This window comes from Paramisgurnus dabryanus, chromosome 1 (genome assembly GCF_030506205.2).
Source record: "Paramisgurnus dabryanus chromosome 1, PD_genome_1.1, whole genome shotgun sequence".
Lineage (NCBI taxonomy): Eukaryota > Metazoa > Chordata > Actinopteri > Cypriniformes > Cobitidae > Paramisgurnus > Paramisgurnus dabryanus.
The window spans coordinates 58,293,242-58,406,625 of record NC_133337.1 but is presented as its reverse complement, the minus strand read 5'-3'; the positions used below and the strand labels follow the sequence as shown (position 1 = coordinate 58,406,625).

General features: G+C 37.1%; 4 protein-coding genes and 2 long non-coding RNA genes across 13 annotated transcripts; 5 read left to right on the top strand and 1 right to left on the bottom strand.

Moving 5' to 3' along the window:
* Nucleotides 1-2,917: 2,917 nt before the first annotated feature.
* On the top strand, nt 2,918-12,574 carry muc13b (mucin 13b, cell surface associated). 2 transcript variants are annotated; one of them, XM_065242617.2, is made up of 12 exons: nt 2,918-3,057; nt 4,498-5,148; nt 5,692-5,811; nt 5,957-6,063; nt 6,225-6,280; nt 9,154-9,266; nt 9,380-9,511; nt 9,618-9,663; nt 11,112-11,149; nt 11,284-11,368; nt 11,468-11,630; nt 11,835-12,574. In XM_065242617.2, exons 1-12 carry the CDS (start codon nt 3,003-3,005, stop codon nt 11,982-11,984), a joined length of 1,716 nt encoding a protein of 571 aa, XP_065098689.1. In that variant the 5' UTR covers nt 2,918-3,002; the 3' UTR covers nt 11,985-12,574. The 2 variants fall into 2 exon arrangements, with proteins under 2 accessions (XP_065098689.1, XP_065098688.1); XM_065242616.2 differs by having other exon boundaries at nt 11,468-11,660.
* Nucleotides 12,575-16,363: 3,789 nt separating this feature from the next.
* lrp2b (low density lipoprotein receptor-related protein 2b) lies at nt 16,364-74,704 on the top strand. The gene is made up of 79 exons (XM_073814611.1): nt 16,364-16,406; nt 17,960-18,070; nt 18,399-18,521; nt 18,638-18,754; nt 19,397-19,507; nt 19,717-19,830; nt 19,948-20,064; nt 20,185-20,328; nt 22,005-22,121; nt 22,545-22,673; nt 24,777-24,946; nt 25,027-25,250; nt 25,336-25,542; nt 25,705-25,907; nt 26,351-26,491; nt 26,593-26,802; nt 26,901-27,093; nt 28,340-28,465; nt 28,585-28,715; nt 28,885-29,022; nt 29,164-29,442; nt 32,095-32,334; nt 32,473-32,592; nt 32,685-32,801; nt 33,349-33,726; nt 33,806-34,054; nt 34,206-34,414; nt 34,588-34,772; nt 36,200-36,428; nt 37,523-37,700; nt 37,782-37,910; nt 38,082-38,248; nt 38,905-39,048; nt 39,308-39,417; nt 39,497-39,674; nt 40,312-40,525; nt 41,229-41,465; nt 42,160-42,348; nt 42,580-43,500; nt 43,598-43,763; nt 43,849-44,007; nt 44,096-44,385; nt 44,632-44,835; nt 45,681-45,923; nt 46,384-46,509; nt 46,629-46,748; nt 47,072-47,203; nt 47,310-47,511; nt 49,743-50,038; nt 50,215-50,731; nt 52,378-52,530; nt 52,618-52,788; nt 53,331-53,554; nt 53,763-53,940; nt 54,021-54,217; nt 54,774-55,019; nt 55,155-55,283; nt 59,854-59,973; nt 60,062-60,178; nt 60,747-60,863; nt 60,952-61,089; nt 61,227-61,349; nt 61,492-61,620; nt 61,741-61,872; nt 64,189-64,314; nt 64,551-64,694; nt 64,807-64,972; nt 65,302-65,430; nt 65,529-65,749; nt 65,894-66,076; nt 66,525-66,644; nt 66,830-66,917; nt 67,035-67,099; nt 67,484-67,631; nt 67,743-67,800; nt 68,806-68,943; nt 69,693-69,806; nt 70,566-70,631; nt 74,369-74,704. The coding sequence occupies exons 1-79, from the start codon at nt 16,364-16,366 to the stop codon at nt 74,411-74,413; spliced, it is 13,782 nt and encodes a 4,593-aa protein (XP_073670712.1). The 3' UTR covers nt 74,414-74,704.
* On the top strand, nt 56,468-58,344 carry LOC135720474 (uncharacterized). The gene is made up of 5 exons (XR_010521288.2): nt 56,468-56,762; nt 57,305-57,398; nt 57,497-57,629; nt 57,712-57,813; nt 57,924-58,344. It is a non-coding gene; the product is annotated as an uncharacterized lncRNA (long non-coding RNA).
* Nucleotides 57,980-59,245, bottom strand: LOC135720475 (uncharacterized). Its single transcript, XR_010521289.2, has 3 exons — nt 59,001-59,245; nt 58,440-58,576; nt 57,980-58,116 (listed from the first exon to the last, which is right to left on the bottom strand). It is a non-coding gene; the product is annotated as an uncharacterized lncRNA (long non-coding RNA).
* A 469-nt stretch (nt 74,705-75,173) lies between the features above and the next one.
* On the top strand, nt 75,174-100,521 carry mpp3b (MAGUK p55 scaffold protein 3b). 6 transcript variants are annotated; one of them, XM_065242611.2, is made up of 20 exons: nt 75,174-75,313; nt 80,427-80,555; nt 80,661-80,779; nt 81,782-81,859; nt 82,000-82,080; nt 83,679-83,816; nt 84,046-84,127; nt 87,950-88,035; nt 88,154-88,228; nt 88,730-88,926; nt 89,259-89,323; nt 92,914-92,934; nt 93,656-93,694; nt 94,060-94,125; nt 94,560-94,724; nt 94,845-94,925; nt 96,263-96,356; nt 96,440-96,548; nt 96,770-96,892; nt 97,011-100,521. In XM_065242611.2, the coding sequence occupies exons 2-20, from the start codon at nt 80,531-80,533 to the stop codon at nt 97,188-97,190; spliced, it is 1,824 nt and encodes a 607-aa protein (XP_065098683.1). In that variant the 5' UTR covers nt 75,174-75,313; nt 80,427-80,530; the 3' UTR covers nt 97,191-100,521. The 6 variants fall into 6 exon arrangements, with proteins under 6 accessions (XP_065098683.1, XP_065098680.1, XP_065098685.1 ...); XM_065242608.2 differs by having other exon boundaries at nt 93,653-93,694; XM_065242610.2 differs by lacking the exon at nt 75,174-75,313 and adding an exon at nt 75,366-75,495 and having other exon boundaries at nt 93,653-93,694.
* Nucleotides 100,522-101,789: 1,268 nt separating this feature from the next.
* ppp1r3cb (protein phosphatase 1, regulatory subunit 3Cb) lies at nt 101,790-106,513 on the top strand. Of its 2 annotated transcripts, none has more exons than XM_065242607.1 (2): nt 101,790-101,814; nt 104,230-106,513. In XM_065242607.1, exon 2 carries the CDS (start codon nt 104,258-104,260, stop codon nt 105,179-105,181), a length of 924 nt encoding a protein of 307 aa, XP_065098679.1. In that variant the 5' UTR covers nt 101,790-101,814; nt 104,230-104,257; the 3' UTR covers nt 105,182-106,513. The 2 variants fall into 2 exon arrangements, with proteins under 2 accessions (XP_065098679.1, XP_065098678.1); XM_065242606.2 differs by lacking the exon at nt 101,790-101,814 and adding an exon at nt 103,450-103,644.
* Nucleotides 106,514-113,384: the final 6,871 nt, after the last annotated feature.

Sequence of the window (113,384 nt, the reverse complement as noted above, 5' to 3'; positions counted from 1 at the left end):
GTCAAGGAATGATAAATATATCACATGTATAAACATGAATACCCTGGACAAAGTTTTAATGGTAGCTGCTATTAATACTGTAACACACAAATGTAATACTATAACATACAAAGGTGCAATCGACATGACATTTTTATCCGATGTTGATGATAACCCATGCAATCCACACATGCAAAGAAATAAAACTTTAAATGATGTGTAATCATGTAAAATGACACAGGCAAAAGTATAGTATCCCGAAAGAAAAAGAGGCGCAAAAAAGGCATGAATAGCCAAGACAGTAATAAAAAAAACAATACTGCTCCTGGTCTGTGCAAATAATAACAGCTGGTTCGGTCCCAAAAGATGGCCTTTAAAATAATGTTTCATTATACCAAGGTGTCATGCAAGAAACATCTCATGATGGATAAACCTTACCCTACACAGCCAGAAAAACTCTCAATTGGTTTCAGAGAAAGAAAATAAAGCTGCTAGTATGCCCCAGCCAATCACTTGACTTGAATCTGACTGAAAATCTATGGAAAGATCTAAAGATCAGAGTTCATAGATGAGGCCCACAGAACTTTCAAGACCTCAAAATCACACCTGAGCAATGCATGCAACTAGTTTCTTCATACAGGAGGCGTCTTGAAGCTTTCATTACCATTAGAGGCTTTTGTACAAAGTATTAAATACATTTCAGTAAGTGTGTTCAATACTTTTTCCCTGCGTCGTTTTACATGAGTACACATAATTTATAGACATCCATTGTTTGATTTCATTGAATGTGTGGATTGCATGTGTTCTCACCAACATCTGGTGAAAATGTCAGTAGCACCTTTATAATGGGTTCAAAATGGGGTCATGTTCAATACTTATTTAACCAGCTCCATACACATGCATGCATGCATGCATGCATGTGCACACACAAACAGCAATAATTCACTGAAAGAAAATGATTCATTCAATTTACTCAATTTTTTAAGGTAAGTGGTTGCAATCAATTTATTTAAGCTACATTTAAACAAATGTTTTTAGTGTTGTATTATGTTAAAATTGATCTTTTCACATTAAGGATAATCAAGAGACTCATAAACAATTAGAAACATTCAATAATTTTGAAAAAGATGACCAGTGTAAATTATTTTCATTTTATTATTATTTTTTATTTAGTATCCTTGAGATCCTTCTGATCCTCCTGTCCGTCAGAAGCTATAAAAATACATATTTTCCAGAAGAGATTGTTTTTACACCAATTATTATTTTCAGAAGTTTATATATGTATATACTATGCTAAGATTTTTTATAAAATCAAATATATATTTTTGTTGATTAATTGATTAGTAATAGATTGATCTAATCTGGTATCATTTATAAACAATGGACAGCAGCTCATGCTGGTGATTCCTGTTCATACAAAGACAAACACTTCCTGCTGGTGTTATACCGTAATTATGTTTCTGACCTAAACTTTATGACTAAATTGTAGTGTAGTTTCCATTGTGACACACTCATTTCAACATTTCAAATAAATTACTGTACAAAAGGCTTTTTTATAAGCCAACAGAGGGAGGTTTCATGTTGCTGAGAAACAGAACAGATTTCCTCATTTGAACGTAAATCATTTATCCAAATCAATTATATAAAGTTAAAGTATTTTGATTTTGTGTACATATCTCTGATGTTGTCTAATGTAAATATTAGAAACGTAATATTTTTTGCTAAGGTATCTAAATTAAAACAGACCATTAGCGTAATGGCGATAAATATGTCACTTGTTAACCATCTGTAAAACAAATGGGTTGGGTTTTATGTTGAGTAAATTGAGTCAGTGACTTCCGCAACTTGGCAACAAGTCCCTTTACATTTACAGTAAGTCATGATCATAGACTTTGTTTTGTATCAAAAACCTCTCTTTCATACCCACTTAGCGAATGCTAAAGTAAAACAATAATGCAGATGCAAATGATTGAAAAAGCTATTAAATATTTACCCAGTTATTTTGGATACTAGTGTACTAAATGGACAAATTCTATTCTAGATCTATTCTTTAAAAAACAAATAATACATAATTTCTGTTAATAGTGACATCAGACTCAACCCAGATTATGATATATTTTCTATGTGGTAATCCACCAGAGGAGGGTCAAAGTACATTAAGTTGACCAAGATGAATAAACCACAAGTCTTTATGATTTCTGCCCATTTGTGCCTCAAGCTGTTGTATGGCTTTATTTGAAAGCTAGATCTTTTATGTCTTTATTTATTTTAAGTGTACACTTTATCGATATTCAGTATCCAATCCATAAAGAATATTGGCTTTATAACAAAGCAATAATGTTGTCTCCAGTGCTGACCAGTTTATACTGTGTCCATATTACTGCACTAGTTATTTTTGCTCCCATATTGGTGCAATGTGATATTTGACCAAAGAAGTTTAAGTTATCGTAATTATGGTCTCATAACTGTGGCTTCTTTTATTGTTTTGCTAATGACTTACTGACCATAGCAGATTAATGGTTAGTGGAATGAATGAGTCATCATGTGCAATTTATTTTTAACTGCCAGACGAATTTGGTATCAAAGGTCCCAAAATGAATCCCTAGGCGTAAAATACTTTTTAAATAAGCCTTATCAGATCCAGTCAGGTCAATCAATCATCTGAAAAAGTGTTTTGGAAACTCAATGAAATGAACTTTTAAAAAATGATACGTAAACTATGTATTATTTTTATCGCAGCACCTCTAAATGTTGATATTTAAGAAGTATACATATATTTAAAAAATAAAAAAATTATAATAAAATAATATAATTGTATTCAGTATTAACGTCTTCAGTTTTTTCTAACTCACCTGTTTAGGTTTCCGGGAGGCGTGGCTTTGTATGTGTAACGTCACTTAGCGTTATTATGAGGCTTTCGCAGCGAGCTTGAATCAGACAGAGGGCAGTGTGAAACAATAACGTTTCACAATCACGCTATTTTTTATTTTCTACTTTTAAATTAACCAAAGGACTATCTGAAAATGCGTGCCCCACTTACAATCATTTTGACATTTTGCTTGGTGGCTGCATCGGAGTGTAAGTGTTTCTCTGTACTTATTGAGCATTTAATGCCATCTTAAAACTGTACGAAACAAAGTAACTTACATTACTTGTCGTTCTTGAGTCTAAATTGTTATTTACTACATTTTATGACAAATATCTTACACTCATATTTAATCTGATTGATTGTTAATGTTTTAGTTGTGAATTGCAGTTAAATAAGTGATAAGAGAAAATGCTAAAGTGATGTAGGCTATCATATGATAGGGTTTATACATTTTTTTTTTTTTTTAAGAATTCACAGATCACACCTGTCTGTTCATCAAAAGATCGTGAGATAATAACCTTTACAGTTACGTTAAAGCGCTCAATTTTTATTGATAGCTTGTTATTTATCTATATTTTTAAAGATGTTCATTTTGTTGTTATTTATTTACAGACAAGGGTGGAGAAATGTTATTCTTGTTTTAAACCCAAAGTATATTTGACTTATTTTTAAACATTACCAAACACTCCTGTGCTTTATAATTATGTCACTTTATTCAAAGCGCTATTTACAAGTGAAATAACAAGTGCTTTCAAAAATATTTTAGGTATTGAATCTTTAGATAACATTAAAGTGTAGTGCATTACATTTACCCTAAAACAAACCTTGAAAATGTATCAGCAATTAACTATTTTGGTTTCAAAGAAATCTAATTTGTTACCTAAACTGGTTGAATTACCCCACGTTTCGACAACAGTTTTGATAAGTCATGTTTTATGACAGGCTTATTTAATGCGTTAGTTAACCTTGTAAGCGGAAGAGTACAATTATGAACTTTGTCTTCTTCATGAAACATCATGTTTAACTTTTATTGCTTTCAAAGTCCTTAACTTTTTTGCTTTATTGACCTATGAACGAGTATTGCCAACTGTTATGACTCAATAGTCATATCAGTTTGCAAAACATTTTCGTAAACAAATAAAAAAAATTCTGGCCCTAAACGCTGGAACTTAACTGACTTAAAATAATAAAATAATAATATTTTTTTTGAGGCATAACAAAAAGGCACACCATCATTGAGATTATATACATCTCCTAATAACATCTACACATAATCATGTCTCTTTATTTGGTCTCCTTATTCTGCAACACAGTGTCACTCAGTCGACTTTATATTAAAAGCAATTATAAATTATTGGCTACTAAATTGCTGGAGCATCATTGTTTAGCTGTACCCGTAATATTATCAATACTTTGGTGACAAGGAATACACATTTTTGGTAAGAGATTTAAAAGTCAGGATGGACTGGTTAAGACAAAACATGTTAGATGTTTTGTTTGTTCAGATTTGGTAGTGGGAATTTTCCTCAGCTGTGTGATAGAATTGTACAGCATGCTGATGTTGCTCTTATCCACATTCTTCAATAATTTTGTCTTTATTTTTTGTGTAAAGAAATATTGACATTTTATTATTATAACCCCGCCTGCAGCCACGACCGTTTCCGAAATTCCCACCACTACTGGGCCTGCTACCACTACCGGGCCTGCCACCACTACCGGGCCTGCCACCACTACTGGGCCTGCCACCACCACCGGGCCTGGAACCATGACCAGGCCTCCCACCACAACAGGGCCTCCCACCACGACCGGGCCTAGCACCACTACCGGGCCTGGCACCCCTACTGGGCCTGCCACCACCACCGGGCCTCCCACCACAACAGGGCCTCCCTCCACGGCCGGGCCTAGCACCACGACCGGGCCTAGCACCACGACCGGGCCTGGCACCAATACCGGGCCTGGCACCACGACCAGGCCTCCCACCACAACAGGGCCTCCCACCACAACAGGGCCTCCCACCACGACCGGGCCTAGCACCACCACCGGGCCTCCCACCACAACAGGGCCTCCCTCCACGGCCGGGCCTAGCACCACGACCGGGCCTAGCACCACGACCGGGCCTGGCACCAATACCGGGCCTGGCACCACGACCAGGCCTCCCACCACAACAGGGCCTCCCACCACAACAGGGCCTCCCACCACGACCGGGCCTAGCACCACTACCGGGCCTCCCACCACAACAGGGCCTCCCACCACGACCGGGCCTCCCACCACTACCGGGCCTGCAAATACAACAGCAAATGGTACTCCCTACCCCATAATCAAAAACCCCACCAGCAGACTTAAAAATGTACATGCAGTACATGTCATTTGTACATCATTGTGATGACTCAAGAACAGGAAAATTAACCTTAGTAAGGGGAGATGCTCTATTAAATTTTGAGCCAAATAAAAACAAAAGTTATGAGGGACAGACTAAAATTGGTTTTGATTTGTTTTTTTTTATTGAAAACACTGTACAACTTGCATTCACAACCTTGCTGTTGTCGGAAATGAAAATGCACTACAAAGATTAGTTTCTTTCTAGCAAATGCGTTTTGTTCCTTAAATGTGTTTACGTACCTTAAAAATGTACATCAGTTCATTTCTAAACCCTACATTGGGTTATTTAATTTTCAGATGAAAATACTGTAGCCTTATATTTTATGAACTGATTGTATTTATTGAAGCTTGTGTATTTTGTGTATAATTACATATAAGTTAAAGAAACTACAAATCAACCTTGAAAAGTTTTTACAGTACAGATGTCCTCTTTGCATAATCATATTGTTTTTTTGATTGTTAAGGAGCCTGCTCTTCAAATCCATGTATTGGAAATGGAATCTGCGAAGAGCGGTCTGGGGGTGATTATGTTTGTGTCTGTCGGCTTGGGCTGGTTTACGATAACACCACAGGCTGTACTGAAGGTATTACCAGTCTACCTATTAGTTATTAATACGTCAGTGCGGATTGTTTTGTCAAACTAATATAGATTTGGTGTCAGTGGGGGCCTTGATATTATATACTCATATATACACTATACTCTATTATATGCACTTATTTTTTTTTTAGCAAAGGTTTTTCCTGGTACTTTAAGTTTGAACAGAGAGTTTGATAAAGGAATGGAGGACAAGGCATCTGCTGTGTTTAAAAAAACAGCTGAAGATATACAGAATGAGGTAAGGGACAAAATTGTCTTTGATCTTTTAAGGGATTCATTCCCAGCTGGTCAATAGAGGTTATCTGTTTCTTCTACTTTGTAAAGGATGTAGGAATGTCAAATTGTTTGCATAGGTAATAGTTGATGTTGTCGCTTTCTTTATTCATAACTGAAATATAGCTCAGAGAGGTTCTCAAAGGCGATGGCTACATTCGTTCCATAGTTCTGAGTTTGAGGTGAGTCCCTCTAATCATTGTTCCTTATTGCTGTTTGACTATTTTACTTACAGGTATATACGTTTTTGTTTTATATTTACATTTATGCATTTAATAGATGTTTTATTGAAAGTATTATAAACATACATTTTTCATCTATTTTTCACTTATACAGACAACACTGTATGAAGTGATTAAATGTCTCAACAACTATTCGGAACGGGATTAGTTTTACAGGGGGACCTCTGAGAAAATCTTGCTTCTCAGAGGTTCTCTGTGTTTTTAATCCCGTCCGAATCAGCTCTGATGACCGCTGTAAAACTTCCAGAGCAATTTGCCTACTTTTTTTCGCCGAAAAAAGTCCTTTGAGAAATTTAATTCAGTCCGAATGCGAATGTCTGTGTTTTCCAGCAATATCTTTTGAAAACGCATATTTTTATGTTTTGGCCAACGCGATCAGGCCGTAAGGTCTTACTAATGTGGGTATTTTGTACTTCCTGCATCTCATTTATTCAGATATGGATGTTTTTTTTCCATTCGGCGGAATAAAATAATTCTCATACAGTGTTAAGACTTTCCACTGTCAGTGTCATGTAAGATTAATTGTTATTAATCATGATTTCTTTGTGTTTATTATAAGCAGCCATTAAAACATGCATGCTATAGTAGGATTTGTAGTTTTTACAATTTTGATAATAAATTACAAGTCCTGTAATAATTTTACATTTAAACAAAATATCAAAATTACAAACACGCGTATCCAGAGCACGTGATCTTCTGCAATGCCCAAACTCATGAAAAAGACACTCCCATCTCTGGAATAGGCTGAGAATTTCAGTCCCGTCTGAATCGGTACATAAAATCACAGACATAGTGGGGGACATGTTGAAACTCAAACGTAGTTTGGAAAACAAATCCCGTCAAAAACAATTTCAGTTGAAATTAACTTAAAATAATCAGTAAAAATGCTGTGAGGATTACTCATTTGCTCTCATGCCTGAATATTTAGATTATTCATGTTTTTTCAAACAATAAGAACTAATGGGGCATTTAAATAGTCGTTAATTTGTTTTTGTTTTTTTGTCGTAAATGATAGTTTTCTGTGTAGTCACTGTTCAGGTGATCATTATTTGCTGTGGTAAACATGGACTGTAATCAACACCATTGGCGGCCGGTGACTTCTTTTTCGAGGGCGTATAATGCGAAGCTCGCCACAACATGTATTTAGCCCATCATGCATGTTGCTCATCATGTCAAAACACGAGCCTGCTGCACATGCGTCGAAAGGGATAAAAGAGACACTCACATTTGCCAGGAACTTGCTTAACCCTTATATTGTGCTCGATTTTTTTGTGACGATTTTGATGGAGCGGGTCAAATTGACCCTAATTGGATTCAATGCAATTCCCTAAATATCACATGATGAAAAGCAAGAAGGAATTAGCTATGAACAGGACCATTTTATTATCGGTATTTGACATATATTACAAACACTTAATATCAAAACGTATTTGTAAAATGCATTTAACCAAAATTTTTAACATGTTTGTTTTTAACAAATGTTGAAAATAAACTGTTTTAACGTTTAACATTTAAAGTTTTTATTGAACATATGTATGTTTAAAACACCCTAAATATATTGCTGTGAATTTAAATTAGGCTTTTCTTGTCCTAAACAGGCTCATCTTTTGTTCCTGAACAAAACAAAATCACTGTTTACTGTTTACAAGTGTCTGCTGCAGATGCGTCTAAAGGGTTTATGATAAAAGAGATGCTGGTGTTTGCCAGATACTCGCATAATCTCATGCGTGATCAGAGTTTAATGATAAGGGGGTTTCTTGCGTGTATTTTGTGAACATGAGCGTCTCTTTTATCGTAAACGGTTTTGACGCGTGTGCAGCAGGCACTTATTTTGACAAAACACGTGAATGCACATGGTTTACATGACGCAACAAACACATATTTTGAAAACACTGTTTAATAATATACATTTTAAATAGAAATGATAGCTTACTACCATCTGTGTCTGGAAAAGTCCCCCATTTCAGAATAGTAAAACACCAATATAGCAACATACACTGGAAACACATATTTAATTTGGATCTGTACAGTTGCTTAGGAACAAAAGAAAATGTGGGTCAAATTGATCAGCGAACATCAAAATTGTTACAAAATTATTTGCGGATACACTTCGAAACATATCAGGATATCCTAACGTCCGACAGCTTAAAAATCTAAATGGGTCAAGTTGACCCAGAACATAATATAAGGCTTAATCTCATGTGTAATCAGAGTTTAGTGTTAAATAAGTGTCTGTCAAGTATTTTGTGAACACGAGCATCTCTTTTGTCATAAACTCTTTTAATGTGTGTGCAAGCAGGCCTATATTTGCCAAGATGCATGATGCACCTGGTTCACATGACGCAACCAACACATATTTTGAAATAATGAGCAACACACGACACTCTGAACACATACTTTGATTTTGCACCACTTGGAAGAGAAGTCACCGGCCGCCACTGATCAACAAATTATATTTCCACAATAATGAAGAGTCAGACCCACATCATAAATGCATTTTGCGGTGTATTTCTGTGGTAAAGCAAGTCCATTAAATGACTGCCATAAAAGCAGTCATGAAGTTTTTAAGTACTTCTTTTTTTTATATAATTTGCAAGTTCAATCAAATGTTTAATCTGAGTACAGTCTTCATGAGCATTATTAGTTGAACTGGTGTTACATATTTTTTTTATATATAAAAAAGGTTAAGTGAACTCAATTATTATTTCAGTTTTTTTTGTTATTTTAAATTAAAATCTCCTCAGGTTGAATCTACTTATAAAACATTGTGCTTACATATTTTGAGCAAATCTAACATATATTTTTTTTTACAGTGAAGGCAGTATAGTTGCAGAGGTGCAGAATTTCTATCAGGTTTCATCCAGTGCCACAACAGAGACAGTTAGCAGTTCAATTCGTAATTTAAAAGATTTTGAATCATTCAATGGTATGTACCCAAGATTTTCCACCTGTTTTACTGCTTACTTTCACATTTTCACTTTTTTCAGATAATAAAAAGTAGCAACTTTTTAAAACATTGACCTTTTACTCAATTCACAGAAAAGTCTGTCTGTGTAATTGGATACTGTGATATTAGTACCACCACAGACTGTGATAGTGGTGCTGGAATTCCAGTGTGCACTTGCAGAGATGGGTATATCAAATCCGAATTCACAACTCAGTTGTGCATTTGTAAGTGTCGTCTAACATTATTTTTGTGTCCTTGGTGTTGTGCTTACTGTAATGTACACACATTCATACTGATTAATTTTGCGCTGATGTTTCTGTCTTTGTACAGCTTGTCCTGAAGGGGAAAAAGCAGTTGATTCAAAAAAATGTGAAAAGTAAGCAAACGCATCATGACATGTTTTTCAAGTGATTCCTTACATTTAAATCTTGCGCGAAATATTATTTCATGAAAAATGTATACATTTTAAGAACTGTATAGTTTGTGTTAAAAAGATGTCTTTGCACATGTGAATACTTTTAAATGTTTTGTCATTGCTTGGTGAGCCCACAAAGGTCCTCTGTGGTACCCCAATCTTTAGGCCCATGTAATCCCAGGCCCTGTGAATTTAATGAAACAGTTCTCCCAAATATTAAACTTCTCTCATAATTTACTCATATTATGCTATCACAAATTTATATCACTTCCTTTCCTCAGTTAAACACAAATAATGTTATTATCTTATATAGGAGTCCAAAAAAACACATAAATCAAAGTAATCATAAACACTTTAGTGATTTTATATATGATGATACATTATCAAATTAATCAATTAATAAACCCACTAATTTTATTAAAGGGTGTACTTCCCATGTTGATCCCAACATAATTAAGGGATAATGTATATCCATCCGAATGTTATCGCAGGTTAAACCCCAACAGGGTAATTAGGACCCCGGCATGAATCAAAGAATCAAGTATGCCAAAAATTAGTGTAATAAAAAAATGACATGACAACATTAAATATCGTCCCTTTAGCATCTAAACTAATGAATCAACCTGAATAGGTAACACCTATAGACCCTTTTACTGTTTGTACAGAATGAAAACCTGGCAGCGTATGTGCGAGCATTTAGGCAACAGAAGTATGGTAAGTATCAACAGTGAAGCAACACAAACAAAGAAAGTTATTTTAAAAAGTAGACTTCATCAACATTTTTCACAAGTTGCCAGATACATATATACGTATATTAGTATATTGTATTTGTGCAACCAAACGCAACAACCAGACAGTTTGATGCTGGGAAACCATTTTAATAAACTTTCTAAGTTGCTAACACGTTAGAACCAATGGGGAATAACACCACTTCTGTTGCCCAAATGCTCGCGCAGGCTATTTGATCACATGAGCTGTAAAAGGGTCTATAGTGGCTAAAATGATAGAGATTCACTGGGAGGACCCTAGTATGGGACATATTTTATATTTTTAAGTCATAGATGCAGAAATCCTTCTGTATTTAGGTATGAAATTAGCATAGCATGTGGAGGCTGTTACTTGAATAAAAGTTAAATTTTGAAAAGTAACATTTTGAACTGAAACTCCATTCCCCATTGAACATTTTGAACTGAAACTCTTTCCCCATTGAAATTAATTCCCTGGACTCATTTCCCCTGAATCCCCCCAATTCCAGCCAAAATCACATCAGAGAGAAAGCAATTTAACAACTTCTCACTTTATCATAACCAGAAAACTAATGTAAGCATATTGGTGATTTGGAGTCAAACACACACCATGCTGTTAAAGCAGTAGAGCAGCATCACTAAGAGTTGTTTGGTTTATTTCAGGTGTCCTTTTGGCTTTTCTGGATTTAACTGCAACAATCGTAAGTTGGTGCTGATAACTGATAACTCTTTATATCTTTAATTTATACCTTTATATCAGTATCTCAGTTTCCATTGTTCTTGGAGTTGCAGGAATTGTGTATGCGTCAGCATGTAATGCATATTCTCATTACAGCTTATCTTTTGATCGTGGTTGTGGTTTCCATTGGGTTCGGCGTGTCGATCATAATTTTTGTGACCCTGCTAGTCGTGAAAAGCAGGTAAAAGTCTATTACACATATCTTATTAATGAGATTCAAATACACAAGCTTTCTTTGGATATATAACGCATATATTTGTGTATGCACATGTTTTTGTAGCAAACCAAAAGAAAGCTCCCCGTCTAAAAAAGATTTGAGCCCACATGGTAATGTGGAAATGTCTAAACCTGCGGGAGTTCCCAGGATCCCCCGAGCCAATCCTAATTCAGATTGGCATACTACAAATTTGGAGATGACCAATACTGGGAGCACTCAGGCACTGGTGAGCAAAGATCAGCTAGAGAACAAAGCAGTAAGATCACAGCTAAAACCCCATAGGGCTGAATGTTGAAGTGTGTTTGTGTATTTGTAGTTGTTGGCTTGATTATTGGTAATGTCAAAGAAGATGATAAAGAGATATGATCTATTGGATTTAATATCCATAATTGTGAATCGAGAGAAACACTTCTGTATGTTTTATTTGCAGTACAATCATTATGATAATGATGACGATGACGTGATGTACAAGAATCCAGATCCTCCACTGTACTCCAGGATAAAGAATGTGGAAAATGGCGGAAGAGGCGCTCAAAACCCATATTATCGGTTTGATGATGAGAGAATGCGCAGATATTAGCAGCACTGGACACATTCCTGGACCAGGACTTACTTTTTTACATGACCAAAATTTCAAGATATTACAAACAGACTTTAGATTTTAGGAACAGAATTCAGATTTTCTCTGCATTTCATTTTATGGTATTAACAGCTCATGAAGTTCAGCTTATGTATTTACTCTTGTATATATGCTTTTGGTACATTTAAATATTTAAACAAAATTGAGCAGTGAGTAGTTAAAAAAATGAACTATAGCTGTTTTGCAGAAATATGCATATACTTTCTTTTTATACAGACTATCAATGTACAAGCGTTCATGTTTTTGTTTATTACAGCAACACAATTGAATACATATCCATGCTTTTAATTAAATCTAAAATGTTTGCTTATTTATTAAATGTAATTATGAGGTAATGAATGTTTTTAATACTTGGGCTGGATCTCAGGATTACTAGGTGAATCAAATTTCTCATAATCAGATTTTCAGTAATCCCAGGTGGTATAATTTATTCTGGGATAAAGATATTGAACCTGTCATTTTGAACAGATTTTCGATGTCTGTGCCAATTAATATTTTATTATTAAAGGGCTAAACCACAAAAAAAAAGAAATCTGTCATCAATACTCCATTACTCATGCACCAAGCCTATATGACTTTTTTCTAGAGCACAAAATAAATATTTTTCAGAATGTCTAAACCAGTTCATTCATTGTTTGGAAAAGAGCAGCTTGAATATTCTGCTAGATGAAAAATAGCACATTCCAATGTAATATTTCATCGCAGGAGATGAGTGGTAAGAAGATTACAACCCCAAAATAGAAAAAGTTGGGACACAGTAGAAATTGTGAGTAAAAAAGGAATGGACTAATTTACAAATCTCATAAACTTGTATGTTATTCACAGTAGAATATAGATAACATATCAAATGTTGAAAGTAAGATATTTTGAAATGTCATGCCAAATATTGGCTCATTTTGGATTTCATGAGAGCTACACATTCCAAAAAAAGTTGGGACAGGTAGCAATAAGAGGCCAGAAAATTTAAATGTACATATAAGGAACAGTCGAAAGACCAATTTGCAACTTATTAGGTCAATTGGCAACATGATTGGGTATAAAAAGAGCCTCTCAGATTGGCAGTGTCTCTCAGAGGTCAAGATGGGCAGAGAATCACCAATTCTCCCAATGCTGCGGCGAAAAATTGTTTTCTGAGTTTCTCAGAGAAAAATTGCAATGAGATTGAAGTTATCATCATCTACAGTGCATAATATCATCCAAAGATTCAGAGAATCTGGAACAATCTCTGTGCGTAAGGGTCAAGACCGGAAAACCATACCGGATGCCTGTGATCTTCGGGCTCTTAGATGGCACTGCATCACATACAGGAATGCTACTGTAATGGAAATCACAACATGGGCTCTGGAATACTTCCAGAACACATTGTCAGTGAACACAATCCACCGTGTCATTCGCTGTTGCCAGCTAAAACTCTGTAGGTCAAAAAAGAAGCCATATCTAAACATGATCCAGAAGCACAGGCGTTTTCCCTGGGCAAGGCTCATTTAAAATGGACTTTGGCAAAGTGGAAAACTGTTCTGTGGTCCAACGAATCAAAATTTGAAGTTCTTTTTGAAAAACTGGGATGCCATTTCATCCGGACTAAAGAGGACAATGACAACCCAAGTTGTTATTAGCGCTCATTTCAGAAACCTGCATCTCTGATGGTTTGGGGTTGCATGAGTACGTGTGGCATGGGCAGCTTACACATCTGGAAAGGCACCATCAATGCTGAAAGGTTTATCCAAGTTCTAGATACATATGATCCCATTCAGACGTCGTCTCTTTCAGGGAAGACCTTGCATTTTCCAACATGACAATGCCAGGCCACATACTGCATCAATTACAACATCAAGACTGCTTAGAAGAAGGATCTGAGTACTGAAATGGCCAGCCTGCAGTCCAGATCTGTCACCCACAGAAAACATTTGGTGCATCACAAAGAGGAAGATGCGACAAAGAAGACCTTAGACAGTTGAGCAACTAGAAGCCTGTTTTAGACAAGAACGGGACAACGTTCCTATTCCTAAACATTGGTCCTCCTCCAGCTGTTCCTTGTATGTACATTTAACTTTTATGGCTTCTTATTGCTACCTGTCCCAACTTTTTTTGGAATGTGTAGCTCTCATCAAATCATAAATGAGCCAATATTTGGCATGACATTTCAAAATATCTCACTTTCAACATTTGATATGTTATCTATATACTACTGTGAATAAAATATAAGTTTATGAGATTTGTAAATTATTCCATTCCTTTTTTACTCACAATTTCTACTGTGTCCCAACTTTTTCTGTTTTGGGGTTGTAGTTAATTTGCTGAAAAGAATGCTGATTTTTTTTTTTTCAGAAACTGGTTATTTTTATATACACCTGGCTAAACGTAACATTAAATTGACAAAATTGATGTCTTTGCTTTTAATTAATAAGGTGTATTAATTACTTTGTTTTACAGTTTTTCTCAGTCGCTTTGGTACATTTCTCGAATCATCCTCCACATTTGCAAAACAGTATGTGCATTTCTCAAAATAATTTGTACAAATAGCAAAACACCATGGATAACCTGCAAAAGCCATTCTCTTACTCAAAATCCTTAGTATATCTCTCAAAACTAAATATCTACGTCAATGAACATGTCAGTGCCATCAGAATGACAAGTCCTTATGTCATTGTGTACGGATAAGACAGTCAAATTGTTTAGTCATGTTGTCAATATAACAGTTTACTCTGAAGTGATGTTCTGATGTAAACTATGGCTAAAGTTTTGACGAAAATTGTAAGTTACACCTTAGTATAAGTTTTGTTGGAGTTTGATTGCAAGAAACTGGACAAAATTTACATTTACGCTTTTACTGTTTGTAATACGTTGACAGACCATGTCATTGCCATACAGAAAGGAAAAGACGGCACTGCATAGCACAAAGAAAAAAAAACAAAAGTAGAAATGTGAACATCTCCTTAGGGATAACTGTACATGCAGTGCTGTAGGAATTACACTGAAGTCTTCCTTTACCTCTTAAACCAGCAAGCATGTTTGGCTAAAACAAGGCTAAATTTGGACTGCCAGTGAAAGTCTAATAGATGTCTAACTGTAGCCCAATAATAGACTATGCATATACTTTTAGAACATGTAAAAGAAATGAAAGCAAACACCTTGAACACCTGTTTGGACCTATAGTTAGCCATCATTTCAACGTCTTTGTTTTTGCTTGCTGGGGATGTTCCTGTCTGTAAGAGAAAGTCAAGATTCACCTGCAATTTACCAATTCAGGAGAGATTTAGAAAAAAAACGTCTAATGGAAATGTATAGAAATATGTTTGACCAAACCCTGTATTATGAGAACTTGTTCAATCATTTTGCATGTAAAGACTTATACTAAGAACTAATGCTTAAATGTTGTGGGGGTTAAGACTATTCAACAGAGACCCATTATAATACATTTTGATCAACATGACATAAGCAACTGATAATGTAGGAAAAAGCAGAGAATTGTACATAATCCTTTGCATGGATGTACTAAAGCATTTGCAACTGGTTCAAAGAAATGAAAAACTGCTTTTTTGATGTGCACAAGTGACACAATGATATGAGAATTGAACAAGTAGTTTTGAGAATTTCAATTCTGATCTGAGAAATGTACCCAGCGACTGAGAAAAACTGTAATTTTAAATAGTTGTCAGAGTGTAAACTAATGGTCAACAGGAAGAATGTAAAGGGGTCTGGCAAAAATAACACATCACATGCCCAAAGCTAACACAAAATGAAACATTTAGCCAGAAACTAAAGTCTAAACCTATAGAGCCTATCTTCTGATGGAACTTCCATGTGGAACGGCAAATGCAATATCTTTTCCACCTTGAGTTAACAAGTCTGTTGAAACCTTGAAGAGAGCCTACAACCCACTTTGTAGTGAAATTAAAATAAGTGTCTCTCTAAAAAATGCAGCATGAAGATAAAACAAGGTTTTGCAAGTCAATTCAACATACTATTTTAAGTTCTGAGTTAAAAAAGTTGACACTTATAACAAGAAGTTATTGTTTTTAATTGAAGTTACCTAAAAATACATGTTGATTTGACAAAAATTTTACAGTGTATTTATAAAATGTTTTACAGATTGACGCTTGTGAAAACACATAGCCATCTGTGTTTGTCCCTGCAACAGATACATAACCTTATCAATAAAAAACAAAAAGGATGGTTCCTCATGAGTTACATGAACATGACATTGAAGAATTTTCTGCTGATGTTGACATGTTTCACTGGTAAAAGTTAATCTTAGATGAGATTCACGCAAAGATGGGGTCATAAAGGGTTGCACCTTTGTCTCCTACATTCACTCCATGCTTATTTTAGGAGAGGAGCTCATCAAAGACCTCATTGAAGGTAAAGAGTTTGTGGATGGATCACTGAATCTGAAGCTTCAGAAACAGAGGAAGATCATCATTCTCTTTCCATGGCCCGTTTTATTTAACTGTGCAAGAATTCTGATCAAATACCACAGAAATGGACAGATTAGGTTTTTGTGTTTTAACATTATTTTTAATCTACGGACCCTGCTTCGTGCAAGGTCAGTATGTTTTAATATTTGTATGTTTTGTTCAATATGGTTTGCACTTGAAATATTGGAGTGTTATAACAGCTCAGTTTTGTATAAACATATTCTGTAAATATTTATGTTTTTAATGTCAATTATTTCTTTATAATATCAATATTCTGAAATTTCTATTATACATTTCTTATTTTACAGTAAATAAGGGATTTCATCTTAATGTTAAAGGAACAACAGAAAGAGAAGGCATCATTTCAATTAATGGGATTTCACCCAAAAATGAAAATTCTGTCATTTTCTCACCCTTATGTTGCTCTAAACTGGTCTCTTTTTTCTGTTAAACACAAATTGAGATACTTTGATAAATGATGGTAACCACATATTGATGGTACCCATTGACTTTGTTAGTATTTGTTATTCCTACTATGGAAGTCAATGAGTACCGCCAACTTTATGCTTACCATCATTTATCAAAATATCTTCTTTTGTATAATATTAGCAGAATAAATAAACTCATATAGGTTCAGAACAACATGTTAAAATGATGTTGAGGTAAATGATGACAGTATGCAATTTTGGTTAAACTATCCCTTTAAAGCACTGTTTTCAAATGAGACCTGAATATGCTATTGCTCAGTTTGAACCTATTAATTTTGCACAAATAACAAGTTAGACACCATCTGATAAAACTTATTGAAATATATTAATGCATAATCTAAATCTAAATTCATGGGGAAAATGTTTCAAATTTTAGTAGGCATCACATGATTTGAAGTTCCAATGTTTTACACAGTAGCTCAAAAAAAGCCATAAACTTAAAGTTACTCATAAAGTTACTCATTAAATCTTGCAAAAGTGAGAATTATTTGTAAATTACCCAATAAACATTACTAATTTAAGTCATTAAAATTTACTAGATCAACCAACCTGCAAAGTGTTATAGCACATCAACACTTAATGTATATCTAATATCTACTGTAATAAACAGATTTCTCTGTGAATAATGATCATCTTTATACATTGTAACAGTTTTTTTGTTTTGACCATATGGACACAAAATGATTTTGGCATATTTGAAATACAACAAAACCTCCTAAGACCTGGTGTGTCCACATACGTGGACATCACATTTGTTGTTGTGTGCACCATAATACTTAATTCTGTGTAACTGGAACCTGTTGTACACAAACGTGGACACTTACACTGCTTCATGTTTAAAGAAAAATATTTGGTTATTATATTTATTGGTAACCCAAAATAGCTGAAAGAAACCTAAAATGCAAGCCAAACCAAAGCTCAGGTCTTAGGAGGTCAAGTAATGTTTTATCATGTTAGAAAGGGTAACAGAGGCTGTTAAAACAAAACTAAATCATAATTTTCTGAGCAGGTCAGTGCAGCAGTGGTCAGTTTCAGTGTAATAATGGTCAATGTATAGATCAAAACTGGAGGTGCGATGGAACGAAGGATTGTCCAGATGACTCTGATGAACTGAACTGTCGTAAGTATCTCTGCCTGACTCAAATGATAAACAAAAGTATTGAGTCATTTTAGCATACTATTTTAAATTATTAAATGTTTTTACATTACATAAACTTACCAAGTTAAGTTGTCAATGTCAATTTATTTTTTTGTTAAGTTACAGCAGCTGGTCAAAATTTGAAATAGTATACTGAAATGACTTGTGAACCCAATTTGATTGTACTTTTCACAGTAGGACTGTGAAACTCCTAGCTACTGTATTTAATATATATTCTCTAAATATTCAATTTAACTTTAATTCCAATATTGTCATTCTGCACTCATTCTTCTCCTAATTGGATATCCAGCTTTGCCCACCTGTAGCTCTCAGCAGTTCAAGTGCTTGACAGGTGGCGAGTGCATCCCTTTAGCATTTGTATGTGATGGGGAGGCAGACTGCACAGATGGTTCTGATGAACAGAGAGCCTGTGGTATGTCTACATGCATCTTAAAGGGCAATACAACGAAGAAATAAAAATGAGGCACTGATATTTGTAGCAATGTATTATCAGTGATGGTGCATGACCAGCAGGATTTGTTTTTTTAGGCAGCCAGACATGCAGCACAGACCAGTTCACCTGTCGAGAAGGACAGTGCATACCTAAACAATACAAATGTGACCATGTTTCAGACTGTGTGGATAACTCAGATGAGAACAACTGCAGTAAGATCATCTTTCTACTGTAAAAGTAGCATTTACCATTAATGTCTTCCTTTGATGTGTTATTCCTATATATATATATATATATATATATATATATATATATATATATATATATATATATATATATATATATATATATTTTAATAAATAGTTTCATTTATTTGTTAACAGGTGCTTTCTTATAAAAGCCAAATTATAAGCATGCAACTCTTAAAAAAGATAAAAAACAATATTTCTGTGGTTTGCACTGAAATGTAATACTATTATTTGTTTATGCCATGTTACTTTAATGTTTTACACAATTTGCACAAAACCAAAATTTGTGTCACTAATGTTTTAGAAATGCCCATGTTAATGAATTTTTGAAATGTGACAAGAGTACAGCATATCAATATCCAAAGCAAAAATTTATTGCAAACAGCCCTGTGATAAATGTCATAAAAGTCATAAGCACAATTATCTTTACAAGACTAAAAATGCTTGACTTCGACATTTATTTAGCACATAAAAGTCTCAGGATAAATCAGTTACTAGAATGACAAGTAATAGCTGCTAGGAAATGCACTATAAAGATTTAAGATCATCATGTTTTGGAATGTCAATAAAACACCCAAGTGTGAAATTTCCTGGTGTTGAATCCAGACTACCCAGCATGCAAAGAGAAGACATGCGCTAATGGAGCGTGCTACGACAATGCTCAACACTGCGATGGGATGCTAGATTGTCGGGATGGTTCGGATGAATCCAATTGCAGTGAGTGTCAAAGAATCCAAGCAATATGTGTGATCCTTCCTGTATTGTTTTTCTACACAAAATCACCCTATATAATGTAAAAGAACATACTGTGAAAAATAACCTTAATAGCTTTAATATTAACTGCGTAAGGCCATGTCAAAGATTGAAATCCATATGCATATTCCGCATGCTACTTCCTTTGACATTCCCTTTTACTTTTAAAACAGCAAAACAATGTATGCCGCACCAGTTTGAATGCACGAATGGATACTGTATCCCGATGCCCTTCGTCTGTGATCACTGGGATGACTGTGGGGACAGCAGTGATGAGAAAGACTGTGGTGAGTGTTTAAGTAATAAGGCCTACAGTGTGTCTGCTTTATCAAAAGTTATGAGGTACACATATGTAGGTTTAATGATAACTAAACAGACCGCTGCTATGTTGTCTTTACTTCTAGAGTATAAGACCTGTAGTGGATCAGAGTTTACCTGCAGTAATGGACGCTGTATGCCTCAGCAGTGGGTGTGTGATGGCATCAATGACTGTGGTGACTTTAGTGATGAGAATGGATGTGGTAAGATATCGACACCCATCTCCTGTCAAAATTAAGTTAATTTCAAACACATGTGCAAAAGCAAATTCAGTAAAATCAAATTGAAGGAAAACACATGTTAAGGGTTTGTCAAACTTTCAGACCCAAGTATTCGAGACTGTTACCCCGGCGAATGGCCGTGTCCTGGCTCTTCAATGTGTGTGCCCATAAACAAAGTGTGTGACAATAATCCTGACTGCCCTGGTGGAACAGATGAGACCAACACTACAGCACAGCTAACCTGCGGTAAATACCTACAGGACAGGTTATGTTAAATAATAATAATAATAATAATAATATGTGTATGTTTTAATGCAATCTTATAAAAATGATCCCACCAGCACCATAAAACACATGAACATTTAAGAGATATTCAAAAATTTGACCCTGTGTGCAAATCCAGGGTCTTTGCAATCTTATTATAAAAACCTTCAAGTTTGATTTCAGTCAATATTAACGATATCAAAGTTATATTTCTACAGAATATTATTTACATTATGTAGGATTTGTGTAGAAAACAGTAAATAAAGAGTTTACCTGGGTTTTGCAGACTGGGTAAAATGATAAAAATGTATTTGCATTATATAACAGAAAGTTTTGTCAAATAAATAATCATTTATTTGTGGTTGTGGTAAAATTGTGGAACAATGTCCACAGTTAAGTTCGTCTCACTGGACGCACGCGCGTTGCCGCGGTTACGGAACGAACCTAACTTCCGGTCTGTGCTTGTTTATCGATCTGACCAGAGAGAGGCTACTAAAATTTGGCCTGGCTACAAGCAAGTAAACGAACCTTCTTAACAAATACGTGGTGGAAAATCAAAACGTTTTGGTTTCCAAAAGACGAGGATCAGTAAGCATGGATCACTGTGCAGATTTGGTTTCATCCGAAGCACGCGCGTTGCCACGGTTACGCGTCAGGCCCGCAATTTACTTCCTGGCTGTGCTAGTTTACCGGCCTGGCTTGCTTGGGACTAAACTGACCGCAGGAACAAATGCGTTGTGGTAAATAGTTTCGGTTTCCTAAAGACAAGGGAAGACGGTAAATAATGGATTATCACTGTGTGGATTTGGCAGCAAGGCAAGAATTTAATGATCTTTACGTTGGCTACAGTTATACATACATTTTACATAGTAACGTTAGCCCAGTGTAATGGTTGATATGCCTCAGCTATGATTTAAACTAAGGTACTTTACTTGTTATTTATTTTGTTGATATTAAAAGTAATTTACTTCAGAGGGACTTGTTATTGATTCTTTATGTAAGTTTACGGAAGTTAAGTTTGGGCCACAAAAGCCATTTGTTTATGTTGTTGCTGCTGAACCGACATACAATGTGATTTACAGATAAGGAATATCTTATTTGTCAACACAGTACACCTGTGGTTACAACTGTGTGAAGAGAAACAGACTTCATGCATCCACTAAAAGTTGGATAAAAATGCAAAAGATGTCACTTGTCGTCATGTTTATTATTTCATGCAATGACATTGAACGATCCCATATGGCTCAGGATGAGCATTGTGTTAGCAGCACAAAAGACAGAAAACATACATACTGATAAAAATGTGTACCTTGTAATGCACTGTCAGTTTGGATAAACAGAACCGATAGATGTAAATGTAGACATGTCTTGTTTTCTCACAATCTAAGCAGCCAATTTTAATATAATGATAATCACATGACATCATCAAATCAGTGCCGAGCAATCAGCTTTTCAACAGTCATATTTTACTAGACACTCATGTGTTTTACATTTTATTGAGTTTTTATGTGCTCAAATTCAACTGCCTGCATGCCTGGGTCACATTTTATAGCAGCACTTTTAATTAGCAGATGACAGTTTGATGATAGTCTCACATCACATTATGCATGTGACAGTACACAAATTAACTGAATCTGTTAACTGCATCTCACCTGTAGGTTTAAGCCAGTGCTCAGCTCTAAGCTGTGAATATCGCTGTCACCCCAGCCCTCAGGGCGGAGCTTGCTACTGTCCCGATGGCTTTATGGTAGCCAATGACAGCCGTTCATGTGTGGGTGAGTTAAGATTTTCTTTTTAAAATGTTAAAGTGATTCACATTACACAATTTACACATTGCACAATATTTTTTAAATTTACAGTTACAGATAATGATTAATCAATACTATAAATCCCAGTTATAACCTCATGACTTATCCTTATGTTTTTATTCTGTTAACATGACTATTGCATAACTTTATTTTCTAACAAAAAGATTAATTATTGATTTTACTTATCATTTTGAATGATAAAAACGTATTATATATGTCATTATTCTCTTTTCTTTAATCACAATAAAAAACTTGATCTGTGTTATATTCCAAATATAGTTCACTGTCACTAGGCTTTCCTACATTATTGCTGAAAAATGTGGCCCTTTATTTATTATACTAGTGCCTAATGGCAGACTTACAGTAGCAGGTATGTGGTTTATTCCTCAGACTATGATGACTGTAATATTTGGGGAATCTGTGATCACTTCTGTGAGGATCGACCAGGCACACATCATTGTAGCTGTGCAGATGGATACTTCCTGGAGCAAGGTCACGTCTGCAAAGCCAACACTTCAGGTAAAGAGGAACCCAAAATGCTTCTGATGAGCTTAATACATATATATATATATGTATATATATATATATGTGTGTGTGTGTGTGTATATATATTCTAAGCAGTATATATATATATATATATATATATATACACACTCACCGGCCACTTTATTAGGTACACCTTACTAGTACCGGGTTGGACCCCTTTTGCCTTCAGAACTGCTTTAATCCTTCGTGGCACAGATTCAACAAGGTACTGGAAACATTCCTCAGAGATTTTGGTCCATGTTGACATGATAACAAACATCATGCAGTTGCTGCAGATTTGTCGGCTGCACATCCAGGGCACGAAGCTCCCGTTCCACCACATCCCAAAGATACTCCATTGGGTTGAGATCTGGTGACTGTGGAGGCCATTAGAGTACAGTGAACTCATTTTCATGTTCAAGAAACCAGTCTGAGATGATTTGCCCTTTATGACATGGCGCGTTATCCTGCTGGAAGTAGCCATCAGAGGATGGGTACACTGTGGTCATAAAGGGATGAACATGGTCAGAAACAATACACAATGCTCAATTGGTACTAATGGGCCCAAATTGTGCCAAGAAAATATCCCCCACACCATTACACCACCACCACTAGCCTGAACCGTTGATACAAGGCAGGATGGATCCATGATTTCATGTTGTTGACACCAAATTCTGACTCTACCATCTGAATGTCGTAGCAGAAATCAAGACTCATCAGACCAGGCAACGTTTTTCCAATCTTCTATTGTCCAATTTTGGTGAGCCTGTGTGAAATGTAGCCTTAGTTTCCTGTTCTTAGCTGTCAGGATTGGCGCCCGGTGTGGTCTTCTGCTGCTGTAGCCCATCCGCCTCAAGGTTCGACGTGTTGTGCGTTCAGAGATGCTCTTCTGTATATCTCGGTTGTAACGAGTGGTTATTTGAGTTACTGTTGCCTTTCTATCAGCTCGAGCCAGGCTGGCCATTCTTTTCTGACCTCTGGCATCAACAAGGCATTTGCGCACACAGAATTGCCACTCACTGGATATTTTCTCTTTTTCTGACCATTCTCTGTAAACCCTTGAGATCGTTGTGTGTGAAAATCCCAGTAGATCAGCAGTTTCTGAAATACTCAGACCAGCCCGTCTGGCACCAACAACCATGCCACTTTCAAAGTCACTTAATTCACCTTTTTCCCCATTCTGACGCTTGGTTTGAACTGCAGCAGATTGTCTTGACCATGTCTACATGCCTAAATGCATTGAGTTGCTGCCATGTGATTGGCTGATTAGAAATTTGCATTAATGCGCAGTTGGACAGGTGTACCTAATAAAGTGGCCGTTGAGTGTATATATATTTATATTTAAATATATTTATAAACAGAGGTATTTGTGAGATTTTTATAGCTAGATTTATTTAACTGCCTCAAACTGAGTTTAATACAGCTGTATACAGCGCAGTTATAGTGCCACAGGGATCACGTGTTTTTGTTTTTTCATAGCAAAAAAGCCCATTCATGTTAGGATTATCGCAAAAATAAGCTCTGTGTTTAACATAAGTTTATGACACTTACACGTTTTTTTCAAACAAGTAGTCTTTACAGATGAATTTTTTTTTTTATTAATTTTGAAGTCAAAATTTGGCTTTTAATATTTTTAGTAAACACATTAACACTTTCATAAAATCTGTATTCAAATGCCCTGTGGCAAACAAGTCAACAATAGTAAAATTGTCCTTTTTTATTTAAAACAATAGTCATTTACTATACCGGTAGATTAGAAATAAGGCAATAAGGATGTGCACATGAAGATATGCAACCCATATGTGTAATCCAGGCTGAGGTCTCATAAATTAGGAGCATTAAAGTTTGATTTCAATCATTGATTTCACATTGATCTTTGACATGACCTTAGTCAATATTAAAAATATCAAGATATATTATCACACAACGTCTTTATGTAGGATGAGTGTATGTAGAAATAAATGACTTTATTTGCGTTGTCACAGGCAGGGTCACATATGTATTTTATTTTGCAGTTGCTTAAGAGATGATAGAGAGGGACTTTTTTTACTGTTGTGATGCACCTGTGTTGTAACATGTATTGCTTGGTTCTCATAGGGGGTTTACCACAGCTGATCTTCACAGATGGACGTGATATAAAGATGGCAGACATACATGGGAGGTTTGTCAGACTTCTGGCCCAATCAGATGGCAGAGGTTACGCTGTGGGCGTTGGTTACAATTGGCACAGTCAACGCATCTTCTGGACAGACACCGATTCTCAGAAGGTGTCTTTTAATTTACAGTATGAAATAACCACAGATTTAAATCACAAGGAAATCATGTTAACAAAAATATTTTTATTCAGATTTACTCCATGAACTTCAAAGGTGAAGATAAGAAGGAGGTTCTCTCAGAAGCAGTGCACAGTGCACAGAACCTGGCTGTGGACTGGATCAACTTCAAGCTTTACTTTGTGGAGGAACGGGTGGAGAGGATCGAAGCCTGTGATTATGATGGGGGAAACCGTGTCACGCTGATTGCTGAAAATTTGGTGACTCCTCATGGGCTTGCGCTGGACCCAACAGTGGGGTGAGTACTTGTATGTGTGTGGATGTATCATGTTGGTTATATGTTTATGTATATCCAATTACTGATTGAGAATCTCATTTTCCAGGTATATGTTCTTCACGGACTCTGGCTTTAACACAGATGATGTTAAACTTGAGCGAGCTTTCATGGATGGTAGTAATCGGTTTGAGCTGATTAAGACAAGACTTGGTTCTCCTACTGGAATCACCCTAGATTTGGTCACTCAGAGGGTTTATTGGACTGACAGCCATTTTAACCTTGTTGAGACTATCACTTATAGTGGCTTAGACAGGTATAACATAAATTTTTTTTTAGGAAGAGATCATGTGTTTTGTTGGGTTAAACTTAACCCAGTGTTTTAAGAAAAGAGATTTTACTTTACCTATTTAATCTTTTGCAATTTATGTCAATAATGTCCTTATTTGTATATTTATGCTATCAAATGTGCAACTAGGAAAGTAGTGCTGAATGGAGGTCATGAGGTCCCCCACCCCTTTGGTATTTCAGTATTTGAGAACCACGCTTTTTTCACTGACTGGGTCAAGATGGGTGTGATTCGGACCAACCGCTTCAATGGCAGTGACTCGACATTTCTCTACCGTTCAACTAACAGACCTGGACAAATTGTGGTCTCACATCCACTCCTTCAGCCCACAGGTGAGGCAGAGCTGAATGATAATAACAAAATACTTACAGTACACACCTGCTAGGGCTGAAGGATATACTTGAAATACCTGAGTGATTTTAATATTTCACAAAGTTGTGTCGTCAAATTGAGACTATCAAGCTTTTATGATGTTTATATAATCGTCATAAAAAATATAAAGCATAATTGTATTGCATATTGTATAACACATTCTTTTAGCAAAGTATTGCATATTTTGCACTTTTTCAGCCTAAGATTTGTTTAGTTGGCGTTTGTTTGAGTCCAGTCTGCAGCTGGTTTACCTGGCTACCCAGTCTGGCCATGCTGGTCTTTAGCTGGTTTCCCTAAAAGCTTTCCAAGCCCCAGCCAACAGATCGACCCAGCCAACAGATCAATATTTCATATATATTATTGATCATGTTCAATATATCTCAATTTCTTCTGACTCTGACAGTGAGAAGCCCATGTGGTAAACACAATGGCGGGTGTGAGCAAATTTGTCTTCTAAGTCACCGCACAGACAACGATGGGTTGGGTTACCGCTGCAAGTGCCGCCTTGGATACGACCTGCAATCTGATGGTCACAGCTGCTTTAGTGAGTCTGCCAAATGTATACTGTGTACTTACTGTACTGTAAAACTTGTAGAATCTGATGAATCAAACCCTTCTTTCTGTCCTTCTCTTTTACACTTCTAGAGATAAAAGATTATTTACTGGTATCAAGTGCGACAGCAGTCAGAGGGATCCCTCTAAATGCGTCCTCTCAGGAGGACGTCACCCTGCCGCTGGCTGGTCTGACCGAAAGTTTTTCCGGTTCTGCAGTGGAGTATGATGCCTCTGCAGAGACAGTGTTTTACAATGATCGCTTGCGGCAGCTCATTTACCAATCACCCATCAATGGCACCAGTGAGTCTGTGGATACTTACATTTAGATACTCTTAGATCTCTTTCCACAAACATGCCGCACTTTGTTAACTACGTTGTATTGTGTTGTTATATATCAGATCAAAAGATTTTGACAGGTTATAGAGTGGGCACTGTGGAGTCAATGGCATATGACTGGACTTCAAAGGTCCTCTTCTGGACATCCAGCTCGTATCGCACCATCTCAGCTTTTAAAGTAACTGACGGATCCAGACGGGACATTGTTAAAAACCTGATATACCCTCGGGGTATTGCTGTACATCCCAGTGCAGGGTAAGAGAGAACAAGGGCATGGTAAAGAATACATCAATTCAAGATTTTGGTCTCTTTATATACTAAGATGAGTAAAATCGCCCCCCAAAACCACCTGCCTCCATTTAACAAAGCATGGCTTGTGGCTGTCCACATGAATAAATACTGTATTATACTTTAGTATTTACTGTAGTAACGTGTAGTAAATGTAAGCATACTGTAGTATATTGCAATACTGGTACTCTTTTGTTAATTTATACAATAGTATTTTAAAGTGTTAACTAAAGTCAATTAATAAACTGCAGTAACCCTGTAGAATATTTCAGTATTTACTATTCTAACCTGTAGTACATTTAAGCACACTATAGTATCTTATAGTACAACTACACTTTGTTAATTCTTACTATAGTATAAACTATATTAAACTGATAAAAGTGTAGTAAATACTGTAGTATATTTATTGTAACACATAGTAAATTTTAGCATACTGTAGTATATTATGGTACATTTTGTATATAGTAGCATGTAGTATTGTGTAGAATCACTATAGTGAATTGATAAACTGTATAAAATACTGCAGTATAACTATTATTGTAAACCTGTAGGAAATTTTAGCATACCAAAGTATATTACAGTACACTTTGTTAATGTATATGCCATTGCCTACTGTGTTTTTTTGTAGTATCAACTATAGACAATTGAATAACTGTAGTAAATACTGTAGTATACCTTAATATTAACAGTACTGTGGTAAGATTGAAGAACACTCTGTCATTTAGGAATTTTTTACAGTTTACTATATTAAATAATTAAATATACTAAGTTTTTTTTGGCTATTTTAAACTAAAGGATTATCCTTTTCATATGATAAACATTAAGGGCCATATTTTAACGATCTTAGCCCATGGTCTGAAGCGCACGGCTTTTGGAACGTGTCTGAATCCACTTTTGCTAGTTTAATGACGGAAAAAATGGTCTATGCGCCTGGGGCACAGTCTAAAAAGGTTGTTCCTATTCTCGTAATATGTAATGGGTGTGTTTTGCGCTGCATTGCACCGGGTATATGATAGGGCCCTAAAACAGCACAGACAACTTCGCTTGTCAAGTAATTTCATGGGGTCTTTTAAAATTTTTGTGCTAAGTGAGAGATCTATCTATTTCATTTAAGACTCAAATGACATAATATTCAACTCTTCTTTAGATGTGAGTTAGTATTTGTTTGAGATATGCTGGACTGTAGTACAAAGCTGTTTTTGTATATTTTTAGATACCTCTTCTGGTCGGATTGGTATCGTCCAGCGGTGATCACCAGAGCGTATACAGATGGAAGCAATGCTATTTCTCTTGTCAACACTACACTTGGGTGGCCAAATGGACTTGCTGTGGATTACCTGTAAGGATGACTTGAGAATTATTTGCTTTCACTATTCTTGAGTTTTTAAATAAAATTTGCTTATCCGATAGTAATGAGCTTGTGGAAAAGTCTCCAACAGTTTTGTTCATGCTCCACAGAATGGATAGACTATATTGGGTTGATGCACTGCTGGATCGGATTGAGCATGTGAACATTGATGGGATGGATCGACAGGCATTTTCCAGTGTTGGACAAATCACTGACCCTTTTTCACTTACAATACACTCAGGTTAGGCTTATTACAGTGCGCAAATGCTTAAGATTTAGTAAGAATTTACAGGTGATTCAAAAACAAACATTCACGTGAGAAAAGATGTTCAACTACCAAGATATAAGGAAGTGCATGTATCAATGTTTTTTTAGTTGTTAATGACTGATCTGTCTCTGCTGTGTGTTAGATCATCTGTTTGTATCAGACTGGAGGACAAATTCTGTGTTTCGTATGAGGAAGAGGGATGGTGGAGAAAATGTCATACTCAGAAAGGGCATTACGGGCATAATGAATGTCAAGGCCTATTCAGCTGATATTCAAGACTGTACGTGTCAGAAATGACCCTGCTTATTACAAAAATGCTGAGTTGTTTCAGCCCATGGTTGGGTAAAAATTAATGTATGTGCATCTCTGTACTCTGTGTCTAACTTTCCTTGACGTTGTTTTGTTTATTTTGTTGACTCAGTATTCAAAAGCAGATGCAACTTGATTTCAAACGGCCTCTGCAGTCACTTCTGCTTCCCTACGCCTGCGTCTGGCCGCGTGTGTGGTTGTCCCTATGGCATGAAACTGCAGGAAAACAATAGAGACTGTGTGAAAGATGACTCTGAGCCTCCACCAGATAATAACTGTGGTGACTACTCTTTTCCCTGTGATGAGGGTCGCTGTGTACCTAATTCATACCGCTGTGATGGTGTTAATGACTGCATCGACAAGACAGATGAAGCCAACTGCACAGAGCCAGGTGCGTATAGTATGTACAGGTGTGAGCAAAAGGACAACAGTATATATGTTGAGGGCATCACAAACGTTTGAAACACAATGGGCCCTATTTTAACGATCTGAAACGCAAGTGCGAAGCGCAACGCGCAAGTGAGTTTGTGGGCGGATATTGGGCGCTGTTGCTATTTTCCCAGCGGGAGAAATAACTCTTGCGCCGGGCGCAAATCAATAAGGGGTTGGTCTGAAGTAGGTTCATTATTCATAGGTGTGGTGTGGGCGTAACGTCAAATAAACCAATCAGAACGCTATCAAACATTCCCTTTAAACGCAAGGGCGCAAGTTCCACGGCGGGTTGCTATTATTATGACGGCGTTTACCAGGCGTACGCCAGGAGCGGTTTACAGCCGAGGAGACCGACGTTCTTGTAAGAGCAGTCAAAGACAGAGAAGTTGTTTTGGGGATAGGAGAAACCCGCCCAAATCAGCGTAGGTTAAACATAGTGATAGGTTAAACATTGAAATAGCCACAGTCTCATCAGCTGGCATCCCCAGGACGCTGCGCCAAGCGCTACAATGATGTCAGGAGACGGGGGAATCCCAAGCTTGCCAGCATAAATCGGGCACGCCGTGTAACGGGAGTTGGATCTGCCTCTACACAGACGCCAGCAGAGGACATCGCTGCGTCCACCCTCACAGCTGAAAGGGTTTGGGGTCTTTGAAATCGGACCCAAGAAACGCAAGCAAGGTCCAACCCCCAAGTACTCTTACAAATCAAGTTCATATACATAAAGGTTTCTTATGAAAACATTTTAATTATTATTTACATAAAATAAACGTTATACAGCCACACAAAAAAACGTATGAAAATATTTTAATCGTTATTTGCATGATAATTTTTTAACGCAGCCACACAATAAATAAAAACTATCACCACAATGCTCACCACTATGATTCCCCTTATCTCGTGTATTAATATTTTTTAGTGTAACAATTTATGATTTGCAAAAATAACTGTTGCATCTGTGTAGATAAGATGCAAAGTGTATGCGCGTTGTGCACGCTATGGTCAAGCATGCGCCCTTAAAATAGCATAATGAACAACGCGCAACGCGCCACTGACTTTAAACTTTTTTTTTCTGGTCAGTGGCGCAATTGTTTTTTGAAACTGCAAAATAGCATCAGGGATGGTTTGCGCCGGAACACGCCTCTTTTTTTTTGCGCTGAACCGCCCAGGGAGCGCAAGTTCATTCCCTAGTTTGCCGACGTGCGTTTGTGGAGGGAAAAACTCGCTGTGCGCCGGTGCAAAATACGAATGATACATGCGTCACTGACAAAGTCAATTGCGCTGTGTGCAAGATAGGGCCCCAAGTGTAAATTTGGGAGTTAGTCATGATATCTAAGGACGCGAGTGTCAATTTTTGATAAAGCACTGGATAATGATATGCACTAAATAAACGTTTAAAAGGTTCTAGTATAAAGTACCTTGAAAGACGTCAAATGTTTGTCGACATATAAAATAAAATACAAAATGTTACATTTTTGGTCTTTTATGAGGTAAATCTTTCATTATTGCTGGAGCTACAACTTAAATGGTCACACTTCACTTTAATGAAGTTTTATTTTTGCATTTAGTTTAAAATTGCAATTTATGAATGTGCCCCCGTATAGCTCAGTGCAGAGCATTGGTTAGCATGCTAAAATGTCATGGGTTTAAAGGGATAGTTCGGCCAAAAATGATATTAAACCCATGATTTACTCACCCCCAAGCTGTCCGAGTTGCATATGTCCATCGTTTTTCAGACAAACACATTTTCGGATATTTTAGAAAATGTTTTAGATCTTTCAGTTGATTAAATTTAATGTTACGGGGTCCACGACCTTCAAGTCCAAAAAAAGTTTGTCCATCCTTCACAAAATAAATCCAAACGGCTCCAGGATGATAAACAAAGGTCTTCTGAGGGTAATCCGCACGGTGTTGTTGTAGAAATATCCATATTTAAAACTTAATTAACGTAAATAACTACCTTCCGGTAGCGCCGCCATCTTAGACTCCTCTGTATTCAGGAGAGAGTATTAGCGTAGTGTACGCACTTTTCTTAGTGACGTATGACAAATTCGGAGGGCGGGGGCACAGAGCAGCAGCAGAGTAGCCTCTGTAGGCTGCGTAAGCTCTCATCCTGAATGCGGACGCGACTAAGATGGCGGTGCTACCGGAAGGTAGTTATTTTAGTTTATAAATTTGTACATTCTACAACAACACCGCGCGGATTACCCCCAGAAGACCTTTGTTTATCATCCTGGGGCCTTTGGATTTATTTTGTGAAGGATGGACAAACTTTTTTCGGACTTGAAGGTCATGGACCCCGTAACATTAAATTTAATCAACTGAAAGATCTAAAACATTTTCTAAAATATCCGAAAATGTGTTTGTCTGAAAAACGATGGACATATGCAACGCAGACAGCTTGGGGGTGAGTAAATCATGGGTTCAATATAATTTTTGGCCGAACTATCCCTTTAAACCCAGGGAGCACACGTAAAAAAAAAAAATTTATACCTTTTTTGGAGAAAAACGTCTGCCAAATGCATACTGTAAAAGTATATATATTTGAACAATAATTATTGTTTTAAAGCAAAATATTTAGCGATGTACATCTCTTAAATGTTTTTAATAGGAACAACCTGCTCCCCCTATGCTTTCACCTGTGGGAACAAGCACTGCATCCCTGCTAGATGGCGCTGTGATGGACATAATGACTGCGGTGATGGGTCTGATGAGGATAACTGCCCTACACGTGGTCCAACCACCTGCTCTTCAGACCAATTTCCCTGCACCAATGGAAATTGTGTGCCAAAATCATGGGTGTGCGATGCGTTCAATGACTGCGGTGACGGTTCTGATGAGAGAGACTGCAGTAAGTATTGCACTCCAAGATTTTGGAATAAAATTAAAGATCCGCAAAGGCACATCAAATGGCCATTGAATAAAATGTTTACCCAAACATTAAAATACATAAAATGTTCTGCTGTTCTGCTTTTTTATTCATTTCTAGATGTCATTAGCAGCTGCCAGCCAGGCTACTTTCTTTGCCCAGACCACCACTGTATATACGGGTCTTATGTTTGTGATGGAGATAAGGACTGTTTGGATGGCTCTGATGAGAAAGACTGTGGTAAGATGTAGTTTGCACATTTGAGGTAAATGTATTCCAAGGTCTACTTATTCAGTATGGATGATGTGGTTGTTGTTTCTTACTCTGGATAGAGTATTCGTGTGGAAATTGGGAGTTTGCTTGTGCCAGTGGAGATCAGTGTGTCAGTCAGAGCTACCGCTGTGATGGGGTTTATGACTGCAGGGACCACTCAGATGAAAGTGGCTGTCGTAAGTTACTGTTATGTGTTACATGTACATCTATTTGTTATGATATTATTTAAAATTTTAAATTTTGGGGTGATAGTTCATAGGTAATAACAGAAGGTTGACATGGGATACTATCTTTTATAATGTTACTGTGAACATCCCAATTTGAATACAGTCAGTACTAAATAGTGTTCAATATTAGTTTTGGTATATCCCATCTCTGTTAAAGTTCCCATAACAAAAACAAAAATGTCCCCACATTTATGTAATTACAACTACAAAATTACTACTACGTAATTACTATGAAAGAGCTACTAAGTGATGGGTCACTATTTGACAAAGCCACAATATTTACATATTTGATGCAGAAACACAAGTGGCTTACTAATATGTCGCTACACATAAACTAGGATAGTGAAAAAAATTTGACTTTATGTAATTTAAAAACAAAAATACATTTCAGCTTTAAGATTGTGTGTATGAGCCACTTGGTGTGTTCTTTTTATTTAATTCATTAATCAGAATGAATAAAGCTATGCCAGTGACTGATGGTTTATTCCATGTGCAGCCACACGTGGGCCTGGTCTCTGCCATGACAATGAATTCCAGTGCCAGGTGGACGGATTCTGTATTCCGAAATTATGGGAATGTGACGGCCATCCGGACTGCGAAGATGGCTCTGACGAACACAATGGCTGCCCGCCCCGCACCTGCAGATCCACAGATTTTCAGTGTGCCAATGGAAACTGTGTGTCTCAGAGTTGGGTTTGCGACGGGGATGATGATTGTAGGGACATGAGCGATGAGACAAACTGTCCCACTCCACCATTCAGTTGCCCGTCAGGTCAGTGGTTGTGTCCAACAGACCAGGTGTGCATTGCGCAATCTTGGTTGTGTGATGGCAAAAAAGACTGTCCCAATGGAGCTGACGAATCTCCTCTTTGCAGTGAGTACAACGACTTGAGCTCTAATCTAATATTTTTACTCTCTCTTTCTAACATCTGTTTTACTTTACGTTCTTTTAGATGGAGATGACTGTGAGGTAAATAACGGAGGCTGCAGTGATGGTTGTATTCAGGGTCCGTTCGGAGCTCAATGCATATGTGATATTGGATTCCAGCTGTTGAATGACTCGAAAACCTGTGATGATATAAATGAGTGTCTGATCCCTGGATTTTGCAGTCAGACCTGCTACAATGAGCGCGGCTCTTTCCGATGCTCCTGTGACTTTGGCTACCAGCTAGAGCCTGATGGACAGACATGTAAAGCCACTTGTAAGCAACATCTCCATCAATCACATTCGCATTCTTGACTGGACTAAGATGTTTTTAGAAAAATGATATGCTTGCTTGGACTGTTCTTAATTAGTTCAATTAGTTATGTTTGAAATGTAATTTTTTATGTTTTGAATCGATTCTCTTTTAGCACCAGGTGAAGCTTTACTTCTGGTGGCCAGACGCAGCCAGCTTATCGCTAACCGTGTGAACCTCAGGCCGCAGATCATCCAACCCGTAGCCAGTGGTGGGAGCATCGTCACTGTAGACTTTGATAGAGTCAGCAAAAGAATCTACTGGGGCGATGCTAATTACAACATGATCTACAGTTCATTCCAGAACGGCACGGACCAAAAACAGGTACAGCAAGTGACAAAATGTCTTCCTGTACTAAACTGATAGATGGTCAGTAAGTTGCTTTGGATAAAAGCATCTGTCAAATGCATACATTTAAATGTAAATTTATAAAAATAAATATAGATGTCGTGCTTCTCCGTGTTCGGTAAACTCATTCACTGATGCTCTTATATTAGGTGTTTTCTTCGGGCCTGATGGTACCTGAAACTATAGCAGTGGATTGGGTGGGTAGAAACATTTACTGGACTGACTATGTCATGGAGAACATTGAAGTATCCACCCTAGATGGCCGCTTCAGGAAAGTTCTGATTACAGAGAATGTCACCAGCCCTCGTGGATTGGCTCTGGACCCTCGCAACCAGTAAGAATATTTGCAATATTTGTATTATAATTAAGCAATATCGCTCAAGTAGGAGTGTGATATAGCTCTATATCATCACGGCTGTGATTAGGCCAGAGGCACGAGGCCGTAGGCAATCACAGCCATGATGATATAGAGCTATATCACACAACTCCGAGAGCGATATTGCTTTTATACAACAGTTCGACGGCACACATTTGAAAAAAGAAAACTAGAAAACAACAACGGAGTTATTTTAAAAGCCTCTTTGTTTGGGAACTACTTTCTTACACCACGGATTTGAGGGCGGCCAGAATGACAGGTAACACTTTCGGCTGCTTTGAACCTCATAATAACTCAATGGACGGAAAAGCCGTTTCTTTATATTACCGTTTCTTGGTCACAAAGTGTAGTTTTAAGATTAGTTCAGTCGAGAATGTATAGCGCCTGTTTTAACGTTTGCTTAGTGAGATTCGGTACGTATGAGAACCAGAGCCTGAGCGGACGTCAGTGTTCACTCGCCCCGGTGACCACCGCCCTCTCTGGGCTACATCTCTGATAGGGATTCCCTGGCTCTGATGTTGGCCTTGTCTGTGTTTGATGGTCAAAAATGAGATCAAATCAGCAGTATTTGGTGTCATGATCAAACTATTACTTGTTTTCTTATTCATATTTAGTGTCTTTTGTGTTGTTATTGTTTTGGCGCGAAGAAAAAATTAATAAAACTATACTTATATAATGTTACTATTGCTTTCCCATTTATTCTTAACGCGATACGAGCACTTGATTATTATTAGACTTTGTTCTGGTCAGTACTATATAAAACAGTTTTTTCTAAGTGTCAGAGAGATGTTTTTGCATGCTGCTTATAAATATATCAGTGCCGATATCTCATAACATGTTTTAATAGTCACGGTAAAATAAATTATCAATGTCCACATTTAAAAGCTGCGGTGCTTACCTGCAGTTCCACGGTGTTTTCGCGTTCTGAGAAGAGATATCGCTCCAGAAAAAAATATATTGTTCACATTTCTCTTTCCAAGTGTTAATCGTCCACACGATGTGACAAGACATTACTCCCATTAAGTTTAACGTAACATCCAAGAGCGCTGATCTTTAACGGAATAGTCACTTCCGATTGGGATTCACAGACTGATTTACGAGCTAGTGAAATGAGACACACGGAGAGTGTTTAAAAACAGCGCGCCTGTGTTTGTCCGTGTGTGCGTGCAGTTTTTCCATTCAGAGATGAGCCTGTTTAAAGGACCTCCATTCACTAGGTGGCGGACTGATACGAAATGTGAAGCGGTTACTGTGCCGTTATCAGTAGAATATCGGATAGCTCTTAGCCAATCAGATTCGAGAACCAGAAAGAAATGTTGTATAACATAGCATAATATGCAATATAAGATTGCACAACATCATAATATCCTCTGTGTTCTTCACAGCACCAATCTTATGTTTTGGTCGGACTGGGGTCAGAACCCTCGTATAGAACAGGCCAGTATGGATGGGTTCGGAAGAAGAGCAATTGTGACCAGTAAAGTATACTGGCCTAATGGACTTACCCTGGATTACACAACTAGAAGACTATACTTTGCGGACGCCTATTTAAAATATATTGACTACTGTGACTACGATGGTAAAAACCGGAACCAGGTCTTTGCAAGTGACCTGGTAAGAGTCCACCATCTATTGCAAGTCTACTTTAATTTGTGTCATGCAATATACTTTTTTTCTCAATTATAGGTTTTTATCAACATGATCTCACAAAGTTCCGTGGGATAGTCACAGAATTTTTTGCTAATTTTTCCATGGCATTCTCAAGGATCTCCGCATATTTCCGTGGCCCTGCCACAGACTTTCTTTTCCATGGCATTCTAATGGATTGGTTACTCAACTGCTTTTTCCTATTTTCAAACCATTGTCGCTTCGGTTTAGGGTTAGATTTGGTGTTTGCGTTAGTATGTCACTTTAAGTATTGATTTATAAAAAAATTTCTGATGTATTCTTTTATATTTTCTATACTTTAATCAATTGTCTCCTGGCGTTGGGGTTAGAGTTGGGTTTGGGTAGGGATGTCATTTTATGTTAATCTAACCCTAAACCGAAGTGACAATGGTAAGAAAATAGGACAAAACAGTTGAGTAACCAATCCGTGAGAATGCCATGGAAAAATTAGCAAAAAATTATGTGACTATGCCACGGAAATTCGTGAGATCAGGTTGGTTTTTATTGAAGATTTTACATTTTCCACCGATTGCTGGTATTATTCAGACTGATATCTGCCAATACAGATGCTGATACAGATAGTTTGGTGGTTATATTAACTTGCATTAACTATATTGTTATTGCTCATTGTTAAATCATGTTAGCAAGTGCCCTATTGTAAAGTTTTACGAAAATAATTAAGATGTTAATCATGTTAAATAGTTTTATATGACAAGTAAATATAGCCATGTATTGTTATGTTTTTGGCTAATATCATTAACTTATAACAAGTTATATAAATAAAGTTGGACTAGGACTAGAGCATATTTCTGATATTTTTGTACTTCTTTATTGAAATACTCTACTATTTAAAATTACAACCATGAATTGATTTAATTCTGCACATTTCATACACCTCTTTAAATATAGGTACATACGATGCATTTACTGTATAGCTGCTTTGCTGAATACACAGCTTTGAAAAGTGCTATAGAAATAAATTTGAATTGAAATGATCCAGTTGAATTTTGTACATTCTTCACTTTCTGTCATTTCTCCAGGTTCTTCAGCAACCGCACGGTATAACCATCTTCGAGGACAACATATACTGGAGTGACCGGTACACAAGTCAAATCATAATGACTAACAAGTTTCATGGGGGAAACACCACCGTCCTTATGACCGCTGTATACCAGGGCATGGGCATCACCATAGATCACCCTGTAAAGCAGCCTTTAGGTTAGACATCCACACAGTTCACTGATGGCAAAACTAGTTTTTTATAACTTTAAATAACAAAATTTGTTGGGTTTCATACAGCGCTGAACCCCTGTGAAAACCATCCGTGCAGTCAACTGTGCCTGCTGTCAACCTTAAGACCTCGATACTACAACTGTGCCTGCCAGTCTGGTTGGAACCTTGATAGTGATGGCCGTACTTGTATTAAAGGTCAGAGTTTTGATAAACCTTGAAGTGTAGTGTGTAATTGTAGTGTGCTGTTTTACGTCAAAGCTGATATGTATGAAGTTAAGGAAGACTTGGGAGAAGCTTGCTCACCTGTCTATTTGGACTTGTCCAAACTCATCCTTAACATCCACCATCTCTGTCATTTTTTTCTAGATAAAACACCGTTTCTGATGGTTGTTAGGGATACAGTCATTATGGGAATCCCTCTTAATCCCAATGACACATCCAACAACGCCATGGCCCCAATTTCAGGCATCACACAGGGTCGAGACATTGATTTTGATGACCAAGAGCAGTTTGTCTATTGGGTGCAGGGCACAGTGAGTAACCCATTCAAGTTTTTGTAACAGTTTTTTATTTTAAAATCACTATCACTATTACTAGTTTGAAAAAACAAGTTCATTTTATGGTGTTCCTGTGGCTCGATAGGTAGCCAAAGTCTCTTCAAGGAAGCCGGGCCACTGGGCGGCCATGTTTGCAATGACTCGGGGCAGTTATTTCAATCATGCAAGACTAAAGTCCTTTTTATTTAAATGGGGAAATACAGATATCTCTAAAATCACATGCTAAAATCAAAATTAAACAACATTTTTATGACCAACAATTAAATCTGAGATCAACTGTATCAACTCATGGAGTCGATCCCAGGAAACACACATACTAATAATAAAACAAATATAGAAATTTAATGCATTGAAAGTCGCTCTGAATAAAACTATCTACCACATGCATAAAAATGTAAAATTAATTTAGTTTGTGCATACACTGTAAAAAATATGCAGCATGAAGTTAAAACAACGTGATTTTGCAAGTCAATTCAAACTACTATTTTAAGTTTTGGCTTAAAAAATTTGACATAACTTTTAAAATCAAGTTGAAATTGTTAAACTTATTTTTTTTAAGTTAAAGTGAAATTTTTTACATTTACAGTATTTAACCGATGATTACTGATACAAAGCAATATTGGTTTCTTTAGGGTTCTATTTACAGGAGTAAAACAGACGGGACTAATCGAACTGAGTTTGCACCAGCTGCTATCATTGGTTCCCCATCTGGTCTTGCATTTGATTGGATAACTCGAATCATGTACTACACCAATCCCTCCACCAACAGCATTGAGGTGAGGAACACATCAAATTTACAATATATACATTAAAAATATGTGGTAAAATTTTGGGTAAAATATGGACAAACCCAATATTTAAACAACTCAACGTATGTTAATTTAAACCTACGTTGAGTTGTTTCAACCCAAATGCTAAGATGCTTAAATTGACAAATCTTAAGGTTAATTTAAAATCATGGGTTAAAAACAACCCAACATTTTTTTAGAGTGTATGAATTGCATTTTGAAAAATATATATTTTCTTCTCCCATAGGTTATTAGGGTTGATGGATCTCAACATTACAGGAAAACTATTATCACAAACACAGGAAAGCCGGAAGAAGCTGGAGAGCCAATAGGAATTGCTCTTGATCCAGCCAGAGGGTAAAAACTGTAGTATTACACATTTGACCTGTTCTAACACATGTATCACAATTGGATAATAACGGAGAATCATCTACAGGAAACTGTTTTGGACAGACAGAGGAACAGGCAGTGGAGTTCCACCAAAGGTGGCGAGTGCAGACATGGATGGTGGTAACCTCAAAAACCTCTACACAGGAAACATGGGCAATATTGAGTTTATTGCTGCAGACATTGAAGCCAGAAAGCTCTACTGGGGTGTTCCTCAAACTGGGATGGTAAGAACCGCACACTTATCAGACATATGTACATGTTAACATGTAGCTCATTTGGTAGAGCATTACGTTAGTAGGGCAAAAATCATTGGTTCAATCCGCAGGGAGCATACTGATACATACTGAACTTATGCATACCTTGTAAGTCCCTGTTTTGAAGAGGAAAAAACACATAAAAGTCGCACTGGACTATACGTTGCGTTTATTTAAAAAAAGGTTTCACAAAATCCAAGCCAAAGAACAGCCATTTTATCTGGAAAGGCAAGTTATTCAACTAAACAAAAGCACAGAACAGCAGCCTGATTAGGTGTCCATACATTTTAAAGTAACATTAACAGTTATTTACACGATAAACAATAGTCGCACCTTACTATAAGTTACAGGACCCTGCCACACTATGAAAAAAGTGCGACTTACAGTCCGGAAAATATGGTAGATGTACATGCATACAGTAATTAATCTAACACCTCCTCTAATTTAGTTGCTTTGACTTACTGTAGTAGACACCACACTGCCCAATGACCTCTCTGTCATCCATTTCATATACTGTATATGTCACTTTATTTATGTGATTTCTGATAGTTTTCTTGTTAAGCCACTGTTTGTTTGGTGAGTCTAAAAATGACTCTTTAATTGGCAGATTGAGTGTGGAACTATGGATGGTGTAAGCAGGGTGACTATAGTAAGTGGATTATCTCACCCCTGGGGGATCACTGTATACCAAAACTACCTATACTACACTGACCTTGACTATGAGGTCATCGAGAGAGTGGACAAAAACTCTGGCGCAGGCATGGTGGTGATGAGGACTGGCCTGGCTGGGGTGCGGGCACTAAAAGTGCATGCCAGAGATAGTGAGTAAATCATTGCAATGCTTTATTTAAAAGTGTCCTGTTAGGCTTTTTCACCTTGTCAGCCTTATTTAGTGACAGCAGTGAGATTAAATACTTTTCAGGCTCTTTCTTATATTAATTTATTAATTTGAAAAATATATATTTAATTATTCACTTCTCTTGACATTAGGTAAATAAGGTAAAACAAATCCTAATCAACATTTCAAACTATGCAGATCAAAAGTCAGAGATTTCATATCAACTGTCAGTAAAATGGTTCCCTAGCTGCCTGTCACTGGGACAGTACCCTTTAAAAAAGTACATCTATGCATCTGAAGAGTTCACATTACATATTGGTACCAAATGTATGCATACATATCTATACATACACTAAATGGTACATATTGGGACCTTATTAAAGGGAACTGCCCCACAGACAGCCTTTTTATTTTTATGACATTTTTCATGAAATTGTTCTAAGACTAAATTAAACTAGAGTTTAAAAAAATCTAATTTATGTCGATGCATGTATATATTTGAATATTTTATTTATCTTGAAGAATTTGGGAGAAACATCTTAATACTGAAATGAAACAACATAGATCTCATAATGTCTCTCTGATTAGTACAATTTTTGTTTAAGGCTCAAACAAGTTTAATCCTTTGGATTTTTCCTGTTTAAAAATAATTTATGTTCTGTTCACCTTCAATTAATTAAATTCAGACTCTGCTGGAACAACCAATGCTTGTAGCACCAACAATGGTGGCTGTCCCCACCTGTGTCTGCCAAAACCTGATGGACAGAAGACATGTGCCTGCACTACAGGGTTTGTCCCATCTCAGGATGGCTCTCACTGTGAGCAGTATGACTCTTATGCTGTGGTGTCCTCTTCTAAATTCATCAGAGGATTCCACATCAACAGCTCGGATCATTCTGAAGCCATGGTTCCTGTCGGGGCCAGTGAGTATTCATTGCGATATGTCAGTATCTCTTACCCCTCGTTCAGACAGCCAGCGACGTTATCGTTGTGTGTCGCCCGTCTCTTTTAATGAGGCATTTCTAAATCTGCTTGTCATAAACAAATGAGTACCATCCACGCCAGTAACTGACGAGAGAAGGATGACGTGAACTCCACTGCTTTGTTCTCATTGGTAGTCGCTCCCGAAAGTCGCTCGACATTTGCATAAAGTTAAACTTTTCTTAACTTTCTCGCCCATACGGTCGCCAACGGTCACTTTCGCTCGTGTCGCCGGAAGTCGCCAGGTTTCCATTGAAATGAATGAGATTGCGTCACTCTGCTACTGCTTGTCGTTGGCTGTCTGAATGGGGCGTTAGCATTAAGAAAGAGGTTACTCTGTCTTCTAACCTGTGTGAGCTGATACTGCAGTATTGAAAATGCATTCTAGATTGTGGTTTAGTGTGCTGGGGGGAAAACTGCTACAGTAGTTTCTTTAGTTACTCATTCCTATTTTATTTCCAGTTATCTAATCTGTTTAGGACACTGTAGAGAGAGGCAGTTTACAAAACCATATAATAAGAAGAAAATCCCTGTAAATAATTCTTAATAAAAAAAGAAAGTAAGTTCTGTTATCCTGTGTAGCATTGTATTGAATAAATAATGTGTAGTGTTCACAATTGTTGCGCTGTTTTGCAGGTACTTACTCAATTTTTGACAAGTTGGATATGCACATTGCTTCCGGATTTTTGTACTGGATTGATAACAGCACCTACTCATCCTATAGAGGCATTTACAGGGCCAAGACAGATGGATCTGGCTATTCTGCCATCATCACGCAATTGGGCATGGGAAGGATTCAGGGCTTGGCTGTAGATTGGATCGCAGGTAAATTACTGTAAAAAAAAAATATTTTGATTTACTGTGAAACTGGTACATTACCCACTACTGACTCTGTGAGATAGTAATGAAAAATATCAGTACTGGTCTCTTTCGAGGCCCTTTAATTGGAGTGAGCGTATCCTAAACCCATGGGCGAGGCCCAATGGAGGTTTCAGTTTGCAAAAAGTATTTGGCAAGTGCATGCAAATAAATTTATTACATTATTGTTTTTGTCAGGAAACTTATACTTCACCAACGCGTTTACGACTCAAACGTACCTGGAGGTGTTGTGTCTGAACACCAGTAATCGACTGATCCTGCTTAAGAGTTCAGATGACCGTCCACAAGATCTTGCTGTTAGCCCCAAACTGCGCCTTCTCTTTTGGACTGATGCTGGCCAGTCACCTAAGATCGAAAGTGCTCTTTTAGATGGTACCAATCGGACTGTCCTTGCCACTGAGAGCCTGTCCTCCCCCCGGGGTCTTACAATTGACTACACCAGTGACTTCCTGTACTGGGTCGACGACACGCTAGACATGATCTCCCGCATGGCACCCGATGGTTCTCAGCGCCAGATTGTACGCTATGGCAGTCGCTACCCCTCCCCATACAGCGTTGCCATCTTTGGCAACTACATGCTGTGGGTGGATCGCAAGCTTGGCAAACTTTTCCAGGCCAGCAAGCTACCTGAGAATACAGACACGCCTGAGGTCATCCGCGATGGTATTGTGGATCTGACAGATGTTGCAGTGTTTGACAGCCATGTTCAGCCCACTGATGCCAACCTGGTGGGCTTTAACCCATGCCATGAGAACAACGGGCGCTGCACACAGTTATGTTTCGCAATACCTGAACAGCAGAAGCCCAAATGTGGCTGCGCTCACGGCTCTCTGCTCAGCAATGGGGTCTCTTGCGGTTTCGGCCTTGACGAGTATTTGTTTTTCACCACGGATTACACTCTGAACAGCGTCAGGCTGGACCCAGATGACCACAACTCCCCGTTCCCCACTTTTTCCCTAGGCTACGGTGTCTTGGCAACAGAGTTTGACTTTCAGGACAAGAGAGTGTTCTTCACCCAGTACTTGGGTATAGGACAGAGTAAAATTGGATACATCACAACCACCAGCAGCACAAGCCCTCCAATCACCATAGCCAGTGGTACAATCTGATGTTTTCACATTTTTTGAATTATTAGAGATGCCAATAGCAAAATGTGTTCTGAATCTTTTCTTACCAACTGTGTATTTTACTGTAGATCTAGATGATCCCGAAGGTTTGGCCTATGACTGGATCCACAAGCGTCTTTATTTCACTGATTATTATAATCGGAGTGTGCAGGCCATCGGAGTGGGTGGCCTAAACCGCTCCTTCATCGCACATGCCAACCGGCCCAGAGCAATCGTAGTGGATCCCTGCTATGGGTAAAATATCCATACTGTTGTTTAAAGTTTCAGCACCATCATGTTAAAAAATGCATTTCAAGTAATGTTTTTGTTTCTTACTTAGATACTTGTACTGGACAGACTGGGGATATCCTGCTAAAATTGAACGAGCCACACTTGGTGGAAACTTCCGGATCTCTATTGTAAACACAAGCCTTTCTCAACCTAATGCTCTGTCTTTGGATTATGAAGAAAGATTGCTGTATTGGGCAGATGCAACACTGTGAGTTTAGTTCTCAGAGATGCAAACATAAATTGTGTGGAAATATTGAACTCCTCTGAACTCATGTTTAACTTGCTCTGTTCAACAGAGACCGGATTGAGCGTGCGTCTTTGACCGGAGCCAACAGGGAAGTCATTCTTACCCTCACGCAGAACCCATTTTCCGTGACTGTGTTCCAGCAGGATATCTACTGGACGGATTGGAATACATGGACTGTGTACCGTGCCAACAAGGACGACGGCTCCGGAGTCTCAATAATGGCCACGGATCTCCAGTATAGACCCAATGACATTCACGTCTTCTCTGGCAGCAAGCAGGAGAGCTGCTCAAGTCCCTGTCAGCTGTTCAATGGAGGCTGCAGTCATGTCTGTGTGCCAGGTCAGTCTGTGTCCCATGTGTACAAAGTTAGGTTGAATGGCAGTCATTGATACTTATTTGGACATTTAAGCTATGTTTATTTAAGCCAATACTGTATAAAAATTATAAAAACAAAGGGACATTTATCTCAAAAAGAAAATTTTAAGCAAAAAGAAATTTGGCAGGTATGAAGTATTGTATATTTTATTCAAATTTAAGGCTACTCTTTGTATAACATCACTTATGCCTTTTGTCTCTTTGTTCCAGGTCCAGCTGGCCCAGAGTGTCAATGTCCAAGCACTGGTAACTGGTATCTGGCCAACAATGGGAAAGACTGCATCAGTGACAACGGGCAGCGTTGCCATCCAGACCAGTTCACCTGTCTGGACGGAAACTGTTTGTCCCAAAGCTGGAAGTGTGATGGCTACAAAGACTGCAAGGATGGATCAGATGAGCTTGAGAGAGTGTGCGGTAAGTGAGAATTATATTGTTTATCCTGCATGTGTTTCTGTTGAACACAAAGAAGATATTTTGATAAAAGATGGTAACCACACAGTTGATGGTACTTCCATAGTACTTCCATTGACTTCTATAGTAATTTTTTTTACTGTGGCAGTCAGTAGGTACAGTCAACTGTGTGTGTGGTGGGACCTTGTCATCTGCTGATCTATCATTCATGTTGAAATAAATAGCTTAAACACATATCCCAGCAAGCAACAGTCATCATTTCAGCGTCTAGTTTAAAGGAACAGTATGTAAGAAATGTATATCAATTAATCATAAAATGGCCCTGATATGTCACTAGATATTAAGAAATCATATTAAGATATTAAGATATTAAGAGAGCATATTAGTACCTCAAAGATACATTTTAGCATATCAAAGGTACATCTTGGTACCAAATGCATACATATGTGTACCTAATGCTACATATCAGGACCTTTTTAAAGGGTACTACCTCATTGACAGCTGGGGTACAGATTTTGACCATTGAACAGTGTATGATCAGACATCTATTACATTTTCACTGACTGCCCAAATTTTGGCTTGTTTCAGCCTAGAAGTCTAGGCTGTTTTGAAGGCTATAAGACATCTTTTAAATGTACTGTAAAATAGCTTGCTGTGGTTTTACACTTCACCTATTAAACAAAACACTTTAACATCAAACTCCATCAAAAGTATGCACATGCTTGTTTCATGCAACCAATTATCTCTTATTTATAATAATCTATATACAATAAAATAATAAAATCTCAATAATAAATCTACCTTTTTATGTACTGTACTTTATAAAAAAATTTATGTGCCCTGTACAGCTTTCCATACCTGCTCACATACTGAATTCACCTGTGATGATGGGGGCTGTGTGCCTTTGTACTATGTGTGCGACTACATGAATGACTGTGGAGACAACAGCGATGAGGATGGCTGTCCCTACCCCACCTGTAACCCCATCACAGAGTTTACCTGCGCTAACGGCCGCTGCATCAGTGCTGCGTATGTATGTGACGGATTCAATGACTGCAGAGACAACGGCACTACGGATGAGATTAACTGCCGTGAGTGACATCCACATCTACAGATCAATAATCTGTACAAGATTTCCTTAAAGGGATAGTTTACACAAACATTGTCAATGCATTATACATTTCTTCTGTGAAACAAGTTGCAAAAATCTTTACTACCACTTCAGTCCTTTTTTACTTTCAATGTATCACAAAAAGTGCACATCAACATTCTTTAACATTTTTAGCTGTTTTTGAGAAAGTTGTTTCAGTTTTCTAGCTGTTCTAAATTTTTTTGCTTTTGTTCAATAACAAAAGTTTCCACCCCAAGCTCACCCACATACTATTCATTGATCCAATATTTATAGGTCTGGCCCAGTTTTGCTCCTGAACCATTTCTGTTCAATTGCCATTCTATGTGTATCACTAGTGGTGCAGATATCACACGCATCACTTTCCATTTAAAAAATGTGATAGGTTTTTGGTAAGCACAATCTTTTTATTTATTTTTTAGCGGACAGAACTTGCACATCTGGCTTCATAAAATGTGACACAACCAACATCTGCATCCTTCCATCTAATCTGTGTGATGGGTTTAACAACTGTGGGGACAACAGTGATGAAAATCCACTCTTCTGTGGTGAGGGGGTTTTCTGTTTTTTCTGCAGATTTCTTTTATTCATCTGCGAATTTGAATCAGAAAATTATTTTACTTTAAATATACGTGCTGAAATGTCCTGCTCTGCTTATGGTCAACAGCTGGCCGGACTTGCTCTGCAGGTGAATTTGGCTGTGATAATGGCAAGTGCATTCCTGAGTCATGGTTGTGCGATCGTATTCCAGATTGTTTGGATAAGACGGATGAACCTCCTACCTGTGGTAGGTATCAAATCCCACTTGCCTTTTAGGAAGAGCTTAAAACACCATCTACTGCTCTTTCAAAATACAGGTGGAAGTAGTATCCAACATGTTTTACTTAAACATGTTTGAAGGTAGTTGAAAACGAGTGTGATCACCTTAAATTTGTAGGGTGATAGTGCCATACTTATACTTCCCAGATAACATTCAAGGACTGAATATTTTAGTAGCCCATATTTTTAGTTTTTGACAGATGGATGCACTTTTTAGACATTTAATGGTTTAAATGCCAAAATGTAAAGTCTTTCATTAATTACTCACAAGACCTTTATGTTTTTCACAAGTCTATCCGGTTTGGACTTGCAGCCCACAGCAGTTCAGTTGTGCAAATGGACACTGCATACAGAGATCTTTAGTGTGTGATGGCAACAATGACTGTGGAGACAACAGCGATGAGGCTCCAGAACTTCAGTGCGGTAAGGGCTGTAATTCATTTCCAATGCGTGTTGAAAATGAAAAAACATTTTTCAATAAATGCCTACCAAATTATGAGTCTATGTATGTATTGTGTTATTAAATCAGAAACAAGGACCTGCAGCCCCGGTGATTTCGCATGTCCTGTTTGGTATTCGGGCTTTCCGCGTTGTGTTCCATTGAGCTTTGTATGTGATGGTGAAAGAGACTGCGCAGACGCCGCAGATGAGCTGCAGAACTGCCCCAATCGCACCTGCCACATGAACGAGTTTGCTTGCGCCAATGGTCGCTGCATTCTGGTGCCTTTTCAGTGCGTCTCTCCTACTCCACCCATACACTTGTGTTATTGCAGGGAATGCTTGAATTGGGTGGGGCAAGGGGTCCCAGTTGGAAAATGCACATAGACAAAATATATAATGTTTGCTTCAGTGTAGCATATCAAGTATACATCACAAAATATAATAATTTGTGACCCTGCACTGTCAGAAAAAAAGGTACACAACTGTACCTTTTTTGTCACTGGGGTGGTACCCTCAAAGGTCAATTGAACATTTCATGTTGTACATTTTGGGGTACAATATTATACCCTAAGGACCTATTGTGTACCTGAAGGAACAATTTTGTACCAGTTACATTTTATAAAACAGTCCTCTAAAGGTACACAATAGATTCTTAAGGTACAGTAATGTTAGTAAACATTGTATTATGTTTATTATACATGTACAAAACTGAACCTTAAAGGGACATTCCACTTTTTTTTGAAAATATGCTAATTGTCCTGCTCCGCTAGAGTTAAACATTTGATTTTTACAATTTTTGGAATCCATTCAGCTGATCTCTTTAGCATTGCGCTAAAGAATAACTAAAGAGTTTCGATATTTTTCCTGCTATTGAAAGTAACCAAGGGGACTATTTTCGGGCAGTGCGTAATATCACTAGTCCTCCTGCAGCCATGTTACATCAGCAAAGTCCTGGATTATTACCCAGTTTGAGAGTATAGTTCCTAGCCATATCTGCTGCGAAAATCGCAACTTTTAATTTTCTGTCGCTCTTAGTAAACGATGTAACTACAGAGGAGTCTCAAGTTTTAAAAAGGAAAAATATCGAAACTCTTTGGTTATTTTTTAGCGCAATGCTAATGGTCTAATTAGATTCAATGGATTGTGCTAAGCTATGCTAAAAGTGCTAGTGCCACACCCCGAGATCAGCTGAATGGATTCAAAAATGGTAGAAATCAAATGTTTAACTCTATGGGAGCTGAAAATGAGCATATTTTCAAAAAAGTGGAATGTCCCTTTAAGGTACCACCCCAGCGACTAATTATGAGATTAGGAGCACTTAAAGGAATAGTCTACTCATTTTCAATATTTAACTATGTTATTACCTTAACTAAGAAGAGTTGATACATCCCTCTATCATCTTAGTGCGTGCACTTAAGCTTTGGGGCGCGCTGCGACACTTCGATAGCATTTAGCTTAGCCCCATTCATTCAATGGTACCAAACAGAGATAAAGTTAGAAGTGACCAAACACATCAACGTTTTTCCTATTTAAGACGAGTAGTTATACGAACAAGTTTGGTGGTACAAAATAAAACGTAGCGCTTTTAAAAGAGGAACTATATTGTATGGCGGAATAGCACTTTTGGGAGTAATTCAAATCGGCTGAAAAATCCGCTCCCCTTCTCCCTCTCATAATGGGAGAGTTACTGCGCCGAGTCGAAGTACTCCCAAAAGTGCTATTCCGCCATACAATATAGTTCCTCTTTTAAAAGCGCTACGTTTTATTTTGTACCACCAAACTTGTTCGTATAACTACTCGTCTTAAATAGGAAAAACGTTGATGTGTTTGGTCACTTCTAACTTTATCTCTGTTTGGTACCATTGAATGAATGGGGCTAAGCTAAATGCTATCGAAGTGTCGCAGCGCGCCCCAGCGCTTACATGCAGGCACTAAGATGATAGAGGGATGTATCAACTCTTCTTAGTTAAGGTAATAACATAGTTAAATATTGAAAATGAGTAGACTATTCCTTTAAGTAATCATATCCATAATAAATAGGTAAATGTGTGTTAATTGCAAACTTTTTTATTTTAAATACTGATATCAATGATTTTATGTATGTTTTATTATTGTGCACAAAACACAGATGGCTTGCTAAACATTGATTTCAATTTCTGACATGTCTTTTAATAAAATATATCAAGGTTATTTGGTTCATAGATATCACAAAAAGCTGCGGGCTTTCACATTCTGTGTCACAATTAAGTAAAGTTTTCAAGAGCAGCAGGATCTCATGTAGTGTCATATTTGCTAAATTGGTTAGATTAGATGCACCTCACTCAAATCTAATCCTAAAACCTAAACTATTCATAATTTTAAACTGTAAGCAGCATTACCTGCTAACTAGAAAGTACCCGAAACTGTGCTGACTGCTTGTGGGACCCCTCAGTGGTAGTTTACTATAGGGTCTTCATTTCAAACACTGATCTATACCACAGACATCAGTACAATCAATTAACTGTGCATCTTCCGTCATCAGCTGTGACCGTGTTAATGATTGCGGAGACGGCAGCGATGAGATCGGCTGCGTGTATGACACCTGCTCCAGTAGCGAGTTCACCTGTCAGAATGGAATGTGTATCCCGTCTGCGTTTGTTTGCGATGGAGCTGTAGATTGTCGGGACGGCTCTGATGAACTAGAGGGGCTGTGCAGCAGCCCGACACCCACCTGTGCACCTGGACAATTCTTGTGTCAAACTGGGGAATGCATTGACAATTCCAAGGTCTGCAACCAGCAGAGGGATTGTTCGGATAATAGCGATGAGAAGGGCTGTGGTAAGACATGACTTCATATATAAAAAAGGGATTACCACTTATGTAAAGTAAAGAGGATAAAATAGTCAATGCTCTCTCTTTTCTATTTCATTTTGGATTAAAGCATCTGTTTAAATGAGGTGAACATGTAAATAGTGCATGTGTAACAAAGACACTGTACTTTTCTCCTCTCATAGGAATAAATGAGTGCAGTAACCCAGCTCTGCACCAGTGTGCTCACATCTGCACAGACACTCTGACAGGTTACTACTGCTCCTGCAGAGAGGGTTACAAACTCATGCCTGATGGCAAGGCCTGCGAAGATATCGATGAATGCAAGGAGACACCAGAAATGTGCAGTCAGGTGTGTGAGAATGCCGTGGGCTCCTTCTACTGTAAGTGTGCTGCGGGATACCTGCGCGAGCCCGACGGTCGCACCTGCAGGCAGAACAGTGGGATCTCTCCGTACCTCCTTTACAGTAACCGGTACTACATCCGTAACCTGACTGCAGATGGATCTTCATTGTCGGTGGTGCTGCAGGGCCTGTCTAACGTTGTGGCTCTTGACTTTGATACCTATGAGAAACATCTATACTGGCTGGATGTGGGCACGATGCGCATTGAGAGGATGAATTTAGACGGAACGGGAAGGGAGGTCATAATGCAAAATGACCTTGCTGGAGCAGAGGGTCTGGCGGTAGACTGGGTGGGCCGGTAAGTCAAATGAGGACATTAAATCATTATACTTAGTTGTTTGTGTGATTTGACTTCTTGAATGTTCAAAACTTTGTTATTTTTTTTCATTAGAGCAGATGTTCTCAACCTTGAGGTTTGGGTTATGGCATATTTTATGCATGTTTTTTTTTTTAAGTTGAAAGTTAAAACTACAAAATAAGTAATAAGGGTAATTTTTTACCTGATATATCTTTTTTATTTATGGTTTGTTATGATGTGACAATATTTTGGTTGATATTGAAAATTGGATTTTGAGGGTGCAAAACAATTAAATATTGAGAAAATCACCTTCAAAGCTGTCCAAATGAAGTCCTTAGCACTACATCCATTCACAAAAAATAAAAGTTTTCATATATTTATGGTAGGAATTACAAAATATCATCATGACATGTGATCTTTACATACCGGTAATATACTATCATTTTTGGCAAAAAATAAATAATTTGGACCCATACGATGCATTGTTAACTTGCTACAAATACCTATGCTACTTATTACGATGTTTTGTGTTCCAGGGTCACATATGTTTCTCTTGTGCTTACATTATTAAGTGAAATGTTGCAATGAACACAAAGCTGGGTTCAGTTTAACAAGCAATTTGCTGCAAAATAAACATTGTGTAAATTGTAAAAATACTGATTAAAGTACTCTGTAGAAATACTTTATTATAACTTACATAACTGTATGATTTGTGTTATGAAACAGAAGTCAGATATTGAAAATGAAAAATTAGACTATTTAGGGTATTTTGTCGAGAGGATTTTATTTTTTAATTTACTAGGCAATATAACCATGAAACAGATTACCAACATATCTCCTCAGATACAAAAAAAAGAAACTGGGTTAAAACCAACCCAAACTGAGATGTTTTAGTCCAATTGCTGGGGAATGTTGGCAAATCTAACTCATTAAGTTAAGTTGTTACATTTTAACACACCAAATTGGTTCTTTTTTAACCCAAAGGTTATAGTTTTGTTATAATACTGGGTTAAGTGAATATTATAAATGGTCTAATGTTTTTTATTGCAATTGAGGATAATATGTAACAATTTATTTGATCAATTATACATTTATCTAATACTTTTGCTTGAAATCTGCTTATTCCCTTATTGCTTTGTTGGCAGAATCCTAGAGTCTGATAAAAATGCTAATTTGAGGTCTTTGAATGTAAAAATCAACACTATAAATCTTAACATGGTATGTCTATTATTGTTTCATTGCACTCTTCAAACAATAATGTTTGTTTAACACAAAGTTGGGTAAATGTTATGCAGAACCAACTGTTGTCTTAAATCATAAAGTGCAATGAAAAAATCAGACCGTGATAACATTACATGTGTTATAATTCTTATTACATGTGCTACAACAGGCATCTCCAACCCTGCTCCTGGTGAGCTACCGTCCTGCAGACTTCAGTTTCAACACCTGTCTGTTATTTTTAGGCAACCCTTAACACTGTAAATAGCTGCTTCACCTGTGCTTTATTTGGAATGGAGCTAAATTTTCAGGACGGTAGCTCACCAGGAACAGGGTTGAAGACGCTTGTGCTATATTAATTACAGTTCACCTCAATCAATAAATAAAATCCACTCAGGGTTAATAAATTGATGTTTCATTTCGTTCAGGAAGCTCTACTGGGCAGATGGAAGTATTGGAGCCATTCATGTCTCTGAACTTGACGGACGTTACCGAAAGAAACTCCTCAAAGATTGCGTCGATGCCAACTCTACATACTGCTTTGCCAGTCCTCGTGCTGTTGCTGTCAACCCTAAATACGGGTGAGCAAAATAATCAGATTTAACTTGTTTGTTGAGTTACACACAGTGGTTTTATTCCCAAATATTCCTCTTCCTGTTCTTGGTCAGATGGTTGTATTGGACAGACTGGGGTCGGACACCTTTCATTGGGAGGGCTGGAATGGATGGAACTAATGCATCTGCCATTATCACTGCAAAACTAGCATGGCCGAATGCCCTGACCATTGACTACACCACCAACAAGATCTTCTTCGCTGATGCTCACCTCAATTTCCTAGAGTAAGATTCTTACAGTACTATTAGTATTAGTTCGTTTTCACTTTGACTTTATTTAGGTTAGTTTTTCAGTATATTTTATTTACAATTTAAAGCGTAACTAAACCCCTGGTCAGAGCCTGACTCCAGCCACTGGCAATATTTGAAAAATGCAAGAAAAGTGGGCAGATCCCAAGGAGATAGAGGGGACGAACTAAGTGTGTGGTGAGATCGTAACAAGGGCGTGGTGATCTTGAACCTGCTTACGTCACGAGTCATTTTTTGGACCCACCATCCAATAGGAAAATTCAACTGCAGTAGCCCCCGTTCAACCTGAAGAGGGCAGCACTCAGACGTTTTTACACCATATATTGTAGTATTGAAACACTTTACATCTAAATGTCAAAAAACGTACTAAAATCAACGAACAGCACTAATAAAGCCCCATTCTTACAGTTCATTAACTAAAAAAAGTTGGTTTAGGGTTTAGTTACTCTTTAAATATGTTTCTTACTTTAGGCCATTTGGTATTATTGCACTCATGCCATTATTTCTGATTTCAATAGTTATGCTGATATGGATGGACAGAACAGACACAGGGCCATAGCTGGCTCTTTGCCTCATGCTTTTGCGGTTACCCTTTTTGAGGACTCAGTGTTTTGGACCGACTGGAACACTCATACTGTGGAAAGAGCACACAAGTACACTGGCGCTGACCGCATTGTCATGGGCAACAACACACACCGCCCTAATGACATCCACATCTACCATCCTTACAGACAGCCACGCAGTACGAATTTTACTTGACATAATGTGTACAAAAGCATCAGTTTGTGCATCATTAATCCTTTTATCATTCATGTCACAGTTACCTATAGTTCCACTGGTAGTGCATGTTGCTTTCAATGCCAAGGTCATGGGTTCGAATCACAGGGAAAAATGAAATCTATGTTAATTGTTTTACGTTGCTTATACAACATCAATGTTTTGTTTTTTAGGTGAGAATCCCTGCAATGGTCATGACCTGACCTGTAGTCACCTGTGTCTGATTGGGCCGGGTGGCACATCTGCCAGATGCGAATGTCCAGATCATTTTATCGGAGTGTTTATTGGCTTCAGGATCCAGTGTGTGGCCGACTGCTCCAGCACTCAGTTCCGCTGTGGTGACAATGAGAAGTACGTTCACCTTTCGGTTTTTAAGGTTGATATTCCTTTGCCTTTTGTTACATTATTTTGTTTTATCTTTTGATCTCCAGGTGTATTCCCATATGGTGGAAGTGTGATGGTCAGTCAGACTGTGGGGACGGCTCTGATGAGCCTCAGACCTGTCCTCCACGTTACTGCCCGATCGGACGCTTCCAGTGTCAGGATGGGAACTGCACCTACCCATTCTTCCTGTGTGATGGCCACATGGACTGCGCTGATGGATCTGATGAAGACGCCGCACTCTGCAGTATGCAACACTTAACATCTCAACAGCGAGAAATGCATTCATTTGTTTCAAATGTGTCATCAAACAGAACGGGTGCAATTTGTTGCAAATACAGTGCACTGTCAGACAAAAATAGGCAAAAAGGGTCCCTTGCTGTCACTGGGGCACTACCCTTTCAAAAAGTACATATTTGCACCTAAAGAGATCATATTAGTATAGATCCTTTCCAATGCACTGTCTATCAGATAAAGCCAAAATGGCCCAAAAAATAACTTAAAGTTTTCCAAATCATCTTTACTACATTAAATATTACAAATAAAAAAATATAGACAGAATAAAGTTTAAAGAACATTTCTTTAGCATCTAGTTTTGTATTTTTAGATTTTAGTTGACATACCTGTATTGATTAAAAACAAGGTCAGTTTCTCATTACCTGGGATTTATGCATCAAATCACAAAATCATCTGATCAAGCTAAAAAAGCACCTGTTTCTTAGATCGACCCAAACTTATCCTGTTGTCTGTGAAAAATTTTCCTTTACATTTTTGACATCCTACAAGCCTTGTTTGTACCCCAGGTGACCATCGTTGCACTGAGAATCAGTTCCAGTGTAAAAATAAGCACTGCATCCCCATATCCTGGCACTGTGACGGTGTGAAGGACTGCACTGATGGCAGCGATGAGGAACCAGAGAGCTGCGCGGCGAAGACCTGCAAACCCGGGGAGTTCCAGTGCAAAAACGGACGCTGCATACCACCAAGCTATGTGTGCGATGCGCAGGATGACTGCGGTGACAACTCTGATGAGCCGTATGACAAGTGTGGTGAGTATTCCTATAGTTCAGTTGGTAGAGCAAAGAGAACAAAGGTCGTAGGTTTGATTCCAAAGAATTTAATGCCTTTAACACCTAGTTTATATCTTTAAAATGTCTTTCATCGTCCTTCATCAATTTTTATAGTGGGCCCAGATCATAAGTGTGATGCAGAGACAGAGTTCTCCTGCAAGACGAACTATCGCTGTATACCTCAATGGGCTGTGTGTGACGGCACCAATGACTGCATAGACAACAGTGATGAGCAGGGCTGCCGTAAGTACCATATAATGCTGTGACAGGATTCACATTAGGGATTGACAAAAAACAGAAACGCACTCCTCTAAGATACAATCTAGTTCTACTGTATGTATTACAATAGAGTGCCACAGTGATGACGTATTTTTGTAGGCCAACCCGGAAGTCAGTGGGACACTGGTTTCTTTGCCAAAAAGCCCATTAATTTTCCCCATAGACCATTCATTATGTTTAACAAAAGTTTATGACACCAAAAAGATAATCTTGACAGATTAATATAGAAGGAGTCTAAATGCGTTTACTAGAAATAAAAAGCTAACCTTAGGCTACAAGTGAACTACATCACAGTCTCTTAACATCAACATCTGACAGCTCTTTCAATTTTTTTTAAACACATTTAAAACCATGTTTCCTAAAAATGGAAGTACTCTGTGGATGAATCTTTGATGGGAATTTCACCTATGTTGCGTTGTTTTTAAGATCTTCATGCGCGATGGCTTTTAAAGTCCCTGACAAAGTCAGTAGTCTCATGTAGCATCTTGAATGGGGGTATTACTGATGTGTTTTATGTGGTGAATAAAGCGTTAAAATTTTTTGGCTTATGTTAACCCAAGATCTTATTTAAAGAAACACGCCCACATTTTGGGAATTTAGCTTATTCACTGTATCCCCCAGAGTTAGATAAGTCCATACATACCTTTCTCATCTCTGTGCGTGCTGTAACTCTGTCTGACGCAGCCCCCGCTAGCTTAGCATGGAAGTGAATGGCTTTAGCTAGCATACCCAATAAGTGACAAAATAACACAAACATTTTCCTTTTTATGTGTTGTGATTTGTATAGTCACACCATGTACAAATAACAAGGTCATATCAGACACAGCTATCTTTTAACAGTATACATAATGGGAACTATATTCTCAGAAGGCGAAGCACTGCTACTGGGCGGAGTGATTTGCTCACAGCACCTGAGCTAAATTCCCAAAATGTGGGCATGTTCCTTTAAAGAGCACCTATTATGGGATACACGTTTCTCTAACGTTCGAGGACTACAAAAAACACTCGGATTGTAGGCAACAGTTTACTTCCTGGGATTAGTGACGTAGATAAGACCAACATTATCATAGTCAGCCCTCTCTGCTTTGCTTGGGTACGCCCTCTAAGACGAGGGTGGGGTGGGGTGGGGTGGGGAGCGCCGAGTCAGAAGAGAGCTAAAATGGCGGAGGTTGGGAGTCCCTGCTTTGACTCTGTTTGCAAACTCTTGTTTCATTGTTTAAGCGATTAAATCTCTCGAGTAGACACTGTCTCTTTAGATGCGAGGGCAAAATAGCACTTTATGGACTTCCACAGAGGACATCATGTTTAATACGGTTCCGGAAAAATCCAGTCAGAAGTTGTTCACGGAGTTTTCACAATAACTGCTTCTCATGAACCGAAGCTGGATTTGCGCGACGTCTCCTCTTGAAAGTTGGATTACTGTGCACTTCTGGATCACAGACTGTAAGTATTCATGTTTATTATTTGCCTTTTACTGTACATTACGTAACCGGTAACCGGAGATTAACATAATGTGCGTGTAGAGCTAAGCTTGCAAGCTAATTGTTTTGTGTTGTAATACTGTATTTCATAAACAACGTACCATATTTACACACGTGTATGTTGAATTATCCAGGCTTTCGTTTTTTTTTATCGATGTTGGTTTAGACATGTTTACAAACTTGCTAAGTTGCTAAGATAAATACAAATACAAATGCCAGCTAAACTGTTACCGGTAAAATTTGTTCTCATGATCAAACTCAAGAAACTCTAACTACAGATGATTTGTTTAAAGTTATATGTATTTTACTGTTGTATTTACTTGAAGCTTTCTTAGATTTTGAAACGAAGTAAACACGTAATGTGTGTTGCTAATGTTGGGCCATGTAATATGTAATACATTTACGTTTTAATGAATAGTCTAACGATTTATAGTCGTTGTACTCTATTGTTATAATATTTCTTTTTGACTGAATACATGTTTGTTTTATTTGTCTATATCCTAGATTCGCAGCTGTACACATCCTTCTACACTGTATGCAAACATGCAACATCATAAAACACAGTACAAGGAGTCAGACTGGCATATGAGGAGCAAAGGTGTTTAACACATATTATGTATTTACCTAGTGAAACCACTACCAGTCTTAAATGAATAACTGATGATGACAAAGTTTTTTTTCTCTGCATAATAATAGGAACCCAGGCAGTAGCATCGTTTCACAATGTTTCCATCACCATCATCAGTGGATGCCTTTGCCGTCCGTAGCCTGAGATTTCAGATTTGCAGCAAAAAAAATTGATTTTCTCATTTATTGGAATGCTGTGCAGGTATTTAAGTATTTTAGTAACTGTGTTAAATAAAGTAGTATTTACTTTTACAATAAATTAATTGCTTGTTTATATTTTACAGGTATTTGTACCTTGCAGCCATCCAATACAATGTCACCAAGCCGTAACAAAAGCAGGAGAGGGAAAGTACAAGGCTATGTTCCCAAAACACAAATGACATACCGTAAGCAGTAATGTTTTATCTCAAATACATTCATAATTAAAAACTTAATGTATGAAGCAGGGAAATAAATTATCAAAACAAAAGATTTATTGACTGCAATATTTGTACAGTTATGTGGAGGATGTGATCAGGCTTGTGTTTGATGAGGTATGAAGATAAGCTGAAGGAAACCCCGATTCCAATGGACCTGGCATCACAGTTTGAGAGACCTTCAAAGGAGGACGTGATTGCATGCCATCTTCAGTGCAGGGGTCGTCGAAAGCCAAAATTGTGACCGATCTGATCAGGAAGCTCCAAGCGTATCTGGAGAACAACACACGACAGGATGATAACCTTATAGTGTCGTCTTAGATAGCACCAGCTGACAAAGCTTTGATATGCCATTTATCTGAATAGATAGCTGTAAGAAATGAATTGAACAATTTTTGAAACAAGAGCACAATATGGTTACTAAAGTATGTTTATTTGTATATTGTTTAACATTTAAATATATATTTGTAATAAATAAAAAAAACTTTTGACTGACTATTATATTTTCTTTAAAGTTGCATCTTTTGTTCTTTTGGGTACTTTGTTACTATAATGATACTTTAGTGTTATTGGTTTAAAAATGTAATAAAACTTACTCTAGTCCTGCACCTCAAAGGCTTATAGTCGGTACAATAAATGTTCTGTGTGTAGGGATTTAGACAATTTGTGCAAAACCTGGATGATGAATCACGCAGGTAAGAGGCCCTGGAACATGTTGCATTCTCCTTAAAACCTAATAAGTAAAAACATAGCACTTATAAGTAAGCAGTTTTTCATAATAAACTTTACCATAGTGAAATAATGTAGAACATTCATTTCAATTAATACTTTCTTTGTGCTACATTTGGTGTTTCCATATAGTTTGCACAGTAATATAGTACTTCTTTTATAATTAAGTTTACAATAGTAAAATAATGTTAATAAGTGAAATAGTTTTATAATCATTTCAACAAATACTTTCTATGTGCTACATTTGGTGTTTCCATATAGTTTGCACAGTAATATAGTATGTAAGCGGTCTTTTATAATAAAGTTTACTATAGTAAAATAATGTTAATAAGTGAAATAGTTTTATAATCATTTCAAATAAAACCTTCTATGTGCTACATTTGGTGTTTCCATATAGTTTGCAAAGTAATGTAGTACGTTATAATTACCTTTTGGATGTCTTTGCAACACATTTTCGTCTTCGTTTAGCATTCTGGCAGAGCTAAGGACACCTAAAAAAGTTAAATCCAATCGCGTTCATTGACGGAGATCGTTTATATCGTAACGGCCGTCTGAACTCTCTGGATCGAGCTTGAAGTGGTAAGGCAGTACAGACACCATCGTTTATAGAGAAATATAACGCTTGTTTACGTTGCCTGTGACTCTCAGTCAGAACCGGAAAATCCACGCGTAGTCAGGGGCGTAACCTTTCAAACACACGCCGAACCCAGTTGACCAATAACAGTTGAGTAGTCATCTGACCAATCCGAATACACTAGACATGTTGGGAGGCGGAGACAGGAACTAAACCGAGCGTTTTCCAGACATGCAGAAATCGGTGAGGTATGTAAGCAATTTATAAGACTCACAGTGCATTAGTTCAAGTTTTAATAACATGTATGTACTATGGGATATTACAATAACGTGCTAATTTATTAGCATAATTGGTGCTCTTTAAGTATTTTAACCAAAACCCTATTCAAAAACCCATTGACGTCGGGACGAGGGAGCGAGAAGTGCTAAAATGCAACTTTGTTTACGGGTTTTACCTAACAAAAATATGCAATAAGATCTTATAAATTGACATAAATTACAGCCTGACATTAACCAAGCATGCCAATATTATTATCTAGTATAGCTGCTTTGTTCTGGTTTAGCTGGTGAACTATAAGTGGTCTTGCAAAAATCCAACACATACAGGTGCATAGCAAATTTCCCCTTTAATGAATCTCATAAAAGGTAGCTATTTATTTTACTTTGAGCATATATTAATAAAGTAACACGGGCATTTTTCTGTCCCAGATGAGCTTACCTGTGACCCTTTGGGTGATTTCCGCTGTGATAATCATCGCTGTGTGCCCATTCGCTGGCGTTGTGATGGAAACAATGACTGCGGAGATGGATCTGATGAGAGAAACTGTGGTATGTTACACAATTATGCATCCAAAATGTCTATAGCTCTCTTCATTGTCAAGTGAGATGTTTTTAACAGTGCCTTTGTTACTTACAGAACCCAGACCCTGCTCTGAAAGCGAGTACCGCTGTGACAACCAGCAGTGCATACCAGGAGCCTGGGTTTGTGATCATGAAAATGACTGCGAGGACAATTCAGATGAGCGGGACTGCGGTAAGTTAACATGAAATGAAAGCATGCAAACACAAATTTGACTTTCTCAATATCGCTGGTCTTATTGCTTTAGTCATGGAAATCAAATGTGATCCAAAAGATCTTAGCATTGCATCAAACTGTGCTCAAAAACCAATCAAAAGTCATAGATTGCAATGTGAACCGAAATAATTCTCATAAAGTTCTTCTAAGAGGCAGTTCACACCTGGTATTAAGATGCATTTTGGTCAATCAGATCACAAGTGGACGATGATAAATACAGGTTTTTTTGTTTGATAAAAACACATTTGACCGAATTGCTTTTGTGGTGTAGATGCGCATGTGGTCGAATGTGTCCTCTCCGCCTATTGATCTAATGTGCAATGTACCGACTGCAATGTTTTTACATCAGACATAACTTCTAGCGTGAAACCACAGTGCTCAGCACGATCTTTACGTTTTCTTTTTTTTTCTTTTTTCAAATGTGCAAAGGTTGCACAGGCTTATTTCATTATTGTTTACCACTGTCTATTTTTATTTTAAATGCAACCTTACTGTAAAGTGTTTTCTGTATTTCTTCTCATTATAGATCTGCTTACGTGTCGTCCTGGGACATTCCAGTGTACCTCTGGACATTGTATTCCAGAAGCTCTTAAATGCGATGGCCGTCCAGACTGCTTAGACTTCTCTGATGAGTCCACATGCCGTGAGTGTGCTATATCAACAAATGTAATATTATTATTGCAAATACTGGCGCCATTTAATTTATTCCAAATTTTCTGATTCGCCAACAGCCACCCGCTATCCTGGAGGGCGCTGGTGTCCATTATACCAGTTCCAGTGTAACAACAAAGTGTGTGTGAACCAAAACTGGGTGTGTGATGGCTTCAACGATTGTGGAGATGGTTCAGATGAGCAGCTAAGCCTTTGCTGTAAGATACTATCAGTCATTAGGTTTTAAAACTACATTTGGAAGTTGTATACTTTTGAAAAGACCATCATTGCTGGTCATTGAAACTTTGAATGTTATTACTGCCTGCGTATGAATGCACAGCTGTTTTTTGATCAGGGAACATCACATGTGAATCGCCGGCCAAGTTCCGCTGTGACAATGGCTACTGCATTTATAGTGTCCTTAAGTGCAACAAGAAAGACGACTGTGGAGATGGAAGTGACGAAAAAGAGGACATCTGTAAGAGATTCACCCGTATCTTAAATCTAAATTAACAATTAAACTTTCTAATTTATTTACAAAACGTTCAGTTCTTAACTTTGACGTAACTTACAATAGTGTCTATAAAGTTTGGTATGAATGTGAATGTGTTTACAATCAGGTCAAGAGCCCACCCTCGCTCCCTGCACGCCCAGTGAGTTTAAATGCACCAATGGCCACTGTGTGTCTCTGCCCTACGTCTGTGACCACAACAACAACTGTGGAGACCTTACTGATGAACTAGGATGCAGTAAGTCGATATACGATTCGTTTGTTAAGTATATTTGGTCATACTGTATACCTAATGAAAGGCTGAGAACTACATACATTGTATCCTTCAGGTTGATAATCATGAATATTGTTTTTTCAGATTTTGGTCACGACCGTACCTGTGATGAGAAGTTATGCCAGCATGAGTGTACAAACCTAAATGGCACCGGATTCATCTGTACTTGTAAACCAGGATACACAGTGGATCCAGACAACACCTTCCGCTGCAATGGTACAACACCTTGCAAAATTCAGATTTGAGCTCAGAATTTGAATTTATGTGACCATGCCCCACATACAGTATTGTCTAATTTGAATGTAAAATGTGTGGAAATGTAGTTTAACTCTTTCACCGCCAGCGTTTTTAAAAAAAGTTGCCAGCCAGCGCCAGCGTTTTCATGATTTTCACCAAAGTTTAATGCCTTCCAGAAAATGTTCTTCTTTAAATAAATAAACATACAATATACCAAATGAAAGAACAGACCCTCTGCTTTCAAACAAAAAAAAACGTTTCATCCTACCTTTAGTGGTTCTTTTGCAATCAGCTTTTGAATATGGGTAGGTTTTTGCAAAAACACCATATTTTGAGCAAAAAGCAAAAATAATTCCATATTTGTGACGGACTTTTCATAGAGATCCGATTCAGAGCGATCTTTAGAACAGACACGGACATGCAGCAGCTTGCCATAGGGCAATACTTCCGGTTTTAAAAAGTTGCGGAAGGGATAATAGCGGTATTGCGGAAAGACGGAAAATCTCGTCATTGGCGGGGAAGCGTTTTCTCTTAATTGACGAGATATCTCGTCAATGGCGGGGAAAGAGTTAATAAATGTAAGTAACATTTTTGTTAGTCTAAAACAATAATAAATAAAAATCAGATATTAGCTGCATTTCCATTAAAGATTTGAACACAATTTTAGCATTATTTTCTAAATGTCGACAAAAAAAATTTTTTGACATTGTTTCCATTAACCGATGTTAACTAAAACATTATTATGTTGTCTCTCAATAAGTAATTCCAAAAACTGTGCAGACCGACTTGTGGAAATGACATCAAAAACCTGTTTCCATTGCAGTTTTGCAAAATATTATTTTTTAATATATGGGAGTTTACGTGAAATTGTCTTGTATCCATTTGTGTTTGCATTTTCAATTTGCGCAATTTGAAGGGTAATAGAAATGCTATTTTTGTTTCACACTATTTTAAAGGTAAATTAAAGCATTCTGGAAAATAGTTTTTTATTCTCCCTTGTATGAACCTATTAACTGCTAAATTTAAATATGCATAATACTAGTGAAGTAGTACTCGAGACCGATTGCTGCTTTCTCGGACTCATCTCGGACCACTGTGGGAAGAGAAGGACTTGTTATTTCAGACCGAGTCCTCAAGACCAACACATTTTTTATGTTAATACAGTAAAAAAAAACACATAATAATAATAAAATGCAAAGTTGACAGGCATTATTTGAAATGCATGGTGCAATGCAAAGATACTGCCATCAGAGCCGTTTATTTATCTCTAGAAAAAGAGGCAGAAGATGATGCATGTGGTAGGGATTTTTTATGATAGTAAAAGCATAGTCCATATTAAGACGTTAAAGGGGGTCGCACACTGGTCGTGCAGCTCAGCCCGCGTCGAGTCGCGTCTAGGACAACTCGGAGGTATCGTACATCTGAAGTGCACATTAAATATCGTGAGCTTAGTCAGATAGCGTCTACTTCAAAATGCAAAATATACGTTAGGAGCCAATGTTAATCGTTAATGATTTGAGACAAATATGAGGTTATTTAATGTTACACTATGTGAGTGTCTCTCTGTGGCGCGACAGGTATTTGAGCAACTTCCTGAGTCGTAGCTAGGGGCCGCGGACAGACGCCACCTGTCGGCGCCGGTGTGCGTATACTCATAGAAAACAATGTGTTCGATTTCTTTAGAACGGCGCGGCGCTGCGCGTCAGGTGTGCGACCCCCTTAAGACTGCTCTTCTAAACAACTCCTAATTTAGCTTAGTCTGTAGACCTAACTGTTGATTATTAACTGGGGTGATATTAAATCATTAATATGAAAACTGACATGTTTTTATGGTCTTGGTCTAGACTCGGTCTCAACTCATAAAGGACTCGGTCTCGACTCAGACTTGCTTCCTCAAAGACTCAGTCTTGACTCGGACACGACTGTATTTGAAAACCAACAGACTATGTCTCGACTTGGTCTTGACCCTTCAAAGACTCGGACTCGGCATAAGCGGTCTCGTCACCATCATCACTAGCATATACATTAAATTCACATTTCTATAGGTTAGGTTATATGCATCACCCACAATATAAAACAATTCTGTATCCTATTTTCTCATGATGCACAGCACTTAAGAAGAAGAATTGTTTTCACATAAGATATCAGTTTTGTGTATTGTCTATGAAATAAAAAAAAAAATGTAAAGGTTAATCCATAGATGCTGTCATTACTAACAATACTTCATATCTAACTTGTTATACATTGTGTTGATACACAGCTGACTCTTGTTCCTGTGGTCTTTTCTCTTTGCAGATATAGATGAGTGTTTAGAGTATGACACATGTCCACAGGTCTGCCAGAACACTAAAGGCAGTTATGACTGTGAATGTGCTCAGGGCTACAGGAAAGTGGGTTCAGGCAATCAATGTGAGGCTGAAGGTAAGAACACAAAGTAATGTAAAAAATTGTGAAAGTTATAAGGAATAATTCATCCACAAATTTAAATTTTGTTATGATTTGTTCACCCAAATTTATATTATTTTCATGACAAATATACAAACTATATCTATTGTTTCCATAATGCTTGTTTTTTGGGAAGCTAAACAAGCTTAATTTTTCCACACAAACAAAAACATACATCTTTGGTTCATATTCCTTCTCATCCTGTCTACTAGGTCCTGGACCACTGCTTTTGTTGCCAGAAAACATCCGCATCCGCCGCTTCAACCTCCAGACAGAAGAGTATCATGATTTCCTGCAAGAAGAGGAACGCATTGTGGCCCTGGACTACGACTGGGACCATAACAACACTGGACTCAGTGTGTGCTCTTTTATGGATGATAATAAATTATAAAACATCATAAGTTATAACAAATTCAGCAAGATCACTTTCAAATAATGTGCCTAATGTGGTATCTTCCTCTTTGTCAGGTGTGGTGTATTTTACAGTAGAAGGGAAGGGTGCGGTGCCTGGTGCTATTAAAAGAGCTTATCTGCCAGCTGTGGATGATCACAGTAATAACATCGCTGCTGCCGTCAACATGGACATCAAGTACATCACAAAGCCTTATGGTATTGCGGTGGATTGGGTTGGCAGGTAGAACGCTTAGTTATCTCTATTATCAAAATGGTACCTGGTGGTTTTCCTTTCACAATAGTTAAAGGAATAGTTCCCCCAAAATGAAAATGAGATCAAGGGAAAATCATTTTCAGTAAATAAAATCTCATACAAACACTTTTATGATACTTTCATGGTAAAGTTTTGCAAAAATACTAGAAAGAAAACCACTACAGGAGTCATAAAACTTTCGTTTTGTTTTTGTTGTTGTACATAAATGTGAGTAAATAATGACAGAATTAGCATTTTATTGGTTATTAATTTTTACTTTAGAGAACCACTTTGAACAACCTGTAATTTTCTTGCAGAAATCTGTACTGGGCCGATTCTCAGCTCAAACGTCTGGAGGTGGCAATGTTGGATGGGCGATACAGAAAGCATCTGATTAAAACTGACCTGGGTGAACCGAATTCTGTGGCTGTTAATCCTAGACTGGGGTGAGTCCCATTTGTTTGTGGTAATTGTTAGTTGGCCTACGGTACATAAAGTTAACATGCAGATCTTAAAAAAATAATTTTTGAATGCTGTGATTCAGGATGCTTTACTGGAGTGACAATGGTGACACGCCCCATATCGAGGCCTCCTGGTTGGATGGCCAGGAGAGGAGGGTCTTGGTGGACAATAATTTGGGTTGGCCTACAGGTTTATCCGTTGACTACACTAACAATGACCGTATCTATTGGTCAGATGCGAAGGAGAGTCGCATTGAGTCTGTGTTGCCAGATGGACAGGACAGACGCATCGCAGTTTTCATAGGTAAGGATGTGATCAAATTCCCACCTTTCTTCTGGCTTTAAAACTAGATTAACCGACCTCTCTTGATAAACCTTCATTAGAAAGATCATGATGTTTGATTACTTTATAAAAAATATATCATCCTGGACCACTCTACTGTCTCAGATGTCAGGAACCCATTTAGTGTGGATGTGTTTGAGGACCACGTGTACTGGAGCACACAAGAGAAAGGTGAAGTGTTCAGACAGGACAAATTCGGGAAAGGTGACAAAACCAAACTTCTGACAGCAGGACCCTGGCTTACTCAGATCAATGTCTACCAGCAGCAAAAATACAACTCTGTAACCAGTGGGTAACCTCCGTAAAACACAACATAATATCCTTGACATAAATTTTGGTAACACTTTATTTTGATAGTCCACTTTAGACATTTTACTAATTATAAGTAACTTTGCAACTACTTATCAACTACCAATCTTTAGAGAATTAGTAGACTGACTGCTTAATATCTACTAACACTTTATTGTGATGATATCTCAACAGACATTCAACTGACTACAAGTATCTTTGCAGGTGCATGTCAACTTATTCCACTAACCCAAACCTCTTCCCTAACCCCAACCCGTACAGTCTACTAATACACTAATGACAGTTAGTTGACGTATAGTTGCAAATTATTAAAAATTTGTGGACATGTAGTTGCAAAGTTATTTATGATTAGTAGAATGTCTAAAGTGGACTATCAAAATAAAGTGTAACCAAATTTTGTATTAAAATAATTTTCTTTTTTTTACAGTGAAGAACCCTTGTAAGGGAACATGCAGTCACCTGTGCCTACTGAGGCCAGGAGGCTACACCTGTGCTTGCCCAGAAGGCACCAGCTTTTATCCTGGCAGCAGCACGAAATGTGACGCAGGTGCTTTATATATTTGTTATCTTTATAGCAGATCTTTATGATGACCATAAACTTATTCGTTTCAGCTAGTAAAACATTACTGACACCAGTTTGATTTCATACGCTGTGTAGATTTTTTTTGTTCTTCACATAAGCTTCTTTGCCTGCCAATAACTAATGGTGCTTTTTGTGCTTTTGGTTTTTAGCGTCTGAGCCTGAACCCACCATGCCCCCTCCGTGCCAATGTGTGAATGGTGGCACCTGTTATTTTGATGACGATAAGGCGCTCTGCATGTAAGCTTGTGATTAAATATTAATATATGTGTTGTTACCAAGAAAGGTTCAAAGGTTACATGGATGGGTGGAAATGTGTGGTTATGGTAATGCTGACTGTTAATTTCCGCCCCACAGCTGTCCCCCTTCCTGGAAAGGAGATTTTTGCGAAATCAGTGTTTATGGTGTAGCGTCAACCTCAGGTACTATGCCAACAGCCAATCACCTGCCATTAAACCTCAGCAGTGCATTTATCATACAGTTACGACAAAATTCACAAGCTGTCCTCATATGTAAATCTGCATATAAACACTAGTGTGTCATTTTCCTGTTGCCCAACTGGTTTGTATTTCTGTATCTCGGTTACTAGAAGATTGGGGTGCAAAGGTCATGGATTTCCAGGGAACATCCATACTGATATGAAATGTATTAAATATACTGCAAGTCAGTTAAAATTGTCTGCCAAATGCATAAATGTATATAAATGGTGTTTAGTGGCGAGGTCACTGGTTTGAATCCCTGATATACAGATGTAAGTATACAGTATATGACTGTAAATATCTCTGACTTTATCCTTCCATCCACAGTTGCTATTGCTCTCGGTGTGACTGCGGCTGTGGCTGTTTTGCTCATATGCTTGATATACTCTGCCCAAAAGAAATCAAAAATAATAAATGTTCTTCATAACATCAATCTACCTGTCAGCATGCCAAACTTCAAAAGGCCCAGTTTCTGGTGAGAATACGAAATTCTGAATTAAAATCTCAATTTTATTCAAATAGAGAAAACAATGTGCAGTAAAGCACAGCTTCGGGTTTTAAACACTTGCTGTTGTTTAACACTCAGGGCTGAATTCTCCAACCCACCTGAATCCAGAGAAAATGACAATAACATCACCAACGAGGTTTGTGTAAAAGTTCTCCGTGTAGTTTTTGAAATGATTTGGCAACAACTTGTTTTTTTATTTTGCTTGTTATTAGAAATAAACTAAAAGAACTCTATTGTTATTGACTCTTTGGGAAGTTTACCGGAAGTTATGTTTGTTCTACGAAAGCCAATTGCAGGGTTCCCACGGGTCCTTGAAATCCTTGAAAGTTTGTGATCTGGGGAAAAAATTCAAGGCCCTGGAAAGTTTTTGAAAATATACATACATATATACAGGTCATTGCAAGAGCTTGAATCTATTTTATGCAAGAAGTTTTCTGGAAAAATCCATATTATTCCCTGTGTAGTGTAGGATAATATCATGACATTTTTAGACTTTTTAAGCACATGTGCTAAACTGTTCGCTTTAACTGCTTATATCTTCTGTATGCAAATGTTGATTCATACCAAAATGCTTTTTTTCATAGTTGCGTTTGACACATGAAAACGTCTCGGCTTACGTATGTAACTGTTGTTCCCTGAGAAGGGAACGAGATGCTGCTTCTCCCTTGCCATACTTCCTGCGTCCCTGTAATGCCGTCTTTGGCAGTATTTAAGATAACGATATACTTCCTGGCTCCCGCGTCACCCTGTCTTTGTCGTTAAGCCTCACCATTGGTTGAATTTATTATACGCATTCAGATGCACTTACCCTTGGATGCGTCCTCAAAGTGTCACCGCAGTGACGCAGCGCGAGTTCCCGGGAAAGGGAACTGTAACAATGTATCTTTAAAGATAACACAATGTAACCTTGCTCTCACTTGAAATGTGTCCCTATTCCATGAATTTGAGGTTATTGGACCTGGAAAGTCTTTGAAAGGTCCTTGAGTTTGAAGTTAACTAAGGTGTGGAAACCCTGCAATTGTTTATTTTGTTACTATACTACAGTCTATATGTATTTGTGCAGTGGCTTTTATTTTCACCAAAATGTTTCATTTAGTTTGGAGATCTAGGTTTCTTTTTAATATATCCTTGTCTTTTGCAGGAGTCCAGCACAGCTATTGAAGTGGAGGGAGCAGGGAGGAGTTTTGAGAACCCAGCATACAGCACCGAGGAGGGAACACAGGACTCTCCTGCCGCCCCAACGGCTGTGCCAACTACAGTCATCAATGGCCATGCCAAAGTATGTCTGTTAGTGTCCTCTAGTGGATGATAAAGTGTACAGGCATTTTATCTGGATTTAAATTGTTGACTCAAGAACAATAACTCTGTTACACAAAACTATCATTTGGCTTCAGTAGACTTAGGGGGGTGCACACCAAAGGTTTTACGATGAGCGGCCGGCGTATGGTTTCAATTGTTTCCAATGGAAGCGCAGCTTTTTTTAAAAGCCAGCAGCTGGCAGAGAGTTGAAAAACATTTAACTTTGGATAAAAAGCTCAGCTCGTCAATGTCAGCTGTCACACGGCCGTCCAATCACAGTGGAGCAGGGGTGGGACAAATATCACAACAACCAACCGGCACATCGTACAATGACTGATAAACAAAGCAGAAGTATCACAGGAACCAAAGCGCTCAGCAGAAGAAAACTGGCAGTTGGCTGAAATAAAGCTGTTTCAGCTGCATAAAAAAGCTTTGGTGTGCACGCCCCCTTAGAATATAGTGGGAAAGTCACATGAGGCACATTTTTAGAGCTCAGCAGCTTTTGGGGTTTTGTTTTATAGAAAAGTAAAAGTGAGGTTTATTGTCATTTTCTCTTGAAAAACAGAGAAATGCAGTTTCCCAGAAAACCCTGGCTTGGTGCAAACATAAAACAACATTTAGCATCTACACAGTGACTTTTTTTTCAGTGGCACCGTAGCACCACATACAACAATAAACAAACATTCATACATATTCAAACTTTAATCACAGTTTTTTGTTATCTTTCAGGAGAGTGTTGAAAACCCAATCTATACCGCTGAGATGAGCCCTGTGACACAGCCGAAGGATGCAGTAACCTTTATCAAAGCAGATGCCACACCAGTCATCTCTGAGCCTGACAAGGTTATGGTCACAGTCAGTACATGACACATCATTTATTGTCCTGGAAATGATTTCACTTTGTTTGGCTGTATAAAGAAATTTAAGTCCAGCCATTTAATCATAAAGAAAGCCAAGGGAACATTGTGACCATGAACTTCTTTTCACATACTCACCCTTTACCCTGTAGCTATAGAAAGCCCTGCCATCAAAGATTATACACAGATAAAACACAAATTTTGTGTTTACAAATGAAACACAAGAGCTTGCAAGTCAGTAAATGAATTAGTCTTTTGTTGGCAGCTGAATGGGTTGATTCAGCTACCAACAACTACATACTGACAAAATGTTTACAGGAAGCCACTTGGGATAAAAGCATCTACCAAATCCACACAAAAAAATAGAAATCACACCTAAGGCATAAGTAAGTAGGGTTTAATTAACTGCATATGTTTAAAGTATACTATGAGTAGTATAAGTTAAGTGGTTTAGAAAAATGTCCTTACTAGGATTTCTGAGAAATAATCGATGCAGTGCTGCCTATAAAAGCAGTGCTGTAATAAAAAGAAACACCCACGCATGAGTAGTTATGCCTTACTGGTGAAGATGTGACAGGGAAATAGAGATTAACTGTATGTGGGAGAGAAAGACACAGAGGAGTTAGAAAGTTAGTACAGAGAGCACAGAGATAGAGCTGTGTTGTTTAAACTGTGTTGAGACAATCGGTATGATTGTCACTATCATCAGACATGATTATGACACTCTTGGTTATCTGTTACACAGGCTGATACTTCACAGATACAGTCTGACATGGACACAGATGATACATTCACCAACCCCTTGTACACGGTGAGATAATCTTATACTCGTAACCAGAGTTTACTGTTAAGGGAGTGTCTTGCATGTATTTTGTGAACGTGAGCGTCTCTTTTATCATAAACGGATTTAACGCGTGTGCAGCAAGCACTTATTTTGACAAAACACGTGATGCACATGGTTTACATGATGCAAAAAACACATATTTTGAAAACCACACATGACACTCCGAACACATATTTTATATTTGCGCCCCTCGGAAGAGCAGTCACGAGCCGCCAATGGTAAAAACTGAGTATGGTCAAATCAGTATCAGAATTGTCCTTTTATTACCTTACCTTGATGTTCATTTAATTTTTCGGGGACATTTTTAAAAACACATAAACATCTATCTAAAAATATCTAAAATAGCACCTGTGTAGAATCATATAGTGGTATGTTGGACCATATGGTGCTATAGTCATACATTAGCACAAATAATGGAGCTAAATAGGTGCTGTGTAGCACTAAAAATAGTTCCCATATGATTAAGTCTTATTTAGCACCATTTTAGTGTAGGAAAACATAAGTGAAGCAGGTGTCTTAACAGTAAAGTAGTTCAGGCTCTGCGATAAAGGCACAGAGCCAGCCATGTTGACATCCTTTCTTTTTTAATGCTGTTAAAAGCCAGGAGATGAATGCTTCAATAATACAATGAAAGCTGCGACAGTTTACTGTGAAGGAGATGGCTCACTGAAAGCATGTGATGGCCTCAAATAGAAGAGAATTCGAAGACAGGGAATAAAGAACAAGAAAGAAGTCTTCTTGATGAAATGATTGAGCGGTTTAGAGAGGTGGAGGTGTCTGTTCGGCTGCACTTGAACAAAGTGTAGGCGTAAAGGAAATTGTTTTTGCTCTCATGAAATACTGCCACTATTTCGTCAAAAACGTCTGTTTATTTGTATTGATTGTTGCAATTTGCCGTGGTTATATTCTTTGCATACAATACTGTCATCCATCAGATTGTTTTCATAACATACCCATCCACCTCAAATTGAGACATGATCTCAAATGCAGCTGAAAATACATTCGCATTAGACTAATGAAAGGTCAGGCCCTCGGTTGCTTAAAATATTACTGTGACACAGATTTGGCTGTGTTTTGCTCCATCGAGGCCTTAAAGTAAATTGATTTTTCAAATGCAGATTCGCTCGTGCACGGTTCCCACTCGGCCATCATTCAGTCCTTTTAAAGAGATGTGGTGATTTCTTCCCTTACGGGTCAAAAGTTTGGAATCACTTACTCATTCTTTATTTATACTTTTCCACATTAAAGGAATATTCCATTTTCTTAAAAGAAAAATCCAGATAATTTACTCACCACCATGTCATCCAAAATGTTGATGTCTTTCTTTGTTCAGTCGAGAAGAAATTATGTTTTTTGAGGAAAACATTGCAGGATTTTTCTCATTTTAATGGACTTTAATAGAGCCCAACATTTAATACTTAACTCAACACTTAACAGTTTTTTTCAACCGAGTTTCAAAGGACTCTAAATGATCCCAAACGAGGCATAAGGGTCTTATCTAGCAAAACGATTGTCATTTTTGACAATAAAAATAACAAATATACACTTTTAAAGCACAACTTCTCGTCTAAATCCGGTCCAGCGCGACCTAACGTAAATGCGTAGTGACGTAGGGAGGTCACGTGTTACATATATAAAACGCACATTTGCAGACCATTGTAAACAATAAACTGACACAAAGACATAAATTAGTATCAGTTGACATACAACAACGTAGGAACGGTCCTCGTTCTCAACACTTGTAAACACTGGGGCGGAGTTTCACGTTCGTCCTCTGTGACCTCTTGACGTCATGACGTATTGCGTGGGGTCACGTTGGCGCATCACAACCGGATTTAAACGAGAAGTTGTGCTTTAAAAGTGTATATTTGTTATTTTTATTTTAAAAAATGACAATCGTTTTGCTAGATAAGACCCTTATGCCTCGTTTGGGATCATTTATAGACCATTTATAGACCTCCGTTGAAAAAAACTGTTTAGTGTATTAAATGTTGGGCTCTATTAAAGTCCATTAAAATGAGAAAAATCCTGCAATGTTTTCCTCAAAAAACATAATTTCTTCTCGGCTGAACAAAGAAAGACATCAACATTTTGGATGACATGGTGGTGAGTAAATTATCTGGATTTTTCTTTTAAGAAAATGGAATATTCCTTTAATGATAGCGAACTCATCAAAACTATGGCATAACACAATTGTATTGTGACTGGGGGAATTATGCAGTGACTAAAAGCATCCAAAATAAATCAAAACTATGTTATATTTTATCATCTGCAGTGTAGTCACCTTTTGCATTTGCAAAATCTTACTGCAGTTCATCTATTCTGGGCTGTTATTGGGTGCTTTTTCTTTAATATTCAGGCTTAGGCATCTATTTGAAAAGTATATTTTGTAATTGATATTATACATTTTCTAATGTTTGGCAGAAGTACCCTGTACCCCAAAACTAGTCATATGGGTCAATTTTTTTAAATTTAGATTTGTACCATCTGAAAGCTGAATAAATAAGCTTTCTGTTAATGTGTGGTTTGTTAGCACAGGACAATATTTGGCCAAGATCTAGAATCTGATGGTGCAATTAGAAAATCCCCTCAAAAATGTGTCCAAAAAACATGTGATACATACAAATGATAAATACATTTTATATATACTTACAGTATGGTAAGAAATTTACAAAATATATTTACTTAGTATCCTAATGATTTCCTAATCATTTTGAGCCATACAATGTATTGTGTACTGTTGCTATAAACGTCAAGTGATCGTGAACTTTTGACTGGTAGTGTAAATCAATAATCATTAAATAGCACCCAAATTCTTGATATATAGTATATGTATAGTTCAATTCAAGTTTAAATTCAATAGTCTCTGGTATCCCCAGAATGTTTATGCAAAGTTTTAGCTCAAAATACAACACAGATCTTTCATTATATGAATGTTGAACATGGCTGCAATGAAAAACGTGCAGTTTTTGTGTGTGTTTCTCCCCATATGCAAAGTAAGGGGTAGAGCGCTTACACATGTGCTTGGATGTTTCTGGCACAAGGTTGAACTACATGCTTAAAAGGTGGAGTATGTGAGCGTTTATGGTTGGGGCGTAATCAATGTGACATCACATTGATGGGGATCCCCAACAGCCTGTTTTGTGCGGTTTAAAGGAGATTACACAAAGAAGAATAGAGGGATTTGTATAATAGCATGATGTTTCTGCACACACACTTGCGACTCATTTTTTGCTAGAAACACATTTTAAAGTGCATTTTTTAGGTAAGGGAGGCTTAAAATTTTTTACATTGTTGCAACTGTACAAAAAAAATAAAAAATGTAACCCTGTTTGTGAAATCGAGGTCTCATCTAATTGATTTCACTGCAAATTCAGTGTTTGACATGACCTTACTCTGTCAATATTAAAGACATCAAGGTTATATTTTTACACAATGTTCTTTACATTATGTAGGATGATTTTATGTAGAAACAGTAACATAAGAGACAAAAAGAAAAAAGTGTACAGTTTAGCAATAAATAAATGATTGAAAACAGGAAAAATAAGAAATACATAGAATACATGCATTACTGCACATTTTTAATAACATATATATGAAGTAAGAGTATGTGTGTTAATATATGGTCACAGTGTTTTATGGTACCTGTAGCCTACATTTAATGAAAAAAGTGTCTAATACAGATTTCTTGTGTTGTATCTTAGCAGGATTTATCAGTCGCATACAGCCAAGGAGAGTCAACAATTTAAAGAGCATTTGAGATCATCTTAAAGGACCGACTCTCAGTCACTTTGGCAGCTAAGACGTATGGCTGGTAAACTATGGCTGCAGTATATCATCCATCAATTCACATGATGATTTAGGTCTGCGTTCGCAAGCACAAGTGTTTCATTTCGAGAACTGAGAACAAAGTTTTGCTAATTACACAATATGTTCATGTAATTTTACGGCTTTGCACTGTAATACGTTTGATGTCTGTAGTTTGCTGTAATTTCTTGTCAAATTATCATTAGATGTTATTTTTAAATGTGTTTAATCAATTCCAATGCTGCTTTGTTTCATTTTGTAAAGATCTTAATAAAGTATGATTATAAAGTGTTTACATTTTTAAAATTGTAAATGACACAATTTCACACAAAGCAGACTTTTACACAATTACTGACCTTGCTCCTTTACACAGATATTAGCTGTCAAATAGTACAGTATGCATCTAAACTATTCATGTTCATACAAGAGACCCATTATGAAATTTCCAAATGTGCTTTTCTTTTCTTTTTTCTTTTTATGCCCACAATACAAAGCCTAGTTAAATTATCTTATAAATGGTACAGAAAGCCATTGCACAGCAGACCTATCTGACAACTGCTACCTATCAGCTCTTGCCGTATCACAGCAAGCATCATTAGAGGAGAGAGTGAGGAAGAGGAGCAATGGGGGATGGTGATCGAGCAAGAGATTGAGGGAGGGCTGAAGATTGTGTGTAGAGAGAGAGAGAGAGAGAGAGAGAAACAGAGAGGGAGGGGGGAAGGGAGTGAACAAATGAAACATACTAACAGAGAATCGAGGATCAGTGTAGCAGGAATTGCTACAGAGATGCCCAGGGTTTCTCCATGTAAGAGGAAATACTCTCTCTCACACACATAGTGAAGGTAAGATATCCTCCCATTTGCATGGCTGGATTTATAATCCGCTCAGCGGACAGAATGAACAGCAGGGGGGTGGATTCGGACTTAAAAGGATCTCAGCATCCAGTTAATGCATTTTTTGCTGGCCACATTCATTGACGGACAGTTCTTGGGGAGACTATGGGATGCACGTCCACTGGAATGAGGTAGAGATGCTGGGTATCTACAGTATTAACATTCCTCGGGTTCACCTTAGTTTGTTACAGTGATAAGGCATATACATGGATTGAGTGATGTAGATGTAGTGATGTTGTTACTTTCTTTTTCCACATGAGCTTCTGCTTTCTTGGAGGTTCTTGTGATGCACCTGTGATTTGTCTGTGTTATGTCATGACTGTGTGTGCGGGTCATATTTTGACACTGGTTTGGGGACCAGCCAACAGTTTACTAATACTAAATGATGTGATTAACAATGTTACAATGCAAACATTTATCTGTGAGGGTTAGGGGATAAAAAATCAGTAGCTCAGTTTAAAAATAGCAGATATCGATTGAAAATCCCCATTTTGATAAACACATGCATACATTTTCAACCATTGATTCATATATTGTGTGCAGTATGGTGACAAGTTGATGTTTTCTGATAATCTGAATTTGAATGCATTTGGCTTTATCACATAGTGCTCAGTAACTGCTGTTGATGTTGTACAATAATCTGCTTCAAAGAGATTTCATTTGTATCCATCTAAGCATCTATAGTATGTACATGCACAAAAAACAGAGCTGTTTTTACTAATATTGGCCTTTAGCAGTGCTTAATAATGAGGAGGACAGATGGTGGCAGAAGGGTGGGCAGAATGACCTTGTCTCCCACCAGAGCCCATTTTCAGCCTCACATGAATCAGTCAGGGAAAAGACTGTGCAAAAGACCCTCTGTTTTAAAGCGAAAGTCAGTGAATGGTGAAAGGTCAGGCAAAGCTCATCCAACATTTTCAGACTGCATGCTACTGAAATTGACATTTTTACAATGAAGCTTTCGGTTAAAAAGTTTTTTAGGCATTAGTGGACAACCCTGTTTTACGAAATTATGTACCTATAGTCACGTAAATTTTTGATTCTTTTCCGTGACACTGTCATGTTTTTCTATGTTATTCTGTGACGGTGTCACACATTTCTGTTTACGTGTCTGCTTTTTTTCAAACCATTGTTGTTTCGGTTTAGGGTTAGATTTGGTGTTTGCGTTAGGATGTCATTTTAAGTATTGATTTATGCTATTTTTCTAAATTTATTTTTCTACATTTTCTGATTTTTAAAACCATGCACCTGGCTTTAGGGTTAGAGATGGGTTTGGGTAAGTATGTCATTTTATGTAAATTTAACCTTAAACCGAAGCAAGAATGATTTGAAAATAGGAAAAAGCGGTCGAGTAACCAATACGTGCCAATGACAGCTCAGCAGAAATGCATGATACGGTCACATAAAAACACGGAAAAACGTGACAGTGTCATGGAAAATAATCAAAAATGTACATGACTATAGGTACGTAATTTTGTGATACTGGGTTGTAGTGGATGTCCTTTTGGTGCATGCACTTTAAAAATGCTTTTTTTCAACCCAGCAAACACAGGGTCAAACACAGAGAAACCCAGTGGTTGGGTTAAATTACCCAGAAAATTTTTATATTTGACCCAGCATGGTTTAAATCAACCCAGACTTTTGGGTTGAAACAACCAAGCATAAATATTTAGAGATGCACAGATATAAAAATGTTCCATCGATAGCCGATTGTTCAGACTACCTGCCGATATGATGCCAATTTGCCAATAGTTTGTTGGTTATTTTAAATTCAAAACTACATTTGTAAGATTACATTTTGTGAATGTTATTTATTCATATAATAACCATTAATATTGAACATTAAACTAGTGATGTTTCTTTACATTTTCTAAACACAGAGCTCAAATTCACTACAGTTTCCTGTTCTCTTTTGATTGACAGGATATATATAAATACATTTTTTAATTATTGGTTGATAGTGTACATTTTTTTTAGTTTTTTCGGCAGATTATTGCCCAATATATTGGTGCACCTGTAGTTATATTACAACCCAATTGTTTGGGTTCATCTACTAAAAATAGCTTGTTGGTTTCCACACACCTATTTCCACACAACTGAACTGATTTATCTGAACAGAAGACGTGGGAATTGTACTTACAACTAAAAATGAAGTTCACTCAACTTATTTTGTTTAAATGTATTTGTGTTGAGCCAATTAACTTTACTGGCTTTTTTTAGACAATTATAAAAAAATAATAATGTCTTTATTTTTTTATCATAATGGTGCTGACAGGAAGCACCTGTGAGTTAAAAGCATGAGTATTTGCACATTATTTATTCATTAAGTAAAGCTGCATATGTGCCAAAATGATACAAATATGCTCATCCTGAACCTAAGTGAAACACTCACACTTCACCACTATGGTAACCCCCCCCCCAAAACCTATATAGTAACAGAAAACTTCTGGATTTTAACATTAAAAAACAAATAACATGTCCTCATAACTTTCATCTTGCTTAAAAACACACAGTTTAGTACCTCATTTAACATTTACTGTCTTTATTTGTTTATTTGATTGCTAACATGATTAATTCCATAATGTATTATCTTCTTACAGTGTTAATTTACTAGTCAACTTTGAAGTGGATCAAAACCTCTTACTGTATAGAAGTTGTCTTAAAACCAATTCCAAATATCCATTCTAGTCTTTGGACAACTTTGATGAACTTTTCTGATCCACTTCAAATGTTAGTGTATTTGTCTTTTGAAGCAAAAGAGAATGTTTATGTAACGATCAATACACTGCGTATCATGAAAACATAAAGTTCAGATATGACAGCACATAGAAACTTGTTGACTCTTGTGTCTCGTGATGAAGCATGCATAAACTAGTCACACAATATTTATTTGGGTGAACTCTGCCTGTAACTGTAGCATTTATACATTCATTTTTTACTCTATTGAATAAGTGTAAATATTAAAGTGAAGAGAGGGTATAAGTGGGTAAGCCATTAAATTCAGAAATCCTCAAAGTGATCATTAACTGATAAACTCTAATTATATTTAGCTTCCTTGTCTAGACAGGTGATGAGATGTCATTTCTAAAAGGAAAGCAGGGCTGCAAAATAGCAGTGTGGAAAGTCTGATCTGAACAACATATGTGTGGTGAGAAGCCTCCCAGTGCATCTGCAGCATGAGATGAAAAGAGACACAATCCAGCGTAATCTCTTCATACGTCATAATCAGAGACAGAGCGATTCTTCTGGGGCTTTTGAGAGAATCTGACAGATTAAACAGCTTTCAGAAAAGGAAAAGTCCTCGGAAGGATACATCTGGTCAGATACAAGATGTGCTCAATTTTAACATCATGACACCCCACAAGAGATAAGTTGTTATAACTTATAAAATAAAGTTAACACATATATATTTTATAAGTAATAAGTAAATCTGAGTTGAATAAACAAAAAAATTAAGACAGCAAACAATTTTTTACAGTGGAGATGTTGACATTTGATGAATTCGCAGCTGTGTTTCATTGTCAGTTTAGTCTCAGATGTTTCTCCTAAAATTGCTTAAGAGAAATAAAAATAGAAACAAATGAGACATATTTTAAAATGCATTAAAAGTATGTGGCTTTGTAATATTTTTGATTTAATTCAACTCAATTTAAAAATATTAGTTAACTTAAAAAAGTTGTGTTAAAATTGCTGTGTGAACTTATATTTGTAAGTTGAACTAACTTGAATTTAAGGCAACAAGGTCATTTTTTAAAATTGAACCATTTTTTACAGTGAAAAGTAGAGTTAAAATTATCTAGTTATTTTGAATTTGATAAGAAATGTTTGAGATCATATTGAAATTTTAATATATGGGAGACATAAAGCAAAAGTTCCCATTTGCTCTCCACTTAATCCAGGGGTGTCCAAAGTCGGTCCTGGAGGGCCGGTGTCCTGCAGAGTTTAGCTAAAACTTCCCTCAACACACCTGCCTCAAAGTATCTAGTCTGCCTAGTAAGACCTTGATTAGCTGGATCAGGTGTGTTTGATTAGGGTTGGAATAAAACTCTGCAGAGACACCAGCCCTCCAGGAGCAGGAGTGGACACCCCTGACTTAATCATATTGATGTCTAGGAGAAATACATGTGATCTGTGATTTTTCTCACTTATGGGCTGTAGTGAAATATTTTATAAGCTCAGGTATTTTGGTTTTAAAACTATATTCCTAAATGTTCAAAACTTCTGCCTGTTTTGTTTGAAAGCACCTTATATATTTCTGCTAAAACTCTTTTTTACAGTTATATTTACAGATATCTGCCATTCACAGGAATCCAGGAATTGCATTATCTCCATTGTTTATTACCATTTCTCGGTATTGATGTGCAGACAAAATAAATTATTATATTAATGCACACATCACCCAATTGTTAAAGCATCAATTGACTTGGATAAGTAAGTACTGAAACAAGTGCAGAGCAATTTATAAATAGCTGTGTGTCGTGATTTTGATTTCTCTGCATAAAAACATGTGACAAAGTACAGTATTGATTGTTGTTGCCATGGGATTATTTTCCACTGGACTCTTTCAGGAGGTGAAGTGATCATATTTCTACTTACTTCACTAATTTACTCGGATCAGGTGCAGATCACCAGAAGCAGTATACAGTATATCCTTCTAAAGACCGATGTTTTGCTGCTATTGAGATTGAATTTCACACTGACAATTTAGATGTTATTAAATGCTTGAATGACTATCTTTAATAACTTTATCTTTTAATAACATCTGACAGTGAACCTCATTATGAAAACCGTATGTCAATTAAGTAATCATATGGGCATAAAACATATTACTTATGAATTTTACCAATTCTGCTGGGTTCTTTTTAACCCAATGCTTGGTAAATATCGGACAGAACACATGTGTTAAACCCATAACCTAACAATGCATTGAAAAGACTCAGCTTAGGTTAATTTATTAACCCTAAATGTGTCTAATGTTTATCCAGCGTTGGGTTCAGGACTTATTTCCCAATTAACTTAATTCAGACTTCCTAAAGTTAACTTTTTTATGTTATTTTCCTAGGTTTTGTGGATATGTTTTTTCTGATGTGCCTGCATTCTGAGTGAATTATAAAAAAAGAAGATTTAGCATTTTTTTCTGCATCTCTGACTCTCTCATGACCAGCCATGCCTGTTCTGTCACCTGTCACAGGTAGGTAATTCATACAGCAGGTGTGAAGCTATAAATCCTTTTGATTTTCTTTCTACAACCTCATTGTTAGTACACTATATTGCTTACCCTCATTGTTTGCTGCAGGTTTACATGAGATGCTTGCACTCCTTACTTCTCAGCTTCATCCAGATGCGAATCATAAAGAGGACCTGGGCTTTCTCAGGGAAGTCTTCAGTGAGAGGAGCCTTAGCTATTTAATGAAAGTGTGTTATCCACGATGGCAATGTTTACTAATGTTTACTTATGTACACTATGCAAAATATGCAAGCTTTCTGCAAAAATATGCAAACGTCTCTGATAATCAGGCCCATAAATTCTCAGAAAAATGTACAAAAGTTTTCACTGGGACAGTACATTTTCTAAAGTTCCTAATATGTACCATTTTGGTACTTTTAAGGCACCAATATGCGATTAGAAGTGTACTTTTTGAAAAGATACCGACGACAATGTTTGTACCTTATTGTACGTTATATCTGAGAATGTACAGAATTGGTGCAGCGTAGATTTTTTTGGGAAAATTTGCAGAATTTTGAGGAATGGATTTAAACCCTGCTATAATGCTATTGTATATGCAAAAATGTTCAGCATACAATAAACACATTGCAAGAATACTGCATACTATAAACCTAACGCACTTGACTTTCTATTTTTAGTGCAATGAAAAATTTAAGTAATTACAGCACAATATTATAGACACAAACATGCACAAAAGCAAGCAATATTGGGAATGCCCTCAGGCAACCATTTCTAGGCATTATTTTGTAACTTCTAAAATGAATTTTGTTCCCCTGTTTAGCACGTACAGTATGCTTAGGGGTGGGGGTCGTGCGTTTGTTATCAGAACGGGGAAAATGGGAACAGAATTCATTCCTGGAGTGAAATCGTACAGAGTGATACACAACAATATTTAGATGGTCACTATTTCTCTATCAATATAAGAACTGCAAATAAATAAGCACCAATGATTTTCATGCACTTCCTCCCCAAAGAAAAGAATTTATACACTTGCAAAACTTTCTGTTTTAAGAGTGATGCATGGTTTTTAACATTAATTGAAAATATATTAATATATATAAAATAAAATTTAAAAAAATGTAAATTATATACCATAGTAGTTAAGAAAATTAAGATTCCATGTCAAACATAAGCTTTATTTCATCTCTAATATATTTGTAATAAACAATTCTAGCATACTGTTTTTCCAGATCCATGAGCGACTGAGGCAATACCAGCTGCAAAGCCCGACCCCGGTGTTCCACAGCGCCTCCTGTTTAGCAGAGGATGTAAGTGTGTTTGACATCTGACCTTTCACAACAAAATGGTGCCAGATTTATGATTATAAAGGATTGTTTTGGATGTTCTTGCTGTACTAATACTGCAAAATATTGTTGTGACTGTGTGATCCGATGGTCTGGATTGACAGGTTGCAGAGGAGCTACAGAACGGACCACTGGATGAAGATGAAAGAGAGTTATTAACACTTCTGACTGCTCCACATGTGAAGGTTCAAAACTCACACAGACACACACCAATTCCTGTCTTTACTTATACCTACTCTGTAACACAACCAGGTTCTAACCAACAGAGGCTTTTAAAATTAAATAGTGTTTGTAGAAATTAACATTACCCAGTCCTATATTAAAGAAACAGTATATTTACCTATGAGGTACTACTATGCACTCTTCAGTTTTAATATACTGCGTACAGTGTATAAACTCTTTAGGGTCAAAGATGTAGGCCTAATTTTGAAAGGGTACCACTCAGTGACCACTAGGGACCTTTTTTCTTTTTTGTATAGGATTTCCTTTCTTTGGTTGAATACAAATATTTTTGGAGAAAAATATAAATATTTTTTGCTTATTTAGAGATCAATATGTCACATATCCATGGCAACATAAAGATTAGTAACATTAAATATGGCAGCACAACGATAACATCAAATTTCATTGGTTCCTGCATGTCCTGTGACAGAACACATTAAATGCTCAAACTATTAAATATTTGGATTCATTTCTAGTTCATTATTTGGTTCATTGGTTCATTTTATCCTAAAAATGTTTTTTTTATCAATGCTGGCCACTTATCTTAACCCTTAATCTGACTTAACACTAAAATAGCTCATCACTTTTGAAATAAGGTCACATACATTAAACTTTTAAAGTCATTTCACAGAATTCTTTCTAAACACATTATACATGTTAAAAACATACTGCAGAAACACGTTACAAAGACTGTGAACTATGTACTGCATTGTGGAGTTAGCCTGTTAAACAGTTTTTCCACATTTCTGTGTTCAGGATTATTTGGGCGGGGCTAAAATGGTGTCTCGATGACACACTGGAGCCACCGCACATGGCCCCACCCCTAATACAATCACGAGCATTAATTCAGTTTATAGAGGTATTTGAAAGTTGAAAGAGATGGCAGTTTTTCCTGGAGTGGGCGTGGTTTCACTGCAGACATTGGACACGACCCCCCAGTGTTTGAAAGCAGAGAATCCTGCCTGTTTCTTCAAGATTTTGATAACTTATTTTATTTACTTGCCGTTTTTAAATCATTCACATTTGTCTGGGTGTTTAACATCACATTGTTCTGCGGTGTGACAAACTGAGAACACATTTAATATCAGACTTGATTTTAAATCCTTCTCATCAGTACATTTTAAAGCATGATCACTATGGATGTGAATACTCCTACTTGTGTCCTTGAAAACAATGTGTTTAGTCACTTTTAATGCCAAAACACAATCATTTCTGTTTAGTCATAAAAAAGCCTGCCCCTGGTTTCATAGACATGGCTTAAGGCTACAGAGCCTTAAATAACTTGCACTGACAGATCTTAAAATATGCCAGTGCCTATGATTTGTCTCACGATACACACCAGTAACGTCTTTTTCTAAAGCATGTTTATAAAGGATGCTAAAACGTCTTAATTTAGCTAAGGCCTAGTCCTTTTTTTGTTTGTATCTTTTCTTTTTCAAAGTGGTAATGCATTATTCTCTACCACTATTTTACGCAACATGTCAATGTTTCGTTCACAGCACTAATGGAGCTTATTAATGTGTCGTTGTGATTTTTTTCATTGTCTCTTACGACCCATTAGGCAGTGCTAACAGTACATGATACTGTGGCCCAGAAGAACTTTGATCCTGTTCTCCCACCTCTTCCAGATGATCTGGACGATGAATTAGAGGAAGAATCTGTGAAGATTGTGCGTTTGGTGAAGAACAAGGAGCCACTTGTGAGTTTCGTTTGCAAGACAACAGTATAGGCTTCTGTGTGTCATCAGTTCATGATGATGTTTAAAAGGTGCTGTAGTGCTGCTTTGGCTATCTGAAGAAATGTTAGAAGATCTGAATTTATCTCACAGATTTTTTTCTGATTGGTTAAAAACAAAGACATGAATTCATGTTCTGTAGTTAATTATGATAAAGATGATGTACTTTAACTTGTAGTTTTTGTCTTCTAAGGGGGCGACCATCCGTAGGGATGAGGTTACTGGAGCGGTGGTGGTTGCTAGAATCATGAGGGGCGGGGCTGCAGACCGCAGTGGTAAGTGACAGACAGCCTGGTCCCTCCCTCTTTCTGCATAACAGTCTGATATGATATTGTAATATAATGACAGATAGTGTAACATAATCTGTGATGACACAGCCAGAGACCATTGAAGTGAAACATTTTAAAAGAAGATGGGAAATATCACATGTTAAATGTTGAAAAAAAGCAAGACTGTAGTCATAGCAAAATCATTATTTTGTTGATATTTAATCCAGACAGCAGATTTTTTTATCACAACCAAAATATTGACTTAAATCCTTCAGATTATGCTTTGCTGTGGGATTACAAGATTACACTACAAATACAGACCAGGATTTAATGGTTGCTATAAAGAGAATATGATTTGATGTGCTTGTGCAAGATTGTGTATAATGTTGTAATGCATAACACTCAGTGTCTATCTGTTTGTCTGTCTGTCTATCTATTAATCTTGATCTCCAACAAAAATATGGGACCAGTGGCTGAGAAGTGCAAAACAAAACAACAAATCCAAAATAAAAACAACAATTTAAAGACAAATTCAATGACAAAATAACTAGTCAGACTTTCTCACTTGTTATTAATTTTCTGACTTATTTTGCCATGGCATTTTGTTTATAGATTTGCCTTGTGTTTTTAAATTGTTGTTTTTATTTTGAATTCGTTGTTTTGTTTTGCACTGATCTGCCACTGTAACCATCCTAAACTTTTTTTTGTTAAAACATTTAAACCTGAATATAATCACTTTTGGGACCAAAAAAAATCTATGCACAAGCTCTTATTTAAGCAAATGGGAACATACTAAAATACAAAGTTGTTCTAAAATTATAAATCATTCTTTTAACTTTTACCTCAAATTCTTATGCTGGTAATATAATTTGTATTAAAGGGCACACATTATGCAAATCCTCTTTTACAATGTGTTTGGACATAAATGTGTGTTGTCAATGTATGAACACAAAAACCCATTCAATGAAAAAAATTCACCCTTCTACTTCTTTTTAATTCCCATTAAACCAAAGCAGTATCATTAGACATTCTGCTTTGATTCTCTTGTTAATATGACATCATACTGATAAAGTCACGCCTATGGCTAACAACTGACTGGTTAATTTGACCCAAAGGTGCTTTTCCAAATGTGTTTGTTAGCACTTTTCTGCAACAAAGCTAAAGATATTGTATTCAGCTGTATTCACAGGAATCAGATCTACAGTACTGTGCAAAAGTCTTAGGCCACCAGCACCAGACTTGTTGTTTTAGAAATTTTAATGTCCATCCATATTTATTTTTCAATCTATTTTATTAAGATACAAACTGGATAATTCTGGAAATATGTTAAAAAATATATATTTTCAGGACTAAATGTCTTTAGGCATCGTTGGTGTTTAGTGTGACCTCTCTTGGCACTAAACACATCTTGAGCGTTTTTGAGCAGAATGATGTAAAAACACCAATTTCTTTAAAATTAGAACTATTTTATTTTGGTTTAAGAGATCCTGCGGTACCCTGCTACTGCTCAAGTGGAAGGGGAGTTTACCCTAATAACTTGACACATCAGTTTACATTTTATACAGTTTTTAATACTATATACATATTTCCTGTATTTTCTGGATGTATTCTATTAAAGAGACTGAGCAACAATTATATATGATCAATATAACATTGCAAAAACAACAAATCTAAGGGGCTGTTTACACTTGGTATTAAAGGGATACTTCACCGATTTAGCATTCAGCTTTGTATCTGTAGAAACCCGGCAGTATTACTGAATGACCATGTTTCCCTCCATCATTTCCCCCTGAGAGGAGAGATATCTGCATTTTGGTTCTGCAAAAAAGTCCTCCGATGATGCAAAAATCGTCATATTACATCATCGGAGGACTTTTTTGCAGAACCAAAATGCAGATATCTCTCCTCTCAGGGGGAAATGAGGGAGGGAAACATGGTCATTCAGTAATACTGCCGGGTTTCTACAGATACAAAGCTGAATGCTAGATCGGTGAAGTATCCCTTTAAGATGTGTTTTCATCGATCGGATCACAAGTGGACGAGAGATACACATTACGTTTACACCTGGTATTTAAATCCGTCTCTTTTGTCCACTTTCGTCCTCTTCTGTCCTGAATACTGTGAGGGGGTGGTCTGTCGAGACGGTGGGCGGGTCTCTCCACTGTCATTTAAGTTATGATGAGTTTATATGGACGCAAACTAATAATAGAGTCCACTGCTTTTCTAGCAAGTAAACAGGCTGAACAGTGTTTTGTACGCGTGTATGTAAGAGCTTTCTCTGATATTTCAGCGCAATTGATGAAATAGGATTGCACAACTTTCACACGCTTGCAAAATGAAACTGCGAAGATCAGCCGTGTTAGTTTTATCAGTGAAAGGCTAAAAATAGTGCTGTTCACCGTCTGTTCGCACCAGAAGTCAGAAAAGACTTAAAACATTGTGTTTAGTACCTAAGATTAAATAAATGGGCGGAGAGAAGGTGGTCGCGTGTGTCTGTTCGAACACATTCATTCACGTGTTTCGACTACCTCTGAATGTGGTTGAAAGTGGGCGAAAGTGGACGAGCTCAAAATGTTTTGAACACCGTTTACACTTGTGATCCGATCAATGAAAACGCATTTTAATGCCAAGTATAAACAGCCTCTAATTCTGGCATGGTGGCCTAAGATTTTGCACAGTACTGAATTTTTAAACAAAAGCGCTCACTGTCTCTTGATAGGGAGTGAGTGCAAAAGCTCATTTGCATTTAAAGGTTCACACATACTTTTCTTGCCTCCACACACATAGAGGCATTTTAAAAATGCTATAATAAATGATCTGTAAGGTATGTTGAGCTGAAACTTCACAGAGACTTTTTAGACACACCTGAGACTTATATTACATTTTCATAATATGTGCCCTTTAAAGGACAAGTTCGGTATTTTACACTTAAAACCCTGTTTTCAGATTGTTTATGATGAAATAGAACGGTTTTGACTGAAATTTGGACATATGATGCTGTCCCGAGAATTTTCGGGGTGTTTCTCCCACCTCTATAATGGCTTTATAGGTGCACAGGAACAATCCTTCCTAAAATGCATTAAACTTTCATTTACAAAGACGTGAAACTCACCGAGTGGTAAAGGGTGTTCACTGGTATGCTCACACAAAAATCGCTGCAAAAGACGTATTCCAACAGGTTTTATCGTAGTTTTGTCCAACTCCATTGACTTGTATTAGATGTGCTGTGAGGTACAGTATTACTCCGCGCCGGGAACTTTGTTTCTATTCTTGCAATTGGCAAAGGCGGATTATCGCCACCAACTGGGCTGGAGTGTTTATTATTCAAGCTCTCAAAGGAAGAATATACGGGTGTGAGGCGTTTGGAAAAATAGGTCCACAAGTTTACAACGAATGCTAAAACACCTGTTGGAAAACATCTTTTGCAGCGATTTTTGTGTGAGCATATCAGTGAACACCCCTGACCACTTGGTGAGTTTCAGGTCTTTGTAAACGAAAGTTTAATGCATTTTAGGAAGGATTGTTCCAGTGCACCTATATAACCATTGTAGAGGTGGGAGGTGAAAAACAAACACCCGAAAATTCTCGGGGCAGCCGCATATGTCGAAATTTCTGTCAAAACCGTTCTATTTCATCATAAACAATCTGAAAACAGGGCTTTAAGTGTAAAATACCGAACTTGTCCTTTAAAACGCATATAATTGCATTAGTAAATAATAACTCCTTGAAGAACAATAGGGTGCTGCATTTTTACAAGTGGTTTCAGACTGTTGGAACCCAATGTACTTTGAATGCGGTGTGACTAATGTTGCCTGAATGCTCCTTCAGGTTTGGTGCATGTTGGAGATGAGCTCAGGGAAGTCAATGGAAATCTAATCATACACAAACGTCCCGAGGAAATCAGCCAGATTCTGGTGTGTGCAAGATTCGTTTCACTTACTTTACAAAAGCTGAGTCATTCCTTATCTAAAAGCAAAAATGCATTTATGTGATTAAGTGTCCTTGATGTAAATATTTTTCACTGGGTTGCAGTCTCAGTCTCAAGGCTCGATCACTCTGAAAATAATTCCTGCCATAAAGGAGGAGGACAGATTCAAGGAAAGTAAGGTGAATGGATCCCTGTTCTCAGTGTACATGTCTGAACCAAAATATATTCATTTTCAAGTGAATAAATTTGCGACACCAAGAGAGTACCAGAGATGGACTCGAGTCACATGCACTGTAAGTTGCAAATATTGCGTGAGGGAAAAGAAATCTGAATTAATTTACATTCATTTACTCTTCTGTTTACGATGCAAAAGCGGAATGTCCTATAAAGGAGGCATTTACAGAATAAAAGGGCCACTTTTTTAAGGTCCACTTTTACCAACTTAGTGAATAATAAATAATAGGTTTAAATGTACATAGCATAACAGAACAAACTATAATTTGAATCAAATACACTCAAAAAAAGTGTTGGTTTTAACCCATGGTTGAGTCAGATATGGACACATTTTAGGTTAATTTAAACCAATGGTTGGATTTGTCTAGCTATTAGGGTCCTAACTGAACTTAAAAGATGTAAAGCAATTAAATTTGTAAAAAAAATGTTTTTATTTCTGTACCAAGGTCTATTTAAGAGCCCTGTTTGATTACACGCCATTTGAAGACAAAGCCACGCCCTGTCAGGAGGCCGGGCTTCCCTTCCAGCGTGGGGACATCCTTCAGGTGGTCACTCAGGATGACCCAACATGGTGGCAGGCCAAACGAGTGGGAGATAGCAACCTGCGTGCTGGACTTATTCCCTCAAAACAGTTCCAGGAGAGGTACACAATACAAAGATAATTTTAACCTTGTCATTTAATAATTACACTCTAAGTATGTGTTAATATTTTACACATTTTCTGTGTTATGCTATTTAACACATTATGTTTCATCTTGTGTTGATTTTGTTTTCAAATAAATAAAAGTGACAACACTAAATGTGTTAAAACAACACAAAATGTGTTGTTCAATAATGACACAGAGATGTGTCTAGTTAAAAGAATGAACACAGAGTTTACTCCTTATTTACTGTCATCTTAGATCACATCATTTCAGAAATGCTTATTTTATTTTATTATCAGAGTGCTTATTTTAGCAATGTTTAAATTTGCAGACGACTGTTATATAGGATCAAAATAGGAACGTACCAGAGCCCGAAATCCCCTAGAGCAGCACCATGTAAGTAAGCTACTGCTGCAGTATATTTAAATATAATCTAATTGGCTGTTCGAGTCATTTTAACTTATTTTCATTGCTGTAATTTATATAAAAAGTTGAAATTGCTTAAAGGGATAGTTCACACCAAATTGAAAATTTTTACACTCTCAAACCATCCTAGGTGTATATGACTTTAAGCCAAACACAGTCAAAGTTATATTAAAATATTCTGGCTAATATATTCACTAATTAACACTTATATTTTGGCTCTTTCAGCTTTATAGTGGCATAAGAATGCAATTCAATTTTTTAAGTATAATCATTTGGATTTACAAGTATTTTTTTGCATGATTTGCAAGACTTCTGTTCTTGATGAGTTGCTGTTACTTATTAAAATAAAGTTGAATTAGCTTAACAAAACGGAAAAAAACTTTCATCCTACCTTCATTTGTTCTCTTTTTAGAACCTCTTTCTTTAAGAATAGCAAATTTTGAGCAAAAAGCTAAAATAATTGCATTTTGTAAAGCAATTTTGTTAAAGGTCAGATTCAGAACGAAGATCACAGAGTTTAAAATATCGTTAAATTAAATGTTTAAGTTAAGTGTTTTTGCTTCAGTTTTTTGTGGGTAAAAATCTAGTGGATAATAGTGTCACAAGGTGACGATCTTTTTAAGGGCGGAACCAAAGTTAGGGATGTTTGGTTCCGCCCGGAAGGTTTCCCACCGGGCTGCATTCGAGGACGGACCTTCTCACTTCCTGGTTTCCAGGACAACGTAATCAGGGCTTTACGAGCCACAGGTGAGAGGAATTAAGCAAGCGAAGTGTGATTGGAGGCTGTGTGAAATAAAAAGCTCTGCTGAAACACAAAGAAGAGAGCGTCAGACACGAGAGGCGATCGACACAGGGAAAGCTCCTCTGCCTAAGGCAGCAAGATGATCCGCACCTTTTGAAGAGCCCGTAGGCTCTGTTGATCCGGGCTGCGCTACGAGCGCGCGGAAAGAGGACAGGAGCCACGAGAGGCGAAAGAAAGGCAGGACGGGAAGAGAGAGAGTAAAAGAGCACCCCGAAGAGAGATTTTGCTGGCTGGAATAGTGCGATTGTGAGGACATCGTGAACCTTAAAGGTTATGAGGAGAACGAACATATGACGGATTGAGACGAAGTGGAAAAGGGGATCTAAAACGGCATCGCTGTGGGTACTAGAGCAAGCTGAAAGTGACTGTTGTATTGACCTGGTTTATGTTAACTCCCTTCAGGAGAAGGAGGACGGCCCTACCCCTCATAGAGCGTGGTGGGTGAGCTGAGGAAATATTTACCGAAGCAGACACAAATAACGAACATCACTAGCTGGGCCGCATATTTCCATCGCCAAACCTGAACGAAGCGAAGTGAGAGAAGACTGGCGTCCTTTTTGTACACTTGGAGTGGTGGGTGAGTCTTTGTGCTGTGGAAACCTTTATTTTTGACGTGGTGCTGTCTATTGCTGTGGGTTGCTGTGTTTGGCTGTGTGTTTTGTCAGATTAACCCCCGCCTTCACACACTTCGTCAAGGGAAGACAAAGAGGCTGCTGGCGTAGTTAGTATAATACAGCATACGTTGTGAGCGTGCTTCGGTCCTCCAGAAATAGTACGGTGCTCAGAAACGATTCTTCCCCCTGTCTAGCCATTGGGTGGATGTGAAGAGTGGCGGTGAAGAGCCGAGGAAGCAGCAGAGGTGTGAGTACGATTTGGGGCTATTATTTTTGATGTTTTCCATTGCACAAACGTTGTTGTTGCAGAGAGAGAGGTGACGTAATCCCTTCGTGCCGTGGCCTCTACAAAGGGGCGCCCCTGTCCAGAATTCGAACACCTGACGGCAACAAGGAAAGGGCAGCGCTCGGCCCGGTGAGACGCTGGGATTTTCCGCCCCTCTGCTACCATCTACTGGTCGTGAGGGTTCGCCCCCGACGCTACCTAAGAATTACTTACCCCAGCACACGTCGCGCCGATTGCTGTAAGCCTGCCACTATGTTTCTGTGTCCAAGTCGATACCTGTGGAGAGAAGAGGACAGCGAGTGATTATTCTGAGGAGAAACAGAGTGAAACCTGTACTTACGGTACACTGAGTCCAGCCGAGAGGTGAGAGCTATCTTAAAGCAAATTAACTGTGCTTCTGTGTCCAAGCCGATACCTGTGGAGAAAAGAGGAGAGAGAGTGATTATTCTGAGGAGAAACGGAGTAAAACCTGTACTTACGGTACGCTGAGTCCAGCCGAGAGGTGAGAGCCATTCAAAGAAAAATAACTGTGCTTTTGTGTCCAAGTCGATACCTGTGGAGAGAAGAGGAGAGAGTGAATAATCTGAGGAGAAATCAAGGAAGCCTGTACTTACGGTACGCTGAGCCCAGCCAAGAGGCGAGAACCGTCCAAAGCAGAGTAACTGTGCTTTTGTGTCCAAGACGATGCCTGTGGGAAGAGAAGAAAGAGAGCGAGTGAACGACCTGAAAAATGAACTGTGTGAAACCCTGCCAGGGAGATAACGAGAGCCTGAAGAGGCCGTTATTTTAAGTTCCCCTCCCTCTTTCCCCTATTTAGTTTATTTTAAGTAATTTAAATAAAGAGTATTTTAATGTTATGCTTACTGTGTGTGTCTGGTCATTGGGGTGGCTTTGGGAACCTCCTCGAGGTGGAGAAAGGGGCGTGACCTTATTAACATCTGGGTCCACCCCTACCTGTGACAATAGCGTAATTACAGATTACCGTAAAACCTCGTCAGGAAAGAGTCATTAGCAGAGAAATGTTTTCTCTTAATTGATAAGATAACTCGTCATTGGCGGGGAACGAGTTAAGTTACAGCAAGTCCTCACTATAGATAAAAAATTAAGCTGAAAAGACTTGAAAATCCAAGTTGAGTATACTTAAAAAATGTAAGTGCAAAAAATCAAATGATGTTTTATTAACGTAGTTCGGGAGGAATACGTCAAATAAACTACTCAAGTGCCTAGCTGTCTACAATCCGTATTCAACATATCTACCCAAGTAGCACGAAGGCAAGCCATATATAAATCACAATCAAACTCACCGAAGATCCTCTGCAGTCTTCAGAATCCCTACATTACCCTGTCTCCTCTCACTTACCTGGTTATTTCCTAAACCTAAAGGGGGGAACTCTGTGTTCGGGTCCATTTCCTAGCTCAAAGCCCTCTCCCCGTACAGCATCCCAAATACATTTACAAATTAAACTATCCGACTTATTTGTAAGTGTGAACTTGTGAAAACCTGATCCATACAGTAATTAAATATCATCTAAAGTGGAGCGATTAGATAATTATTCTGTATGGTTGGGTCAGAGGTTAGCCTCCACCCTGACCTCGGATCTCTTGTAAACACGTGTATAGCCGTAGTTTATAACTTTTGAAGTGGTTCCTTACTAAACCCAATGCTTCGCCCCAGAAGGCTAATAAAACTGGGCTAATCTTTACTTTGGGGTGAACTTTTCCTTTACTTTATTTTCAGCAGTTAATGTCATCTTAAAAACATATGCTGTCGTGACTTATTGATTGCATCATTTTTTACAGTGCAGTAGCTAGTGATGCGTGTGCTGTTGTGTTTGTTTCCTCATTCTGCTTACCCCAGATGATCAGACTTGTGAAAAAGGTAGGTGGTTTTGACCAATGGAACCAAAGGATTTGAAACTTCTCAAATGTATTTGTATCGGATATTTGTATAAGAGCCAATGACATGACACACTCTATTTTCAATCGTTTAAAAATGTACTTCATGCTCAGTTTAATGCAAACTTTAGCTATTTGCATACTTTTGTCGACTAGAATAAGCAGGCATGTTTTAAAATTCTGAAAAGGAGCTCTTTTGAAACATTTTTTCATACTGGAATGTGTAATTGACCCAATTCTTACTCTTAATTGGCTGGGTTATTTTTAAGCCATGTTGGGTAAATATTGGACAGAACACACTGCTGGGTTAAAAATTACTCAATGGTTGGATTACAACAACCCAACATTGGGTCATTTTTAACCCCCGCATTTGTTCGGTCCAATATTTACCCATTATGGGTCAAAAATAACCCTGCCATTTTTGGAGTGCAATTACATGCTGGGTTGCCATCTTAAAATCGTGGCTCGCCAATGAACAAAACTCTTACTGTATGTGAATATTTGAATAGAGCAGTTGCATTATTTTTGCAATATGCACTTGCTGCCTTTTTTGCCATTGTGGTCCTTCTGCCCTCTCCAATAATTCTGACCCCTGCTAAGAAATCTCCTTGTAAAATGTATCCCACCACCCCACTGATTATCCTCTCCTTGCTACTCTTCTGTTCTCCCTGCCCCAAATCACCCGTCCACCCACCCACCAGAAGACAGTGATAGTGCGGGCAGTGGAACTGGACACCACATAGGTGAGAGCATGCACCTCCACACACTTAAAGCCTCTTCACGTGGCTGTGGATCTGGATGATGCATTGTTGTTTGAGACGCTTTATTGTCACCCGGTCATCGGTCACTGCTCGGCTGCTGGCTTAGGCTGTTCTCTTCTTTGTGCGAGTTTTTGGTCTTTTGGGTTTTATTGTGTGCCGTTTGCTAGAGAGAGACTTTGGCAGGCTAATGCTGTGAAATGTTTGTGCAGCTTATTAACTGTAAACCGGCGTGAACAGGGGACTGTTGCATCAGGGATATGGCTCATGTAGGCTTTGGCATGGCTGATCGCTTGCAGTGGGTTCTGTAGAATAATGTCGGATGTGTGATGGTCTAACATTAGTTGTAGTTTCTCCAAAGTGTAAGGTGGTGGCACCCTCCTGTGGCCAAGCCTTTTCCTGGGAATTTTACTCAGGTACCACATTTCTTTTATATTTGTAAGGTGAACAGATGCATTGCTGCTTTACCTATTGCATAATTAGTGTTCGGTAGATTTACAGTGAAGTTTACAGTGTGCTGCTAATCACTCTTGAGATGTTACATAAAGGACTATTATAAAATGTCTGGTTGGTTCAACTCATGATTGGGTAAAATATGGACAAACCCTTAAATTAGAATGGTTTAAATTAGAAAATGTCCATATTTGACCCAACCATGGTTTGAAACAGCTAAGCATTTCTTTTCTAAAAAAAATCTCTATGTGATTCTGGTGTGAGAGACATTCCTACTTTTGAGGATGCTTCATTTTCCACCCTTGTTTTTCTTGTGTGATCTTTGTTTCATGTGGTTCTATCATATCCGCTGTATTTTGTGTTCCCATGCTCATCTATATCGTCAAATCTTTCACAGCTGGTCTCAGGAGAAGTTTCAGGCTGAGCCGAAAGGATTGTCAGGGTTCGACCACAGAGTCTCAAACGGTGGAGTCTGGAGAGACTGGAGAGTTTCTCATATATGAAGAGGTGACTTTATATCAGATGAGACCTCATGATAAACCAAGACTTGTGGTGCTTATAGGTAAGCTCGAAGGAATTTCAATGTAATAAAATGCAATAAAAGGTATACAATATTTGCCTTTATAATCAAATCTTTAGCTTTATTTATGTACGCTAGCTCTGCTTTCTTCTTCTCCTGCAGGGTCTCTTGGTGCTCGGATCAATGAGCTGAAGCAGAAGGTGATTGCTGAAAATCCTCATCGGTATGGCGTTGCTGTGCCACGTAAGTCCTAGAGACCAGGGATGTTCTTGTTTCTGTTTTCTTTTGTCTCATTTAGTGCTCTAGGCCAGTGTTTCTCAACCCTGGTCCTCAAGGACCCCCTTCCAGAATTTTTTAGATGTCTCCTTATTTAACACACTTGATTGAAATTATTAGCTTGTTAGGGAGACATTCTGCAAGGAGTCTGATGAGTTAGTTCAGGTGTTTTAAATTAGGAGACATCTAAAACTTTCTGGAAGGGGGTCCTTGAGGACCAGGGTTGAGAAACACTGCTCTAGGCAAATTAGGACAATTTTTTTTTTTGAAATATTACGTTTAGTGCTTAGTGCCTTACGGGTCCTAGAGTATAGGGATCTCTAATACTGACCAAACTGTTTTTTATGAATAAAGTTTTTTGCATTAACCCACAAAATTACCACAATAATCAGCATGCATTTTTACAAGAAAATGTAAACAGTTTTGGGTGACATAAGGGTGGTATTTTTGCCAATTAAAGCAAACCGTATACAGAAGGTGCAATTGGTAAAACCAAATGTTGATGCAGCTTTTAAAAATAAACCTCGAAAGGTCCAGTGTGTAGATTTTTAGCACAATCTAGCAGTGAATTGCAACCAACGACTCAATTCGCAGCTCCCCCCTCTCTTTCGAAATGAAAATGGTAGTCAACACAAGACAAACACATCATCGTCTGAGACAACGCATCGACAAAATGTGCACTGTAGAGCAGTTTGTCCGTTTAGGGCTACTGTAGAAACCTGGCGGTGCAAAATGCCGACTTTCATGTAAGGGAAAACGCGATGTATTGTAGATAAAAGTGTCTCATTGTAAGGTAATAAAAACAATACAGTTCTTTATGTAAGCCTTTTATACACCACTAATAATATAGTTATGTAGATTATATAGCATTTCTGTCAAGAGACCCTTCTGAAAGTTACACAATGCACCTTTAAAGTGATGATGTGAAAACCACATCATTTTATTTTGAAAATGGATGACCTGTACATAATAATAAAGAGAAAACAGCAAAATTCCTTCAGTACTGTTTTAAAAAGTATCTCAGGGACGATTTAGCCAATATTAGGAGAGTGGTGGTTTTCTTTGAAGATGCTGAAATATAACATAGTTTGATTTTTTTAGGGTGTGTTTAGTCACAATTTTATTCTCAAAGTTACATTTGTATCTATCTATAGTTTTGATGTTTACTATTGAAAAATGTGGAAAAAATAAATAAATAGGAAGTGTTTCAAAAAATGTTAAATAGTAACAATGTAGCAGTGTTTATTCACAAAACTGGAAAGTTAGTATACTTTGATGGGATAATATTTAACTCTTTTCAACAGACACAACAAGACCCAGGAAAATCCATGAGAAGGAGGGTGTAGAATATCACTTCATATCCAAACAGGCCTTTGAGACTGACGTCCAATCTAATAGGTATGATACATAAAAATAAACCAATTCTAACATAAATAGTGCTTACTGTAACACATAACATACCATATACACTGTATATCCAGGTTTATTGAATATGGTGAATATAAGAACAACCAATATGGGACGAGTCTAGAGGCAATACGGAGTGTCCTGGCGAGAAATAAAGTGTGTCTGGTAGATGTTCAACCTGAGGTGAATTATACACTTCTGTTATTAACATTTCTCTTTAGCCAGTTATTAACTTTCTCTCTACAATATTTCTCATACTGAGAGATGATGGTCAGTCTAATGTTCTCATGATAGTTAAGAGGCTGTAATAAAACTATTAAAATACTACAAGAATCTTGTTCTTTGTTTTGCACATAATTGGTCATTTGTGATGCACATAAGATCTTTAATTGCATGATTCCCAGGCCCTGAAAGTTCTCCGTACGGCAGAGTTTAAGCCTTATGTAATCTTTGTAAAGCCTCATATACCTGAGACCCACCAGCACCATACTACATCACCAGGAAGGGCTGATAATGGACACATCACAGTAGGACCAATTTTATCACCTTTGCTATATTATTAATATTTCTTTAAATCTGCTATTGTAACATTTTATTCAAAATTGTACACACACAAAAAAAAATGTTTTCTTCTGTTATGAAAAGGATGAAGACCTACAGGATATGAGGCAGTCAGCCAAACAGATGGACCAACAATACGGCCATCTAGTGGACAGGGTCCTAATAAAGGAGGACTCTGCCAGTGCCTGTGTGGAGCTGAGGAATATCCTGGAACGACTTGAGAGGGAGCCACAGTGGGTGCCTGTCAGCTGGGTTCGATCTTGATAATCCCTCCTTCCCTAAATTAGAATATTCTTGCATATGGTGTAATGAAAACATAGACCCCTCTGCCTCAGTCTGACTCGTCCCGTATTTGTTGTTTGTTATTGTTCAACTGGAGTAAGACACAAATAAAATTGGTGACTGTTAATTGTTCTGACAGTCTGCTGTCTGCTGTAATAGTGATGAATTTGATTTCTAACATTTTGCATGGAAGTAACTATACTTTAAATTCTGCTGGGCAACAACATTGCATTAAAACAAGCCCAGCATAGGTTTATTTGACAACCCAACATGTTTTCTGTCCAATATTTACCGAGCATTGGATAAAATGTAATAATTGAGTTGATCTGGCTGATGTGTTTATTTCTGTTGAGTGACAGATATAAATATCATGACGCATGACTAATCAGATGGGAGACAACATTGATGGAGGTTTACGCACTCTGTGTAAGCTGGGCTTATGTTTACATAACACTCTTAAAAAGCTGGGTTGTTTTCAACCTATATTGTTGGTCCAAAGCAAAACCAGCCATTGAGTTAAATTAACCCCCCAAAAATTATACAGTATTTGACCTAACAATGGGTTAAAGGAACCAAGTATTTTGGTTGAAACAACCCAGCATATGATAATTTACAACCCAACAGGCTGGGTTTGTTCCTTTTTTGACCCAACACTGGGTTGGCATTGTGAAAAACTAATTTTTGTTACCATGGAACCACTTATTTCGGACGATTTCATAAACCTTTTTTGGAACTGAATGGTTCTTTGAAACCATTATGTTAAAGTTCTTCATACAGTGCATAAATGGTTCTTCTATGGCAGGGGTGTCAAACATGCGGCCCGCGGGCCGGATACGGCCCGCAAAGGTGTCCAATCCGGCCCGCATGATGATTTATAGAGTTTTATTAAATATTAAATACATATTTTAAAAACCCTTTTAGGCAGGTTTCTAGTTCGTTTTTAATATGAGAGACTTGCGGAAAGCAGCAAAACGCGGAACATAGAGTAAACACGGTGCCCAAAAATCTTGCCGTTTTATTGTTACCGCTCCGCTAAAGATCCACCGATTCTGGTAATCCACTTCGTGTTTTCCCGCCCGCTCCGCAGCATCTCTGTGTCCACTCTCTGTCTGGAGAGTGAAGACGACAGTTTCCGAAGTTCGTTGCATTAACAGGTAGATTCATTACATTATATCAGTTGTTAAACCGCAGAATTAGTAATTTGTAAGTATGTTTATGTATTTCTTCCGGTAATGATTTGCTGTCAGTGTTCTAAAAGTGCTAACAACTTAGCAAGCAAACAACAACAAAATCTTATTAACGTTACAATGCTTGTCTAATCGATTTAATGTTCCCGATCAGATCTAAGTTAATATAAACACAAAATTTGCTGTTGTTGGCACACTTTGTAAACAAAAAATACAAAAAACAACAATGCGTTCACAAAATAACGACAGAGAACGGAAAGAGAGGCTTTTAGCAGCAGTTCAACATTGCATTCAAAGCTCCATCAAGCCAGCAGGTAAATCATATTGAATATTAAGCAGATTGTCACACTTTAATTCTTATAATATTTCCCATTATAATCACTTGTCTAAGTTGATGCTAGTAATATAACACATCATATTTATAATACTTTATTAAAACCATAATAATAGTACCACCCCCCATAGTGCCATTTTTGGTTTGGGCCACTGCCCCATCTAGCATTTTCATTTTCTAAATGACTGTTCTCATTACAAATATATTCCAAAGAAAAGTGAATGGTTTATAAATAATTTTGGCATTAAGGCAAAAGAAGTTAAATTAAAGCTTTTCAACCTATAAGGCCAGTGGGTTTGTTCAGATGTAAATTTGTGTGTAATATACAGTATGAGTGTGACCTTATGAAATGTAGTTTTCACAGAGCTGTGTGTTTCCCTGGTTTTCTTGCTAAACAAACTAATTAATTGGTTTGTTTGTTTAGTTAATTTTAACACAATTATCAGCACACTAAGGTTTAAAAAAATTATCCGGCCCGCACTTCATGCCGTTATTTACCATCCGGCCCTTAGCCTAAAATGAGTTTGACACCCCTGTTCTATGGCATCATGTAGCATCTTTATGTTGCACTTAAATTTAAAATTTACAATTTAATTTAATTAATTTCAACGTTCTTGACTATTTAGGAGTTGCTAGAAATAAAAAAACATGACATTTCTTAAGCTAAATCAACTTTATTTTTATGATTTATAGCAACTCCTCAATAGTTAAGAAAGTTATAATTTATTGTAAATTCAAGTAAACTTAAAAATTTAAGTGAAACGAGGATTTTATTTTTTACAGTGCACCATCTTGCTGGCTGTGTATATTTAGTCCAATGTAAATGAAATTGTTGTAGGATATCCTGTATATTTGCAAATAATGTCAGTATTGATATTGTGTAAAATGCAATATTAGTGCAGAACCTGTCAAAATTTGATTGTAATCGTGATTTTTGTATACTATATCAAGCTGTTGACTGATGCTTTTCTGTATGATGTCTGCTGTATGTAGTTCATTAAGCAAATGCAACATGTTAACATCTTTAGAGCCATATAGTACTGTCGAAAATGTTATGAATGTTGTTCAAAATGTAATGAATGTCGACCCTTTTAGAATATATGGAGTATTTTGTTATGTTGTATATGTAAATTGTTATAATAAAATATACGGTATTTACAATAAGGTTGTATTAGTAAACATTGGTAAATGGATTAACTAAAAAAAAAAAACATTGATCAATGTAGTTTTTCAGCATAAGCAGTGGTTCTCAATTCCAGTCCTCGCCCCCCCTCCCAGAATGTTTTACATTAATGTTTTAATGTCTTCTTATATGAAACACCTGAATCCACTCATCAGGCTCCTTGATTAACAAACTAACAAGCTGATGAACTGAATCAGGTGTTTTTATATATGGAGACATCTAAAATGTTCTGGGAGGGGGGGCCAAGGACTGGAATTGAAAACCACTGGCAGAAGGTAATGTTACAGTAGTTAATGTCAGTGCGGTTAGCCATATTAGTTGATAGGGCAATTAAGTAATGTTAACAGCTACAACGTTTTATTTAAAAATTTAATTTAGAAAATGCTACATTAGCCTAATTAATATTAACTAATATAAATAAATGCTGTATTCAAAGTTAGTTCATTTTAGCTAATGCATTAACTAATTTTTAGCAAACACAACCTTATTGTAAAGTGTTACCAAACATACTTTTAAAACAGTATTTATTCACTTATTTTTTTAAATAAGTTGTAAAATATTAAATGTTATTTTATCTAGCAGTTTAATATTAAAAATTGTAGAAATGTCTCACTGCTTGCTGTTGCACACTGCTAATACAGCCACCCAGCACCAGATGGTAGTAGTAGACTATACAGGACTTCCTGTATACAATCATGTTTAAACCTCTCAATATGTCAGGCAGATCAAGAAACCAGTGTTTATAAGGATTAAATGTACATTTTCTTAAAAAAAGACAATTTTCTAATATTTTTGGCCCATGTCAAACTGAAGTGTTTGGTTTTATTCGTGTTTAGCTGTGAAGATATTGCCTAATATTACTCACATACTGTATCAGGCCAGATTTGGGTTCTATAGATCACTGGTTATGCGTCCAGAGGAATGTAAAATTCATATACGAACTATGCACATAAATTATATTTAAAAGAAATTATATTTTAAAGCTTTAAATAAATGACTGTGTAATGGAAATATTCTCTGAAGAGTATTTTTTTAGAAGTTTCTCTTAAAATAAATTTTTAAAAGAATTTAAAGGAAACTAAATCTAAACAGATCCATAACATATAGGCCTATAGTTTGTGGATATAACCAGATCATTTGGTTATTGAATCATTGTTGAGAAATGTTGGAGAAGTAATTTCAAAATCTTTGACTTTTGGTTGCAGAATGTGGTACCTTGGAAGTTGACATGGTTGAAATCTCTTCTGCATTTTTTCTCATTTAATCTCAAAACTGTCTGGGAAGTAAAAAAATGTGGTTTTAAATAGTTCAGTGAATAAGCTTATGTTTAATTTCCCTCCCTGTCATTCCTGGCATTCCATTATAGGTGGCTGTATAAGGGCAAATAAAGACATAGCATTGCAAGCTCTGTCATGTTTTACAATCTGTTTGCTTAATACTGTAAATGGTAGCATTTCTAGTGATATGAGGCAACCACACCCACCTTCTATTGTTTGTCTTCACCAGGAAATGAACCATGAGCAACACCACTCACTGCCAAAACAACAGTTGAAAGTCTTTCCAAATTACTCACAATATACAGTCAAAATCTTTACAAAATATTCAAAGATCAAACATTAAACATAGGTACATTCGCATATGCATGCATTTTAATACCTAGAAATGGTTCACCTAGATCAATGACTCTCAATTCCCCCTCCGTTTATTACTGTAAACAGAAGTGTAACCTGGCTTTCTGTTGGTGGCTAAACTTATTGAGTGAGGCTGATTATTTACTTCCTGTTTTGCAAGTGGTTAATGGCCAAAAAGCTTCTGGAAGTTTTTTTTCGACCTTTTCAGCAAGTTTACATTTAGATTTTGAAAACTATCTCAGACATCCTCTAAAAGGAAGATTATTAAAAGGTAAGAGATATCGTTTGTCAAGATATCTATTATTTAAATGAATGTTGGCATTGAACAGAATTTGTTATTTTTAATTTAATTGATCAACTCGAATATCTGTGTGTTTATTCTAGCATTTTGTATTTGTCTACAACTGTAATAGCCTACTTTGAGCATACTTTTCTCTGGATTCTACATTTTTGCATAGCAAATCCAATATTAAAACCAAAGATTTGCTAGAATAGACTCCAGCTCTCCATGACCCAGAATAAGCAGTATAGATATATTACATTTATACTATACCTGCATAGTAATTGCATTTTGTGGATCTAAATTGCCTTCTTAAATTATGCAATGAATAAAGATTTTTTAAAATATTTACTTATATGATTTAAAGAGAAGGCCAGGACAGAGTCATTTAAAATTCAGTGCATCCAGACATTCATTATATCAGTATGTACTCTATATACCTTTATTTTAGCTTATAAATGAAATACCTGTTTTATGGCGAACAGTCATGATTACTATTATTTACTTTCAGATTTTCTAAGACGACACTATATTACTACTGTACAACATCTTAGTATTTTATTTTCCCACTGATTCTTTAAAAAGAACACTGCTAATGCTTAAAAACTTAAACAAACAAGAAAACAAGAAATATATTATTTTTCTATATATATTAAATATATATATCTATTATATATATATATATATATATATATATATATATATATATATATATATATATATATATATATAAAATAGTAAATAACATTTGTTTCGAAAAAGAACCATGTCCAGATGAGTGACACTGCATCACTACTCACAATCATGAAATACTGTCCTTGAAATATGCCTGATTACTTTTGATAATTTTGATAACTTTTTATCAGAGCTAAAACGTAATTATCGCACCACTTTGCACCAGTGTTGCAATGGGTAACTGACAAATGTAGGGCACATTACTCAACAGGCTATTGAGATTGCAACAGACAATAGCTATTGACCTGTACCGTAACAGCTGTGGGGTATGACAGCTTTATTAATGATTAATCTCAACACCTGACAGCTTGCCAATCATTAGAAATTAACCCTACTTTATCTAAATGGTATTTCTGTGCATATTCATATTTGGTTTTTATTTTTGTGCCTTGTTAAGTGCAGACATCACAACAAAGCTATGGGAATGGACTGACAACGTTTATTTGTATATTTGCAAGAATTAGAGACAAACCATAACAAATTTGTTATATTATCTACACGTGAGTTTGTGTAATTTCAAATAATAATACTAACTTTCACATTTGTACTTTATAAGTCCCACAAAGAGACTTTATGCAAAAGTATCGCGAGAGAGTGTCGATGGAACAGCTTTTGAATCACTCTCGCGGTGCTCTGATGTCATACTGCTCTTCTGGTGCTTTGGTCTCTGAGTGCGCAGGGTGACATAAAGTCGAACACGCCTACTCATAAATCTAAATGGGGGTGAAGTATTTTGGACTGATCCGACTAGCACGCGCGCTCCGTATGATTCTTTCCTGCTCGCTGATTGCACGAGCCCCTCTGTTTCCTGCTCTCTCATTGGCTGTCATGACGTGTTCACGTGAACCAATGCGGTTAGGTTTTAAGGCGCTTGACTTTTGCAGTGCAGCTAGACTGTGAAGGGGGCGTGCCGGTGCACCAGATATCCGCTGCTCCTCAACGGGCTTAACGTTATGATGTTTGAAAAGGTTTTTAAATAAAATTTGAAAGCACGTAAGAAAAATCCTGCACTTGATTCGGGTGAAGCAGACCAAACGGTGTCTGTCGTTTTGGTAAAATCCAGAGTTTTTCAATGAATTGCACCAGGTAAGATTACTTAATGCGTCACAGTCGAGCGAAAGAGAAATAGTCCGTGACTCGGTATCTATTTGAAAATATGCGTATTATTTTACTTTTATTAGTATATATTTAGATGGCAAGAAGTTATAAGTTTTGTTTTGTATACAATTTTACGTCAAAAGTGCTTGGAAAGTGTTTGCTTTGATAAAAAAATCAACATTTCATATTCTCTAGATAAAGATTAAAGTTTCAATGAAAATGTATACTGTTAATATAAATATAACGATCGCAAGACGCTACATAGTGATGAGACTTTGAAAAAAATGTCTATATATTTTTTGTCTTTTAAGAAATTGTGTTTATTCGTGCCATGTTGCTTCTGGACTTATTCCAGTTTTCAATGCGACATCAGATATATTTAGTCATATATTTAAAATTATATATTTTTTACAAGTTGCATTTATTGTAGAAATAATTTTGATTAAATCAGAATGGTACTAATATGCCTTAATTCTTATTTGGCAAAGTCTTTGTCATATGGACGTTACGCCTTCTTTTTTTGTATCCTGTACTGGTCGTGCTACAGTGTTTATGATTGTTTCTGTATTACAGGGTTCTTCATATCCTGAACCCAAGGCCAATGCCAGGTCCAATTATGCCCGTGGATGTGGCTATGAGAATCTGTTTGGCACACTCGCCACCTCTTCACAGTTTCTTTAGTTCATATGAGAACTATCAGGAACTACATAAGAGGTCCAGGAACTTAATCCACCAGTACAAACCCCTGAGATCCTGCATCAGTTCCAGGACAGAAGTTGAAACAACAGACATAGAATGGAAGAATCCCAAGACCAAAGCTAAGAAAAATGTGGTTTTCGCTGATTCCAAAGGCATGTCATTAACGGCAGTCCATGTTTTCAAGGAATTCGAGGAAGATGCATTAGACTTGCAGTTTGAATTAACAGACCTGGAGGAAGCCATCGTTGGCATGAAAGTCGAAAAAGATAAAAGTTTCGTTTTGGACTTCCCACTGCCAGCTGCAGATTATCTGGACTTCCGAAACCGTCTAAAGAAGAACCTGGTATGTTTGGAAAACTGTGTGATTCAAGAGCGATTGCTCACCGGCACAGTGAAAGTTACCAATCTGAGCTTTGAGAAAGTCGTCCATGTTCGAATAACATTCGACTCGTGGAAAACTAACACTGACATTCCTTGCACCTACATGAATAACGTTTATGGTTGCGAAGACGTTGACACTTTCTCATTTTCCATCGACCTTCCGAGTTTTGTGCACCAAGATGAGCGGGTAGAGTTCTGCGTATCCTACAGAACAAACGATACGACACACTGGGACAATAATGATGGGAAAAATTACAAGTTGATACACACAGAGAACGAGCACAGTCAGGGCAACCACGTCATGCAGACAACAACAGATTTCAAGAATCAAGCTAAACGGCCAGAGATGGAGTTCGATCAGTTCGGAAGCCCGAGGACATCGAACGGCTTTTTCCCTGAGTGGCAGAGCTGGGGCCGCATTGAGAACACCACACCCTACTGGTGACATTAAAAAGGCCCACTGATGCATTGATGAAACCGTGGTTAAAGCACAAATGCAGACTAGTTGAAATGAGACATTTTGTCATCCGAACAAAAGACCTTTTTTGGCCGTGTTTGTTTCTCAGACTGCAAATTTCAATGAGGTCGGTGAATGATTTCGGATATACACATTAGATACACTTAATATAGGGCTCCATACTCGGGCTCCAAAATAATGCAAAATTTGAGACCTAACCATGTTAACACTATTTGATGCCAATTACTGAAATTAAAAAATCTAATTATATAGCACTTTACACAGTTTCCTAGATCTGAGAGTGGAGTAAAACTGTAGTTAACATAGATGCCTTCCTACATGTGATTCTCAGTAATTGTCAATTTTACTGTATTACAATGGCAACATATTTCTAAATATCCTTGTTTGAAGTGAACAACAAGCATTTGTTCCTAAATGTATTCTTCACTTTACTATTTTGTTAGCTTGAAGGGTAAACATTTTGGTTGAAAGCATCAGGCTTACTCTCCTCTGAAGTCACTGCATTTTGTTAATCCTGCTTGTGAAATGTGACCCAGTAATGTCTAATAATATAAGTTATCCTTAAAAATGAGATGAACCAGTATGATTTTTTGTAATGCTCAGATTATAAAATGCAATTTTCTGGTACAATATAAGATTGCTTCATATTGAAGTTATTTGTATCTCATTTCATACTACCAGTTGATCAGCCACTTTCTAGCGAATAAAATAAGCATGACGCACTATAAGGAAGTCCATGAAAGATAATGATGCCCATTAAGTGCTAGATTCCTACTACTGTACTTCCAGAATTTCCTACGTCTGCTCTGCTTTTTAAAAGCTGCGCACTCAGTTGTATTTTACACCTTTTTCCTGCAACATTTTGCTGCTATGGTTTTGTGTGTGTGCCTGTATTTTTTGCTGCGTGGTTGATGATGTGTGTGGAAACTTCCAGTGTGTTTGGATGGTAAACAATGAGGGTCTTTGGATGTAACTTTATGGTATTCATAGTAAGTGAGGAAGAGTGGAGAAATAATATATAATCCAGAATGAGGTTATTTGTCGCGTTTTCACGCTTGTTTCCCCTTTTCTGCTGCACTTGATGTCATGATGTCGATGGTTAATATTGATTGTGAACTGTGATGAACTCTGCTAGCTGCTGTAATTGTTGAGAGGGATTACGTAGGTTGAATGTAAAAGATGGTTTGCACAAGCTATTGTTTATGCCTACATATTTTTCTACTGCAAAGATGTTTGCTTGGAAAATTGTTGTATTATACTCTTTGTTCCTTTTAGAAATAAAACCTAATGTTTCTATAATCAGAGTGTCCTGTGGTGCTTTATGGTTTGTAGTTTTCATTTCATGAATGCATTTGGTAGACGCTTTTATTCAAAGTAACTTAAGCATGAGCATATATTATGCATTCTCTGAGAATTAACCTGTATTGAAAAGTCATTTTAAAATTGACCATGCTGACAAATATTAACTCCCTTAACTAAATCAAAGTTCAGCTGGAAAATGCCAGTTGTTTCTCTTACACAGGATCAATTACTAGAGGAAATGTTAATCTGTTGCCAATGTGCAGCTGTATTTTTAAGGGGTGCACGATTATGACAAAAATCACAAAATATTTTCACATTATATTGATATAGATATTTTAAGTTTTGAAATTTATAACTTTAAGTGAAGCAGCTGCATGGTTAATTCTAAACATCCAAAACTTAATAATATAATGTAAATAACAATAATTATGGGATTATATTGTTAGTAAAAATACATATGAATGGCTAAAGGACATGTCAATTTATTGATTTTAACATTTCTGATTCACCGTTAAATTTTTTGCCCAAACATACTGTTGATGCACAAAAATTAGCACAAATGGACAGCTGTAATCGAAGCTTTTGGCCATTATGTAATTTTGATTGTAATCTGGATTAGTTTTTTAATTAATTGTGCAGCCCCACGCGCTATAAAAAATGCAGCAAGAACTTGGTTTTGCAAGTCAATTCAACCAAATATTTTAGGTTTTGACCAGTGATAAGTTGACATAACTTATAAAAACAAATTAAAATAGTTGAAAAAATGTATTTGTTAAGTTAAAGTAACATAAAAATATATGTTGATTTTACAAAAATGCTGCATTTTTTACAGTGTAAGTTAACTAACTAAAGGTTTTCGTGATGCTGTTTACAGACATTATTTGATTAGAGCAATTCTAGTTTTACAGTATGGATTTGACATTTGCATATACATTTTCAGAGAATGCATTTATTACCAATATACAATTACATATATTACATTTACACACAATATATAATTACAGAAAATCTGTCTATATGTGTTTCTGTTTAAAAGTATATAGATGACACAAGTTTTAAACCAGAAGCAATAATACCCAACAAATGGAGAAGAGATGACTCTTCAAAAGCATGTATTTACCTGATGAAAAAATTATTAAATAAAACATGCTTTAAAAACTTTAATAAAAAGCTTGCGTGGACATTTAAACCACCAAATTTGAGATCTGAGATGAAAACCTGCAAGGTGGACTCCTTACAAAGTTTCCTCTGAAAACAGGAACTCCAGTCCATTCATCATCCTTAACTATATACTGTATATATACACTGTAGTGCAAATATTCCAGGACTGTTGTTAATCCTTTAGACACAAACAGGTCATCTACTGTTCCATATACATGCATCTCCATGAGCAAATGCAACATTCAGAAACTGATGTTTCGTGCATTGGGAGACTTTTTGGTTTCGAACCATGCTGACCACAAAATGATGGAAGCAAAGTCGCCATCCATAAAGCCTACTACTATAAAGCTGAATTACCAAATTGGAAACAAGATGCAAACCATTATTCCACAATCATGGTATTGTTTTTTGTGTAACGAAGGGGATGCGAGTTTTATGGGAGTAATTCAAATCGTGTGTTAATGTCAAAAGGCCCTTCAGCCCAGAACTGGCAGAGTGTGATGCATTACAGCCTTCTTCCATCAAAGCACCACAGAAAGCCAGACGTTTGCTATTAAACCAAACCAGTTAGAGTTTCAAAATCATTATACCTGTGTCCAAACAAAATGACTTGTATAAGGGTCTAATGCCAGCTGGGCATTACTTGAATGGGACCAATATGCTGCCCCTAAATGTTGCAGGAAGAAGTGACGACTTACTTAAGAAGCACAAACGGTGTACAAATAGCCGCTTGAATGTGCATGGAACAGTAGACCATCCGGGACCTTTATGGTAACTCATTTCAATTTGGGACATACTCATTTTAAATTCTAATACTATTTAGGACAGGTAGGATGCCAATTGAGACGCAAGGCTACAGAAGCTCTGTCTAAGCCTTCGATCTCAGATGAGAAGATTCTTACCTTGTAGGTCATAGACGGTCACATCGTTTAACCTCAGGGAGCTTAACAGGGATTACCTGTATCCCAATGATAAGTCGGTTGTGATTTGCTTTAAATAAATGCACATGCTAAGTAACTAATATCTTGATGAACAATGCTGTAGTGATGACAATTGAATACTTTAAACTTATAACAGTCATAGTCCAACAAAATATATTTGGTAGTCCAGTTTATATACAATGAAAATGCAATATTGTTTAAACTGTATATTGCATCGTATAAATATTTTACATTACATAATCTGCAGGGGCATTGCACAAGATCTTGGGCCCTATGCATAGGCAGTCCTGATGGGCCCCCATGCCCCACCCCATAATATAATCTTCCTTTGGGGCCCTGGTAATTAGTACTGGGTTTACCCCCAGTCTGACGCCCCTGATTATCTGCAATAGTCAAATGATTGGCTATGCAATATATTGTGTGAAGTGTTGGTGATGGAAGAATTATTTTTAGTATGCTTATGTAGTTGAACCACTTTCTGTGACATGCATGCTCTAAATACAGATTTCCAGACATCAGCCCATGCTCCATGTGCCTGGAACACAACAAACCAAATTCCCAGTTGTGATATCACCCTTATCTCATAGGATTTCCTAAGTATTTTATTAAGCAGATGGCTGTAGTGAAGCAAACTAAACTGTACTGTATGATAGAAAAAAAGCAGTAATGAAGCCCCACCCCTAAACCCAACATCATGGATGAAGGCAGTTCGTACTTGAACGTACCAATAAGATTATACAAATTTGTTTGAATTCATGGAAAGTAGACACCTTTTCCAAAATATAGGAATTCCTGTGAGATGTATGTTGAAACTTTACCCCCCCTCTCTTTCTCTCCGTCTGTATCTTTTTCTTAAATATAAATTTACAGTTTTGTATAATGTACATCTGTAGCAGATCTGAACATTTTAGTATAAACAATATACAAAAGTACTGTATTGTGAAAGCATTGCTGATGTCTGATTAAACACGACAGACTGGCAGACAAACAGCTGATTAAAATTCCAGCTTTTATCAAGCCGTTATAAAAGAGTCTATAAAACAAGCTTTGGTGAAAGCACGCATAAGAGAGACACAAAACAAACTGCTGAATTTGGTAAAACATCAGCTTCACTTTCAGGTCAACGGTAAGCGAATGGTTACTTTTAGTCAGTTAATAACTGGAGATTATGCAACCCTTATAAATCAATTAAAGTAATGTTTGTACTTGAACCCATACCAAACACACACACATTTCACATCTAAAGAGATTAACAGTTTAATGTCAAGAATGGAATGGCCGAGTTGAATTTGGGGGTACAATAAATCAATGATCTTGACTATTCTGTCTTCAGTATAACCCTAAATTTATCATCTACATAAAGCAGAATATGACCTCTGGAAAGCACTCGAGACTCTCCTACATAACTGCATGCTTCAAGCCCAGGCTAGAGGACACTGAACCTAATATTACTCAGCACTTTAAATTCCCATACGTGTATCACTCAGCGATTGGCCCGTGTGAGTGTATGCACTGGGAGAACTGGAAACTGTTCCTCCACATAGATCAGGGCTATTTTAAGCTCCCGAACTAATCTGTCTTCTGCTTCAGTTGTCGGCAACTACTAAATGTCAAGCATAGTTTATGATATACTAGCATTAGAATCGATTAATGGGGGGGCACTTTTTTCCCACCATAAACTTATAAATAAACAGTGAACACTGCTTTATTAGATTCGGTTGGGAAAGTGGGTTTGCATGTTTGTCACGAATGTCTAGTGCTTTCATTAAACAAGTGTGTAGTGTGTAAAGGTGTTAAGTGTAGGTGAGGCAAAACTCACATGTGGTTTGTGTGTCTGAGATACATTACCTATTATCTGATAACCGAGATGATAATTTGTTTGCGCAAGGTAAGATTTAAAAATTAACCAATATATAATTGTTATCACATAGTGAAATAAGTTATCTAAAAGCTTTGATCTGTACAATCACAGAGCCCACTTTAACATTCCTCAGACGTAAACCACATTTGTTGGCCCGCAGCTTATCTGAGTTAAGCATTATGGGCACTATGATTGGTAAATAAATGGGTCAGCCAACTTTATATGACCCAGTTAAACAAAACAAATTATATCTCAGACAACACAAATTAAAATTTGCAATTTAGGGGCGGTTTCATGGACAGGGATTAGTTTAAGCAAGAACTAGGCCTTAGTTTAATTAGGAAATATAACTAGTTTTAACAAACATGCCTGTGGTGCACTTTGAGGCAAAACAAAGGGCACTGATGTATTTTAAGACATTTAAGTGCAAGTTGTTTTCAGTTTGGACAGCTCTTATATTTATTTTAGTCTAGGACTAGTCTAATCCCTGTCCGGGAAACCGCCCCTTAGAGTTTTTAGTCACTAATCTTTAAGCGAGAACAAAGGTACTATAACTTAATAAATGGTCTTGTTATGTAATTTACACATTGGAATGGTTACTAAAATGAATAAAGGGAGATAATGGTTGGATTTGTGTGTGCTATAACTGCAATTAAACCTAATATGCATGAAAATTGTGTAAGCTCTGTTAACATGAACGTTGAGCTGCTGATTTCACAGTGATTCGGCTGTTTCTGTATCTTTCACACAAAGCACATTTTGGTCAATACTGTAGACCATACATTTTTAAATAGCATTGATCTGTGCTGAATAGGGAGTAACAGGGCTATTACATAATGATTTGTAACAGTGAAATATTTTGTGGAGTCAAATAGTAGGATTTATAAGTTTTATAACAGTTAATGCTTTACAGTATATTGCCTTTCTGATTCAGATTCATGCTAATGTTATATTACACATGCATTGCTTGTATTAAATTTCTTTAGTATCATATTTTTATTGCATCCTTTTCTTTTTTTATTACATTTTCCGTTTTAAAATACATTTATATTCAATCCATATACATATTATAACTTAATATGTTATTATTTATATAAAGACCTCAGCAGTGTTGTAGTCTTGAGACCATATTTTAATGGTCTTGGTCTTGGACTCGTGAGCATTTTGGTCTCGACTCGTACCCGAATACATTTGAAATGAGACTTATTCTCGAATCCGCATTAGTCCCTTGTAAAACATATATTACTGTTTCTTTAAACTGATATAAAAGTGACACGAACAGTGATTGGTGATTTTTTGTGCGCATCAGACTGGCACGAGTCAGATGGTCAGACCTGAGGAGGTTTTTGCACTGCCATGACTTTTATCTCATGGCAGTGCAATAAAACGCACCCGTCCAGTGAAATTTAAACATTACACTGCAAAAAATTATTTTCAAGAAAAAATGTTCTTAGCATTTTTGTCTTGTTTTCAGTAAAAATATCTAAAAAAATCTTAAATTAAGATGCATTTTCTTGATGAGCAAAACGACCCACAAAAATAAGTCTAGTTTTTAGAAAAAAATTATAATAATTAAGTGATTTTGTGCATAAAACAGGCAAAAATCGGCGAATGGGGTAAGCAAATTTTTCTTGAAATTTTCTTGAATTTAGTGTTTAAGAAAAAAATTCAAGATTTTTTGCTTACCCCATTTGAAGATTTTTTGTTTTATGCACAAAATCACTTAAATTTTATATTTTTGGTCTAGAAACTTATTTTCTTGGGTCGTTTTGCTCATCAAGAAAAAGCATCTTAATTTAAGAATTTTTAGATATTTTTACAGAAAAAAGACAATAATACTAAGATTTTTTATTTTTTTATTTTGCAGTGTAGATAAGCCGCTGTTTCCCAAATTATAAGACGGTGGGGCTAAAACACAGAGTGGCGCTACACATAATTTTCTCAGACCCATCTTTATGTGGACTCGGTCTTGACTCAGACTCAACCTTTTCTGGTCTTGGTCTTGACTCGGACTCAACCCTCTCTGGACTCGGTTTTGACTCGGACTCGAATGAGCTGGTCTCGAATACAACACTGAACCTCAGATGCAAAGTGCGTCTAACATGTTTTCTTGTAAATGAGCATTTTTATCAGATAACAAAGCTGTATTTTTGAATGGTCTGAGGCCATTAAGAAGATTTAAAATGGAAGAATTGCATTGACATATAATAACAAGAGCATTTGGTTAGTGTCAGTATCTCATTTTTGACAGAAGTTAAATTTAGAGGTTTTTGCATCTGAGCTCCTCATATACTTTTCTTCTAAATTTTCTCTTGATTGGCGGGCGTAAAGGGGACATATCATGAAAATCTGACTTTTTCTATGTTTAAGTGCTGTAATTGGGTTTGCAGTGCTCTTATTAACCTAGAACATGTAAAAGAATAACCCAGTAACTTTGTTTTGGTAAACCATTCTCTGCAAACATGTGAAAAATTGGTCCCCTTGTGATGTCAGTAGGGGATCTTATTATAATTATACCACCCCTTCATCTGCAACTATTCAACCACGGCACTGCCATTTAGGGCAGAGAGAGAGAGAGAGAGAGAGAGAGAGAGAGAGAGAGAGAGAGAGAGAGAGAGAGAGAGCACAGTTGACAGCACAGTTGAGTTTCAATTTTAACAAACCATTATGGCAATCAGTTTGCATTTCATCACCTCATTTGCATTTAAAAGGACACACCCAAAAATGGCACATGTTTGTTAACACCTACAAAGTAGCAATTTTAACATTTTATAATAAATTATCTATATGATATTTATAGCTAAAACTTTACATACGTACTTTGGGGATACCAAAGATTTATTTTACATATTAAAAAGTTTCTAAATATGTCCCCTTTAAAGAACAGGATATTTCATTGTCAATT

Coding starts and splice junctions, on each gene's coding strand:
- muc13b (XM_065242616.2), top strand. CDS start 3,003: ATGCGTGCCCCACTTACAATCATTTTGACATTTTGCTTGGTGGCTGCA. Junction 5,812..5,956: donor CACCACAGGCTGTACTGAAG/GTATTACCAGTC, acceptor TTTTTTTTTTAG/CAAAGGTTTTTCCTGGTACT. Junction 6,281..9,153: donor TCCATAGTTCTGAGTTTGAG/GTGAGTCCCTCT, acceptor TTTTTTTTACAG/TGAAGGCAGTATAGTTGCAG.
- lrp2b (XM_073814611.1), top strand. CDS start 16,364: ATGCTTATTTTAGGAGAGGAGCTCATCAAAGACCTCATTGAAG. Junction 28,466..28,584: donor GGACTTGCTGTGGATTACCT/GTAAGGATGACT, acceptor CATGCTCCACAG/AATGGATAGACTATATTGGG. Junction 52,531..52,617: donor GCTGTCAACCCTAAATACGG/GTGAGCAAAATA, acceptor GTTCTTGGTCAG/ATGGTTGTATTGGACAGACT.
- mpp3b (XM_065242608.2), top strand. CDS start 80,531: ATGCCTGTTCTGTCACCTGTCACAG. Junction 80,556..80,660: donor TGTTCTGTCACCTGTCACAG/GTAGGTAATTCA, acceptor TGTTTGCTGCAG/GTTTACATGAGATGCTTGCA. Junction 89,324..92,913: donor ATCCCCTAGAGCAGCACCAT/GTAAGTAAGCTA, acceptor TGCTTACCCCAG/ATGATCAGACTTGTGAAAAA.